Source organism: Pagrus pagrus (genome assembly GCF_965226575.1).
Source record: "Pagrus pagrus genome assembly, chromosome: 23".
In the NCBI taxonomy this organism is placed as follows: domain Eukaryota; kingdom Metazoa; phylum Chordata; class Actinopteri; order Spariformes; family Sparidae; genus Pagrus; species Pagrus pagrus.
Window position 1 is genome coordinate 10,973,434 of NC_140205.1, and position 128,871 is coordinate 11,102,304.

At 40.7% G+C, this 128,871-nt stretch overlaps 3 protein-coding genes and 1 long non-coding RNA gene across 5 annotated transcripts; 1 reads left to right on the forward strand and 3 right to left on the reverse strand.

Moving 5' to 3' along the window:
* Positions 1 to 2,042: 2,042 nt before the first annotated feature.
* LOC311252255 lies at positions 2,043 to 18,263 on the reverse strand. Its single transcript, XR_014621506.1, has 3 exons — positions 18,079 to 18,263; positions 12,478 to 12,537; positions 2,043 to 2,123 (listed from the first exon to the last, which is right to left on the reverse strand). It is a non-coding gene; the product is annotated as an uncharacterized lncRNA (long non-coding RNA).
* A 395-nt stretch (positions 18,264 to 18,658) lies between these two features.
* LOC311252254 (transmembrane protein 60-like) lies at positions 18,659 to 21,254 on the forward strand. Its single transcript, XM_084345260.1, has 3 exons — positions 18,659 to 18,824; positions 19,126 to 19,247; positions 19,582 to 21,254. Exons 2-3 carry the CDS (start codon positions 19,164 to 19,166, stop codon positions 19,897 to 19,899), a joined length of 402 nt encoding a protein of 133 aa, XP_084201386.1. The 5' UTR covers positions 18,659 to 18,824; positions 19,126 to 19,163; the 3' UTR covers positions 19,900 to 21,254.
* A 2,604-nt stretch (positions 21,255 to 23,858) lies between these two features.
* Positions 23,859 to 63,107, reverse strand: LOC311252315 (uncharacterized protein). Its single transcript, XM_084345377.1, has 9 exons — positions 62,393 to 63,107; positions 53,258 to 53,410; positions 46,773 to 47,314; positions 46,447 to 46,605; positions 37,323 to 37,460; positions 35,757 to 35,899; positions 30,368 to 30,538; positions 30,159 to 30,267; positions 23,859 to 28,767 (listed from the first exon to the last, which is right to left on the reverse strand). The coding sequence occupies exons 1-9, from the start codon at positions 63,051 to 63,053 to the stop codon at positions 27,046 to 27,048; spliced, it is 3,798 nt and encodes a 1,265-aa protein (XP_084201503.1). The 5' UTR covers positions 63,054 to 63,107; the 3' UTR covers positions 23,859 to 27,045.
* Positions 63,108 to 65,290: 2,183 nt separating this feature from the next.
* ptpn12 (protein tyrosine phosphatase non-receptor type 12) lies at positions 65,291 to 115,643 on the reverse strand. Of its 2 annotated transcripts, none has more exons than XM_084345619.1 (17): positions 115,065 to 115,643; positions 96,925 to 97,033; positions 96,133 to 96,209; positions 95,793 to 95,888; positions 95,176 to 95,214; positions 94,590 to 94,661; positions 94,377 to 94,436; positions 94,110 to 94,252; positions 92,185 to 92,251; positions 91,979 to 92,056; positions 90,759 to 90,857; positions 87,113 to 87,198; positions 81,103 to 81,283; positions 79,926 to 80,889; positions 72,872 to 72,925; positions 71,267 to 71,350; positions 65,291 to 70,893 (listed from the first exon to the last, which is right to left on the reverse strand). In XM_084345619.1, the coding sequence occupies exons 1-17, from the start codon at positions 115,164 to 115,166 to the stop codon at positions 70,832 to 70,834; spliced, it is 2,373 nt and encodes a 790-aa protein (XP_084201745.1). In that variant the 5' UTR covers positions 115,167 to 115,643; the 3' UTR covers positions 65,291 to 70,831. The 2 variants fall into 2 exon arrangements, with proteins under 2 accessions (XP_084201745.1, XP_084201746.1); XM_084345620.1 differs by having other exon boundaries at positions 65,292 to 70,893; positions 71,263 to 71,350.
* Positions 115,644 to 128,871: the final 13,228 nt, after the last annotated feature.

Here is a 128,871-nt window from a genome sequence, read left to right on the forward strand (position 1 = left end):
AAAGTTTGAAACGTCTCAAATGAGTCATCTTCAGTGAAAGCTCATGTTGACGTCTTCATCTGCCAGGTGCAAGCAGAAGATCAGAGAGAGGCAGACAGACAGACGATAGAGAGATGAAAGACAAAGAGAAAAAAGACAAATGAAAGCAGGCAGACAGATGTGGAGACAGGGAGGCTGTGCAGAAATAACAACAGATGAGCAGAAGTGGTCTGAGAAGAGACAGACGAGGTCATAATGACAGACAGACAGGTTTGGAAGGACAGACAGCCCCGAGAGGCAGACGGGTGTGTAAGCTGAGAGCTGCAGGGGGAGCAGCGTGGAGTCCAGCAGAGGATCTGATATCTGAGACCATGGAACAAGAAGACACACAACACCGGGCTGGTTTCACACTGTGCCGATCGGCCCGAACTCTGCTGCTGCTGCTGACAGCACCGAGGAGGTCGCTGCCAAAATACTGCGCATCAAAAAGAGGCTGCACACTCAAATATCTCAACTATTTAACTCATTTTTTGGTTTTTAAAGGAGGAAAATGAACAAATATTTCAGAGAAAGACCGATAAATCATGTCAATTTACCTCATGTGGATCATTATCTGTATTTATTATATATATCTTTGAGGCCATTTAGAAACAGCATTTTGATAACATACGTTTGTTTACAACAGAGTCCTGACAACTGTGTTGTTTATCAGTAAAATGTCCTGCTTAGTGCAAATTGTAGAAAGCTGGGTTTGAAAGAGTAAAATTCAAGTATTTTAAAAAGGTACCTAAACCAAAAATCTCCAGGCTCTTGGAGCCTTTATCACCACATCTAAATTAGGAATAATGAATGCAACTACAAAAATTAAGTTTACAGAATCCTTCATACCCACAGCAATCAATGTATATTGTTGCTCTGTTTATTTCATTTTAACATTAATTTGATGTTTTGATTATGATTATTTAACACAAACAATTGGGAAGACGAGATCATTTCATTTCAAATATATAACGTTTTTTTTTGAGTGTTTGTGTATATTGAAAACATATCAGTTGAATTTTAACTTTGAATGCATTTTCAAAACTTTCAAGACTCTGAACCAAGAAAAAAAACAAGCTTTGTTTTTGTTGTGTTTATGTAAAGGTACTGGTGTACACTAACAGGAACTGGTGAAATTGAAAGAAAACAGATTAAGCAAGCTCTTTTCAAATTTGTTGCATTTTTCAATCACATATGCAGCTTTCTTTCTAGCACAAGGTACAAGGCTTTTGTCTTCTATTCTCTTTAAATATTACCTTAATTTAATCATTCAGTGGCTCCAAAATGGATGAACACTGTAAGCGCGATATCTTTGCCAGTTCATGGTTTGAATACTTAACAAGGAAGAGAATTGAAAGCATGTATGACCATTCACATCCCAATATTACATGAGCAAGTTGTATATTTAGTAATGACAGCTGAGCAAAATATCAGCTGTGGAAAACTGTGAAATGCTGCAGAAAACTCACAAAGAAAAATCTAGTGAGTAGACTTTTGTTTGTATTTTCTTTGTCTGACTTTTACATTTTTTTGACTTCAGATCTTTCATGTTTTGTTTACATCATTCTTCTCTTTGTGGCCCTCAAGACATTTTGTTTTATCTGAGGAGTCCTTTGTCTTGAAGTATTTGTATATGGATACACATCCATATATGTGTTAACACATGTAGACTCAGTTAGGCTGAGCAGAGGCCTTAATGAGTTTTCAGCAGGAACAAACTTGCTTATTAAATTCTGAAACAGCAGACTGCACCCTCCAATGTGAAGCAATGCTGTCGAGAGCTGGTCTTTATTCCCAAAGCCTAGAGTGGTTGCAAAGCCGAGTTAAAATATTTAAGAATAAATGTAGCAGTATAATCCAACTTCCTGTTATCCTCTTAAATTTCTCATGAAGTCTGAATTTTTTAGCAGCAAATACGCAACAAAAAACCCACAAGCACAGACATTTTCATATCGCTTTTTCTTATTATGTGACATACAGAAACCAATCCAGTGTGAAAATGCAAGAAATGTACAGCGTCTTACCTTTTTCTGGTACCACACCACAGCATCTTTTACTTTGGAAGCCATTTACATTTCCCTTCTCCCGGCCTAGGGCATCTTAGACTGAAAACACAGCAAGAGACAGAGAGAGAGAGACCAGCGTGAGTGACTGAGTACTGAAGAGAGAGGGAGGAGGACTGAAGTCTATATACCTGAGAGGAAGGTGTGTCCTGATCACTGACGAAGGCGAGAGGGAGGGGAATACTAAGAAAAACCCACACATTTGCGCGATCATGCAGATTTTCGCATAGGCGTTCACTTTGCCTTCTCCTACATAAATCACATAATTTAAGTCTCTTCTTCTGATCCGTTTGCCACTGAATCACACACACACACACACACACACACACAAACACATTAGTAATAAGATCAGTCACTTCGTCTCCCTTGACGCCCATCTTACAACAAAAGCAAACACAACTCTTCTATAAGCCAAATGGAGACAGTTATTACTCCAATACTGCTGGTTAGAGCTGGTTTTACCCACTGAATCACATTTTGAGACACATAAACCAACACGCACACACAAGCATCATCCAGGAATACATTTGGGAACGGCTGCTGGATGCCTTGCAGTGGTTTGGGCGTCAGTGACTGGCAGTGAAAGACAGGCTCATAAACACGCACACACACACACACACACACACACACACACACACACACACACAGTTCAAATTGACAAATGCTAATGACACACACAAACAAGTGAATGAGTGCATTCATTACCTTGCCTGCCTGCAGCAGGTTAGCTTAGCTTAGCATAAAGACTGGAAACAGGGGGAAACAGCTAGGCTATTCACCTTCCAACACCTCTAAAACTCATTATCTTAAAATAAATCTTGTTTGATTAATCTGAACTAAAACCAAAGTGTACACAAAAAAGGTTATGGTTCTACAAAGATTAAGCAAATAAGTATATTTTCCAAAATGTCAAACTTTATTAAGACAAACAGGCTTTGTAAACTGGATATTTGTGGGCATCAAACAAAAATGGACCAATCTTTCATACAACACAACTTTAATTTCTATATTAAAGTTACGCTAAAATAAAGACAGCGGAAGAAAATGATAACTACAATCTTCTACACTCAGAAACAAACAAATCTTTTGGCAAAAAATCTCAACTCAAGCTCTACTTACTAGCTTTTTCTTCATCAACTGATGTGAGATGCGGTTGAAAGACACAAAAAAGCACGCAGGTCGACCTCATGTTAGGAGATTTTTGTCAACTTCTGTTAACGTCAATAATTAACCAAACTTTCTTTATATCTAAAAAAGTTTCTGAATATACAAAAGAATATGATGCTGTTATTCTGTCAATTAGATAAATGCATGAAATCATAATATGATTGTTAATTATATCTACAACCAAAATGAGCCACATGTTGTATCGATGGTAAGCCTGAGGGTCAAAGCACAACTTAAATGTTGTGTTTTCTGAGCTGTTGTTGCGTTTTGACCCTCAGGGCCACCAAATCTATTATTATCATCCGATTAAAAATCTGAGGCACTGATGGGAAGTACACATCACAGAACACAGCATACATCTGTGACCGTGTTCAGAGTGTATATCAGGTCCTGCAGTGTGTAAGTGTTACAGTCAGTGTGTTATTACAGTGAAGTTGTCTTTGAAACAGGATCTCCTGCTGATGGAGGTGACGCGAGCGTGTTTGTTGTGGTTAAAAACAGACCAGAGCAGACTCCACTTCAACGAAGTGTTTCAAAGTTTACACTGAGAACAACAATAAGGAGTTATTATTTCCTCATTTACGTCAGCTTAACATGCATGTCTGAATAGAACCGTCAGCATTAATATGAGGGCTGGAACTGCTGTGATTGCCGTTGTAGGTTAAACATTAACAGGAGAAACCTCTTTTGGTCGGGGTTGGAAGAGGAAGAGGAGGGCAAGAAGATGTGGTTAATAAGACGCTGTTAAGTGGAAAACACGGAGGCTTCGCGGTTAGCCGCTCTCCTTCTCTCTTCTCTCCATCTGTCTCTGCCTCTCTTCCTTCGCCCTCTGTCTTTCTGTCTCTTTTCTATTTCTCTGTTACGCAAGTGCAGCGTTGTCCTGCTGTGTGAGGAGTGTGAGTGGGAGGGCTGGAGGAGCAGAGAGATGGAGAGTGATGGAGGGCAGCGGCTGCAGGCCAGGCTGACTCAGGGGGCAGGGAAAGCTTTCTGTTTTCACTTTGGCATCATCAGAAAATATTACTCAATATGATGAAATATCGCAAAAATCTATGACTAATGAAGTGTGCAATTTCCCCTTAGCCCTTCAAATATTTTTTCCCTCTTTTTTATGCTTTTTCTTCCAGGTTTCAACCTTTAATTTGACATGGCAGAGATGAGACATCCTGCTCTGCATGTGAAGGCTTGTCTGTGCAGCCGGTCTGCAGGGTAATCCCTGACGATCGCATTTACAGCAAATTCTGCGTCATCCTTCCAACGAAGTTTTGCTTAACGATTGGGAGATTTTTTTTTTCTTTTCAAAAAGCCATCTGATGAGTCAATTTTAGTACCTGAGATCATACTGCAACACTGTGACAACTCAAACCTGCCAACAACCAAACCACGTTATACGTGTGATAAAGTCATCACCTCAAACAAATACAGGAGTATAAGTGCAGGTGTGTGTGTGTGTGCGCGCGCTGTGTGTGTGTGTTTCAAAGCACTCATGTTCAAAGCCGTGTTGGAGCGAGTCCAAGCTCAGCGTGTCAAGAATGTGAGAAGTTCAAAAGCAGGAAGGAGAGAAAATTTTCTCGTCCGAGCCAAGTGTGAAAGGTTTCTACGTCGAGCTCAGATGTCTGCTAGTAGTATCAACTGCGCACACACATACACACACGCACAGAGCAAACCAGCTGCTGACTGATGTACAAAACTGTTAAGAACCCAGTGACCATAACCACAAATGCTGCATGCACGCTGATCGTAAAGTTGCAGAGGAGTGGTTGTATATGCATTTCTGCATGATTGTGTTTTGTGTGTGTGTGTGTGTGTGTGTGTGTGTGTGTGTGTGTGTGTGTGTGTGTGTGTGTGTGTGTGTGTGAGAGAGAGAGAGAGAGAGAGAGAGAGAGACTGTGTTTGTGTGAGTGTGAGTGTGTGAGCGCATGCACGCATTTTTGCCCCAGAAGGCAAGAGACATTTTTAGCAACAGGAAGAAAGTCTCTTGCTCGCTACTGTCTAAGATTACGATCATCACTCCTCCCTATATCGTTCACTGCAGAGCCACACTATTCCTGACACATAGTGGCCTTTTTCACACACTTTGTCACAAACCGGCTCAAAGAATGTGACAAAGAGGGAGTCCACGCAAAAGATTTACTTAAAACAAGAGTTATTTATTAAAGCTGAAGTTAATATACAAACCATAAGATGATGATGTAGAGCGGATGCCAGCTAGGAGGGAGAGACAGAATGAACACGCACGTAGGTGTCACAACTTGCTTAAATTAAACATAACAGCATGGACAAAGCTGGTTTGTCCTTTCTAAGGTGCAGCGGTTACACAAGTTAATGGGTTTACAGTGTAAACCAAGGCCTTCGTATTAAAACTTAAGTGGAGAGAAGCTGTGACAGACAGGAATAATGGACTGGGTGTGTATATAAAGAGCAAACATAAACACAGATACAGAGGAAGAGTTTATATCTTGTTCATTCATGATGAGAGTAACACACCCGTCCTACACTTGCATTCACATATTTTGCTGTTCTAACAATTCAAACTATTCACTTCTGCAATGAGAAAAACAAGGATACGAGGATAAATACCAGAGAAGGAAAGCAGCTCATACTCACACACAAAAGGGCCTTAAAGGTGTCATTTGTAGAATATGGCCAGAATTCAAAGGCAACATCTGAGGCGGCATATCATCATCACTGAGTAACCGACAGCTGCTGCTAGCTATCCTTGGCTGTAGCTATCTACTGTTTGCTAATTAGCTCCAGACTCTGGTTGGACAATGAACTGGGACTGAACAACAGCCTCCAAAACCAACTGACAGTACGCAGGTGATACAGGCAGCTCTGACCAAGACTAGGACTTCGGCAATGACAAGATACAGCAGGCAGAGACACGAAAGGCGTGCAGCAGAAGATACGCGACAGAGAGTCCGATCAGCAGCGGGTTTTAAGTTGATATATGTATGATAAGTTGATAACGTAGATATTAAAAAATGAACAGCGCAGTATACATTTCCACAAAAATACTAAAGCTAGCAGTCCAGTGGTTGGTAGAAGTGAAAGAACCGCCTCATGTCTTGATCATTTTGGTGAATATTAGCATGGACTGATGCCTTTTACAGAGCATCATGTGTTGCTCGTTTAATCCAATTAATATTTGTATTAACATTAAAAACACAAAAAGGCTGCAAGTCCTCACATTTAGTAAGCTTGAACCAGAGAAAGTCTGCACACAAACTGTAGTTATACATTTTTATTGTGGGGTTTCTGTAGTTTGATGTTACACAACATGCTATTTTAAGATCAGACAACATCACTGTAAAGTCTACAATAAAAATGTCTTGGTGGTGTCCAATTACTGCAGAACAACAACCGCTAATAACTCCTGCTGTGAACAAACCGTCAGACTGCGCGACCGCAAAACAACAATGTTAATCATGACGAGGAGAGAATGAAAACAGACAGACAAACCTATGGGAACGACACCCAATCATTAGTGGGGATGGACCATAAACACCAACATTCTGTTTTTAACTCTGACTCTCGACAGCGTCAAAGTTTCAAATCCTCCCATTTCCAGAGATACGAAGCACAGGCAGATCCTCCCTCTTCAAAGCCTCAAAATCCCTGTATCATAGCCCAGTGTGATGCCAGCAGTGATTCACAGACATCATTAGACAAAAACACACATACAGACACGTACTATTGCCCAACAAGGCTTCACAGACAGGATTAGCTGTTAAATGCTGGGTTATTATTTATGCTGGAAAACATAACAAATAGGCTGAGACTTCTTTCCTAACATACTTTTTCCAAAACCACACACTCGCAGTGTTCTCAAAATACGCTGTGGTTACTAAAGGGTATTTAGGGAACAGAGCCTAGACAACAGACACACACACAGACGGTATGTATATTCTGGTCACAGGATTCAAAGACCCTGAAGAGAAAACAGCCGAGGCAGAGTGTTTTCTGTGAACCTCCGAGAGTTGAGCCTACATTTATAACCCGATATCATTTTATTTTAAAGGCTGCAATGCGTTTGTCCCCAGTTGTTATTATTCATCTTTCCACAGGTCATTTTCATACCAGCAACTCTGGCTACAACAAACTCTTGTCAACAAGAAGCTTCGTTCACAAACGCACCCCATTACAAAGCTCTCAAAGAATTCAGCAACTTTTACAACCACACACAAACACACACACACACACTCACTCACAGACCCTTGCCAAGTCTGTCTGACCAGTAGTCTGTCTGAACTGACCCATTTACAGACAGAAAGAGAGAGAGAGTGGTCAAGTAAGACAGTGTGTATTATGTAGGCCACAGTTTATAAGAGAGCTCTTTTTGTGCCAGTGAGTCTGTGTGTGTGTGCGTTTGTGAGAGCAGGAAATGGTTCAGTAATTAGCCATATGTCTTCTGCAGTTACTGTACGAATGTCCTTGTGAATGAACATCAGTGGCAGAAGAAAGTAGTGGCAGTCTTTGGGTGTGTGTGTGTGTCCTTTGCTTAAGGAAAGGTATGATGTGAAAATACGCCCCTACAAGTAAAAGTCATGCACTCGAAACCCAGCTACTCATTGTATTGTAAAATGGACACACTGAGATTATAAGGAAAAGAAGAAGGGGAGGTACCAGTAATTGACCCAGTAATTTTTAGTGTATGGACAGATTTGGGACTGTTTCATCCTAGACAACAGCAGCACATCAAACAGTCTAGTAAAGAAATCGTTCAAAATCAAGACAGCTAAATGGAGTGTTGAGAGTGCCGGTGTGTGTCGGATGGAAACTGTGTGGTATGTGGAAGCCGTGTGTGTTATGAGGATTATTTTATTGATGGTTTTCCATAACATTTAATTGAATTGGTTATGCAACCTGCCAGCACTCTGACTTTTTAATCTGACACTTTATAGCTACAGTCTGTGCTCTCTGAAATTAACTAACACACACACACACACACACACACACTTTCTCTTTCCATTCTTAATGTCTCACATTATTGCAAATGACTAGCGTTGGTTTCCAATAACTGGCTACATTTTGCACTCAGTTCCAAGTCGTTAAAGTACCTCATATGTGAAGCTCTGACTAATGAATCTCTTGCTGAATGTTTCATTTCCTCTCTTCTTTATTAGGAAAGCACAATTTACTAAATATTCAGACGGTCACTGAGCTAATCTAACTAATAATCTCACTGACAAAGCCTACATTGATAAAGCTGCAGATTTGACCCAAATCCCACACAAGGGGAGGGCAAATTAAGAAGGATTTAGATAAGATTAGATAGATTCTGATTTGATTTCTGAAATGCTATCAAACCAGAACCCTTCAGATTTCAAGCGACTTTCACAACCTCTTGAGGCTTAATGGCATTTCAATCAATGTATTTTGAAAACACAGGGGCGTGCTTTCCCCAATTCGATCTTAAAAGTGTGACACTGTTTCTGTAGAAGTATTTTAAGTTAAGTGGAGCGCAGGAGACACACATTAAGGTCGGTCAGTGCAGTGTATGTTTCCTAAACCTTGTGATGTGTAACTGTATACACCGTAGCAGCATCAGAGGTTTAACAAGCTGGATAAACTTTGAAATGAGTCACGTTAGGTTTTAAATTTAGGGCGACGGGACGGTTCATGTGACAGGCTTCATTTGCTTCCTATATAGAAGCTACGATCGGCTTAAAGCTTCCACTCACAGCTCACAGGTGGGTGACTTTTAAGGCCGCTGGAAAAGCCACCTCAGGGAAAACAAACTAACAGTTGATGAATAATTTGACATATTTTTTGGAAACATTTTTTCATTGATGAAAACGAAACAATAACTACTTTGTCAACTGTGATTAATTCTATTTACAGTTCATCAACGATTAAAAACCAGACATAAATATTAGGGTGGGACGAGTTGGGAAGAGATCCAACCACAATAATCTCTTTGTGTGGTGGTAGGAAGGGAGGAGTGCTAAAGTCAGACCTTTGGTTTGACATTAACAATGTTTGTTTATTATAATTGGATAAACAGACTAAACTGTCAAAATAGGAAACGCTGATCGAATATGACTCGGTCTGGCCCATTCATTCTGGGTGTTGTAGACAGCCCAGTTTTATGAGGAGACCATCACTCCAGGGGTGAAATATTTCTGTATATACTGAGTTTGGAAATTTAAAGGGAAAACTAAACCCATTTCTACTGTAGATGTAGTCGACTAAAGTCTCACAGTTACAGGTGAGAAGGCTGCTGAGCCAGTGACCGCAGTTTAAAAATCCTGTCAGGATCCAGGAGACCACTGGATAGTAATTTTGACAGGAGGTTGGGACATCTCCAGCCGTGGTTTAAGCAAAGAAAACATGATCGCTTCCTTTCCCAAACCGAGTGGCTTTGGTGCCTAAACCTGACCAGATCCTAAGCACAGCATATCACAAGACAAAATTGTTTAATAAAAAAAAAGATTACATTTATTCCGTGAATTAGGTTGCTAAAACTAAATGGCAGTTAGTCAGAAGAATACAACTAAATCTAAATTTGCATTCAAAATCAACACTGACCGACAAAGTATGGCATGCATAGAAGGCTTTATAAACAAATTCACTTCATCCATTGTATATGAAAACCAAGCTGCTAATTATGGCCTGAGGAAGCAGAAAAGAGGCGGTCAGATAAGTCAAGAAGGAAACCGAGCATGAAGCAACACTGCTGTAAACTCCTCCTGCACTGATCTGTATCTGAGTTGACCACAAAGCTGGTTTTTAGATGGTTAATTACAGAGAAGTACAGGAACTGAAGAGAATAGACGAGATGTCAGAGTAGAGAAGATTACAGTGAAAAAAAGCTGTTTTAGGACTGCTGGTTTTCTATCAGTGTAATGTTTCTCTGGGCACAAGAGGAGACCTCCTTCATGAGTCCATTAACTCGTGATGTGAAACACTAGCTGCTCCCCCTCTCTCTGGGTGCTCTATATTTCATGATGGGTGCAGGTTACATCTCTGAGCTGGGCCGAGGGGGCACGTGTGTGTGTGTGTTTGCATGCCCACAGGAAATACGACGCTGCTCAATCGACGATGAAGGGTCGAAGGTGTCGGGGGGATTCTCAGAGTGAGTGTGTGACACGGAGGGGTGGTGAGGAGACGGGGATCATGTGTACCGTCATGTAGGGTGAATCCCTGACATTCTCAAGTAACAACAAACGACACTACGCTTGACCTATACAGGGCTCGATCATATAGCAACACACACACTACAGGTAGTTGGCTCATTAGTTATTTACTGTGTCATGCACATACCCATACACTAGTGCCCAGCCCCTATGAACTTGTAAGACACCAACAATACAGTTGGCAGTGGCAAAACATTTGTTGGACAAGAGCAGACTTGCTGACAACGGGCTTATTGATTCATCTGCTGATTGTTTATACTATTAATTACTTAGTCTATAAAATGTCAAAAAAATTATGTAAAATGCTGATCAAAATTTCCTGGAGCCCAAAGTGGCATCCTGTAATTGCTTCTTTTGTCCAACCAACAGTCCCAGCCTTTTCATTTATCATCAAAAATGACAGAAAAGAAAGGAAGAAGCAAATCTTCACATTTAACAAGCTGGAACAAGCAAATGTCTGATGTTTTTGCTTGAAAAATGACAGAATCTATTTAAAAAGGTTATCAAAACAGCTGCCAAAAAATGTGTAATTTAATTTAATCCATCAATGGACGAATTGTTACAGCTCTACTTACCACACTGTGAGGATCAAATGACCAGCCATGAACAGAAACATTGAACCCCAATTGAGTTTATCTATTGGCAATTCCAATAAAGTTCATCCAAACAAGATTATAGCATCCTTTACAAGGGTAAGAAGAAAGAAAAGAAAGGCAGCAATATTTTGAACAATTTGTCAGTGAAGGACAGAAAATGAAAAATCTGGAGCTGCAGATGGCAGGAAGATTCTGACAATATGGTGTCTGATCCGCAGAGAAGTTTAGTTTTTTTTTTAAGTTCAGACTACAACCACTACAAAAATAATACTAGGGATCACGTTGTGATTTTCCAACCCTTAAGACTCACAAGGTGAAAATATTACCACTGTCACAGCTTGTAATTTAAACCAACTCAGTTCAGTTTCTAACAAATCTTTTCACAGCAGTTATGAGGGAAATCAGACCGTGGAACTCCTCAAACTGCAACACAGCCGACCAACATTTCTGAGACGCCAGAAAAACCAGCCAGATCGTTGATGGTTCAGGCAATTAATCGGCCGTTGCGACTCCCCGAGAACTGAACATCAAACAACAACAAAGCCTTGTGACTCCCCGATTCTAAAATTAGTCTGGCAAGACTAATTCAGCGTTAAAGATCCGGCTGAATGTGTCTTAAGAGAGAAGCTCATGAGATAAAACCTGAAATGAGCTTTGTCTGTAATGTCACCTACATCACAGAACAAACACTGCCTTTTCTCTTCGGGGAGACCATTAAAAATACCTTCTTCTAAAGTTAGGCATTTAACACAATGGTGCACAGCAGAGCTCTTTGACTCTTAAAGGAACAATTTCCGCTGAGCATCGTAAATATTTCTGTCACACAATCATACTCCAGGAATGTTCATGCAAAACATCTCAGCTACCAATCTTTCTTGTAAGACGCTGCGCAGGCTTAGTCGCAACTCTCTTCCGAAGTTGAATCATCTTATATTTGTGTGTCTAACATTAAGCGGTTTTGTCGAATGTGTGAAAATACAATACAACACATTTCTGGACAAACTGGTGGTAACATGTAGTAGGAAGACGGAGAACCTCTGCGTCAGTGTGGGCATTTGTTGGATAGGAAACCAGTAACCACAGACGAACTGAAAGAACTGAGTCGTACAAACACACACACGCTTTTGCTGATTGAACATACACACTAAAAAAAGCCCTGCATGCTCTCCTCAGAGAGGAAGTACGTCCTTTTTTTGCACATTCTCCTATTTTTCCATCTGTCTTTCTCTTTCAGACATAATGAACAGTACTCACGAGCTACTGGTTCTGTCTGAGAAGGCTCACTGGTGTGTGTGTGTGTGTGTGTGTGTGTGTGTGTGTGTGTGTGTGTGTGTGGACAGCTGACACCCTCACAGCAACAGAACAGGGGTTGTTGGAGCATGCAGCGCTCAAACAAAAACAGACTATGTGAAGTTGGAGGCGGGGGGGGGGAGCTGCAAACTAGTAAAAACACAATGAGCGCACAAACATGCACAGACACACACAGACTGGACTCACCTCTAGTCAGGCCGTGTAGCTGACTGGTGTTTCGTCCTCACAGCCAAATTAGGACAGGAGCTGGACATTTGGAAAACAAAGAGAGAGCGAGAGGTCAAGACCGAGTGTCCTGTGATGATCGCATTTGAGATTCAAAGCAACGACAGCAGTGTGTGTGTGTGTGTGTGTGTGTGTGTGTGTGTGTGTGTGTGTGTGTGTGTGTGTGTGTTAGTGTGTGTGTGTGTCTCAGTCTCTCGAAGCCAGTCCGTCAACTCTAATAACTATATCTAATTTCATGTGTGAAATGGGGTTTCCAGTGTGTGCGTGCATTCTGAGCAGTGTGTGATTTGTGCTCTGGCTCGTGTCCACATGATGAGGCTGCACAAAGACACTAAAAGCAGCTCTCTTGCCGAGATTCAAACACACATACACACTCACTCAGGTCCCCTCGAGACACAGTAGGATTTCTCAGAAACAATAATGAATAACATCAGCCAGAAAAGGAACCCAACAGGCAACTTGCCTCCAACAATATAGCTCTTGTGCAAAGTCAGGAGTCTGGCCACGATCACCACCACCACTATCGTCATCTGCCTCTTTCATCATCATAATCATCCCCAACATGTCTTCTTTGTCACCATAAACTATCTTAGAGAATGACGTTTCTGAGAATGACGGGTCAACAAATGCACGTAACCTGAAACTCGAAGTCACACTGCTGCAGGATGGCCCTCAGTCACATCAACGTGATACACTTGGAGGAATTAACAAAAGAAAGCAGTTCCATGTAAGTGCACCTTCACTCAGGCGTTAAAAACAGGCTTGAGAGGGAGACGCAGGAGTAAGTTAAGCTTCTGTAGCTCAGTGATTATATTTGGAAACCAACAGCTGTAAGCCAGGTTAAAGGGACAGTTCACCCCAAAATCAGAAATACACATTTTTCCTCTTACCTGTAGTGCCGTTTATCCATCAAGATTGTTTTGTGGTGCTCAAAGTACCAAGAAAACATTTGAATACCTCAACAAGGATGTCTCTTTCCAGAAATAATGACTCAAGATCATACTTTGCTGCGAGCAGTTTCATGCATTTCATTTCCGTATCATTGACTGAAAGACGAGTGCATCTACACTTGGACAAGCGGCTTGCTAACTAAACGAAGTAAGCTAATGTTACAGCTCAGCTGGGAATGGCGGTATTAATGTTTACATCCTGCAGTGCCACAAGCCTCTCTTCCATGAGTCGTCCTTCCGTGAGGGGATACAGTTGGCAGGTGTAGTTTTATAGAAAGAAAATAGTTACGACATAAAACTGATTACAGCAAGGTCTGTGGAATAGCTCGAGTAACCAGCAACCCTATCTGAATCATCTTGGATCTGAGCATTCTGCCATTATTTTAGTTTCCTGAAACCGAACTGTAACCTATGATTTATCTCAAATGTAGATCATTTCCTGTAACCCTTTCATATAACTTTGTGAATCTGAGCTTGAGTAACCGGGAAACATAGCTGTCTAGTTTTTCAAATATTTTTTTTGGCACTTTGAGCACCACAAGCATAGCATCATCTGGTTCAAATATATTAAGGGGAAGGCAGAAATCTCTAAGGTCCATATCTCTGAAACGTGTCAACTAACACCAAACAATCTAGATAGATTAATGGCACTAAAGCCAGGAGGAAAATCATGTTTTTTTGATTTGGGGGTGAACTATCCCTAGGATGACTAGTATAACAAGGATTCGTGCCAAGACATCCTTAAGTTAAAGGAAGACAAAACCACAAAAGTAAATCGGGCCCAGATGCAAGTTTGTGGAAGATTTTGACAAAAACTACAGCAACAGAGATGGATTTTGTGATTCAAAGAAACTCAAAGGGGTCAAGACTAGATGTCTAGTTGGAGAAGGCACCATGGAGAGAAATGAAAAGTTTACAAGTGCAGCAGATTAGTATATGCTTTGATAATATGGAGCCATTCTTTTATTAATACATAGACATGATGCAGTCTTGTCCCATTCAAAAACAAATCTCAATGTATTTCGAAAAATAGACATTGAAACTAAATTTAAGGGGGGGGGAAATGCTAATAATTAGAGTAAAAATTCCCTAGACCAGCCTTAGATCAAAGACCTCCTCTCAGGGCTGTGTGGGCTTTTGCAGAGTGTTTCACTGACTTCTTCGTCACGCAAAAAATAATCAAAAACACTTGTATTGGGGAAAAAGGCATATGGAAAAGCTTGACTTGTGTTAGCTTCTGTACCTGCAGCAAGTCTCCAAACATGTAACGATACGTCTTTTGACACAGCAGGTCACAGCAGAAAAGTGCAGGCGTTGCTCATAACACTGACGATGACTCTGTTCTGTTTGCGTGAGCCAGCATGCACAGTACAAGGACCATGAAACTGACGCAGCCAAATGTAATTCAGTCCGTTTTTTTTTTGTTTTGTTTACGCCTGTTTTTTTCCCCCTACGGTGACATGTCCAAATGTTTAACTATCGCTACTGCATTTTTTCATTTAACAAAAAGTCTGAGCAGCTCCAGAGTCAAGTGCACCTGTTATAAACTCTCCCTCCTGCCTTTAACACTCGTTTTACAGACTCAGAACTTGAGCAGCAATGGCTCATCCTAACAAAACACCCTCCACATTATCATTAACACAAACTGCAGTGCAGCCGAGCTTGTAACATCAGCAACTTCGCTCGAAGCCACTTGACCTTTCTCTGTGACCTTTCTTCTCGCGCTCAATACTGCAAAAGTTATAATGCTATGAATTATGTCACAGCTCCGCAGGCCATTCTGCAGCTCGAACATAAGATGATATGGCAGTCTAGTGTGTGTGATGTAACTACATTGCAGCTGATGATGTAACCAGCTCTGCAGGCAGGATCGAGCTGCACAATGCACACAGCATCGTCTGAGAGCTCCTCAAAGAGACGGAGACAGAGAGAAAGAGAGAGGGAGAACAAATAAGAGAAAGAAATAGAAAACAGCACGCTGGTCAGACAATAGACAGCGGTCCGAGTGTGTGGATGCTACAATTACACACAATGACACACTCAATCAGGCAGTCACTCAACCATTACAATTCACTTTGTGCAAAATGTATATGCAAATAAAAACAGGTTCACAAACACTGCAGGACTGCTGCACAGCCGCCTTGACCGACAAGTACTACTGGCCTAACTGACGATCAATCAATCAATGTCTGGAATGCCGCGCACACAAACACACACTGTGTTGTCCCGTCCATAATGTGTGTGTATGTGCAGGTGTTTGCTCGGAGCGTCCCGGGGTGTAACATAATGCCAGTCTTGTCGACACAAAAGACGCAGGAACAGTGATTTCATCATCTCATTCTCATCTCCCGTCTGTCAACAAATAACAAGACTTGTTTGCAAACGCTTGCTGGGTGCTCTTGCAACCACCGCTTCCTGCCGTTTGCTGCTGCACTGCATTAAAGTGCCTTGCTCAAGGGCACCCCGAGGCTTCTTCTACCTGACGATGCATTTTCAAAAGATGGGTTTTAGTGAACTGTCAGTGTGATCTGAATGGATTCACAGAGCAAACAGCCTAAATCAAACAAGAGGTTTGCTTCGTCGTTATGCAGCAGTAATATATAAGTAGAGTTGCAAAGATTAACCCATTACTTTTCAACTATTCAATTAATCACAACCTATTTTTTATTTCTTTTGCTTCTTTACTCCTCTATGACAGAAAACTGAATAGCTTTCAGTTGTGGACAAATCAAAACATTTGAGGACGTCATCGTTGGCTTTGGGAAACACTGTTTGACCATTTTCTGACATTTTATCGAGAAAATAATCAACAGATTAAGTCCTAAATCTAAGTATTCGATTTTTAGAAAAAGTTAAATACAGAACCCCACATTACATAATGCTGCTATACATGTCTGACAGCCTAGCTTACTGCTCGCAGGTGAAACAAAGATGGTAAATTATTGGCTACAGTCCAAACAGAGCCATGTCTAACAGCTGCAGCAGTACACGATACTGCAGTGGGCCGTTTCTGCTGGTGTCACTGTTTTATAACATGACCCATTACTCAAACACAGTCTGATCTGTTCTGTGTCTTCAGCCTGTGCGGACATGATTTACAATGAATCTATATTTCATGTACAAACTTCATGTTGACATAAAAAAACGTATGAGGATGTGAAGCTTTAAAAGGTTTATTTGACTCTCCTCGCTGTGTGTTATAGATTTGTGGTGGACTCCGCCACAGTTGGGAGGGAGGTTAATGTAGGGGTCATGCATTATGATTGCAGTGGAAAATCTGGGTGAGCAACGACAGCGTTAGTCAGACACTGGAACAGACAAGGCTGGCTGAACGGCGAACCATGTTGGATAATCAGACGGCCTTGCCAAGCTTTCTATGCCGAGGTCACAAGATCGGTAGAGAGAAACAACGCCGGTTATAGAATAGAATACAACAGAATGAGAGATTAATGTCGTGAAGAGCAGAGTTCAGAAGAAGTGAGGAAAATGAAATTGAAATAGAGGCAAGTTTAGCTCCCATCCTCCAATTTGATTGTTTTTCTTGGTCTTTTTTTGATTCTAACTCTGGATTTTGGAGAAAGGTTGCACAAAATAAGCAATTTAAAAGCCGTCACCTTCAGAATTTTACACTAGTTTCTCACATTTTACAGATCAAACGAACACTTGAGTAAACAATCGGCCGGCAGGTTAATCAGTGATGCAGGCTCTCGCCCAGGAAACTGTTTAAGGTAGTAAGCCAACTGGATCCAGATGTTGGTCTGAGGGAAGGGAATCGATAAACCATTGTCGATTAATCTGCTGATTGTGTTCTCGATTAGTCAACTAGCTGTTCAGTCTGTGTTGTGATGATTTCCTCTTTATTTGCGCACAACCCAAAGATATACAGCTCACTGTCATAGAGGAGTAAAGAAGACAGCAAATATTCACATTTAAAGCTGGTATCAGAAGATTTTGAGTTTTTACCTTAAAAAAATGACTCAAACAGATTAATTGAGCATCGAAACTGCTGATAATAGTTGGTAACTAATGGATTAATCTATTAATTGTTGCAGCTCTATTAAATAGACTACATTTGCTGTCTGAAATATCTTCTCTGCACCTTTTATTTGAGGTTTTAAGTTGTAATAGTTGCATTATTCTAATGATTGCAGACTATAAACACTGTAGTGGAAATTATGTTCAGTAGCAGCAGTTTCAGTGGAGGCATTCAAATGTTTTGAAGAGACTGACAAAAGGACAGTGTGGGGACAAGGTAACACACGGTGGTTTGAAGTAACGTAGTAACGTTACACACGTTAAGTACATTACAGTCCGACACGTTACTGTGTTTTCACTCCATAAAAGGACACGACCTGTTCAGCGCCATAAATCAGTCAAAAACGAGCAGCTAATCTTGTAGCTAGCCTCCATGCAGATGCAGCCGCGGTGTTTTCAGACAGTCTTCACGGTTCACTCCACACATTCTGCCCTCCTCCACCTCCTTCTCCCTGCTAGCTCCTATCATGCTACACGGTTAGCTAAGCTACCACCGGCAGCAGGCACAAAGAAGAGCCCGCACAGCTGACCCTGATTACTGGTGGCCAAACATGCCATGCAAGCCGCTCCGTCTTACCTCCCTGACAGCGGCGGCTGCTCCGAGTCCCCACGCAGACCCGAGCAATGCTTTCCAAACGTGATTTTTTTTTTTTTTTTACGCTGCCCAGAGCTAGTCGAGCTCGTCGGCTGTCTGGAGGAGATGCTGAGTGTCTGCTCGGCGCCGTTTGAAGCAGCAGCTCGCTCCTTTCTGTCTCCCACTGTAAAAATACAACTTCAGCCCTCTACCGTAAAGCACCGCATGAAAGCGCCGTGGCTTTTTAAGCCAATAAACGTCGCTGACGGCCAGTAAAGAGGAAAGGAGATCAGACTGTACTCGCTAATCACTAAAACGAACGAATTAACCGAAAAGCGACAAACAAGATAGAAAAATGTTGCTGTTTTATGTAGTGGCACGTTAAATTGCATATAAACACGAGCACAGATGAAAATAGAAAGGGCTTTACTCACCTCTAGTGGACGTTCAAACTCGCTACAGGAAACGTTTACAACGAATTTGCGCTTTTTTAGCTAGCTTTACGGTTGGACCAGAATGATAGACGTTAAACAAACGTGACGTAGCACGACCAGGACCAATCAGCTTCCAGGACGGGCGGGCCGGGATATACAGAGATAACGGGACCAAAAAACCCTCCGTCTGTTATCATTAACGGGCACGTCTGTGGATAATAATGTGACATTTTATAAGATATATTATAGGTTTTGGTGTATGCCATAAGGGGAGAAGAACATGCTGCTGGCAGCCGGTCTAGAAATACAGTGAGAGTAAGTAATTCGGACTTTGCCTTCAATTAAACCTGTTAGCGTTAGCTAGCTTAAATGCTATTGGTCTATAAAAGCTAGCTAGCTGTCATTGTAACATGAGCTATTGATTTCAGCTAGTGAAAGTGACATGTTGTTCGATGTGGTTAATAATAACACATGTTTAATAGTCATTAGCTGCTGTTTTAACGTTGCTGTCTAGTCGTACATGTCGGTTTTCTCGCCAAATGAACGTTACTCTATGGCTAACTGCACGAAAACGAGAGTCTGATTGTTTCTGACCTCTCTTCTCTCCTCTGTCCAGCCTCTGTTTCCTCCTCTGATCTGTCTCCAGTCAGTGAGATGTCTCTGGCTCAGAGGGTGTTGTTGACCTGGGTCTTCACCCTGGTCTTCCTCATCATGCTAGTACTCAAACTGGATGGGAAGGTAGAGGTTTTTTCCTCTTAATACTTGTCAATCTTATCTTTTGAGTCACCCCTTTCTCTCAGCTCCTGGTTACTGAAAATTTCATCAGCTACACTGTCAGTCAAATGCATTGTTCACCCTTAACTTTAGATAATCCAGCTCAATCAAGACAGCCTAGTAGTCAATTTACTGCAAAGCGTATGCATGTGATTAATTCAATCTTACTCTCAGGATTCATAAAGTTCATCATCTTCTCGACGGAGCTAGAAAGTGACCCATCACCCTGAAAGAAGACAGAAACCATGGATAAAGTCTTGATTATGTAACTATAATCTTCTTCCTGTCTACCCTCCAGGTGCAGTGGAACTGGTTCCTCATCTTCCTCCCAGTCTGGGTCTTTGACGGCATCCTCATCCTCATGCTTGCCATCAAGATGGCAGGCCGTTGCAAGCCTGGTTACGACCCACGCAACGGCTCCCCGGACCTGCGTCTGCGTGCCTGGTACCTGACGGCCATGCTGCTCAAGCTGGGCTTCTGCCTGACGCTGTGCGCCAAGCTGGAGAAGCTGGCGGACGTAAAGCTGACATTTGTGTGCATACCGCTGTGGACGATGTTACTGGGGGCGCTGGTGGAGCTGGGGCTGAATATCTTCCCTGAGAGGAGAGAGGCATGAATGTCTGGTGTCTGACCTCAACATGAATCATCACAATTTAACAGTTGAGGAAAGATTTGTGCTTTTATGACCGTGACTTTGTGAAATTGGAGCTGACGGAGGCTCCAGATTGAATCAAATCCCAGACATAAGATTAAGAGACTTAAAAAAAATGTAATCATTGTGTGGTCAGACCTCAGTGGAGTCTGCTGTAAGGGCTTCAACAGGGCAGCTGCTATTAAATCTGTCACAATCCATTCATTTAAATTATCAATTTATCTTGGAAGCGGCTCTGTTTTCTTTATAAAGACAGAAAATGCCATATGGGGAACAACTATACATGTATAAGACTACTGTGAAGCCGACACTGGAAACATTAACGTCCTTTAATGTTTGCTTTTGTTTTGAACTCAAGATGTTACGGATTGTTTTCTAGTGTATATAAAGCTAGCAAAGCTGCTTTTCTAAAAAAAAAAAAAAAAACCTGGATGATCCGAATGATATTTGGTGAATTTTTACTTTTGTATGGAAGCCAATGTTTTGCCAGTTTAAGTTAAGAAAAAAAATGATGAAAACTTAGCCTTGATTAGAAAATATATGTGTTCCCATGTTAGGTCAAAATTATGATCTAGACTTTTTATCTGATAATTATGATTTACAATGGGAATATATTTTCATTAATTTAAGTTTACTTTTTTTTTTTTTTGTATGTAACTGGCAGAAGTGGGCTTCCATACTCCTGGTACCAGAGTAATGAGTGTAAGTGTACATTTTCTTACATGTACTTTAGATATTGTGTGGCACTTTTTTCTTCTCATTCCTGAGCTGTGGAGAGGAGGCGGCCAAGTATTATTTCCCAAGTTATAGATTAACTTCAGAGGTGTTCACGACAACAGCTTAGTTTTGGCTGCAAGCACGTACGGAGCCAATAATTACAGAAATGTTCGGGACATAAAAGCATCTTTGGAGAACTTGTGATGTTCCTTTTTTCCCCCCCAGGCTACCTCCTCTGCTGTGTACAAGGTCTCTTCTGTCATCATGTGGCCCATGAAATCAGTGCACTGTTAATAGGTACAAAATTATATGGTCAGTAAGAGAAAGAAGTGGGCATGACCAAAGTGATTAACAGTCATATGAATATGGGAAATCTAAATTAATGCCTCACAGCTCATCAGCTTACTTCATATTCCAACTTCACGGTACGGCTGACACTGTGCATGTTTTGTGCCATGTGATTGTTTATAAGTATTATAAAATACATTCTTTGCGTTATTTTGCACCATGTAGAAATGAGAAGGTATGAGTGTTTTGAGATGGAAAGTATTTGATAATTGATGCATGTCTTGTTAAAAAATAAATGTCCTCTGTACATTGAACGTTGAGTCTTTGTATCTAATAGTCATAATGACACAAAATCAAGCTTGAGTGCTTTAGTTATAGACTCTGCAAAACAAAATACTTCGGTCAGGGGGGAAAATCCTGCGGGGACGTGACCTGGAATGAACTGTGAAGCAACCACAGAGCCAGTAGCAGTGTGTGTCTGTGCCCTTTCACACACTGAAGGCTTTGTCTTTCTCCATTTGTCTTAAAATATTGTGGTATTTTTATGACTTTATATAATTCTAATATTCAGATATATAACCGTGTGGGTTCAACGTTTCCAGTTTGCAATCTTCGTATCAACAGAGCTCCAGTTGTCCTGACAGTGTCCTCACCAAGAGGAACTGAAAGTATGGATAGAAATGATTTACAAAAGTGCAGCAGTGGACAATCTTCCAGAAGGCTTCGTGTAGCCTGAAGCCAGTTTCCACAGTGGAAACACTTGCGTCAGACACCACACCTTTAACACTGGCCATCATCAGAGATGGAGGTGAGTAAGCTTACATGTATGTCCAGGAAGGGGAGAGACTGAAAGAGGATGGGTGGAACAGGAGAGCTGGAGAAGAGTTGTGCTGAGGAAAGAGGAAAGTCTTAATGTGCAATGGCTGGTTGGGCTTTTCATCATTACTTAGTACGTGTTATTCCTTAACATGCCAGCATGCCGACTGCTTTTGTAAATTAGCTCAGGCAGCACTCATTGCAAAGGAGACGTTCACCCAGAAATGAAAATTCAGTCATACTCAGCTTCACAGTGATGGAAAGTCTGCTGAAGCTGAAGCTGAAGCCCTGAAATCCCAAATTGATTTGAAAAGGTGTTATTTACACCCTTGATGCGCAGTTAACCTCGTGCACCCACTTCAGACGGGGTGCGTGCGAACGCTTTTAATTTAGCAGCTACAGTGACGAATTAAACGAACTAAATAAATGAACTGAATAAACAAACTGACCTTAAAGGACAACACAACTTTATACTGTTTAACGTTGTTTATATTTGGCGGACCCCGCCACCTTTCTAGCTTCAAACAGTGTTCTGGGGACCTTATTTTCCTCTGAGAACAGCTTGTTTATTCAGTTATGGAAAAATAAACATTTCTGAGTTTGCATTAATATTGTAAATATTGAGATTTTGAGTTTGAATTTCTTCAAAGTGGGCCCAACACTGCATTTCGTGAACCATTTAACTGTACAAGTAGTAAAACTAGTAAATTGCTACTTAAAATGCACAGGGACACATCTATATTAACAGTCTAATATATACAGGCTTTTTAATGCAGGACTTTTGCCTTTATTGAGGTGTTTTGACATTATTGTAGGCTATAGGTATTTTTTACTACAGTGAGAGATCTTAATACTTCTTCCACCTCTGCTAATATGACATAAAGTAAAACATCTGTTTATGAATCTGAAAAAGTAGAAAGAGCTCACATCAATTTAACAACCTACCAAATCACGAGTGCTGTTTCCACATAATTAGCACCGTGGCTCTTCGACCTTTGACTGAAAGACTGTGCACTCTGTGTGAACGCACTCACGCGCTCTCAATGAGGTTTTTTCCGAGTATTCCCTCCAAAAACCCTTTCTCTGTCTCGGCTCCAACTTCCTGCCTCACACCCACTCACTGTAAAGGTCAGCTGAGCTCCTCTGGCATTCCCGCTGTGTGTGTGAGTGTGTGTGTGTGTGTGTGTGTGTGAGTGCACAAACGGATGAAAACAGAGTATTTGACCTGACAAACACCAGGCCTGAATTATGGGGCTACTGCACTGTGGTGTGTATGAGCTGTCCGCTCCAATCTGGCCTGGTAACTGTGCTGCGCTCATTGCTGCAGACTGCAGTGAGTGGGTGGCTTGCATAAGGGCAATACACAGAGAGAAAGCAAAGGCATACATTAGATAAAGGTGGAGGTATAGTTTCCAAACACAGAGGGACATTTTCTAAATTAAGTAAGGTTGCTAGGAAGTTGGTGAATGCTGGGTAGTTTTACCCAGGCTGCTGTTTTCAGTCCACAATCTCTATGCATGTATAAATATGTCACTGTTGTGTTCACAGTTTGTTTCAGCTGCCCACAAGTGGCGCAAATCTGCTATGTTTAAAGCTGCCCTGTGGAGTTTTCCTGTAACAAACAAAGCGTATGTTTACATCACGTGTAAACCCACCCTGAAGTCACCCATTGATTTGTGGGCTACTGCTCTGAGGCCTCGAGCTGGCACCATCATTTACAGAAAGAACATCATACTGTGTTGAACAAGGCTTGAAACTACAGTTTGATACCATGAACTCAACACAGGAGCACAGGAGTAACCGCTAGCTGTAGCTACTGTAGCTAGTAAGCTCAGTTAGCTGTGGAGCTAGTGGTTTGGACTGGGAGCCAGGGGACAAGGGGATTGCGAGTATTTTCATTGCTGGTGGGATTTTTGGACCAGAATGGACCGGAGCCTACTGGCTAGCATACCAACTTCAGTAGATATCTCTGCAACACCATACATAGATGTCATAGCATTTATGATTTTCCCAGTTCTTGAGAGTACACTCTTTTGGATATATGTATATATTTATGTTTTTCCCACCCGACCAGGAAAAAAACAACAACTTTTGATGCAATATTTTTCATACATTGAACCTTTTATTAGCTAGGCTCATATTTAAAGTAGAAACCACACTACAAGTTTTTTCCTCTTTACAAAACTTCTTATGTACACTACAGTGCTGACAGTTAAAAATCACAGAAACAAAATAGAAAAAAAAACAAACAAAAACAAACCAAAAACCTTGAGATAAATAAACTCTGTGAAAACAACACCAGCCCCTGAAGACTCGTTTTGTTTTCGACCATAATTCTGTCACATTTGTACAAAAAATATATAAGTTCCTGTCAGTTTTCTTTTTGTAACATCTGAAACCCTAAAGCATAAAAAGAGCTGCAGAGCGCCTTGCAACCGGCATCAAGTGCTTCATTATCACATCGCTCTCCCCAAAGCCATGAAGTGAAGAGTTCTGTCTCTGAAATGAAGTCCTGAAGAGAGCTGAAGGCTTCTTATGTTCGTTTTCGAAGATCTTCCAGGCTGGACTGGAATCCTAAATCTCACCACAGATATTTGCTCTCATTTTCCAGTAAAAATTTAAAAATGGGACTCCTAAAAAGCGCCCATAAAAAGGACAGAACTCTTTATCTACATGGCTCGGGACCATTTAGTAGTTCACAGTTAAAGACAGGCACTGGGGAAACGTTGTGGGCTACATTAGCAAGTGGGCTTGTACTCCAATATTGATATTAAAACCAAAGACATCAATTTTTCTCAACATCAAAGCCCCACAACTGTGGGATGACTCTAAAATCAGATATTCACCATTTTAGAGAAACATATACTCTTCATAGTTAATAATTTATTGTACTTTTAAAACACAAGAGCTCACTCCAGTCCCTGGTCGATAAATAAAACATTTAATAAAACACGATGCTCCACACTGTAGAGAAACTGGACTTCAGGTAAATAGATAAATAGTGCTTTGGGAATGAACTCTCGACAGTGTACCTTCTGTTTGTCTCAAAGCACAAAGAATAAAAAAGACTTGTATCACTGAAGTGCTGAGGCCTGAATGATAAACGGAATAGAGTTGGAAGAACCTGAAATTGTTAATAATCGAACATAATCTGGGATTCATTAAGTATCTTCAACAGTATCGACTGTATCCACGTCACAAAGTGCTGTAATGAGTCACATTTGGGAAGTCTGTGCACCTGCATCTGTCTGATATGATAGACGTGACAAGTGTCATTCTTATCAAGATGCTGTGAGATCTAACTCATGGCAAGCTCTTAATGTAGCTGCAAAGCTACTAGATGAAGAATATTTCAGTGACCCTGAACCATTACCTAAAAGTTGATAAGGTAACTAAGATTTAGGATTTTCTTTCTTTTAGTGAGACCAATATTTTTGTGGATGTGTCCTGAATGTGTTTTTTCCTGAGACTCTACAGGCCTGCATGTGTAGCAGCCTTGGCTGGGTCAAGTTCTTCCCTGGCTGACCAGCAAGTGCTCGGTTTCCAACATTAGGAGACCCCGGTACACATCCACCAGACACTGAAAAATCACAGCTGAATTACAGTAATAGCTCTGCCACAGGTGTTGAGGGCTACGGGTACAAGACATTCGCAAAGCTTTAAAGGAGTAGTTCGACATTTGGGGAACATAAACATATTGATACCTTTCAGGTTAGCCTAGCTTAGCAAAAGCTGGAATTACCGCTCACGTTTGTATACCTCCGCACACAAGTAAGTTGCAGTTTACATCCATGTCTGTCCAGAGTCATGTTATATATGTCAGTGAAACCAATGAACTTGTGTTGGCCTACTGCTGTATATCTTTTAATGTCAAATTCGTTGTATGTGTTCACATTCTTGGCCAATAAAGCTGCCAATTGTGAATAGTAGATGCTTTACAAACATCTTCAAGAAGGGAGCACAGAAAATCTATACAATCTCCACAGTTTCTAGGCGAGATTAGAGTCAATAATTCAGTATCTGACCAAAAGTGAAATATGGTCACAATCTGGTGTTAAATAATGGCCAGAAAAGTGTTTTTATGATGTCACAGTTAAGTTGAGCTTTGCTCTTTTTGATATAAAATGTCATCACTTCATAGGTTTATCCTATCCTATGTGAGATGTCACCACACTGTAATTAGAGAATGAATTATTAACATTTGTTTTGTGAGATCACAGTGACATCAGTGTTTCCAGTCTTTATGCTAAGCTAAGCTAAGCTAAGCAGCTGCTACCTAGAGCTTTATATTTACTGTACAGACATGAGAGTGACATCAATCTTCTTGTCTACCTCGAGGGCAGACTGCAAATAAACCGCATTTCCCAAAATGTCAAACTATTCCTTTAAATTGTGACTCTCTTTAACTTTACATTATAGTGTAGCTTATTATACTGATTTATAATTGACATGGGGGTTTCCTTTTGTTTAGTGGCACTAATATTCTTCTTGGATGACAGAACACTGGAACTCGTTAGAAAAGTCACTTGTTAATTACATTTAAGCACTCCTCAGTGAATTAATCGGACATTAGCGGCTTTTTAAGAGTTTTGAAATCAGAGTAAAAGTACTGATACTTCTTGTCACCATATCAATAATAGGGAAAAACAATAATATTTAAACTCAGCAGATTATTGCAGAGCATTATTGCTCAAAATACAATATTAGGGAAAGGTACTGCGATATACTGTATTGATAAAGATGTATCGATACAATATAGTAGAGGAAATGTAGCGATATTACGTCAATACATCAGTGTACTGCGTAAAATCTGAATTTGACTCATCATTATTTCAGAAACAGTCTTGGGCACAAAGAATACGCTAGAAAAAAGCCACAAAAATGGAAGCATTAGCTGCAAGTTTCACAAAAAGGTCGTCATCAAGACCTTTTTTATATAAATATGTGACACAAAGTCTGAAGAAACCGTTTTTTTCCTTCCTAACTGTGACGGCTTCACAGATTTTCTGATATTTGAGGGTTATGCTCACTTCAAACAACAGAACCAGACAGCAGTTTTCCTCAAACTACCAATAAATGCAATTAGTTCTCAATATTTTTGAACCCAAGCACAACCAGTACAATCTAAACCAGTCCGGTCAAGAGGTCTGGGGTAAATAAACTCTGCTTTATAAACTACTGTCTTCAAACACTCCACCGCCGTCCTCCTTATTTCACAACAACACAACCAAAATAAAACCTTGTACATGTACAGTCGTTTAAAAACAGCATCCTTATGTACAAAAACTACTATAAAATCTGCTCCTCTTCATGCTTCGGGGGAGGCGAGAGGACAGAAGGGGAAGGCTGAGGGGGAAGAGGCGGTGGTAGAGAAGGAGGAGGGGGAGGCGGCGAGGAGGAAGGGGGAGGCGGTGGGTGAGGGAAAGGCGGCGCTGATGTTTGGTATGGCATCGGGTACGAGCTGGGCGGCGGCTGGGAGAGGTAAGACTGAGGAGGGAGGAAGGGGTGGTGAGAGGGGAAGTGGGGGTGCTGAGGGGGGAAGATGTAGGGGTGATGGTGAGACAGGTGAGGAGGGAGAGACTGGGAGGTGCTGTGGGGAGGCTGGTAGTACGGCTGAGACTGCGTGGTGATGTTCGGTTGGTGCAGGTGAAGTGAATGGGGCGGCGGTTTTTGACTGAGGAAAGAGTTCAGAGTTTGTGAAGGGAGAGAGGTAGTCGGGGGGAGAAGCGGAGGCCGGTGAGGGAGATGAGAGTGTGGCAGGAGAGGGGGGAACGAGGGGGGAAGCATGTGAGGGAGGTGAGGAGGGGGGAGATGCTGGGGTGTGTATTGCTGCATGTAAATTCCTTGTCTCCCGGCGTCAGGTGGCGGATGTATCTGATTCGCAGACGTTCTGCAGTCTGCGCCGCGAGTCCATTTCTCTTGGAGCGTCCACGAGTCTGGCGGCGTCCGAGCTACCGTGTGTGTCCGCGTGCCGGCTTGTACGTCAACAGAAGATGTCCCGTGTGGCGCCCGAACCTCCGTCTGCGCTGAAGGGACGCGAATAAAGTCTTTGTCCTTCTGTTTGTCTGACTTAGAGGAGGAAGGCAGCTGAGACGTCGAAGACACGGCTGGAGGAGGGATTGTGGAGGAAGACTCCACCACTGCAGGCTTGGGACTCGTCAGGGAAGATGTAGCGGCGGTTGGGGTAGAGGTAGAGGATGGAGTGGGAGCAGCTAGAGAGGAGCGTCGAGAAGGCGATAAAGAAGAGGAAGACTTAGGAGCTGAAGAAGAGGAGGAGGAGGAGGAGGAGGAGGAGGAGGAGGAGGAGGAGGAGGAAGTTGTACTGGAAGACGTCGTCCTGCTGTCTGAGTGACGGTGATGGTGGTGGTGATGATGGTGCTTTGATGATTTGGGTTTTGTGTCCTGATGAAGAGGGTGAGGTGAAGAGGATTTGTTCTTAAAGAGAGGAGGGGCAGGAAGTTCTGCTTTCACCTTTGCAGGAGGTGAAACCTGCTGTTTGGGTTTCTCTCCTATAACCCTCTCCACCTCTTCCTCTTTGTCTCCAGCGCTGCTCACGTTCAAGTCCGCTGAGTACGCAGGCTGAGAGGAGAGAGGTGGATGCTGCTCCTCCTTTTTAACAACCGGCAACGTCCTGTTTCCTGCCTCTTCCTCGTCCTCATCCTCCTCCTTCATCCTCTCCTTCACTTCTTTCCCACTCTTCTTTTCTCTCCTCTGCTCCTCTTCTTCCTCCACTTCTTCCCTCTCTTTCTCCTTCAACTCAACTTCCTCCTCTTCTTCCTTCACCTCCTCCATCTCCTCCTCCACCTCCTCTTCCTCTTCTCCCTGTCCTTGGTGGTACTGTTTTAAGCGGACGTGCCAGGCCAGGCTGCAGACGGACGACACGGTCTTGAACTGGTGGACCACGTTGCGGGGGATGAAGTAGATGTCGTCGTGGCAGAGGCGGATGCGAGCGTAGCGGATGCCCTCCCGACGCAGCTGGTTTAGTTTGGCATCATCCACCCACTGCACGCACTGTGAAGACAGAGGAGGGGTGGAAATGAGGAGGTGCACTGGAAAATAAAACCTCCATCTTTTGAAATATATTTTGAAAACTAGAAGAAAAATGTATTGTAACATGCAATTAATCTTTTGGCTTAATGTAAAGTGACACAATATGCAAAAATCATAATTTTGCCACACAAACACTTTCTAGTATCACTTACTTTGCATTTATCTATTTATTGCTGACAACAATTTTGTGAAAGATAATGTTTGGAATATGAAGGAAATATTTTTATCATCTTGATGTGATTTGTTTAAGCTGTGAAGCTCTTCTCTGTTCAGTTAAGAAAGGGAACTGTCTGGATTTGTGCGCCTTCGTTTCTACATTTGTCTTTATTACCAGTGATCACCTGGGGTGAATGCCTTAAGTATTAATTTAGAGGAGAGTGCATACTAAATAATTGACAACATTTGGATCCATGTGGTACTTTACCTTGAAGAGGTTGAACCCACATCCACTGGACATCCTGCTGTGTTCAAATACAGTATGCAGCATTATAACGACTGCAGGAATCAGCAGTGCACTTGATCAACCGAGTTAATCGAGTGTTTCTAGTTGAACTGATCTGTTTGTTGTAAGGAAGCCGTTTTCCCTGGTCGCTATCCCCAGGTAACAATGGAAGAACTGTGGAAACCCCGCTGATGAAGGAGGTAAAGAAGGCAAAGAGGGAGAGTGATAGAAACCGAGGTAAAACAAAAGTAAACGGACGGGTATTCACTCGATGGAGAGCGCCGATGTTGTGTCAAAACCTGTTCCCCCATTGATTTGTGCTTCCCCTTACCAGCATGACTTGAGGCGGTTAAAAACTGGCATTCTTTCTACAAGATCAGTAAGTAACAAAACCTGCCTGCTTATCAATACAACTGGGTGTTTTACTCTGGCTTTTCATAGCACTGAGATCGGGGTTTCTAGGTCAAAATGGTATTCTTACGGATGTAGTTTAATCTAAAAGTATGCAGTGTTTGTGTTGTAACACGCGCTGCACCATTCAGTTGATTTGTGCTTGATAGAAGTCTCAGCATACAAATATCATTTTGCCTAGGCAGGCCTGTTTTTCTGAGCGAATGCGCTGGGATTTTGATGGAAAGTCAGGAATGGCAATTCTGAACTATCGACTTCCGAACTGCAGTGGGTTTCAGCGTGAGTCCTTGCTCCAGACAATTTCTGCAACTTGCTGCAATTCTCCACCAGGTGGCAGCATCCAACACCAGGTCGCATTAACTCTACACAAGTGTTAAATTAGGAATAACTCTAATTTTGGATATAATAAAGATGACTTTACTGAGGTGAGTCTGATGTTTAACCTTAATGTCATTCCTTCTATGTGTGTGTGTGTGTGTGTGTGTGCATAATATAAAACCTGAGACAGAGGAGGTTCGTGAAGGTCCAACTGCAGCCTCTGAACTACATGAGGGAAATCACCAGCGTGGAAACACACGACATCTTTGGTTACACGAGGAGGCTCCGAGCTGAAAGTGAGGGAGGATGGACAGTAAGAAGGATTACATGTTATCTGATGGTGTGTGTTGCTTCTAAACACTGAATATCATATGTTGCTGCACTGCCCACCTTTCTCCGGCCCGTACAGCTTTCAGCACCCCCACTGCCGCTGTGGTCTGACGTTCAAAGCCCTGACCGATGTGATCGGCGTGGGCCCGTGTCCGATCCTCAAACAGCATCTCTCTGGGCTCGCTGGTCCTGGGCAGTGACTGCAGTAGGTTCTTAACCTCGTTGGTGGAGCTACGACAGGACAGACATGAAGATGAGACTTTAGAAAAACAGTACAGTGAAAGGGGAGACACACAAAATGTGTCCACTAAAAGACTTCTCCTCCGTCTCTGCTTGCCTGCTGTCTAAATAAAGAAGAAATAACAAAAGGTGAGTGGGCAGCTCACTTCTCGGCTTTGTTTGTTGCTTTGTTTCCTGTCTGCTGTGACAAAATAAAAGCACCACACAGGCTTTATCTGTTGGTATTGTTGTCATCTTGGCTGACATTGATGTGATCCAGACACCACAGTGCGACATGAGGAGCAGAGGATGTTAGAGAGGATGAAACCCTGCATTACAGCGGAGATAATAACACATTCTTCTTGTGTATTCAGGTAGTGGTTTCAGTAGGGCTGCAACTAAGGAGCAAAATTGACTTTTTTGTCTGCCGGACAAATGGAAAGTGAATGTTCAAATTTTACCAGCCAATCAACAGACTGCTATTGTTTTTGTTTTGTGGCAGGTGAGTGAAGAAAATCTACCTGCCACATGCATATTTTACAAACATTTAGCGAGTGGCTGGGGCTAATTTTGAGCCCTGGCTGCCACTACTGACTAGAATTATCAATCTACTGATTGATACAGATTTTTTTCTGAAAGCGTTCAGCCCTACTTTAGACCTTTTTCTTCCAATCCGCTGCAAATTATTTTCGGTTTCCATGTTTGCTAGTGGCAAAAATGCTTTCCTCACATGATCAATACGGCCTCTGTTTAAATTCAAAACACAAAATACTGGCAGCAGGAAAATAAGAATGAGAAATTGCATTTTGAATAATGCAATTTAAAAATGGAGTAAACAGATATGCACAAGTACACACTTGGCTTATTTTTATGTTTTTACTCGTCAGCTTCTCAGTCTGTGTGCATGAAGCCGTGTTGCCAAACAATAGAAGCACTGCAGTCAGCTCACTACTGGATCAGTGACTCACACTGGAGCTGCAGTCAGATTCAAAAAAAGAGTATAAACACACAGATACAGAGTCTGCGAGAGATTCCTTTGAGAGCGTAACACACACACACACACACACACACACACACACACACAGACAGACACACACACAGACACACACACAGACACACACACACACACCGGCAGCTCAACAGTGAGACTACCCGTGCTCAACACTTAATTGTGCATTCATTCATTCGGAGATAAGAGGAGAGAGGCAGGAGCTGGTGGAAGAGGAAGAAAGAAGCAGAGGAAAATAGTACAGGGGGAAATGAAAACACACACACACACACACACACACACACACACACACACACACACACACACAGAGACACACACACAGAGACACACACACACAGCTCAGCGTGTCTGAGCTGACTGCAGGCTGACAGTAATGAATGTAAAACCAGGAAAGCTGGTAAGTGAAACACTGAAAAGAAGAGAGTGTAGAGGGAGGAGTGCTGAACGTGCACATCTGTGATGTTTGAAGTCGACCATCTTCAACTACCCTCCATATGTGACGTCCTCCCATGTATGCCAGTATGCAGTGGGTGAGTGTGTGTGTGCTGCACCAAGTCGACAGGACAGATTCCTGTGCATTTATGGGCAAATAAAGAGGGAGGGAGGAGAAGAGAGGAGATAAAGGAGGGACACAGGAGGAGAGGGGTGAGGTGGTAACATAAAGGAGAGTAAAGAGGAGAGAGGGAGAGAGAGGGAACCACGGTCTCTGACGACAAACACTGATAATGTTAAAGCTGCAGGTGGTTCATCATATTTACGTTTCACACGTTGAGCTGATGCATTTGTGACAAGAGCTGCAGCTAATTATTATTGATTAATCAGTTAATCGTTTATTTGTTTAGTCTACAAGATGTCACTGTTTCCCACAGCTCAAGACAGCTTTAAAGACATAATATAAAACATAAGCCTGTCCATGGACGTTTCTGCCCGAGTCATGTCATATAGATTTTCAGCAGCAATAGCGGTTGTTTTACATGAAGACAACAACTCCCATGCTCCCACGCAACTTATGTCTTTTGTTTTGTTTTGATTGCAAGACCCCTAATGCCAGAAATTACATTCTCTGCATTTAAACATCCCCCTCTGGACATATAACATACTCTGCTTTGAATAATAATTTGCATCTGATATAGATTTTTCACAATGAAGTTGAACTATCTAATTTAAAACTCGCTGTAGTACGTTCAAGTTCACACATCAGATGCATACTGGAACATGATCGGCATTAGTGTGATAACAAAGTCACGCCTGTAATGTTGCTTTCATCTTAAACTCAGTGAGCACAGGTAAACGTTCCCTCATCAGTGGATGAATGTTAAGCAAAACCCATTTTAGACTGAAGCTGGGATTCAAATGTTTTATTTTGTCCGACCGACAATCCAAAACCCCAAATATTTAATTTGCAATTATTTAAAATATAGAATAGTTGAAGATCCTCCCATTGGAGAAGCTGCAGCCAGAGCTGCGACAATTAGTCATTTAATCAATTTTTATAATCAATTAGCTGTTCAAGTCTTTTTTTGATTCATAAATGGCAGAATATGCCTCGTAAATATGGAGAATTTCTGCTTTCTCTATTTTTTTAATATCATATCAAACTGAATATCAAGTTCAAGTTCTTTATTTGTCACTCTTATATGACACACTTGGCCGACATGTGAGTGAGATATTGTTCTCCACAGCAACAACATTCATCAGGTAAAACCCACAGAAAGAAAGTCAAAGAAGAACAAAACAAGAGTCTTTACACATGAAACTGTCGGGTGTACATACGTCTAACTTAACAGACACAGACAAACACTTGCACACACAAACAAACCAGAGAAACCGCTGTGATTGTGGCCATCGTCATCTTTCCAATCTTTTGGACTGACCAAACAAGACATTCAAAGACATCACGTGAGACTTTGAGCAGTTGGGATGGACATTTTTCACTATTTACTGACATTCTATAGACCAAATAATTAATCAATCAATCTAGAATATATCTGGCAGGTTAATCGATTAAAATAAATAAATAAATAATCCTTAGTTGCAGCCCTTGCTGGAACCAAAAAATGTCCGTGGAGTTTTTGTTCAAAAAGCAACACAAATGATTAAAGCTGCTTATCAATTTCTGTTGGCTAATTCTTTCCACTCTACTTGAGACTGAGCAGACACACTCAGCTGTCATCCGTCACGCAATTTGTATCTAAACAGGAACAGCATGTTCTGCATCGGGCCGCTGTCCTGTTGGCGACTGCTGCGGGCTGATGTTGCTGCTGTTACTATGCAATTATTGTAAATCTCTGCAAGCGTGGTGCTCTTTGACTAAAAGCTGAAATATTTTGGTTTATTTTCACCACTATAATCAGGCTGAATTCTCAGACAGACAGTCTCAGTGCTGTCAGAAATGTGTTACAGCTTGACCTTTTCACTGAAACCACCAAGAAAGAGAAGCTGGACTCAGCAAAGAGATGTTCCCTGTACACGAGCAGACTTCCTTCCCTTAACGTACGGTCAAACTGCAGACAAGGTCTCGCTGCAAATACGATCACGTCCTTCTCTCTTCTCTCTCACTGTTTTTATGTCTATTTCTTTATACACACACACACACACACAGACAGACATAAACAAAAACACTTGCACTGCTGTGGCATATTTAATATATGTGCTTTCTTACAGTTCCTGAAACAACAGCACAGAAACTCCACAATAAATCAATTTAAAGCAGGAAAGAGAGGTCAAGAGGAGGAAACAGAAGAAGAGAAATATAGGAGGAAAGACAGGGCGGATATTACGAGGTGGCAGGAGAACAAGGGCAGAGAAGTGAGGCAGACGTGGGGAGAGTGGAGGGAAGAAAAGGGAAGAAGAGTTTGGGGGAGGAGAGGAATGAGAGATTGAGGAGAGATGTGTGAACCAAAAGGGGGGAAAGTATGAGAAAAGTAGATGTCACTCTTCATTTGTTAGGATCAAGTGATGGGATGAGACAGGACACGAATGAAAGAGGAGAAGGGAACAGTTTAACCACCCTCTATCCTCCATCTATCCATCCATCTGTGTCTCCATAAAACAGATTCTCTCAGCCCCAGCTGTTACACGAGTGTTTCTGACAGCACACACACACACACAGACGTTCACAGTTTCATGAGAGCCATCGCCTTCAAAGACCACCTGCACCAGCTGATGCGTAACATGTATATACAACAAAACATACGTATTTACAGACTGAAGTCAGGCGTAGACACTAGTGATAAAGCGACAGTTACTTTCTTTATTACTTACACTTTTATTCACAGAGGAACGTCTGGCTTAATCCAAATGTCCCCACTTTGGACTTGCGGACTGAGCCCTCGCGAGCTTCTGTCATGCACACTGTTACGTGTTTGCTGTCATCATGTTATCACAAACCAAATCTAGCCATGGGTACAAATAAAGTAACCTGAGCTTGTAATCTCAAAACAACTCTTTTCCCCAATTATTGTCCAACCCCCCAAAGATATTCAGGTAATACTGATATAAAACAGAGAAAAGCAGCAAAACTGAGGACAATTCTTCAGTATTCTTGCTTGAAAAATGACTCAATTTGATTAATTTGAGGATATTTGTCCGTCGATCTAATAATAGTTTCAGCTCCAAAATCAGACGTTGGATTCGAAAAATAAAAATTAACAAGAGGAGAGAACGAACTGCTGCAAGGGCGGAATGTGTGCGGTGTGTGTGTGCTTGGCCGGCTGCCATGTGAAGTAGCGTCTGATGTCGACTCCATTAACATAACGATGATCTCATCTGAGTGGTGAGCCACATACCACACACAAACACAGTTCTCACTCATAGTCTCCCTCACTGATATCATGTGTGTGAGTGTGAGACAGAGCTTATGTGTAAGCAGCAATGACACTGTGACAGAGACAAACAGAGAGGGTGTAATTGCCTCATCCGGCACTGCTCGGCTACAACAAAGCGTCCTGCTGCTACCGCGGCTGCTGCTTCAAATGGGAGTGTGTTTTGGTGCTGCTTTTCCCCCATAATCGGCCCTCGTGGGCTGTACAGCTGGCTCGATGTGGTTCACACACAAATAGACACACAGTACTGAGACATGTAGTCCGTGCAAACAACATTCATGAGACAAAAATCCCTGCTAATTCTGTCTCTGTCTCATCGCAGTGCTCAAAGAAGATCCAAAATATTGGCTGACGTCATTCCTGTGTGTATTTATGTACCGTGCTGTGTTTGACTCACCGTTTCCTTTTGAAAGGGGACTTTGGTATATCAGCTACAGGTATCATCTGTTCTCCTGGTCTGACCCACATTATAGGACCGTCGTCGCTCTCCGTGGGATTCATCAGCCTCAGACTGGAGAACGTTCCCCATGGAAGAGTCCGCTGCAGCCAGACAGACAAAAGAGAGAGCATGAGGGAAAATAAGGAAAAAATTCATCAAGTAGTTTATTTCTTCCAGAGATTCCCAAAACAAAATCTCATGCGTGAGAAATTGCCGCCCCGTGGCATAACTTGTCACTGACTGCTTCAGAGGGTGCAGAATCAGAGCCCTCAACAGATAGGAAGCGCCAGAGGACGTGCGTCTTTTCATATTCAGAGTACGACAGCACTCCTCCACGCTGGCATGCAGGAGATTTGATGTGTCGACACAGAATGGCAAACACAAGAAAAGCTTGTCACTTGTGCATTTCAGGGGCAGCAGTAAACACAGCATTTGGTGGTCTGTTCCCGTGCAGACAATTTAAAAAGAAAGCCTGTATGAACTGAAGCTGGAAGCTGCAACTAATCACTTTGACACACCTCTTAACAGCTTTTCTTCGCCAGCCACCACTGAGAATATTAGGTATGTTGTTTGGGTCTCGCAGTGTCTTTCCCATCCGCTCATTTTGTGGCATTACCAATATAATCAGTGCATCAGAATATTCGGGCACACCTACTTTATAGATGCATTAGCGGACATTTAGAATAAATAAGACATTTTATGAGGTACAACCAAGTAAATTGTGACCAAAGTAACCAACGCCTTCTTTCTATTTCAGTGAGAAGGTGTTGTGTGACAGTGTCTAAACGCTTTCTATTCTAGACTGATCCTCCAACAGAGCGTGATGTTACTTTAACAATCAGAGAGGAAGCCCAGCTGAGTTATTTAAAGTCCTTGAGTCGAATATGAGAACACGATGAAGCTGAATGTTTTGAAGTAAGAGGAACCGTGTGTTGAACTTTGTTGAAAGAACAAACAGAGAAGCAGGAGGTGGTCAGTACATCTTCCTCACGGCACTGAGGAGATGTAAAAACATTAATTTGCCACGCACATGAGGGACAATGACATAATAAATACGGGGTAGAACAGCTTTTAGATGGCAAAATTCAAGCACTTTCAACCTAAACCACCAATTTTAAGACTCTCAAAGCCTATCATCACACCTAAATTGTTATAATAAATGCAATTCCAAAAACTATAACGTATAAAGAAATGATTAATACCGACAGCAACCAATGCATATTGTCACTTTGTTTATTCTAACCAGCTGTTCATATCTGATCTGATTGTATGTTTTGGTCATGATTATGTAATTCTTGCTCATTTCAGGAGACAACAAACAAACAGCTCTGCTGTTGCAGAAAGTACGTAAAGGGGCATAAATGAGCCTTATTACCATTGTAGATGATCTTGTTCTTCCATACAATGCAAAATCTGGTCTGAGCCTGTCTGAATACCGCTGTCACTTTCCCATTCACTATCCTATCCTATACACCCATTCTGTTGCTGATTAGCATTACTGCCATTCATCCCGTCCACACTCACCTTCAGGAAGGGCGACTCCTCCAGCATGCCGAGGAATTCTGGGAAATAATCGCCGACCTCCTCGTCCACGGCACCCACCAGGCTGATCTGTCTCATGGCCCCGGCTCTGTATGTACCGTTACTGTACGTCTTCTTCACCTGCAGCAAAAACAGGTGGAACACAACGTTAGATAATCACATTCAAACAAATGTTAACGCTACAGCAGCTGGGTGGGATCAGTTACTGTGCCCAGTTCTGAGCAAAAATACATCTTTATTCACTTGAAAAGGGTGCAGGTGAATAAAACACAGAAGTAAAACATTCATTAGAGAACATTTTGTACTTAAACCTTTAATAAACATCTGTTTACATTACACATTCAACCTTTACAGACTCGACTAACAGGTTGAAATGTAGATGTTTTCACAATATGTCAGCGTTTAATATTGTTTGACTACAATACAAGAGGAGAACACTAAACTAGACACTGACATGGAAGCAGTTAATCACTACCGGGTGTCAAAACAGACGCTGAACTGTGTGTGTGTGTGTGTGTGTGTGTGTGTGTGTGTTGGCGGTTTCACTTGATGTTTCTGCTCCACCGGTGTGACTCAACAGACTGTTTGCTGCTCTTCACTTGGCTGACAGAGCATAGTGTGTGTGTATGTGTGTTTCTAACCCATCTCCCATACCCTTGGCCCTCAACAGTGTCTTTGGATGTGTGTGTGTGTGCAGTACGTGCAGCATGTGGCCTGCATGCTGTACTCTTGGCTGATCAGGATGTGTGTGTGTGTGTGTGTGTGTGTGTGGACCAGATCCTTGGCTGCTCGCCTCTAGTGAGTCACCACTTGACAACAAGGCAGAGATAAAGAGAGAGAGGCGAAGAGAGAAGGACCAGAGGGAGGGGTGAGCGAGGATTCACTGGAGAGAAAGAATGAAGGGAAGAGAGACAGATGGAGAGAAGTGGTGAGAGGAAGGCGAGGGAGAGAAAGTTTAGGAAGACAAGCTGTCAAAGAGACAAAACAAATGTGGTGGAGACAAAGAATAGAGAAAAGAATGGAGGGGAGGATGGAAGTAACTTCGAGGGGAGTGATGAAGGAGGAGGGTAAGTAGGTGAAAATGAAGATAAGATGATGGTAAAAGACAGAAAGGACAGAAAAGGGTGAAGGAGAAGGGGGACAATGGAGTAGGAAACAGCAGATAAGATTAAGTAAAAGATGATAAAGAGATAAAAAAAAAGGGAGGGAGGTGAAGAGACGGAGGAGGTGATTGCAGGTTAGAGAGGACAGGCAGAGGGGGGTGAAGTAATGAAGATGGAAACAATGAATTGGAAAAAGACTGAGGAGGATGGTGTTCGGCAGCTCCCAGTTGCGTCCTTGAGCAAGGCACTAAATCCCCAAAACAGCTGCTCAGAGGCCAATCGAGCAAGATCTGTAGAGCAGGACAGCTCTCAGGTGTTTGTGTGTGTGTTAGTTTCATGCAGGGTGTTGCTTTGAATAAGGAAATGTTGTTGATCCAGGTTATTTGTGCAGGCTGGATAATTAGTGAGATTTAGATCGGCAATAAAACCTGCAGCTTGTTACCGGTCTTCATAATCAGCTTTATTCTTTTTAATATTTAGCAAACATTTAAATATTTAAAGATTTGTTGAGACAGTAACTCGACCAATACTGGATATTTACATTTTTTGAAAATTCTCTTATTCCAGCTTCTTCAATGTGAATATTTTCTGTTTTTTTTTTTTTTTTACTCCTCTATGACAGTAAACCGAACATCTTTGGGTTGTGGATGAAACAAGACATTTGAGGATGTTATCTTGGGCTTTGGGAAACAATGATTGACATTTTTCTCCATTTTCTGACATTTTATAGACCAAACAACTAAAATAAAATCAACAGATTTATTGACAATGAAAATAAACGTAAGTGACATAAAACAGAGAAAATAAGCACATTTCAGAAGCTAAAACAAGCAAATATCAGGCATTTTTGTTTGATAAAAGACTTTAAAGATTGATAGAAATTGTTATTGATTAGTTTCCCATCATTCGGTGTGCTGCTGTTCCTATCAGTAATATGTTTTGTTTAGAAACATAATCCCCCTTTCTCGAAGCTCCACCGCACGTTCACTTGCAAATTGGTCTAATTACATGCTTCAAATAACTGCCTATTGGAGTTCACTTAATCTATAATGAATTAGCAAAATAAATCAGATAATCATGCGTGGATGGGCCGAGCCACGTGTTGGTGTTTGTTCACTTCATTTCACTGCATCTGTGGCCCGACACTGTGTGATATCCTCATAAGATGATGATGACTACAAGCTTGAAATACTCGCGCGCACACACACACGTAAACACATCGCAACTTTAAATAGTCTCACTGATTCAATGACCTAGATACTGAGAGGGACTGAAGTGTGTTTGTGGAGGCACACAAACGCTTGTAAGCATGAAGGCATTTGAATCTCTCGGCCAGTGTGTGTGTGCATGCATTTATCCCCCTGCATTCTTATAATTGTGTGAGCTTATGAGTGTCTACTTCTGTGTGTGCGTGTGTTTACACAATGCATAATTTAACAGTAGAATAACCCCCACGTTGTCAACAAAGAGAACAGCCTCTCACTATCACAGGAGGAGTATTAGGAAACACTTCCTCTGCCTCGAATAAATTTAACAGCCAGTGATTCACTCAAACACAAACAACTTGTCTATAATAAGTCAAGGCAAACAGAAGGAAACAGGAAATGTGACAGACTTCCTCCAAGTGGTTCAAGTCTACGTGCACAGTGACACACTCAATGGCTAAAAATTACCAACATTATATTTGTTTCTTTTACTGCTGAATAATAAGCTTAATTCAAAAAGGGAGATACAACTGCACTAAAACACAGGACGATAATAAATACCAGCAGATAGGCCTGTCCCAATAATTATATGATCGACTTATGGATGTATATACGTGACCTCGATGTTGCCCGTTGTGTTTACATGCGTGTTTGTTCAGTGATCAATGATCCTCTGTGATCGATGTAAAATGAAAACATCGATTCATATCATTATTTTGATGATGTGCTTTTATTTTGAAATTCTCCTGGCACATCCGTATCAGCAGAAATAAATCAGCAGTGTGGATTCATTTTGAATTTTGTAGAAAAGACGGTCCAACAGACAAAAATCTGATTCAGCAGTCCGCCATCTTATTGTTATTGCTGTTGCTTCGGCAATATTAGCCTCTCCATTTCAGCAATGTGAGGCCGAAAACTGTGCATGCAGGTTGAAATTCAACTTAATTTAGTTATTCAAAGTAATTTTTTTTACATTTTAAACTAAAATTATTATATATAACTCCTTTAGAATGTTAATATCGTTTAGCTCAGTTTCTGTGACAATACGTCTTCCAGCAAAAAAATAAATAAATCAAAAATTCTGGGCACAAAAGAATAAAACAGACAAATCATTTTTCTCTCCCCCCAGTACATTATCTAAATTTACTGCATCTCATTTGGTATTCCAGGTCTACAAATTCACAAGATTAAAAAGTGTTATTATATATAATTATCATCACTGCCATCCCCCCGCTGCCGTCACTTTCTTTGGCTTAAAGCAGAACGTCTTTAAGTCTAATAGATCACTCCCTCTCTACTTTCCTCTTCAAGCTGTTTTACTCAAATGATCTATTTTTCTCTCGTCTCTGTCAGCGTCTCCATCTCCTCCTCTATCTCATCCTCTCATAATACCCACGTCCCCGGTGGGAAGTCTATTAAATCAAGCCTCTCTCTTCTTCCTCTTCTTTGGTTCAGCCGCTGTAACCACTTGTTAATTCTGTAACAACTTTCCTTCCTCTCCTCGACACATCCTTTCATTCTGGCTGAGTTCATGTCATGGCACGACTCTATCGGACCTCTTCCTGACCTCTGTAAGCCTGTCTTCCTCTCTCTCACCAGCTATCCGTGTCACTCTTTTGAAAGCATTATGTCCAGTCAGTCTGTAGTGTACTAAGTCTATTAGTCCATTACTGTGCCTGCGTCACAACAGAGCTTCTGGCTGCTGACCGGTGCCTCATACACAATCGCTCTTCAAAACTTTTCTTACATAATCTCTCCCTCGGCTAACCCACACAAGGCTTTGAATTAATAAAACGGTTGCTGTCCACCTTCATTTAAGTCCAAGTTGAGACCAGGACTTTTTCAAAGCTTACGGTTTTAAACGCTGCGGTGCGAGACGCCATGATGTAGCACCAAAGTCTTTACCTGTTGTGTTAACAGTGTGTTGGAGACAGTTTGGAGAGCTACAGTGTTGCCTCAAGGTCAGAGTATATGAGAAGTGTAGGAGCAGGATGCCTGCGGTGGTGGAGTCAGATAAGCTGAAGGTAGCTCTGATGATGTTTAACCCTGAAACTGTGAACCGTCAGCCAATGTACGAACGAAACTTGTGTGTTGTCAAACGGCGAGTACTGGAAATTCAAAAGGGACTTCCCCACAGATAAAGAGCCAGTAATGGTGCTAGCTTTAGTCGTGCTTCATTCTTTGTACAGCCTGACATGGCCAAGCTTGATGAAATCAGCTAGTAGATTTAGTTTATTCTTCTTATTCTTATTTGTTCATTTTGGGCATAGCTGTTACATCTATGAATAAGATGTTTACTCAACAAAGTCCACAGTTTCCTTCTTCACAAATACTCCCACTGTATCAGGCGCTTATTTACACTGAAAGAAAATATGTGTGTACAGTCTCCTTATCTTGACTCCATAGGTGTTATTATGCAGGAATTCATTGGATGGATAAATGTTTTTCAAGATTTTAAAGCTAACATCTTTGGCTGTAGGTGGAATTGGATAAGACAAATATTGTTTTCTTATTTCACTATTCTCGTAGAGCATATTTGCATCTCAGCTGATAAGGATAATATTCTGTGAAGATAATTAAACATTTCAAATGAATTTATGGTTTGTACAGCTTTTAAACAGCAACAATTCAGGCACTTTTAGGGCAGCTTAACCCATTGCCAAAACATTAATCATCACATTTAAATGAAATTTATCAGTGAACCACTTGCTGCCTTCGTTAACATCTCCACCACTGACTGGTCTTAGATCTGATACAATATTAGAATATGTCCAATCAGTGTTGTAAGTGCAATAGGGATGACTTTTATAACTTTACTGACACGTTGAACAGAACAATTAATATTAAATATACCACCACATTTTCTGCATTGTAACAGATTTTTAAAAATGTATCCATAAAATGAGTTATGCCTTTGTCCAGTCATGCTCTTCAACGTGCTAGCTGTTAGCTGGTTTTACATGTGGGGCTTTGTTGTGAATGCTCTTACACAGCTATGAGCACATGAGCACAACGTGATCCCAGACTAATATATCATTAAAAAGCAGCTTTGCTTTGTATTAATTTTCTGATATCATTACACTCTTTGACTCAACAGGAAAGTCCAAATTACCTCACTGTCGAAGCACCTCGTGTATTGACTGTCAGGCTGTACTTGCCCTGAGAAAATGGAGTGCTGTAATCTTCTATAATCCTCAGCACCGCTGAAAATGCCTTCAGTCAGGTACTGAATACCAAACACTCGCAGGCAGCAGCCTGTGCAGCAGCAAAGCAACTTTGATACCGGCAGCCTGAACATCACACACAGAGCTCTTTATCAATTATAATATATCTAAGTTAGACATGGAGAAGTGCATGGGTGATTGTGTCTCAAACTCCAGTAGCCCACATTAGAAATGTAGTGCTGAGAATCAAATTTACATGCAGGTCGAACAAACACCAAAAACATTGCAAGCTGTTGCAAATTCTCGGCTTCTCTTCCCTTCGCACACACACACACACACTCTAACTAGAAAAAGCAGCCATCCAGTCATTTGTAACTGGAACCAAACAACAGAGCAGAAACATAAAGAGTGGAGGGATGAAAGAGGGAGAATGACAGACTAACACAGAGGGAGGGGACATGAAAAAGGGAGAGAGAGGGAGAGCTGAAGAGAGAGAAAATGTGTAAAGAGAAATCATTAATCTGTGTGTGTGTGTGTGTGTGTGTGTGTGTGTGTGTGTGTGTGTACACTGTGCTGTGTATATATCAGTGTGCATGCTCACATCTGTGTGTGTGGACTGTATGTCTACTTCCCAAGGTCACTGCTGAGAGCTAGGAGAGAGAAAAAAATTAACAAGACCAGTGGACAATGACGTTAGCTCTGCAAGGAACACTACTCTTAAAGGGACAGCTCGGGACACGGGTTATTGCAGGGGAAACTCAATTTAGACAATGGACAATTTAGACGTTTAATTAATTCATAATCTGGATTGAATTTATTCAGAGACGTGCTGAGATCAAGGATGTGTTTGTCGAAGCAGAACTGGCCGAAACTGAAACAAACACACGGAATAACATAATGAATATTTCATAAGAGGAAGAAATAGCCAGAAGGAGAGCGATAGAGAGCATAAACTGCTCTACCCCCTGTAGTACCACACACAGACACACAGACACACAGACACACACACACACACACACACACACACACACACACACACACACACACACACACACAGTGTGGTAGCTGGTCCTGCATGCACTCACATTGAAAAAGAGCAGGCAGTATCTCTATACAAAGCCACTCAGGAGGTTTGAGGCAACAAAAGGCTTTTCATTAGTGAACTATAGACATGGGACAACTGGAAATGAAGAGGTCTAGCTGTGGCGCTGAGCTCACAGGAGACAATCCAGACAGACACTATCAGCACCACGCACATACACACACACACAGATGCGCGCACACACACTTCTTGTTTTTCCACTTGTCCTCAAAAGGTTGTGTTCAACTATACTTGTGCTTTTTGCAAAAGAAAACGAAGATAAAAACCCTTTTTGAGTCTTTTTGACAGCAGTCATCTCTTACAGTCTATAATTTCACTTCCTGCTTCCTTTTCTGTCACTTTTCTATTCTTATATCCTCTTTGCATCTTTTTCCATTTTATTCTTTCTCACCACCTTTCACCTTTTGCCATCACCCCTTGTAACTCTGCCTCTTTTCACTCTCTAAATATGACATCCTCTTGTTTTCCATTCCCATTCAAGACAGCTGCCCCCAACTTGTTAATGTTGCCATCTAGTCTGAGAAATCAGACATCATTATAAATGCCAAAAGCTGTTTTACACTGCAGCCAGATGCTTCAACCAGATGGTTAAAGCCTGAACAATACAACTTCTTCATCCACACACAGCAGTCGTCTGCTCTTTTTCCTTCAATCGATGCATCTCTATTACTGTATCTAAATGTTCCCTGCCCTCCATCTCTACCCTTTCATCTCCTGTGTTTTTTATCCCCTCTTTTCCCCTTATTATAGCCTTTCCACCAGCCTTCCTTCCCCATGAATCTTAGCTTGTAAAGTGCTGGTCACTAGGGAAGAAGATGTAAGGATATTATGTACTGATGGCCACTGGCGAGCTTTTTTACTTACGCATTCTCACTCTCTGCTATACGTGTATGCAGACATACACAAAATATTTCACATAAATGCTTCACAAAGATATAAAATGTAACATTTCTACATTAAAATGTACAAAAATGACAAGGTGTTTGTTGAGTTTTGTATTTGCATTATCCCAAATGTTTCTAACAGCGTTGAAACCCTGAGAAATCTGTAATTTTATTCAAGGTAATGGGGTGTTTAATTTGGTCTCCTGTCACTATAACTTCCAGGAGGGAATCAGAGAGTGTGAAAGGAAGTTAATGAACGAGACTAAACATAATGTAGGGTTAGGCCAATGAAGGCTTAATACCAGACTGGACCAGTAATACCAAATTTACCATTAGCTGTCACATGTGGCTGGTCCCAAGAGGAACATAATGAGAGCCCATGAATGACAGCAGCATTACCGATCATGTCATTGTGACATGCTGTATTTTTATTTCAAGTTTAACATCAAAATGATAAATAAAATAAGACTTCAGCTGAGTGAAACTGGAGAACAGATTTCAGAGGCAACAGTTTAAGTAGTCAAGTGCATGAATCTTGCAAGTCAATAAGTTTTCAACAAAACGTTCCTGCAGATGTTTCACAAAAAAAGCCTCATTAAGAAATGAAATGAGTCATGTAGATTCCAATTAGATTAGATTAGTTTAAGATTTTCATTGATAATGGTGGTTGTTCAACAATGAAGACAAAAACAAAAACAATTCCATGCTGGTTACATGTTTAGTTTGTTTTGATTGAGAGACCGTAGCGGCAGAAATTACAAACTGTGTCATACAAAGATTCATCTAGGTGACATACACTTACTGTACTCATCTAATGTTTTCGAACGTTGCTCACATTAAGCCACTCATTAACTAAACAATCTTTCTTTTCACACGATGAACAATGGAGAAATCACAAAGCATCTTGTTATAAATCTTTGTGAACACACAGTATTTGCACAAAAGTCACCCACCCACCAAAGCACACAACAGATGCAGAGTTACAGAGCTTCCAGCCAAATATTTTTTCCTTGCACCACACCGGAGCCAAGAGCATGACACATTTTGAAACAGAAACTGTGTGTGTGTGTGTGTACCTGTCTGTTCAACCGAAGATGACTTAAGACTTAATGGTTTTTGGTCAGTCATCACTTCCTATGTGCGTGTGTGCTCACGTGTGTGAGAAAGTTTGAAAACTGTTGTGTTGACACTTATAAAACGCATTGTGCTGTCATCTTTTCCTGCTACACTCCACATACAGTATCAGAACCAGACGCACCTTTGTCATATTCTCATCAGACGAACTCTATCACATGAATCCCTACTAGTCACAACAGGTCGACAGGTATTTCACAGACAGCTGTGATACTCAGCCTGATAATCAGCCAACTAGATTATACACAGAGGACCTAAAATAAGAGGCTTGGAAGCAGTTGGCCCTCGCTATTTTGGACTTCAGACCACTTTTTTTACTTTTAATGTCTGAGAGCTCACCATCTGCTCTGCGCTCTCTGCATCCACAGCTCCAGAACTGAATAGACAAAAACTGTGTAAATCCATTTTCTTAGATGTTTGACTTTAGTTGCAGCATAACACTTATTCTCCTTCAAATTGATGTTTCCAGGTGTGTGTGTGTGTGTGTGTGTGTGTGTGATTGTGTCTGACTGACCTGAGAGTAGAAATTAGTCATAGTGGTTGTTTCAATGTCTTTCTTTCCCAGTATTTCCATTTTGACTGGAGCTGAGGGGAACTTGGTTGAGAAGTAGTCCAAGAAGTCAGGCAGGTAGCCAGCTTCTCCATGGATAATTCCCATGACGTAGTGAGCTGCCTAGAAGACATTGAAATAAAAATGAAATATTGGAATTAAAAAGGGATAGTTCACCTCAAAATCCAAAGTACATATTTTTCTGCATACCTGTTGTGCCATTTTTAAGTCTAGATTGTTTAGGTATTGAAAAAAGCTATTACAGAATCCTATCAATATCGATGTGGTACCTGGGATGAGTCCTCACTGAAAGCCAAGGTGACAAACTCCTGGGCGAATTTCTGCCTCTGGACCGTGGAGAGAGACGAGAGCTGGGATGTGTAGGCGTGGGCCACCAGGGCCCCTCCGTTCGGCTGGTTCTCTATGTGGATGTACTGGGCAAACTCTAGGCCCGCCATGCCAGGGAAGCTGCACTGCTGGTGTTTGATCGAAGGGGGTTGTGGTGTCTTGATGGAGTTGTGAATGGAGGGGTTAAAGAGAGATTTGGAGGCAAGGGGAAGGGAGGAAGGCAGGAGGTGTGCAGTTTTGTTGTTAGGCGGTGGGTAAACTGGTAGAGGTGACTTAAATGGAGACAGGGAGGAGTTGTGAGGGGGATTGGGGGGTGGAGAGGATGGAGGGAGGAGAAGGAGGCCAGCGCATATAGTTTGGCAGGAGCGGTGGTACATCTTCACACGTTTGTGCTTCTCGCCCTCTTTGTGTTTCTTCTTCTTTTTCTTCTTCACTTTTTTGATTTGCAGCTCTTCCAAGCTGATCTTGGCTTTCTCTTTTTCATCTGGACGGAGTGACAGAAAGAGAGAGAGAGAGAAAGAGAGTGAGCAAGAGGGGGAAGCGTCTTATTACTTAGAAGGAAGAGATGTTTCATGGGACAAGATGTGCATAAAAGAGCCACACTAAAGTATGAGAAAAAATCTCATTTTGATGCTTGAAGCTAGCAGGGAGACACATCATTCATGTGAGCTTTGGAAGAAAAAAAATCTATTCAAGTCTGCTGTCTGATGTGTGATGGATCAACAAACCAATCCTCAGCCCTTTTTCATCCCCCTGCTGTAAGAAGACACTTTTCACTTTACAGTGAATCAGCTCCTCTCGCAATAATGAAAGCTCAGAAAAACCCCCTAGTGATGTATGGTGACGAGAAAAAACGGAGAAAAACACTCGATAGTCTGTCAAATAGGTAAAAAAATAGAAACATACATCCAATACATTTTTCACCCAGACTGTTTATTTTAATCATCAAAACAATCTGATTCCTGATTAATTCCCTATTTAAAAAACAATAAAACTGAAAATTAATCAGTGCTAACTATTTTAAGCAAGTGTAGACAGATGACTCATAGCGTTTCCCAGATGGTGTACATCTCCCGGGGTGCAAACATAAAATAAATTGAAGGGGCCTGAATTGGAATCCCTTGAGAGAAGCAGATATGACTAAGCCAGGAAACAAGCTCTCGAGTAGCATATCTGAACAGAGATAATACTGTACATGGTAGACTTTCTCTTGAATGCCTGAGGCACGACAAAGTGGAACATGCAAATTTATGCACAGCGTTACTGTATGTATTTGTGTCTGAGTGCGGGCCTGTGTGTTTGTGTGTGTGTGTGTGTGTGTGTGTGTGTGTGTGTGTGTGTGTCTGAGCTGTTCACATCTATCTGCAAATGTGTCGCTGGCTGCTTCAATACTGCCCAGCGGATGTGCATGAAACAGGAATGTATACGTTCTCTGTGCATGTGTGAGTTACTCTGATAGAGGCGCTGCTGGCTCAGCATAATTCAAATATCAGCTGTCATCACATTCACACACACATAAACAAACACACTCTAAGTCCAGTTTGTACCCCACGCGTTCAACACGAGATAAGGCGGCAATGAGACAGAATGAAAAACAGCGGAGTGAGAGAGCGTAACATAATGTGTGTGAGAGAGCAACAGCAAGAAGGTATTTGCAGTACAATACCCAAGCTACTAATCCAAAAGCTCTTTAACCCACAAGCCACCCCTCCCCTAATTCTCTCAGCACACAGATACACATGTTTACTCACAACCCCTAACCTTCATCAATCCATAGAAGAGCAGCGATGTGGGGAAAATATGTCAAGTGTGACATATTTCTGTGTCAGATATTGTAAGGGTGATATGAAATTCAATAAACAGACCGAAGGAGATAATTTCAGTGTCATGCTTGTGCAAACTGCAAATAGAAATACTCAAAATTAATGGGTTTTTTTTTTAATAATAAAAGATCATTTCAAACTTCAAATATTTTTTTCTTGATTAAAAAGCACCACTAATGTGCAAATACAGATTCAGACAAAATACAAATAATCACTTAGTGTGTATTACAAATATTTGTGAGTGTTTTGGTGTGCCTGCAGCTTCATAATCATTTCCAGCAATGGCTCCTTCCTCCATGGTTTATTGTGGGCAGACTCAAGTTCGCTGTCAAAACCACACATTTTATTATGTGTTCATGCGCTCCATTTGACTACAAGACTAAATTCACCCAAGGACAAAAAACTTCAGATGCACTCTGCTTAGTCCTTATAAGGCTCATTGCATGGGTGGAATATAGTGGAATGAAAAATATAAATAAATAAATGCAAGCGTCTTTCAAAAAAACATCCAAACTACTGCTGACAATGACCCTGATTAAGGCCTATGCTGGTTGCAATTTTGCACAAATCCTACCATGTGCCTTGGATTGTATTGAAGAAGTTTTATCAAGACTATATTTCACCCGTACAATGGGCCCGTCACAAGATGGAATAAGTTTAAGCTGCAAACACTTGCAAGTGCGTGATTGCAAAGACAGAGACTTTATTGCAGCTCTCACAAATTAGAGTTAGTTTATAACTCTAATACCATGTGTTTATTGCAGACATACAAATACAATAACAATCTTCATAGGAACACAACTGTTTTCCTATCTACAACAATCATTCATATTTGACTCAACTCAGTGAATACAATTAGTGAGTCCATGTCCAAGTGATGTGGAATCTAATTTATCAAAACATGTTTTGGAAAAACAGTGGCTTCATGTTTTTTTTTTTGCCGTCTATTTTCTTTAATAATCTTTTGGTCAATAAAATGTCAGAAAGCAGAGTAGTTATATTTACATTGAGGCAAAGCGAAAAATCCTGACGGTTGAAAACCTGGAACCAGCTTTTTTTTTTTTGGCATTCTTACTTTAAAATTGATTTAAGTCACTAATAGATTATCAAAGTGTTTAATTGATTGATTAGAGCATTTAACTTTAAATTTAGCATGTTATTCATCTTGCTTGGGGAAATAAATTAGGTTGTCAAGAAGAAGATACCAGAACTTTTAACTTAACAAGTTAAAAAAAAAACTATACTTGATACTTCATGAATATTAACAGCAAAATGATGCTCCTTCTGGTGCTCCTTACTGAAAATTTTAGAAGCACCAGCACAAAATTTAGGAGTACTACTTAAATTACCATGCAACGCAACACATACATTTTCTTCCAAATGAACTCTACCCTTTTGTTTCCTAGCCAAGTTCCTTCAGACAGAGCTACTGCTGCCCCCAACTGACTAATTGACTCATTATTTCTGCTCTGATCAGGAGCCATGTGACCTGTTGTAGCACCCCTGGCAGTAAATCCGTACCAGATCAGTCACTGTCAGCCTCTCTAAAAAAAAAAGGACAAATTTTAGTTTACGACCTAACACTTAACACAAAGATTTCCTCCATTAGGGTTCTACTTATTGGAAAAACTGTCCACAAATATGGATGTTATTCCTATGACATTTCAAAACATCAACCTCTTTTCTTTACGCACAAACACACACATTCATAAAGGAGGAGCCAGGTTAGACGGTCACGATCAGTTTAAGGTCAGATAAGTTCCCAGTCAAATAAACACACACACACACACACACACACACACACACACACACACACACACACACACACACACACACACACACACACACACACACAGCAGGACACACAAACAAATAGCCTCAGTGGTAGTAAAGCAGCCTTACTGTCAGACTAGCTGTTTGCTGCTTATTGATTTCCTATAAATGCTTCCTCTGGCTGCCCCTCTCTCTCTCTGTCGCCCTTTTCAATTGTAAACTTATCACTCTCTCATTGATTAGATTTCTAACTTCCCCCTCTGTCACTCCCAACATTTGCAAACTTAACACTCGCTGATTAAATACTATTACTGACAACCTACTCTCTGGTGGGGCGAGCCTCCTCCTCATTTCTCTCTCCGCTCAGATTCAGTATTGCACCCTGTATCCCGGCGTGTCTCTATTATCGTAAACACACATGAGTAAATACCAGGCTCTCCTAGCACTGCAGGCTGGAGACTCTTTATCAGCCTGTCCCTCGCTCCCTCTCTGTCTCTGTATTCACCTTTACAACTCTTGCGAACGCTACACTCATACTAAAAAGATGAACCAACATTACAAAGGCGTCTGTCCATTCCACACACAGCAAAAAGATTAAAAGGTTGAGCTAAATTATCCATCTGTGATTTTCAGCTGCAGCCGCTGGCTATGGTATGTGGCCAAAGCCTCACTAAGACCTTCAAATGTCACAGTGTGGTCGTGGCATACCAGCACGGAGACACTGTGAGTCTGACCACAGCTTTAGGGCAAATCAATCAGAATAAAAGTCTGTCTAAAAAAGGTCGAGTCAAGAGCACAGAAAAAGACGGACATTACATCACTGCACTCTGCAAATAATTCAGTCAAAAGGTTAACAATGAAACTCGCCCTCGCATTCATGAAGTGAACACAGACTGACACACCTTTGGGCTGACAGCAGCTTTTTACATATTTATTTGTGTTGGCAGTTCTGGAAGGTAAAGTTGAATGTTTTATTGTCTTTTTTGTATGTTTTTGACCCAAGTCAAGGTTTAAAAATCTTGTTATCATCTAAGATTTGACTTACAATGGAGTTTACTATTCTAAATCTACCATTATGTTACACAATACTGTTTAGTTAAATCGTAAATATCCTGCCTCAGTACATCCTGCATGTTTGTCACAATCCTTTAATACAGTTGAAGAGGTTCATTGCCAAAAATATCCATGTTAAGCCTCATATCGACTATTTTTTTAAGCTGATATTGATCTCAACAATCACATGTTAGTCATACAGCAGGAGACAGAAATATAAAAGACTGCCATTCTTAAGGTTGCAAGTCACAGTTGTTTTCACAACGTGATGTTTATTTTCTTGATGACTATAAATATTTATCTATTTAGTAGATTTAATGCCAGAAAAATTTGAGAAAAAGCCTGTTGCAATTTCTCAGACCTAAAGGTGATGAGATAGATAGATAGATAGATAGATAGATAGATAGATAGAGAGAGAGAGAGAGAGAGAGAGAGACACTAGATACATGGGAAAGCTACTTTGCCCTGGCTCGTCTCTCAGCTTCTCCTGTTACGATCCAAGCTACCTCAGGTCAGACTAAATAAACCCTAAGAACAAAATGTCCATGTGAGGAGCAGCACAGTGCAAAGGTCAACCTAATGCCAGGGAGCACTTACAACCACTGTGGCACGGTGCTATATAGAGCCTTTTGTGATGACCCCACAGTATTAGCATTTACTCACCACCTACTGGGAGTGTGTCTCCTGCTTATATGTTACAGACATAATGATGATAAACTGTACAGCACCCGGTGAAAGTGGTGCCAAATGCTCGGGTACTTCCAGTGTTGGGTGTGGACTAATATCTGGTGTTTGAGAGATCTGACTCAGTTTCATTCTCTAAACTCAAAAAAACACATTGGCCTGTCATGAGTCGAGTTTCCTAGTTTCCAACCCACTGTCACAATCCCACTTTTAGTTTTTAGATGTGAGACAACTGATATTGGTTCTCATGGCAGAAAAGGGAAAATACTCTGTGAATGAAACTTAAGACTTTTTAATACCTTCCTGTCAGGAATTTATTTGCTTCATTGCTTTTCATGACTCTTCCTGACCTGCAAATACACTTATATACCTCTATAGCTGTGATTACATTTTTGTCAATCCAAAATCATTCTGACTTGAAATTTAAACTTAAATGTTTAGATGGACGCTAAATACATTTTTGTTTACATGCTCGAAAGCATTTTTTTTTTTACATTCTTCAAACTTTTCTAGCGTGTTTTCATTTGGTCAACGTCTCTGTCCCTCCCCTGGAAGCAATGTCACCTCATGCTACTCTCATGTGAGGCAAACATGCGCAGAAAGAATATTTGTATTCCAACCAGAGAGAAATTAGTGACTTAAGCGTTACATGGTTATTAGGCCCTCATATTTTGCTTAGGCTGTAATAAAAGTTTACACCACCCCTCCTGATCGAACCGAAATTTCATTCAGATTGGACCATATCAAATCTGTCTAATATCAGATGCAACAAATGAGCGATTCTATCCATTGAGGAAGACTATGAAATGTAATCAAGAGCTTTGGAAACAACAAGTCTGTGGACTTTTGTTTCTACGATCAAGGCTGAACAATCACACTCCATTTTCATGTCTGTTTTGTAGCAAAAAGCCAAATATTCACTGGTTCTAGCTTTTCACATGTATGAATGAGCATTTTATAATGCTAAATTTCATCATAAATTGGACACCTTTTGGTTTAGGCTGTTTGTTAGACAAAAAAAAGTGACTCAATGAGTAAATTCACACCTTCATGAATCACTTAGTCTGCATGTATGCGCGTATGTTTCCACTAACCTTTAATCGGCTGCTTGACGTCTCCGTTCTCTCTCTTGATCTCATTCACCACTTTGTGCTTCTTCTTCTCCTTTTCTCTCTCTCTGTCTTTGACCTTCTTCTTCTCCCGCTCCTCTCTGTCTCTCTCTTTTGCCTTGTCCTTGTTGGAGTGCTCTGTGGAAGCAGAGAGGAAGGTTTTAAGTCTTGACGGTGGAGAACACATTAGCATGAGCGCTCGGATTTACTCACACACACACACACACACACACACACACACACACACACACACACACACACACACACACACACACACACACACTACATTCACTTCGATTTCTTCTCCAACGCCTTAACTGAACTCTTGCCAAGTGCTTCACCCTAACAGTCACCCTTAACTTTTTCTTTATCTTTTTCTTCTTCCTCCCACAAAATGTAGGGTTTCTCCTTCCCTGCTGCAATAGTTTCATCTCTCCACCAAACCTCTATCCTTATCTCTCATGTTTCCTCAGCAAGTAATTACCTTCCTATTCCTTAGGCTGCACCAGCCGCTCTGCAACTTCGATCATAACCCTAAAGCTACATCTCATCAGGATATAACTCACATTTCTTCCCCCAAACCCAGCATCGACTAGCTTCAATATGATCTCAAAACTGCTAGAATCCTCCACTGCGTTAGGAATCATTTTATTTCATCTTTCAGTGCCTCTTCTTCTGACAGAACCTTGCAAGTTCTCAGGTAATATTATATTACAGAACGAGGAATTGGAGTACACTCATTGAAACTGCTCTGGATGAGAGGATCAGTTTAAAATGTAAATATTACAACCATTACACACACCTCTTCAGTTGTGAGGAGTGTTTTCAGAGAGGCAAAGCATGTCTAAGTGCAGATGGGTGTAAATTAGCATCCCTTAGCTTCAGACAAGCTTATGGAAGACTGAAACTGCCAAAATTAAAAAATAAAAGAACAAATAAATGGCACTGAAAATGATACAAAAAAAAAAAGTGGGCATTAATCAATTTATCAAATGTGACATAAATCCCAAATTTATTTACTTTCCCAGTTTAATTTTCCATTTAATTTATTCATTTTCTAATTCTTTTTGCTTAAAATTTTGTGAAATAATACAGAATTAAATACATAAAATGATCAGAAAATAAATACATTCAGGAATTACTACAAAAGGTACATAAAAAAAAGAAGCAAATTAAAACAGAAATGTCACTTTTTATAAATTAATTAATGCCCACATGTCTTGCATGTAAAGATATATTTACATATATATTGAGTTTCTTTATTTATTTTTGACTTTGGTAGTTTCCGTCCTCCGTAGGAGCCAAGAAACCCTCACCTTTCTTAAAATAACTTTCGTTTTATCAAATCTTTTATACCACTCCTCCTTTGATTCTTTATTTCCTTTCATAAAGAAATAAGAAAAAAAAAAACACAAGCCCTCCTTTATTTTTTTCACATTTCGTTTGCAGATTCTTTCTTTTCCTTCGCAAGGAACTTTTTTTCTTTGAACTCAGTCAGATCCGTCTTTAAAAGGAAGCGGTGTTTTCAAACTGTTCACTCTCCTGTGGACGTGGGGAGTGGGAAAGTGAACACAGTGGGGTTTGACTCACTGTTTGTGGGATCAAAGGAGAAAAATGCTTTGAAAGTAAAAAAGGCTTAAAGGAGCAGGAGGAGAATTAGAGGTACATCGATACACTCCTTTTTAATGATTGTTTTAAATAAATACCATGGCATCTTTCAAGTTCAGTGGGTCGTTTTTCTTTGTTACTCAACATGCAGGTAGTCGTACCCCTTATACCCTGTGGTTAATAGGAGGAATGCCAAGAATGTTAACAAACCATTTTAAGAAAATAAATGCTGTAAAATTACCTGACACTGTAAGAAAGCCCCAGCACGTTTCAAAACATCAATTTAGCTCCACAGGAAGCTGCCTACGAAGGAAGGGTTCACTCAGATCTACTGCCAGATGTATAAAAACAAGTCAGACCATGCCGGAGCAGTAACATTTACAAACTTTAAGTTTACAGGCAACGGGAGATAAATTAGCTCGGGTGGCTGACGGAGTCTTTAACACACTGGAAAGTTTGAGAGAAGGGGCTTCCTCTTAAAACAAAGAGAGGATCGTCAAGTTCAAACTGGCTCATAACTTAAATGTTGAACAGTGTTTATCAGGAAAACAGCACAAAACTAGAGGTGTAAATGGATAAGAAATGAATTAGAGCCGTCAAACTGAAACTTCTTATCTGCTTTTTTTTTCTCCTCATTTTGTTTTCTGACTGTCTTGCAGCAGACAGTTTTGAAGGCGAACACAGCAGGTGGTTTTCACTGTTTGGATGATCACAGGAGAGACAGCGCTTTGAAAGAAAGAAGGCCACAAGCAGCTGTTTGTAACTATTGCTACACCAACACCCACTATCTAACGGTATGGATCTGGAGAGCAGAATCATGAATTCAGATAGTGGGGTATCCACATTTTGATGTTTTTTTGTTAAATGTAAAGTCTATGGTTCTTCAATCACCTGTCCTTAAAATGTACTTTAATGTCCAACTTCTAACTTGTATTAACCTGCAGCACAGTGTTTAACATTGTAGCTCAGCCAGGTATGAATGTGTGTTAGCATTGCTTTTAGATTTGCAGCTGGACCAGGATCGGGCTCCAACAACTGATCAGCTTCATAATCAGTTCATTTTCTAGATTAGTCGATTAAATGTTTGGTCTATAAATTGCCATAAAACAGTGGAAAATATCTGTCCTAGTTTCTCAAAGTCCAAGGTCATGTCTTTAAATGTCTTGTTAACTTCTATTTAACATTCATTTTTGCATCCCGAGAATCTGATATTTTATCGCTGACATTTTTTTTCTTCCTGTATTTCTTTGAAATCTCATTAACAATCACAATCATGCAAATTCTGTTTCATTGCGCTTTGTGGAGTAATCTGATCTTTATCGCAGCCTGACTTGACTAGACTGAAACAGCTTAAACTTCTTGGGTCGTGAAATGACCTAAAGAAACTGAAACAAGTCAAGTTGCCTACGATATAGCACTTAGAATAACCATGACCTGGATGACTGAGAACCTTCATCAACATTAAACTGAAGCTGATAAGAGAGAAAAATGGAGCTGGCCACACGTAAGCACATGATATTTTCTGGATCAGCGTTGTTGGACCGTAAAAGTACAGGTAAACCTGCCCTCCAGGAAAATTCTGCTCCTCCAGATGGTCAGTCCACCCCTGCCGCTGTTGCAAATCCATGCTTCACCATTCAAGCACATCTCAAAATAATTTAGCAATAATCTTCAGACAGTCTTTCATTCTATCTAATTGCTATTGAACATTCAGAGTTAAGTGTCTTGTAATTTTTGGGACTGAACAAATGACCCAGCCGACAGTAACTTAATTGGGTGCTGATTGCAGCTAAGCTTCATTTTGTCTCCCCCTCGCTGTACGTGGCCACACACGAGTCGTCCCAGACATAGTTAGAGATTCAGTCAGCGCAGTGCATTTACACACACAAAAAACCTAATTACTGCAAAATCAGACATTTACATGATTCACAACAAGCAGACTTCCCCAATAACACAGGTTTACATGACTGAATAATCAGGAAAAGATGGATTTCATTGGTGCTCGCTGGTTTGCCTTCAAGAAAGATCCAATAACTTGTCATGTGAGTTATAAACACAGACGGTTTGAAAGCCGAAATCAAAAACCACACCACTAGCCATATTACTCCTTTTAAAACAAGCTGTTTTGCCGCAGCATTAATCTGTGACTGTATTTCATGGTTTTTACCCAGTTGTGATTTGTCTGATTTAACCTAAATGTGAGAATAATCTTCAGGCAAACTGCATTTGGTTAGAATTATCATATCAGACTGTGTGTAAATGCACTGGGTGTCAACAAGGGGTCACACAGCTGAATACTACAGCTGGTCTCCGCGAGGATTAACTGACCTTTGAGTTAAACAACGATTTCTTTTGCACTAGATCAGCCTGCCCGATGCGGCACTGTTTCCTCCCGTTTGCTGCTCTTAGTCAGACTCATGTCTCTTATTTAAATACCAAATGTAACCAGGAGTCACTGCTCCCTGGCACTTGTCTTCAGTTCTCGCTCCAACAGCAAACCCACCACTAATAATATTACTGTGATGATGTGATACTTTTTTGATCCCTGTAAGAAGATTCTTCCCTTCCAGGAAGGTCAGGGCGCAGCCGGCCTCAGAGTGGTGCTCCTGAAGCTGGCAAGACTCGCTCTATGGCTCGAGGACTCAGGCCCTGTCCACACGCACACACAAATTTCTTAAAACAAAGCTTTCTCCTTGTGTTTTTGCCTTTCATACCCACATGAACAGCATTGTAGGAAAACGCTTTCCAGGGTGAATATATTAAGATACTCTGTTTTCATTGTTTATGTCTTGCCAGGCAGAAGATTTTTGGAAATGATGACACAAATACTCAGTATCACCCAGGTCTTATCAGTGATTGTAGCATCATTGGAAAATGTGAACTCAGTGTATGAGATATGATGCTGTGGAGTATTGAGTTTGTACATTGCCTGAATAGATGTAATACAGTCTATATTTAGAAAGATGATTTTTAAAAATAAAAAATAGTGTTATCCGGGAGGATTCTGTGAAGAGCAGATACATTTTTCTGGTCTTATCACGTTCGTCCTGTTTTCAATAAAAAATTACCTGTTGGCTAGGTAGCAGCTATGCTTGGGCCGATATAATATTGTGCGATTATTTTCACAATATCGCATATTAACATAATATATAACAGCTGTAATTGCATCTTAGGGCTTATATTTTGAAAAGAAAATGCATGTGGTGCTGTTACTACAGTTTAATGGCCCGATGTGGCGGCATGCACACTGCACGTCAACATACAGACGAGGAGGACGAAGAAAAACACTAGCTCACCAATTTGGCAATATTTTGGGTTTAAAGCGGGAGAACGTGGTGAGCCTAGGGATTTGAATGAGGCTATATTTCATCTCTGCTGCAAGCAGGTGTTAACTAAACGGGGCAACACCACAAATTTGCTGTCTCACATCAGGGTCCATCACACAGCGCAGTTCTCTTGGCTGGACTAGCCAAGCAAACACGCAATAATAATATCATCTATCATGATATTTGGATATCACTGAAGCCCATAACCAGCCCTGGTATCTGTAACAGATATAACAGAAACTACTTAGTAAAATTACGAAAGTAAGTAGACAATCTGCCTCCTGTTCACACATGTTCAGTGTACGTCAATGGTCATGTGATATGCAATTTCAGGTGTGAGATGAAACTGCTCATCTGAACAGGGATCGTTTTAAGAAAAACCAATGTACAAGAGAACTATGCCTCAATCTCCCATCCTCACTTGGGACTGGCCCTACACTCAGCACATATTCGAAAAACCTGGTTCAAAATGTGTTATTTCAGTGATATCTTAAGACTGTGCCGACTGCGGCTGTGTCACTGAGTAGAGGGAGAAGGCTGACACACTATTACTGGTTTTTACAGGAAGGTGCAGCTCAGAACGGAGCATTTTAATCCCTGAAACGTTTTGCTCAGGATTAATGTTTTCCAGCAACACTCTGCTCCGATTTCATACCCTTCCTCGTCTTCAAGTTTGAAGCTACTCAAAATAATTACAGTCCCTTACAGCTGGCCACTGACCAGCTCACTACAGCAAGAAGAAGTAAAATGCTTTGCTCATGAGCACCTCAGTGAGATTGTTGAAGGAGCATTATTTTTTATGGCTGCATTTAAATGTTCCCTCTCAGGTCCAGAGATGAAAATGTTGTAGACAGAATAAGAAGCACTGCAGTGTTTGCACGGCTGCATACAGCATTAAGATTAACATATCAAATTGTACCTCTTACACTACTAATAAAACTACACTAATTGACTTAATGATTGCTCAATGTTCATTATGCAGTTAAAAAGGGACTTATTTTTTAATCCCACTTGTGTTCTGATCCATGTAATCACTTACACCAGCCTCTATCTGTTCTGAAATAAAGCATGCAAAAACATTCACCACAGCTTGTTTACAAGACTGTGTTTCTGTGAGGGCTACAGGCCAACACCACGTCTCGTCCTGGTGTTCACTGACTGCAGTGGCTGTTCAGAGCATGTCATGACCTCTTAAACTACCCAACTGGAAAGGGGTGACATCATGCACTGACACGCACACTTGCATGTGTCCACTCAGTACTCGCACTGGTGTCTAAACACTCGCACTCAAATAACATTTACACGCATTGGCACACACAAATGCAGGCATGAGGGGATTTTGAGATGCTTTGAAGCGACAATGACAGAACACCAAGAAAAACAAAAGACATGGAATAAAAAAAGTCGAAAACAAAGTCCACTAATGAGACGATGACAAAAAGAAATCTGTGGATTCTGCACTGTTACCCCATCTGTCCCTTCCAAGATACAAATAAATATTTTTTTTTAATAATGTGACATCCTAGAACATATTTGTAATTTTATTAATTAATTAGCTAATATCAATTTTGTGTACGAGGAAAAATTGCAATAATACTGAGCAACATATATGTTGATCATAAACAGCATTCCTTTATTTATGTAAAAAAAAATGTTTAGGCTTTTATGTTATACATAAAATGTAGCGTTTGGTTTATATCTATATATGACATTAAGTATCTATATATAATTTGTAGTAACTTGAAGTCATTAGACCAGGTAATATATTGTGTGCAGGGCGCCAGACTCATTTTTCACTCATGATTTAGGTGCACCCAATAATACATTTTAATTGAATTTCATAACACATTATGTGAATGATTGTAAACAAGAATAAAGGTGCTAAAAAAACATTTTCTTCACTTAAATCACACGTAACAAGAAATTGTGTTAATAGCAATTGTTTAAAAAGTAAGCCTCTAAATTTTAGGCGGACTGGTGCGATCAATGATGATGATCAAATTTTGGGTGCATGTGTGACCATAATAGTCGCACCCATTAGCCCTAGTACGGTCATTTGAGTTGCAGCAGTACGCCATTTTCAAGGTATGCCTTGGTATGAAAATTGACAGTTACCATACTGTCGACATATACTTATCTACGGTATTAAATTTGACCGCATAAGTGTAATTGAAAAAAACTAATATTTCAAGTTTATATCAAGTTTCATACCTATCAAAACAAATATTTTGTGAAATTAGATTATAGCGTTTCTTCAACCTAAATATCAATTTCTGTCATTCAGTTAAGAGTCTTTATAACTGATAATAACAATTATATTAATTATATAATACCATCTACCAACTGTGAAAATCTTAACCCATCTGTTGATGGTGTTATTGTTATACTGTCAAGTGATTTTTAATCAAACCACTGATAAATGTTATTGTCTAATGTTATTTATTCTGGCCTTAAAAGGGTGCATTACAGCAGCTGCTCACAATTTATTTTACTTCTTCTCCAGTAAAATTACTCTGGATTTTCCCCTCCGACATGCAACACCAGCTGCCATACTCAAAACAAATAAATAAATATATTAACTAAATATGAACTCTGACCATGATTTTTTTAAACTGGGAAAACATGATCAAAATTGCAGGTATTTTACATATTGTAAAATACCATGTAGAAAAAGTATTACATCTCTAAACTCTTTCTCCAAATCTATAAAACAGTGGTTATTAGAAAATCAAATATGCTGTCATAATCTGGGATAATGTGGTCATGCCTTTGTCTTTACTAATGTCCTGTATCCTGTCTGCACTTATGCCTTTCTGTCTGTGCTCATGTGCTTGGTGCTTTTGTCTGTGTTCAAATGCGTATGTGTTTTAACCTGCTCAAGTGCTGATGTGCTTTGTTTGCGCTTCTATGCTATGTGATAAATTGTCCTCATATGTGTGTTATGTTTTCAAATGCCATCGACCTGCCAGGGACAGCTGTCATGGTCTGGAGTAGTGGTTGTCTTATTTTACTTCTTTGTGCTTATGTGTTGTGTTTTATGTCTGATGATTTTCTTAATGCCATCAACCTGCCATGGACTGCAGTTGAAAATTATCCTGTATGGCTAAATCTGGTACATTTGCATGATAGACTTGGGTGCTCCTGTTAATTAATGTGCATTGTCCTTTCTTTAAATAAAATAAAATAAATATATATATATATATGGAGGTATTGCGTCATTAATGTATAGCTACTTGTCACTAGGGTGCAACTATTTATATTATGTCAGTGTAATAATAAAGGTTTCTGTCGTAAAACAGGTGAATGGAGTGGTGGAATGAATGCATCGTGCTCTGCTTATACAACTGTAGAATATGGAGTAACAACAAGCTGTGGAGCTGCGAGTCTGTTTCCCATACAGCCTGAGGTTACAGAGGGGGGCGTGGTGCTCTACCAAAACAACACTTACCCTATAATGGCGGGCGGCTGTCATATTGTTATGACAGCAGCGTGTAGTTTTAATACACGAATCCCTCCAAACAAATAAATAATATTTAACGCGAGTTGGCGTTACAGAATATCTAACACTTCATATTAATCCTTTACGCTGACGAGGAAGAGATTGCAGCATGTTTATAACATCTTAAACCGACTCCAATATACGACTGCTTAACGTAACTAAAACGCGTTAATTTCTGTAAATACGACGTAAGTACGTAACAATTCCGCAGCAGCACGAGAGCAGCTGGTTACGGTGTAACAACCAGGTCGCGCGACTGCTGCCCCGGAACGCCGCTGTGGAGCTCGAGGGTTCACGAGCGGGTGAACACGCCAAGCGACGAAAGCTGGCAGCCATAGCCCGCAGAAACATCGACCGACGTCGGCTCTGCGGCCACTAAACTCGATGTAAACACATTTCCACAACGATCAGTTATTAATATGTGTAACGCTCGAGCGGTCTGCGGGCTCCCGTGCGACGTTCAGCGGCGCCTGTTCGGTCCGAAAACGGGACCGTCCAGACAAATTAGGAGGCGGACAACTGCACACTCCGGGCCACATGTAACGTTACACGTCCCGAGTGGCTGAGCCAAGTCACTATAAAAAGGACACAACTCCAGCCTACTTTTAATAAACACAACTCAAACTTCATTAAATCGCTCCATGTAGAATTTAACGACATAAAATAATATACATTTTGATGGCCTACCTTTGGGCAGCAACATGACCTCCCCGTTCTCTCTCTTCGCCGCAGAAGAGTTATTAAACCTGCTGATATCGTTGTTGTTGTTGTTGCCAACAGTACTCCCGGGTCCGGAGGAGGTCACCGACAGTTTATGTTTCTTTTTCTCCTCTCCGCCTCCTTTGCCCTTCTCCTTCTCCCGCTGTTTATCTTTATTCGGTTTCTTGGGTCTGGAGCAGGAAGGCGCTTTGTGGAGGAAGAAGTCGCTCTGTTTGAAGACTTTGTGTGTGTTTGTCGGTGGTTGGGCTCCACCGGTAGCAGGCACCGGAGGGTTGCTGCCACTCGTCTTGACCGGGCTGAGGCTCCACAGAGCCGCGCTGCTGCCATAACTCTGCTGCTTCGTCGGCGGCTGGAGTTTCTCTTTGCCGCTAACGGTGCCTCCCACTCCCCCTTCCCTGCTGAGTTTCTTGGGTTTAACGCTCCTCTCCTCGACTCGGACCTTCTTGGGCGGCGGCGGCGGCGGCGGGTTGAAATCCCGGGAAGACTGAGAGCGGTTGTCGGGAGCTCCCTTCGCCTCGCTCGGCTTGACGAGCGGGCTTTTGACGGAGGCGACCACCGGGGCTACCGCAGTAGCAGCAGCAGCGGCGGCAGCTCCGGTGAGGTGAGCGGAGCCCAGCGAGTCAGCCATCTTGAGGCTTCTCCCTCTATTTACTCTCTTTCCCCAACGGCCGCCGCTGCTGTTTTTTTGCGCGACGTGCAGGCAGGCAGTGAAGGGGCGGGGCAGATATGTAATTGACAGGCAGGCCGGAGGGGGCGGGATCAAGGCTTGATTGACAGGCAGAGAGGGAAAAGCTAGAGGCGGGGCTTAGCTGCTGTGTATGTACTGTTCATGTATCGTTATGTAAAAATTATAATAAAGCGCAAAGTCACTGAAAAACCATTCACTAGTCACTTATTAATACAATCTAGTACAGATGCTGCCCTGAAGATCTAGTGTGCAGGATTTAGGGCAGAAAATGAACATAATATTCATAAACATGTTTTCTTTAGTGTGCAGCCATCTAAAACTAAGTGTGTTCAGTTGGTTAGAATCTGCATCCTCACTGGTAGATGCCACTAAATCCTACACGCTGGTCCTTTAAAAAGTAATGCAACTAAATCTTTTTTTAATATTAATGAATGTGTAATTATTATTTTAATTAATTTATAGTTTTTGTCTACAGCATGTCAGAAACGTTTTTTAAAATGCCTGCCAGACTGTCTCAGATCCCACAGTAATTCCTTCGCATTGCTTGTTTAAGCTGAGTAACCCCCGAAATGTCATCTTTTCACAATTTAAAACAGGTAAAATTCATAACCCTTACATTTGAGAGGCTAAAACCAGTGTTTGGTTGACAATTGACTATTTAAAAAGCCATGCTGTTACAAGTGTCAGCAGCACTATCCCCACATACATTAAATATTGTGGATGATGTGCATTCAAATGTGTAAAAAGTGAAATAGGGAAAACTCAACACACCAAAAAGTTTCAATGACTTTATGACTTTGTGTCTATTAAGTATTTACCTAGGCATGTCAATCAATCGTAGCCATCTATATACACGTGTAGACACTCACACCACATGTCTACTCTAGGGCTGAAATAAAAACATAAAACTTAAGATAAAACCTGTAATAAACACATAATTGATTTTTGTTTACTTATATATAACAAATCTCTGTGATTCACCACCTATAATTAATCAAAATTTGAGCTGATGACACCCACACTAAAAGTGGTTTCTATCCTGTTACAAAATACTGAAAGAAATATGCAGTTTTACTTCAGTTTTACATCTGAGACTACACACCCGTGCTGTGCTGTCCAAAGAGTGCCTGCAGGGCTTCAGTTGAGGCTGCAAATGGTCTTGAAGTGCATTAACCTCACATGGTGAGAGGTGGTGTACGGGGGTGGACATCACACATTAGTTCTTGTCCTCCCCACTGCTGTTTTCCTCCAGGGTGTCCAGTCTAAAGGGACATCTACTTTCAGCTGTTTCTTTAATCTGCTCTGGCATTTCTCTCTCTAGAACACGACACCTAAAAGACAGCACGCTGCCCTCAACTGATTGATAGAACGTGTAGAGAAAGGAGGTGATGTGTGTTTGTTCAAATGTAAATGTTCTCATCAAGGGAATAAACTTGCCCTCTCTCGTCTAATCTCCACAACTGGCTGAGTTTATCACACACAGAACACATCATTATAGAGTGCCGTGAATCCTCCGGCGCTGTTTACACTTTGATTTATTGAGATGAAAACAGTTTCTTCACTCAGGCTGATTGGCGGGGCTCTCAGTGCGAGACCTGTCAGCCTGTGACAGCCAAGCGTGAATACTAAACATGATTAGCGGCTGCACTAGGCGGGTTGTAAAGTTACGACCAGCCATAAACATTGCGACAAGATTATCGTATGATGCAAGGCGAAGCGCAAATCTGATGTATGTGTGTGGCCTTACTGTGGAGGATCGAAACTGCCAAAACAAAAAATACATAAATAAATGTATTTATTTATTTATATATGTATTATTTTCCCTTTGCATCTTCCTCAAACTTATTTATTTCCTCTTTTTTTCCATTTTCATTCTTGTTTCTTGTCTATTTCTGCTTCATCATGCAAATGAAGAGGCTGTAATTAATAGCATGTTATGGAGTCAACTTTTCTCTTGTTGGTTGACTGACATCAAAATGCGTAGATCAACTACTGCTCCCAAACCGGTGGCATCGAAGACAGCCTCAGGTTTACAAGAAAAAAATACATAAATACTTTTAAAATTTAATAAATAAAATGGAAAATTAAATATGACAGTAAAATAAAGGAACTGATACAAATGTAAATAAATACAGAAGAAAATAAAACATGTATTAATTTATATCACATTTAAGAAAATAATCAATGCCCACATGTATTTATTTTTTTAGATTATTTCTGGTGCATTTAATGACAGTACTTTTTTTTTAATGACTCATTAATGTATTTATTTTTGATTTTGGCACTTTCGATGCTCCATACAAACAGTCCACCATGAAGTGAGTGCAAGTGTGAGCGAGTCAAGTTCTCCCAGCTGCTACTGTATGTGACTAATATGCCTAAAAATAATCAGGTCGAATACATTATACTGTACATATTCCAGGCTTTAAAACAGTGCCGACACAGTTTTCACTTTCTTCAGATGGCAGCGCTGCCTGCTGCTACTGCTCACATACACTGAACACTGATTGGCTATATTTATAAGCCATTACATAACATGTTAAACTGCTCCATGGGAAAACTGAGGTGACCCAGTTAAGATAGCAACCTGGCTTAATTTATACAACACAGAGAGAGAGTGTATGAAATTATCAGGTGGGAAAGTCAGAAAAAGCAAGGAGTAACATAAAGACGAGGAAGTGCTGAAGGCCTGTGTAATGAATGTACTGGAACCTGCCTTATGATGCAATGTATGTATTTTTAGTGACAGTTATTTATATTCATTGATTTATTTATATGAGTATTATAAAGCAGTCTTACAGAGTATTTTGGTTCTTCTCTTTTTCACCCTCGCTGCAGCGGCCCAGGGCCTGGTTTAGAGGATGAAACCTCTTCCATTTTTTGACAGATATAAAAAATAGACTGACCCTCTTACCTCCTTCACCACGTCTTGTACCAATGTTTAGTCCTGTAACCCTGAAATTATTTAAAAAGATCTACTTGCTGACAACATTTTCCTAAAAGAAATCCATGGAAACTTAAATGTACTATAAATTCCATCAAGTGACCTTTCCCACTCTTAGAATAATCTTATAATCCAGGTAAAACAGGTCAGAAGATGCGATTTCTGCAACAGGTGCTTATATCGGTTACTTTTACAGATATATCATACTGTGATGAGCTGTATAATTAATCTGAAATGAGCATTGGCTACATGTGAGCAGGAGCAAATAATCACAGTATGTCTTCCCACCTGCTGCGCCTGTGTGTGTGTAAGGTGAATACAAATGTGAAACCCTCAAGGTCTCTGTGTAAGGCAGCGAGCGCCTGTGTTTATACCACCTGCCGCGATTAATTAATCGCCATATTAGTGCGTGTGTGTGCGTACATTCGTCTCAGGCAGATCTTCCAGGTGTGAGGGGGGATCTCCTGCTGTGACACACACACACAGGATGACTGACATGATTGGATTATATGTGCAGAGCTGGTAGAAGACCCAATTAAATTATTTTATTTTTTGAGACAAGTCAAAGTGATTTATTAACCACTTAGCTGCTCTATAGTGCAAGTTAAAGCGTTAAACACAACCTGCACACACACTTTTTCATGACATCATCTTAAAGGAATAAACACAACGAGTCGCGTCTTTACTTAATGTTCATTTTTACTGATTGATTTCTGCAACATACAAACATTTTGGGGTGTGTGTGTGTGCGTGTGTTTACGGTGGTAGACGAGGGGGAGGCGCTGAACGAGAGGCCCACAGGAGGCAATGAGCAAGCAGCAGCGAATCACATCGCTTACGCTCACGCCGCTAATGATGATCGGAGGAGAAAGGGGGGGAGGGAGGGGGAGGGCGGGCTCTCACTTAAAGGCACAGGTGGGCTCTTTTTCTGAGATCGAGGCTTGTGTGCACGTGAAGGGGGATAGGCAAGTAGATGTGCTGGAGAAACAGAAAGAAAACGAGAAGAAAAGTTCTGAACTGCTTCTGAACACGTCCAAGAGTCCGACTTTTGTTGCTCTGAACCATCGACAAGTTTGAGATGCTTTGCTGAAGTGATCCGATCTGCTGTCAGACGGACGTGTTGAGAACGACAGGCTTTTAAAAAAAGGCAGAGGCGAGGGAGGGAGGGGGATAAAAGAGAGAAAAACAGCAGGGGAAGTACAGAGGAAGCGAGAAGAGAAAAATAATGAGATGCTCCTTGTCCAGAGCAGGAGATCCATCTCTGCTGCATGTTTTACATTAAAAGAGCAAGCTGAGAGACGGGAAGAAATCAAAAAGTGTGAAGACAAATGGATGAAAAGAGGAGAGAGAAGTGGGGGAGCAGTGGACTTGTGACGCAACAAACAACCGCGTATACAAAAATAACTTTTAAAATACCATTTACAAAAAAACGACCATTATTATTATTATCATCATTAATATTATTATTACAATCTTATTCGAAGCCCGTTGTAGCTATCTGAAAAGAGAAGGGGGGGCGGGGGGCTTGGTTCGCTCGATCCGTTTCCTCTGCCGATCAATTAAAACAAAACAAAAAGAGAAAATCTTTTTAAGCATATAATTCCAACATAAAAATAAAAACCCTGAAATATTTGCCCGAAGCAAAAACAAAAAGGGCAGCAGAATAATTTACAGTTTGTAGGGAAACATGGTGGAGGGGAGGAATCATCATCATCATCATCATCATCATCATCATGCACTGACTTTCTTACATCTTCTGTTAATAAGAATATTTAAGAGATAACAAAAAGAAAAATCTGAAATATTATATACCTAAACTGCCCTGTACAGTTCTTTATCTTTATAAAACAATGCATATACTGTATAGTTATGGTAGCTAATGGAGGAGGAGTTAGCAGAGAACAATACAAATCAGGAGAAAACAGTAGTCCTGGGTCCCTAGCTGCTGTGGTCTTATTGGATCTTTGTCTCACACAAACAGAAGCAGGTGATTGTAAAACACGGCCGTCAGATGAGAAACCATACAAGTCTGATTTGTAGAGAGAAGTTGTAATCTGTAAAATCCTGTAAGAGTTTCAGGTGATGTGTAACACTGAGGTTCATTGTGAGTAAATTGACTTGCATGGTCGTTCATCTCAGGGCCTCAGAGGGAGGAGAATGAGAACAGAAAGCAACAACAACAACAGAAAAAATACAAAAGAAATAAACAGCGAATTTGAGTCCCAAGTAAAGATCACGAGAAGCCAAATACACGCAGAGAGAAAGAGAGAGAGAAATGAACTGAAGACAGGAGCCAGATTATGGAGGACTGTCATTGGCTGTCTTCTCTGAGAGGCAGACTAAGGCAGACTCATGGTCCCAGCAGTGAGAGCCACCAGAGTCACAGAGATGATCAGTTTGGTCATTACTGACAGACTGATGTGTTTTCAGGTCATTTAACCCACGAAACAGCACAACTCTTGGGCACACAGTTGAGGATCTGGCTTTTAACATTGTATGACACAAGTCTCTGACAAAATTTCTGCTTTTTTTCTTTGCTTCTTCTTTCTTTGCTTTTATTGTGAAACACTTGAGAAGGGAACATCGCTCTTTGGGCAAATCACAGACGTATGCAAACTGTGCAAAATCACAATAGCTTATCTTTTAGGACTGCGATTCAAGTGGTTTTGTGTATACACACATCCGAACCAAAAGTGATTTTTATTATCTTTGCATTCAGCTTTACTTTCAATCGCCAAACTAAGATGTCAAGATGATTATTTAATGTCCACTGCAACAGAATGACCAGATTTTACAGGAATACTTAGACATTTTGGGAGATAGGCTTGTTTGTTTTCTTGCTGAGAGTTTTGTCAGAAAACTGATACCCACTCAAGTCTGTACAGTAAATGTGATGGTACTGCAAGGAGCGCATTAGGCTTAGCTTAGCATAAAGACTGGAAATGGAGGGAAACAGCTTGCCCAGCTGTGTTATAAGCTAATAAAGTCCACCTTCCCACATCTCTACAACTGGCTAACTAGCAGTTTACATCTCATTTGTTTGATCAATCCATAAACAGAAGTGTACAAAAAAAGAGGAAGAGGAGTTATGTGCCGATCCATTTCTGGAGGTAGTCACTGCACCCCCTCAAGAAATAGTCCAGCAGTCCACTGTCAAACCAAAACTAGCCGTAGTAACTCTTTCAGTAGTTGTGCAGTTTAAACAAATAAGATGAAACTAGCATTAGATGTGCTCGGGAGCAATTATGTTACATTTCCAGTCCTTAAGCTAAGCTAAGCTAAAGACTTGGTCACACTGAATTACTTTCAAAGTTGTCAGATCGCTTACGAATAACTCACGAGTCTGTCTGGTCTCAAAACTACATTTTGCCTTCAAAACACGCCCGAGAGGTGACATGGAAATGATGCGATATGATGTGCGGGACAGGATTGCTTTCTTCCATAATGGATGTCAAACAGAAATGTGTTTGAGGATGATTTGCTGGGAAAAAACAAGGAGGAAAAGAAAAGAATATGGACTCCTCCATCTCTCCTTCTTAACTCCAGCTTATGTGTGCTCTCACTGGTCCCGACACAACAAGATATTTAGCCCGACTGATATCTTAGGACGTGTGCGAGGCATCGACAAGCTCTCGAATCGCATCTTTGAACAGTTAAAACATAGCAATAGAGTGTCAATTTGCCGCGGCGCTACAATCTTATAGATATGAAACTTCTCAGCTAACTCCCAGGAGGATAAGTGGATAAGCTTATCTCCCAAAATGTCGAACAATATGCTCTCTATCATCCACAGAGCAGGACTCTCACTGACCACTGCAATGACCAAACTATACAAACCTATGACTCTGGTAAACAGGGAGGTCAGCGTAGAAACATGAAGCACTAGAGCTGACATTACAGCAGCTACCAGTCAGCTCGAGTCCTTCTGTTTCTCCATCGATCCTTTGTAATGTAGCACCAGCACACAGAAAGAAGAAAAGAGAGAGAGAGACACGGAGAAACAGAGAGAGAGAGCACCCTGGCAACCTGTACATACCCAACAGAAAAGGTTGCATCATGGGTAACAGATTATCTAGCTTTGAAGATTGTTGTTCATTCAGTAGGAGGAAGCAGACACCTTCTGGGAGTTGAGTTAAACCTCAGGAAGCAGCTTCCCACAGTAGCTTTTTTTGATTAAAGATAATTCCTGATTTATGACAAAAAACTTTCTCATTTGGTTTGAAAGAAACTTCCTGTTAATTTAACACTTTTTAATTAACATGTACACCTACATCCCTCTTTGTTTAGTCTTAGAATGGACAAATATCCATGATGTGTCTACAGCTCAGAGAGAAAAACTCTCAAGTCACTAACAAGAGGAGAAAAACAGGAATTATCCTTTAACCGTTAACAGGAAAACAACCAGACTGATCCCAGGTCAGCGTCTAGAGAAGTCAAAACCTCTAACATCAGCAAGCTGAGCAGGAAAAAAACGTGGGCTTTGTTCTAAAATGGACAAGCCACTTGACGGGCGAGTGTTCGTCTGCTTTTGCACAGTGGCACTTTGAGGGAAGGACTGAGGAGCAGGAGGAGGATGAGGAGGAGGAGGAGGGGCTCAGTCTGGAGAAGGTGTTGGCACAGAATTACACAGAAGGTGTTTCTATGTAAAATTGTGCTGTTGTCGGTCTGTGTAGCATCTATCAACTTGTTTTTTTTTTTTGGGACCAGTCAGGTGAGATCGGTAGAGTCCATCTCCTGGCGTCACTGTTGGTGGACGGGCAGACGGACCGTTCCATCATGTCCACTCCAGGGGGGGTTCCCGAGGGCCTTTGGGCTGAATGCAGCGGTTACCGAACCCTGGCAGAAAAGGAGGGAAAGAAGTTCTTAGCTGCTTTGCTTTAAAACACATCGAGAAATGTCTTCCACCTGGAGGAAAGCATGCTTTCAATTCTTGCCTGGTTTCAAAAACCATCAAACATTTTCTGCTCGTGTAGCCCAAAGCTAGGTTTCCAATCAGCAAAAGCAATGCCACACACTTCAAAAATGATGACATTAATAGAAACCGTGTTTGTCAGCAAAGTTTTTTTGCACAAACACTCAAAAAAAAGAAAAGAAAGAAAGAAAAATCATTACTTGTGCGAATAGTATTTGTTGTCTGGTTGAAACCGGACAGACAGCCTCCGGCCACAGAAACATGCTTGAGAGTGAGGACGGCAGCAGACTTACCCACCAAGGTCTGCCTTGCTGTCTGTTGCCTTGGTGCCAGCAGATGCAGGGTCAGCTGGAGATGTCTTCTTAACGCACTCTGACACATCTACACACAGGCAAACACACACAAAGATTAATGGGGTGGGAGCGTTGTGTGGATATCAGTGGTGTTGTATAACAGTTGCAGTGATGTAAGACCTATTTAAACTGCAGTAGTTTTACTGAAGGTCATATATATTATCATTATTACCAACAGATGTATTATTGGTATTTGACTTCAATCTAGACAGTAGACAGTATCATCTTAGATTCTGGATATTGTTATGTCACAATATGGCATAAGTGTTTTCTTTTCCTGGTTTGAAAGGCTGCATTGTAGTAAAGTGATGTCATTTTCTAAACTAACCAGACTGTTACACTTGTTCTTATACTTGTTTTTACCCACTTAGTCATTATATCTACATTTGTGATGACTATTTATAAAAAATCTTCACTGTGTTGTGCCAATGTATAAAAATTATACATAAATCTTTTACTTTTTCTCCTTTTTTTGGTAACATTTAGTTTAGTATACATACAGTATAGAGACTGTTGCCATATTGTACAGTACAGTACTGTAATACAATACTGTGGGTATACGATATAAATATTGCATTGACACAATAATTGCATTAGAACAGATTGTCTATCCAATGAGCTGAAATTGGGCTCACAACTGAGCTTCCACGAGTCAGACTGTAAACTTCTACACCTGAAGGCCTCTTTTACACTCTGACCGTTTGTGTCTTTGTGTTGAAAGTTTGGCTCACTGGAGTTTTGTTTATGATGTGTGAGCTCCTAGTTTTCAGACTTGTGTGCATAGTTTCAGGTTTTGCGTGTAGGCAACTGAGAAAAACTGTAACGCACGTAGACCTCAGGCTACACCAGCCTCATGACACCCACATGTAAGAGTAATATACACATTAATATGCGTGAACTCCTTCCAAGAAACTTCCACTTGCATGTTCATCATTCACGACATTTAAAGGCTGTCTATCAGCAGGAACTTTAATAAAACCACAGCCGTTTCACTCCTTATAAAGCTCCTCTTGAGTTATATTCATAGCAAGCAAAAAAATCATTACAGAATTCAGGCTAAACAGCTATTCCCCTTCGACTCTGTCACACACACACACACACACACACACACACACACACACACACACACACACACACACACACACACACACACACACACACACACACACACACACACACACACACACACACACAGAAACTGCTGAAGCATTAAATTGGCAGTAACCATCATCACTCAGCACGGATCAGTACACGCTCACATTTTTCATTTCACCTCTCTACAGACACGTTTTTATCTATTTTTTCCCCCCTTTTCTCTCTCTTTCTGTATCTCTTTCTTTCCCGTTATTACTCGCTCTCCCAGCTGCCCTTTTGACAAATGCTGTCAGTCTTATCGTGCGCGGGCTAATTTGTAAAACACTGAAGGTCTGTTTCCTGCTCTGCTCTGCTGACTAACGACTGTGAAGAGCCATAAACACAGACACACGGACAGAGACTCCTCTGCAGGCTGATAAACAGAAACAGGCGGTCAGGATGTGAGTGTTCATACCTTTATGTGAGCCGCTCCATTCAGCTGAGGCTGGCGATTTCACGTCCAGAGGGTCTGACGGAGAGAGAGAGCAAGAGTGAGTTGACGAAAGAAGTGACAACTGATTGCAAATCAAGAAAATCCTTCAGACATTCAGCACAAATCCACTCACATTCACACACTTACAAACTCATTATCCTTCACAATATCTCGCCATTTTTCTTCCTCAGGCACTCGCCTTCATTAAACCACCCTTTCCCTCCGTACTTCAGCCTCACAGTGGAGACACTCGGGGCAAAAGGCGCACCAAGGCCGTCTGCTCACCTCACAAGTGAGAGCTAGATCCTTCTTTGATCGTAAGCAGCAGATGATGACAATGAAAAACCTCAAGACGCCACTCTCACTCCCTACTGTGTCGCAGCGCCCTTATTACATTTCCCGATCTGTGTGCATCAGTTTCTAAATCACTACAAGAGCAAAAACTAATGCTGTGTCCCATTTCCACACTACACACCAACTGTGAAACTATGAAATGATGCAATCCATGCAACGCTGGATGTCAAACGGCGACCTTAGAATCTCACTTTCACTGACAAGATAGGAAAAACGCAAGAGCTGCAACTAACGGTTGTTTTCATTGTCGAGTAATCTGTAGAAGAGTTTCACAATGAACCAATAATCGCTTAATCTACTGTACAAGATGTCACAAAATTTTTTAAAAACACCTGAAGAGCCTGAGGTGCAAAGACTCTTCATGTATCATCATTAATGTCAAAGAAAAGCCCCAAATCATCATATCAAAGAAACTGAAAACAGCAAATGTTTCACATTGCTGTTGAGAAATGACTAATGAAATGATTCCTTTTCTTTTGATTGACTTAAGGGCTGCAGACAAGTATTTTCATTATGGATTAATCTGCCCATTATTTTCACGATTAATCGATTTAAAATGTGAAAAATCATAACTTCCAGAGCCCAAAGTGACGTCTTCAAATTGCTTCTTTTGTACAACCAGCTTTATTCGTTTACTATCACAAATAACAAAGAAAAGCAGCAAATTCTTTCATTTACAAAGTTGAAACCAGCAAAAGTTCGACATTGTTGCAGCTCTAAAAATTAGTTTCTGAGTATAGATCGTAAAGCCTGCTGTGGCAATGCGATTTGTGCTTTTGTGCTGTATAAATAAAGCTGATTTGACTTGTTACTTCTGTGCATTGTGGGAGAATAGTGTCCATCAATAACACTCTAAAATGAAGCTTTTGCGTTGGGCATGAATACTGGCTGTTTTTACTTTATTTTGTTGATTCTATGTATGTAGTCTGGTCTGGGACGCAGCTTGTGACTGACCACCCTCTCCTTCAAAGAGCACTGCAGGCCTGATATACTATCAACGGTGCCCCCTAGTGTTGTAGCACTGATAAAGCCTCTCGCAGAACAAATGCGCTCCTTTCTGACAGAACGCCAAATGTGTTTTTCCTCTTCATCTCGTGTGCTCTAATTTAGTCTATTTTAAAGCTCTCCTCTTCTAATATCAGAGCACTGCACAGGAAGAAAGGGAAGCGGCAGAAGGCAGCAGGGTGGCCGAGTTGTTTCAGAGACCATCTTGTGAAAAGAGGCCTGATGCCTGCAATATGTGTGTCCATCTGTCCGTTTTGAAGTGAGGATGAGAGACTGAGGCCCTACCTGTTCATACAATGTAAGGTACCAGATAAAATGGGAACAGAAAATCATATTCCTTCCATATCAGAGACTGTGAGTGTAGCAAACAGCTGCTGCTGTTGGTCTCAATCACACAACTACCCATTACCCTTTGCTCATATTCACCGATTCCATCCACCTTCTCGACCAGCCATAAAAACACACCAGAGGATGTATCCCGGAGGTGATCCAGCAACTGGAAACACACCTGTGAATCTTGACCAATGCAAACGCACCTGTGGCCAGTATGAAGGACTCGGGGGTTCTCGCAGGGAGGGGGGGAGGGGAGTCATCGCTGTCCCAGCAGTCTGGGTTAAAAAGGTCAGAGGTCAAATGAGAAGCAACGTTAATAACTGGAGAGATACCTGACTGTATTCTGTCGTCTACGATGACTTTATATGAGGATGCATCCAGGTACAGAGCACCTCATTAATTGGATCAGCCAATGCATGGTGGTACTAATTAGAGTACTTACTCGGTGTCTTTTATAAATCTGTCAGTAGTAAATAATCAAAGAGTATGTTGTATTCTTATGTCTTCTTGCTAAAAACATTTATTTACTGATTTCTTTGTTGCATTCCTCTTATTACTACTATTGTTATTTTTGTTCTTTGGTGAGTCACACACACAAAACTAAATGATGTTATGTTGATTTTTTTCTTTTTATATCAAATTCATGCCGTTTTCAACAAGTTAAAATTGGTGATGCAGTCAAGTCTTTAACAATTTTAGGACTTGTTAAATATGACATACATAAACTGTGATATTTACCCTCTTTTTATCCATTAACAATGTTCTGAATATATCCTAAGCTAAGGTCAGGTCAGTATTCATTGCTTTGGCAGCCCTTTGAGTTTGAATTTTACAAGCACTCATCTATAAGGCACCCTATTAATTGATTGTGCGAGGAGCCGCAGATACAGTACGTGTTCTCACAGTGGAAGAAGTTCATTACACCTCGTTACCACATGTACTTAAAATATCAGTCATGGCGTCCGTAACAGACGCTGATGCTGATGCCACAAATGGCAGTGGTTTACATCGGTTAGTTTCAGGACTATATCTGACATGCTACCGCTGTGAAAGGAAATCACCATAAATAGTCACTCACATTGGGCAGCCTTGCCCCACACACTCCCCAAGCAGTGCTAATACAAATTTGGCATCGTTTTCTGGAATTTGTAGATAAATGTGCAGCCTGTCGGTCCAGTTGAGTTGCAGCTAAAATCAGTGACATGCTCTAGAGTTGTCGTGATTATATTTCCTTGCATTCTCTTGATCTTATGCTCTTCAAATTGAGCATTATTTAACAATATCCATCTCAGACTATAATTATGCAACGGGAATATGAAGGAATTGACTAATTCACCTGAAGAAATTAAATGACTGCTTTCATTTATCTCTGCCCAACACAGCACTGAAACCAGAATCTTTATGGTGCCTGATCTCCTTGATGAAAAGCTACTTTTCGTCCACTGTCCAGCTAAAATAAACATGGCTCTTTTTGATTCAAGGAAAATATCCAAGAGCTACACCTCGCTACAACTAAGGCAGCCTAATAAAAGTCCTGCAAAAATCCCACCATCAAGGTTATTATGGTCATTTTTTGCTGCTTTACACAGAGAAGTGTTTGTGTTATGTAACCTACATTCAACGATATAAATGAGGTTACACAGCACCACAAACAGCAGCCTTAAATGATAATTAATGTTGAATGAATACCTCTTAAAAGGTTTCAATAAAAACTGAACATTATAGTCTTCATGAATATACAATTTATTGCAGGACTGTTGTATTAAACTGCATTAGCTTTGGTAAAGTGTACCTAATAAACTGGCAGCAGACTGTTTATCACCAGTGTTTGACTTGGCTTCATCTAACCATCACTGTGTCTAGTTTATTACCATTTATCATTTTTTATTACTCATAATTGTTTACATGTCAGTTTTTTATATATGTCTAGGGACTTTTGACCTTTTCTTTTAGTGACTTTCATTTATGGTGTCTTGTTAGCTGTGTATAACAATATTTTGATGTATGTCATTTGTGTCTAATAAGAGTGAAAATAAAAAAACTTGAACTTGTTTTATTGTTTTAACTGAACTACCAACTCGTATTTCTAAAGATTCAGACGTTTTCTTCCGCAATGGCTGCCCCCCTTTAAATAAAACCATTTTTAACTCCATGACTAAAGAAGACTGCTGGGAATTAATCATTTGAAGCTGAGAGTACTTCCTGCTGCATTTAAGACTGCCCAAGGAAGGCCCATAAATCAGCCCAGATTAGTGTAAAATTAGTCCTAATGAAGGCTGGAGTTAGACCATGGCTCATCTAGCTTCGCACCACTTTCAGGAGAACATTAGGTGATTGTAAAGCAGGTTAATGTCACCATAAGTGATGAGAGCAAGAGCCAATGAGGACGACATGGCTGCTTTTCCTCATTTAACTTAAGTGCTGTTAACAGTGCAATTACAAACTCTAGCTTCAAAGGCAAAGATAAAAGAATAAGAAAGCTAATCATCACTTAGTGCCGCTGCTACCAACAGAAGGGAGTCAGTAACTGTTCAAACAGAGTTCACCTGCTTTTGTTGTAATTTTATTGAATACTGAATATTAAAAATGAATTACGCTGACTGCTAACTCTATCCTTTGATTGAAATTTTCATTGCCTATTTCATTGTTGTGTTTATTTTGTATTCTTACCTTCTCTTTATTCAATTTCCAGATTTCATTTCACATTTTCACTTGCAATCTTTGTATATTTAGAGTTTACATATTTAATTAAACCTTTCCATGCATTGGTTACCCATTTTTTAACTGTTTCTATTTCTTGGACCTATATGAAATGTACAATAAAATTAAGTTTGACTGATTCAATGGAGAGAAAAAAAAGCAGCCACCAGCTTCCTCGTAACCAACCAAAAAAGCAGCAATTTGCTCAGTGAAAGTCATCAACAAGCAGTCGTTAGATTCTTGCAACCAATCAAACAGCAGCCATCAGCGTTTCATATCTGATCACAAAGCGCCACCGCAGCCCAAATTAATAATAATGAGCCAGAAAGCCAAGCAGACCATAAACAGTCCACTTCAGGACTGTGAGGCAAATATCTCTGCATTTAGTTTTAAATATTGGAAATACCTGAGGAGTGCATGATGTATGATACCTGACATTTAAATGGTACCATAACATTTGAATTTATTTGGGTTATTTAGCAGAAGCATATTTTGTTAATGTTAAAAACTGTTTTTCAGGTTCATAATTTTATTTTGGGTTACTACTAGAACAGGTTTACATGTTTTAATGCTACAACAACACATCAGTTATCTTTACTGTCCAGTGCCTGCAGCACTGTGTTCCCCCTCTGTCTGAAACGCTCTGTTTAAGCTCCTGTCTCTTTTGATTGACATCATGCACCCTCACAGGTTATTCCAAATATTTAATAAAAATGCAGTTAAGTCTTATTTTAATCAAGCTTTGAACCCATTCAAGATCAAACCATTCCAGACCAAAGTCCACTTCAAACCATTCCACATTCCAAGTCAGCGCCAATCACAGCAAGGATCAGATTTCAGAATCTCATGATTTTGAAATCAACACAGAAAAAGGAGCGATCTCGGTCCCCAGAAGAATCAAACCACATCTAATCGCTGCAGTCATGACAGTGAGGCCATACCGATGCACAGACAGTGTGACACTGCTCTCTTCAACCCGACGTGCACACAGAGTTGGCGAATGTGTATTTATCAGCAACATGCAGTGTTGATCCTTCACCATCCATCATGCACACACAGTTCTCTGCACACACACACATAAAAACACACAAAAACTTATTTTGCTTTCCCTCCCGTTCGTGAATGCACTCACTTATACAAACACACACAAGCTGTAAGAAAAAGAGTGGAGTTGTTTTGACAGATGTTTGCCTGTTAACATTTGCAGCATTCCTCGCAAACCAACCAATTAGTCATACAGCCATGCTTCATATGAGACTGGAGCTGTCTCACTGTGTCTGTTTGCTTCTTGTTCTTCCTTTCTTTCTTCCATGGCTCCTGTTTTTCTCTCTCTGCTTCTGTCTTTACAGCAGTGAGAACAGTACAGCACAGTGTGTGTGTGTGGTGACAGATACAACGTGTCATTAGCATGTGGTCTGACTGTCCTCGACCTGTCTCCTTACTGACCCTCGACTGACTCTACCCTGAGCAGATGTGTGAGTGGATCATAAAGACAGGTTGTCAGAGTTAAGCTCTGTGTTTACAGGCTTTTCAGTGAGAAGAAATTAAATTTCCCATGAAAACTGCTGGCAGCGTGCCGTTTGATTCTGTATATTTGTGTTTTTCCTATAAAAACTGGAAGCTAGGAAGGGAATGTTGCGAATATTGACTGGCATTTGACCAGTTTAATGACGGGGAATACAGTAACGTGACTTTCTTGCCAGGTTTGGCTCCTGGCAACATGGGGCAGAATAAGCTAATAGGACAGTTAGCTGCCTGGCTAACCAAGCTAACTAGCTAATGGCAACTACAATTAGCAGCTGTGAGCGGTTACTTTAGCAACAAGTAAAGCAATCTATCAAGAGTTGAGGCAGAGGACATTTAAAAGGAAAAGCCAGATAATGAAAGTTTAGGGCAACAACTATTGATTATTTTTCGATTAGTTGATTAGTTGTTTGCATTATAAAATGTCAGAAAATGGTGAAAAATGTCAATCAGTGTTTCCAAAGCTCAAAAGAACATCCTCAAATGTCTTGTTTTGCCCACAACTAAAACATATTAATTTTACAGTCATAAAGGAGTAAAGAAACCAAAATATATTAAAAACATTTTTAAAAAAAGCTGGCTTTAGAGAATTTTTATTTTTTTATCTTAAAAAAAAACACCTCCAACTGCTTGATTGATAGTTGGCAATTATTTAAATTGATTACTCAATTTATCGATTAATCCTCGTAGCTTTAATCCAGTTTCAACCAAATCAGTGAATAAAGTTACAGTTTCTTTTGTACAAGAAAAGATTCCACTCCAGTGTTTCACTGGATGCAAAAGCATTTCGTCCAAGTGTACAATTAATCATCAACATTGTTTTTAAAGATTGTCATTGGTAGGCCAGATACTGGCATATAGTCAACGATCATGTGTGATAAAAAAAGCTTAAAAATCTGTTTTGATTTCATGGGAACTTTAACTCCTCGGAAATGAACTAAATGGACCCTCGGTGTTTAATTGAGTTATTTAAGTAACGTCTGACCTGACTCATTATCTAATCCGGATGTCTATTTATCTGACTTCCTTAATCGTTGTTAATTGCTTGTGTCAGGAAAGCAGCCAGTTAGTTAAAAGGAATTAGATTCACTCATTAAATAAAAGCAGCTGATTGACATACTTGTTGTGTTTGCAGAGGGTGACGGAGAGCTCCGCCCTGCGATCGACATGGGCAACACCTTCCGGACCGGCTGCTGGTCTCCATGCTGAGGGGATGCAGTTACCATGGCCGTCGCCGTGGACACATTAGTACGACAACCCTCCTTTCCTCCGGACATCTCTCCGTCCCCCTCCTCGTCCGAGTTGTCGGAGTGCAGGGGGTTGGTGAAACTCAGGGCAGTCCTAACAGGAGTGGATGATGAGGAGGAAGAGGAGGAGGAGAGATGGGAGGAGGAGGAGGAGGATGGTGCGACACGCTCTGAGGAGGAAGAGGAGGAGGAGGTTTTGGGGAACTGTTTATCTGGGCTGTTGCAGGCCTGAGCCCACGCTGCATGACCAGCCTTCATCTCCGCTTTCTCCCCTCCCGGCGTCTCCCCCTTCTCGCTCTTCACAGGGAGGTGGTTCGGTCTGGTGAGAACTCCGCCTCCGTCTGCTGGACTCTCCCCACATCCGCCTGCTCCTCCTCCTTCAGTGCCCGAGTCCTCCGACAGCGAGGAGCTAGATGTCAGCAGGGATTGGCCAGCTCTGGCTTTGAAGGCGTGGCTTCTTTGCAGCACTCCCGCGCTATTAGCCGAACTGCTGCTGACTCCGCTGGTTACTCCCATGGAGGAGGAAGTGTCAAAACTACGAGGTCCTTCCTGTAACGGCACCTTTTTAATCTCAATGCTCAGTTTCCTCTCAATCCGAGGAACACCAGAACATTCAACAGAAGGGGAGAGGGGCGACGACGGCGTCTGGCTTTGGCCTGATTCTGACTTTGTCGACGTTGAAGACAATTTGTTGTTGTAGTTCTCGTTGAGATCCAGATTTGACACCTGAGTCTGCTGTTTTTGACTTTGTAGATCTTGGTCTTTCTGCTCTGAGGGACTCGTCTGCTTGTTTTGACTGGGTTCTGACTTGTTCTGCTGCTTGTCTGCGTCTTTATTCTGACAGGAAAAGGGAAAGAAAAGATGAAAATTCATCCTAAAAAACGGAAGAAATCTTCCATGTGTTTCCTCAAAACCTATAAATCTCTAGAATTCCTAGAATTCAGCCTCATACAAAACATTTTCACAAAATATTTTAAGTCATTGTTCACAATTAAAGAGAGAAAAAAAACTTTTAATGTTGTCCCTAACAGAAGATTTCTGTTCGCTCACCTGTGCCTGTGTAGTCGCCATGACATGTATGACAGGTCTGGGGTGGTAGCGGTCGTTGTCCTGCCGTACGTTGGTGACGGTGGGGAAGGCTGAAGGGGGAGACGGGGTCAGAATGGGAGGTACAGGGTGAGGCTCCGGGGGCTGAAGTATCTCCTCCTTTACATCACCTTCTGCCTGGGAACTAAACACAGACAGAGAAAGAGAGAGAAAGTGAGGTCAGCGAACAGCAAGAAAGAGCCATCTTGATATTACACATTGAGAGACGGAATTCTAATGTACTTTAATAAGACATCTCCGTCCCAGAGAGATCAAAACGTTACAGAGACGCTATAATTAAAACACCAAACTCAAAGCCAGATTTGTACATTCACGGAGAAACAGACTGTGAGGGAAACTTCTTCTTCACACGCCAACATATCTGGCGTCTACGCTATAATACGAGTTGCTTGAAGTACAAAACTATTCGCTTTGGATAAAAAGACGGGCCTTTAAAGTTTGGTTGAAATGATGAAAAGGCGAGAATTTCATCATATCGGGCAGACAACTTCCAGACATTTGGACATCCATGTTTAAATTATTCTCTGTCTTAGAAAAACTGATGAAAGTGGGATGATGAAACTGACTTGTACTAAATTTATTTCGTACTTGATCAAAACTAAAAGGGAGTCTCTGTTCATGTTGTAAAGCTCAGAATTACACCACTAGGTGGCAGAATTTTAAAGAGAACTAATGACATGCTGATAGTATGTGTGAGACAAATTACATGTCCTCTGTCAGACAGCTGCGGCCCATATTTTGCGGATTTAAGGTGTTGATGTTAAACTAAAAACAGACTGAATCACCACTGAATGCATTACAAATTTCCCAAGGTGATATTTAAGTATTATACTCTCGTATCTATTCTTTCCTGTGCAGCAGCTCACATACATGATCCAAAGCAAAAAGGAAGCGTAAAAAGACATCCAATTCTCCTTTTAGCTCTAAAAGCGTACAAGACGTCATCTAACTGCACTGACTTCTATAAAACTGTTACTATTGCGCCCCAATGTACAGAAATATGTGCTCCAGTAATGTGCGTCTTGTCATGACACCTATAGATAAACACAGCGTGGGTGTGTGAATAATATACAGGATGCTGAGGTTGTGGCAAAGTGAGCCACGCAGCAACGGAAAGTTATTGTGATATTGTTCCACTCTACAGAATATACATTTACATATGCATACAAATGTATACAGGGCGAGAAGGAAAACGCTGAAAGGATGTGGCGACATGCTAAATGAAGAGCACATGACCGAAGCAAGCGCTGACATAGGACTGCACATGATGCTGTAAGGACACAAAGAGAAGCTGCGGGCTAGAGGAACGGGGGATTTCCTTTTCTTCATCAACTTCTGAGCTGCAGTCAAACAGTAAAAGGCTTCCTCATAAAGCCTCAACATTGCGATCATTGGCTGACGATGTAAAATTGTCTCTTCTGGGTCAGTTATTGGTTATATTTCCCCCCCTGAACACTATTATTCCTTTGGCGCTTTCTTTAATGAAAACATGAATTATCTTTGAGATTTTTCTCCTTCTATATAATCTTCATTGCCTGAGCGAGCATAAAAAAATACTGTTTTTAATAATTACACAGATGATGATTCCCACTGGTGGCGACTGTCTCCCTCTAAGATGAGATAAATGATCCCTGAGGGGGAGCAGAGCTATTACAGGAAAACAAATAAGCAGAAGCAACGGGATGAATGAAATCGAGGACATCCGTGAAAAATGCGAGTATGTATCAAAATATTATGTGGGTTTACATCAAACGGATAAAAGAAGCAGTGGAGCTTTCAGTAACATCAAAACAAATCGGTTTATCTGTAGCAAATTATGAAACTACAGTGAATGTTATGTTGAATGTGCGGATAATCTGTAAAATTAGTGTTTCTACATATGTGCATCAGCGGCCAAACAACACTTACGTTCACCTTTCTTTCAATTTCACCAGAAACGTCAGCGACCCTGCAAAACAACCACTGTACCAAGACCTGGATGTTCATAGTCGACCTTGTTTTATAGCTACCTTTTCCTTATTTTCATTGATTTAGTTGAATGGTGCTAGTGTGGCTTTCACCAAAACACCATTAACCTCTTCAACAAGCTTACCCGCCTCGTTAGAGTCATGTTAACGTTTTGGAGCGGATTCCCTCGATTAGTGATGCATGAACAGATGTTCTAAAAATTAAATAAATGTTTTAGTCACATCTATCTTAGAGCTGTAAAATGTTTGTTTTTGCTTCGCCGGAGGTAAAAAATTCTTTCTGCACTTCTGCTGTAGTTGTAAGCAGATGTTTGTGTTTATTAATGTGTTTGTAAACAACTTTAACAAGTCCTGTGGGCACCCATAGTGGAGGCTGCTGTATAAACAGTAAAGGAATAGCAATATAACGAATAACAGTTGAAATAATATCAAATATGTCATTTTAGTAGAAATTTTACATCTTGAAAAATACTGTACATTGACGAACACTACCTGTCGATGGATATATTATAGAGCTGCAACTAACAATCATTTACATTATTGATTAAACTGCAGATTATTTTCACAATAATTATTTTTCAATTTGTTTCTTTTGTCCAACCAACAGTCCAAAAACCAAACACCTTTCCTAAATGACACAAAAAGCAACAAATTCTTAACATTTAAGAAGCTGGAAGCAGCGAAAGAAAAAACACAATGGTTGTAACTAATTTTCTTTCAATCATGAACAGATTAATCAGCTAATCATTGCAGCTCTACTGTAGATAAAGATAGATGGATGTATAAACAAGATGACCCAACATTTTGAGTCAGATTTATTCTGAAATTTGTGAAAAGCTTCTGCAGAATCTCTGCAACTACTCTGAAACTCTTAAACTCACTTCAAACGGCATCATACACAACTAACCATGCACTTCGAATCTCTCCACGTTTGCCCTGAAGCATAAAAACACTATAATCATCCATACTGCTTTGGCATGCCGGGGACAGCGTAAAGAGCTAACCTTGGCCACTCAAACATCATGTACATACACACACGAATGCACACAGATGCACGCCCTCACAAGAACTTGAGATTTATGCACCAACACCACCCACACTCACATGCACGCACAAACACAGACACACAGCGAGAGCACTGTGCCCTCCACACGTCTGTACTCCAGAGGGAAGATGCTGCATTTTTAATCAGAGTGTTGGTTCACAGCGGCGGGATGTGACAGAAAGTGATAAAGCTTAAAGAGACACTTCCTGTTTCAGGTTGTTCAGAGGAGCGATGCATACAGACGATTAGGAAAAGTCTCTAACCACACACACACTGACACACACATACAGTCAGACCACACAGATTTAGATCACTGATTAAACAAATGCGCGTGTCAGCATCCCGGATTAGATGATCATCAATTTGACTGTTTGCAAGTGATAAGAACTAGCGACCTGAAATGCTAACAAGGAAAGGAGACATGTACCAGTTCCAACAATGAGGCCTGAGGTGGCTGTTTTGGAGAGTTTAATCTCCTCAGCACAGAATCCCTCAAAAGATACTGTGAAATAGGAATTTATGAATAAGAAGAATAATCTTACATCAATTAAAGTATTTCTGATCACGTTCCATGATACATGTTGGTTGATTAAGATGGGAGCGCTGTAACTCCCACGATTTTTCTTAGATGAATAAAATCAACCTTGGACCTTGTTTTTTCTACATCAGGATGGATTTGCCTGAATTGGTGCCGCAGATGAAGACAGACCTTGATATTCTTGATTAGCATATGTTGGAGGGTAGAGATAGGTGAGTCTGAACCAAAATTCACCATATTTGTGGCAACATGACCCCGAATCTGTTCATATTACGGAGCAATATTGTTTAAAACTTAGTACGAGAAATAAAAACATATCAACAGTTAGAGATTACCCAGGTGATTTGCTGCCTCCTATTTGTTTGAGGTATTAATTCTTACATACTGCACCTTTAACCTTTAACATTTTATAGGTTATAGATCTTTCTGTAGACATCACAAAGGGCCTGAATATCAACATCAACGACTACAAAGTGTTTAATTCAAGGCAAAAAATCAAGTAAAGATGAAAAACCTGATTTTAAAGCAGTTGCAGCTCTGCAAAATCATTAATGTCATTATTTAAAAGGGAAAATGTGATCAACAAATTACTGCACAAGACTAAAAATCTAACAATTTAAATGCCACTTTTTAGTGCTACTGATTGATACGAGTCTTTCAGGGCGTGGCTGTAAATACGGATGTATGCACGGCATGTAAAATCCATGACTCAGTATGTGGGACCTTGATGCCAGCCTCAGAGTTCCTGCAGTATTTTTCTCTAACACACACTTAAAAAAAACTCCCATACGCACACTGACACTCCTGAAGTGACCCAGGGGGAGTGTGGCCGGCAGAATGTGGACTATGTTGGTAAAAATAGCTCCAACCATCGCCAGAATACTCTCAAGCTTAAACTAGACCTCGACATTTTTTTCATTGGGAAACTGAGGGATGACACAAAGAGAGAAAGACACATACTGAGTGCAAGATTTAGGAGTCAAGCAGAGAGAGGAGCACACATATTCCTGACAGCCGCGCTCTGTCCCACTTCCAGGAAAGCTTCCTATTTTGGCATCTGATCAAATTTGGATGTTTTACTTAGAGGAGGAAAGAAACTTTTCAGTAAACAAATCATTTGGAGCTACATCCCAAAATTAGGCGCTCTGAAAAATGTTTGCTTTCCCTTCAAACCGCCTGGTGCAGTCGACAATTCAAGCACAGCAAGAAGAGCAGGGTAATTTTAGCAGGAGGAGAACAAAACAAAGGTCATGTTGGATTATTTTTCTAGCGATAAGAATATGAAGATGGGTTCAGAGTGAAGAATTAATTTTAAATTAAATCAAACGGATTAGCACAGAGCGAATGATTCACACAGACGCACAGAATGCTGTTAAACTGGATGTTATTAGACAATGCTTCTAGCAACAGGTAATTAAGTGAAACAGTCTCCTGGCAACAGAACGTCCTCTGTGACATTAAAGCAACAGCACCGAGGCAACTCTCTGAGCCTCTATCTTGTTGGCTTGTTTAAAAAGTTGTATGTATCGCCGCACTAACAGCCTTCTATGGATAAATCAGAAGACGGGGGACAGAAGATAAACTGGCTGAGAGAAAGTGGAACACAACCCCTGCTGGGCAGCAAACTCAAAAATAAGAGGAGAGGGAGCAGAGGGAAGAAGATGAGGGCTGAGAACGAAATGAAAAATCACCCAATACAAGGAAAAGATAGGGTGTACTTACAGTTTGCATATGACAAATACAATGTCGTGTGTGTGTTTGAAACCAAATGCCTGCAAGTGTGAAAAAAGCCTGTATTTGTTCTCAAAGAAGGGGGAGATGAAAGATATAGCTGTTCTACTTAAACTCACCCTAGGGTTGTGGTGCATGCAACACGGCGTACTGTTGCAGAGTATTGGTAAGTGTTGCAAAATGATCTATAAATACAGCTCCTCCTCAGGCCACGACAGTTGTTAACAGCCAAACAGAAGTTAACTTCAGTAAAGTGGAGGCCGGGTGCATCTGTGGGCCGACGGGGAGCTAATGTGTCAGAACGCTGCAGTTCGTTCGAGGTGAAAACGACGCCTGCTGCTCCTGTTTGGTCAGTTTAATATGTTTTCATTGTGCGCTTCATATAAACTGTTGTGCTGGGATTTTTTTTTCTGGCGTCCCTCCTCCAAAACACAACACCCACTGTGTTCAGTGATGGGCCACTTCACACCTACTGCTCACTTCTGCGTGAGCTTGTTCATTCATCCGTGTGGAGGATGAGTTTTTTGTTTTTTTTCCTTCAGCCACATCCACATTGCGAGCATTTGGCGAACCTTAATTAAAGCGGGCGAGAACAGATGACCGTATGCGCCGATGAGCTAAAAAAAAAATCTGAAAAAGGTCAAAGCATCCAAACATAAAACAACGTCTTACCTGCGTATGCGGGGAGGTTTTGGAGGTGGTGTGTCCCATCTCTCATCATCTGACTGTTGGCCTGCTTTATCTGGACTTCTTTCATCCTGCACAGTTAACACACAAGACACATTTAGTGAGAAATTTTCATTTTAAAACTTGATTTTACATATTCCAGACAGTTTTTCATCATAAAAGCTACGAAAATCCGACCCGAGACCTTCACAAAGACATCCACAGTCCAGCAGCATTAAATAACTTAAACAAATCATCCACAGGCTTGTAACCGAGAGAGACGGGGAAGGTCTCATTTCTGACGTCGCATTACAATTTGCTCACATACGGGCAATAAAAAAGTGGTTAATATGTGTAAATTGCAACAAATTTTTACATACAGCCCCTTTCAAAAATGAGTAATATATACATTTTTGATGGTAGGATACCTTTTTCAAAATATTTTAAAGGGTTCATCTGTAAATAAAACCACAGATCATAAAAATATGCACACACTTCAATGTCTAACTGCTGCACTGCTTTAATAAACAAATGTTAGGGATTCAAAAGGGAAATAATGTGTCTACTATCATTATTATTATAAAATAATGCAAATATGGTTCAGAGCTAAATCAAAGTCACTCCCAGACTGTGTACAGCAGTCAACACAGGAGAGCAAATATGATCATGGAGGTATTTGTTTCTCTTTTTCGGGAAAATTAGATGTATTTCTAATAATTATAATAATAATAATAATAATAATAATAATAATAATAGCCAATAAGAAATATCTTGTGTCATTCACTTTTGGTTTTCATATTAAGACTTCACAAAGCTGTTTCTGAGGCTTAGAAGTGTGAATGATTTTTTTTTTTTTTTTCGTATTTCTGGAGGGCAGCTTAAATTGACAAGAATGTAGCACAGGCATATGTAAGCCTGTTAAATCACTACTTAAATACATGGAATGTTGACTTTGTTTATACTGTTTATATTTATTATATTATGTGTGAAGACTGAATACAAATACTACTACTTCTTGATGTAAAGACCATGCATTTTCTCTCATCGGATTTGGTCTAATTGAACTCTTGAGCACTCTGAAGTAATTAAAATGTACAAAATCATCTGGAAACACCAAATGAAACCGAGTTTGGCATGTTTTCATGTTTAAAATGGCTTTTTTATTACCTAAAAGCAGCCTCACATCTTGCTGCTCTGAAGCAAACAATACTTCTTTAATTCTGTGTTTACTTGCTGTTGTTTTAAGGATCTGCTCCCAGTCAGCCTCAGAACCACGTCCATTAAGCACAGATATCTTAAACGCAGAAACCTCTGCTTCAGTGAGTTTACTGCTACTTTCAGTCAGACAGCTTTTCAAATGTCATTCTGTTTTTCATATACTGCCTGCACAGACATTTTACTGTATGCGTCTCTATTTATATCGCTTCACTGTACATATTTAGTTCAGCTAGACTGTTTCATGAGACTCTATTACCCTCAAGCCAATTTCAGCACTCATCCTAACAGCAGCTTTTATAATTACCGCAGAAATGTAAAGCACCTCGCTCTCTCTAACTCCCCTCCACTAACTCTCTTCTCTCCTACGTGTTTCTGTAACAGAGGTAGAAAGTTGCTACAAAATTGCCTCACTGAAGGATCAAACCCGTTTCTGAAAGGAGCTCTCCTCCTCCCGACTACCGTCTCTGTCTTCCTCTCAGCTCTCGTCTTCCTGCTCCTCTCCTCTCTTCCCCCGTGACTCATTAATTTGACTCCCTCTCAACTCTGATAATGAGAAGATGACGGGACGAATTCAGCCGTCATCGACGGGGGGGGGGGGGCAAATCAAGTCACTTCAGCTCTGAACTTGAGTGCATTGGACGTACATATAGTGAAGCCAAAGGGTTTCCGATTACATCTCGTTTGGGCTTTATACGTGTGCTCATGTGTGTTGCGAGAATCAGCTGAGTAGAAATACTTCCTGCTAACAATGGCGCCTGCGTGCGAGCTGAAAAACGTGTGTGGGATGTGTGCATGTGTAGGCTTATTGTTCGTACTGCCATTGAGAGCACCTATGTGGGTGTTTTAGTCACTAACAATGGCTGACTGGACATGAGTCAATGTGTGTATGGACTGAGTCAGTACAGCACACTGATAATGTTTCGCTGACAAGTGTGTGTGTGTGTGAGCGCCGTGCACTCTTGGACTTGTAACTTTAGCAGATAATCAGTAGCAACAAACTTGGAGTTGTTGTCTTCCTCCGTAAACGCCACGCCTACGCTTAACAAATGATTAATAGTTTCTAAAAGTGTAGTAAAGTACAGTACAGTACAGTTGACTAGAGTGTTCCCACTCAGATACTGAATATTAGGATTTGAGTTAACAGTTTAGAAAGTGTGTCAGTCTTTTCTAATGTAAACACGGTTGCGTGTGTTCGAGTGGCCGTCTCTTGCAAGGGTCTCCCTTTCCCAACGGATGTCTATTCTGAGCCTCAAAGTACATTATGGGAGAGGGGGTGATGTCACCGGAGCTTCCTACGCAGGAAGTCGACTCCTGGATCGCTGCCAAAGCACTCTCTCATCGTCTCTCTGTGTCCTCTGTGTCTTTAGGTCTTGTCAGTGTTGCACACTGTCTCATTGATCCCTGTTTCTTCTGACATCATTTATTTTTGTCTTCACAGATCTACACAACAGCTATGGGGAGCAAATTCTAGGTTGTTTCTGGCTAGGGCTGCATGATATGGTAAAAAAAACAAATCATACTGCGGTTATTTTGACAGATATTGTGATTTCGATATGATTCATGATTAGTGTGAAAAATCATTTTCACATCATGATTTTCATTTCCCACTGAAACCATAACGATTTGCCATTTGCAGTCAACAGCCAGGTATTGGAACCGAATGCTTCACCGTGCTATTTTATTTTTTCTTTAGGATTAAAAAGCGAAGATATCACTGACATTTTGCTCAGAGTAGCTTCTCTAAGACTGCTACATAATTGATTGATTCAAATATTTAATTTCTAAAAAATGTAAAACAAAAGGAAACATTCAAATAAAGGCTACAGGAAGTACACACGTATTTAATCCTTCACCTTCTCCACTATCTCATTAATTATGTCTTAATCCTGACACAAAAATAACTGCAATGTTCCAACACCAGATTGGAAAAAAATAACATAAATCTTTACATTTATTCGCCCAGGGAAGCGCTGCACTCACTTTTTTCTTTGAATTTCTTAAAATGTGATTTGGTTGAACTTGTAGTTCAATGGAAGGAGGGACAGGGACAATTAAGGACACTTCATGGTGTGTTTGTTGGTGTGTGAGTGTTTGGGGGTAATGGAGGACAGTGTGGCGTAAATAAGAATGAGGACAGTGGTGACTGACAGAGCAAAGCTTTTTTTCTAGCCCTCTTAAATAGGTCTAACTGTGTGCAGTCCTCTGAGACGACCCGGTAGACGAGAGATCTCTCTCTCTTTTTGGCTCAAACTCTGTAACTGTCGGTGTAAAGAGCAGGGTTTTCTGAAGGCCCCTCTTCCCCTCTCCTCTACTCCTACCAACTCCCTCCCCTGTGACTAATTATTTGTGTTTTTTTTCCCACTGTGTTACTCAGCGACATCCTGTCTTTCTTTAACACCAGACTGCATGCACAATGTGTGTGTGAGCAACATACCATGCCATCGTGTATCTGCGTGTTGGTGGGGCTCTCCAGTAGCTGTAGTTGTTTCTCAAAGAGCTGAGCGATTGCTTTATGAACCAACTCATACTGCTCCTATAGAGAGGGACACAAAGACAGAGAGGTGAGAAAAGCAGAGTACTCTCATTTTTTTACTCAAAAACATCCATTTACAACCTGTTGGAAAAAAAATAAAAGGACCTTGACAAATGCACGCTAATTTAATCTCATTACCTTCCCAGTAAGGCAGCAAATGTGTTGCACCACATTTTCAGAAATGACATTACTGTTACTCGCTTCCAGCAGAAATCTGATGTGAGACGTTAAATTCAAGCCTTTGTCCGTTTGGATCAAGGCTCTGTGTCACGGGGAAGAACACCATGAATAAGGTGCAAAATGACACAGCAAACCGGGTGCTTTGTTATGCTGAGAATGCTTTCACTATATTGAATCTATGCCACTTAAAATAACTAATTTTGCTGTCATACTCAGCTGTGAATCTTCTGATTCAACTCCACAAGAAACATGCAAAAACACACCCATGTCAAAACTGTGGCAAAACAACCTCAACCGCTTACGAATAACAGCGGGAATGTGTCAACCTCTGCTAAACAGGCTGCGGTCCATTTTCAAACCAGGTGTGTGGAAAGAAACAAGTGCTTTCACACCTGACCTGATTGGTTTTGTTACACTGCACATTTTTTTCTCCGTCTGGACCAAATCAACCTGAACTACAGGTGTCACAATGGTACACAGCATAGTCCAAAGCATTCTGAATGTTTTTAAAAGCTGTGAGTGACATATACTGTATATATATTAGATGACTTGTTCTGCACGAGGCAGCGACTTGCAAAAATGCCTTTCAAGTGTTTGCATGAAATGTCCCTACAGCTATGGCATTGCTTAAACCTACTTACTTCATTTCCAAAAAACAGATCTGCAACCTCTGGGGGAGGAACGTATTGCTCTTTTTTTTTTTGTTTGTTTAACAATTTGAAGAACAACCAGTTGAGACACTTCAAACTGGTGGGAGTCTTTTCATCCGACAACCAGACAAATATATGTTGACCTCAGCTCCCAGGTTCCTCAAGATGATTGATCTGTATATTAGTCCAGCTTTGCATTAAATGTTATATTTCAGTTAGCTTAAATAGACATAAGAGCAGTGGGAAGTATATATGTGCCCAAGAAAAGACAAATTAAAAGTGAAAACAAACCTTGGTCTGAACGGCAGAGTGTCGTTGCGTCCTCATCTCTTGGATCAACCGAAAAACATTAAAATCTTCTGGTATTTTCTTTAAAAGCAACAAAACAGAACAAAGGTGTTAACTCTCACTTGGATCTTGACGTTCAGTGTATAAAACGTGTGTGTATTAGTCCAGGTACGTTTTAGGCATGTGTGGGAGTGTGCGTGTTCACATACCCCAGCTTTGAGGAGGTTCCATGTGTAGTCGATAGCACAGATAGCACCCGTCCTCCCACAGCCTGCACTGTACAGTCACAGTCATACAGATTAGATTCAACAGGAGCGCGCACGTTTAAAAAGCACACACCTCACAAGTAACAATTCTTGAGGGGACAAACATTCGTTCACCTCGCTCCAGACAGGATGGAGACAGTAGCTGCACATACGCTGAGATTATGTGGCATCACGTCTGACACATCAAATCATAAAACTTTATCTCATGCTGTCTCGGGGCTCTCTGCTGCTCTAACAAGCACAGTTCCTCCACACACATACAGCACAGTGCACATCGACCCACACAAGGCATCTTTACAGATGCAGAGACGCAGCTTTAAGTCCTGCTGTGTAACAGAGGAACCAGGAAATGTCCTCCGGCTGCTCATTATACTTGATCACACACACATGGAGACAGTGTGTGTGTGTGTGTGTGTGTGTGTGTGTGTTGTTTGTGTACCCACACGTGTACAGCAGAGGAACTGAATCCAGAGCTTCATGAATCAGTGCGTTGTTTGTTTTTTGGTTAAATACTTCTGCATTTTAAGTCTTATTTCTTGGAGGAAATGGTGCAGTCATCTCTGAGACAAATAAGTTTTAGATTGTCAGCCCAAGGCAATCTTATCTAATCACTACAGCTGTAATAAGATGTGTTATGTATACAGAGTGCTGCACGAATCCTAAAACTTAGAATTGAGTAGAATTTTTGCACTTCTGGTTCAGTGTTTTGATGTCAGTTGGTTTTTGAAATGGTTTTAATTAGAAGTCTGAAATAAGGTCTGTGGTTAACACAGAATACAGAGGTTGTAAGGGACATCAAACTACATCATTACAACGAACGCGGAGACTCATCTACTCACTTTTCTTGCAACTACTGTAACTCAACCCCTTTAAATTGCAGATCAATTTAGAGTTAAGTGTGTTTAGTAGGCATGGGACAATATGAAGATTTCATGTCACAATTATCTCAATATACATCAAATTATTCTTAAAACTTAAACTGCAAGTGCACTAAAACGTACTAGAATTAATGTAACCTGACATTTTGTAAGGAAACAAATATTTGTATTGCATCACACAGAGGACACATGTTTTAAATGAAAAACAATCAATCAAGAAATCTTAAATAAGCAATCACCATTAAGCTTTTTCTTCTGGTGATCGCAGTTACACTGCAAAAATCATGACATTGGTGTTCATTTGCCAATATTGTCATAAACTTTTGTTCGTTGCAGAGCTTCGTTTCAGCAAGAATCCAAATTCAATAGAAAAATCCCATTGACTTTTTGTGGTGATGCGAACTTGTGGTTTGACCTACAAAAAAGTGTCACTTCTGCAGTACTCTGGTACTCAGGTCCTGTCTTAGTCTGATTGGTGGCGGTGTTTAAAGGAGAAACAGGCATGCCGGGCTCACATGGCCATGTCTTAGGTGGTTTATTATCCTGTTTTATCAATTTTCTAGTCAAGTGAAACAATGAAATAAAACAAAATAATAATAAAACAAATAAAACACATCTGCAGTTTATAAAAGCTGGATTAAAAACAGAAATCTAGCTTTGCCAAGAATAGTTATGTGTTTGTATGTGTATGTTTAGCCACTGCTGCAACATTTTCTGCGGTGTTGAAACTTGATTTCAAAACACACAAACCCATGCTGGCCACCTGTTGCACATTCTTACTGCCTCCACACAGAAAACCACTCGCACTCACATGTCTCGTTGGAGAGCTAACTAAAAAAGATCTGATTCGTACGCATGAACTCTCTGTACCATTTCATGACTTTATCTTCTCGTCCTCAACCTTTTTTTAAATGTTGCCTTGGTTACTGTATGTGCATACACAGGCGGTTTTGTGTTGGCGTCTCTGCAAAGCCTCTATACTGTACCTACCTGCAGTGCACACATATGGGGACGTCGTCATGCTCTTGGTACTCTCTCATTAGTCCGATCATATCCAGTATGGAGTCAAACGATGAGGGCACGTCGTGATCCGGCCAGTTCATATAATGGAACTGTGTTATCCTCCGAGTTTCCTGCAGGGAGACATTGCGTGAGATATATCAATATCAGAAAAATACCAATATTGATTTTTGATTCGCAGATAATCAAAAACACATGGCCACTGCTTTTCTCGATAAAAGAAATCAGAGAACTCACATTCTCATGCTCCACCGTCAAAGCCCTGATAAAGTAGTCTGTTCTGGCCTGCTCGGATTCCTAGAAAACAAGACACAGGGAGAACATTTACACTATCCTTGACTAAAACGGTCATTAGAACAGAATGTGAGAAACGCAGGAGTCCGAAAAACAAGACCCCCCCCGCTCTCCTTACACACACACAGCTGTGATATTAGAGATTTGTCTACTTACACAGGAGATTCTGAACGGGCCAAAACTCATGGGATCCTCCCCAAGCAGCGGGAAATACCGCTCACACTTTTTCTACACAGAGAAGAAGAGGAGTTAGCTTTGGCTGAGAACAAAATACCAGACAAATACCACAGCTTCCTGCACACACACACACACACTTTCTGGCTTGAAATAAGCAGTAAATGTGACATGGAGGACACTGACAGTGATATTTACAGAAAAAGAAAGATACTACTCAATAAAAACACACATACAGAAGCATGTGCAAGTTACAGCCTCTCAGTCTTCTCATAAACACTAATAGGCAAGCACACAAAATACATAAAAATGCTTTAAATGCCACCAGCAAGCCTATACAATCCTCTAAATGTGTTACTTTCAGGGTTCGTACAGGTTTTTAAGGGCAAAATTCAAAACACTTTTCAAGAATTTTGAAGATAAAAAAATAAAAGATGGGCCTGAGAACATGCTGTAACCTTGGTGGGGATAATACAACACAGATGTGTGAACATACACTTATGTACACTGGCACGCACTGACACGGACACACAAACACACACAAGGGGATTAAATATCACAGCCTTACCCTTCCCATCTCAAACTCTCGACAAGCCATTACAATAACCTGCAGAGACACAAACAGGAAGGATTACAATCAATATTTACACTCACAGCTAAATCTGAAATTGCAAATAGATTCATTCCTATATGCTCTATTTATGTAACACTTCAGTTACCAGAGTGAGGCCTGGAGACTCAGCAGACTAGCAAAAACTTGAGCCGAGAATGGCTCAGATCATTTTTGATAACACATTTCAGTCTCCCATCGATACCTCACATCATTCTCTGAGATCCTACAGGAGTAATAATCAAATCTGCAACCTCCAGCTTTTCAGAGCGCTAGTTAAACCTAATCTCAGCTCCGTCTCTCCCTCCCCTTCATATCTGTCCATCTGGTTCAAGCATAAGCACTCCCCATCTGCCTCGTAATTCCTCACAACCCTATCAAATATTTATTACAATTACGTTAATTATTGCATCCGCTTTCGTACAAAAAACGCAGTAAGTAACAGCTTTCTGTTCATTTTCAGTAAACATCCAAGTTGACACAAAGGGAAGCTGCAGTCTATCTCTTTTACTCCCCTCCCTCTATCAATCCATCTCTCCTTATTTTACAACATCCAATGAGCTGCAGGTACTCACAGCTACGTTGTACTCCCAGTTCATCCTCCAGAAGTCGATGACAGTGTTCTGCAATGGGCCCTGAGTTGCAATATAGGCCTCTGGGCCATCCATACCCTGAAAGAAGAGATTGGTAGAAAGAGAGATAAAGCAAGATTTCAAATCCACCGTTTTTAACAATATATGTTCTGTAAAGGCACTTCAAAGGTCTCCACAATGGATGTTACTGTGATTCATATAGCACTTTTTTACCATGTTAAGTTTCCTAACAGGTTATCTGGAGGTTTCATAGATCATAGTAAATATAATCAAACCACATAATGTCAGACAACAAAGCAAGGGAATTTCAGCGCCTTTTTACCTTAATGAAGTTAGCGTTGACATAATCTGTGTCCTGATTGGTCGTTTTTAACGCCAGCTTCACCCTGGTGTGATCAACTGGGGAGAGAAAAAGAGAGTTAACAATATACTTTGATACATTTGAAATATTTTCAGAAATATGAATAAATAGACGACGAAAGACAAAAAGAAAAAAGTGGATGGAAAGACAATAAGAGGGCAAGCGAGGACAAACTACAGGAAAATGGTATGTAAAGAGGTTAATGGACACACAGCTGTATCCTCCTCCTGTAGTATATGTGTGTGAGTGCACATCTGTTACGGATGAACCGGTTCCTCCTTTGTCTTATCAGCAGCTCATTCACTAAAAGCCTTAATGAATGAATGAATGCATGGGTGGACAGAAGAGAAAAAGAGGATAAAGGTATAAAAAAAAAAAAAAGTAGGACAGATGTTGGGTCATGGAAGCTCCCCTGGAGGTCATTAAGTGCAGCGAGAGTGTTTGTGTATGTGAGACAGAAACCATTACGTCCTCTTACAGCGTACTGGATATCTGTTTTTGTTCTAATTGTGGGTGTGTGCATACTTTATGTCTGTCTCTACCCAACATCCTCCTCTTTAAGCTATTCTCTTTGCATTTTCCTTTATTTAACCATGTAGTCTAAAGAAAAAACAATGTGTGATGATGACGGTGCAGCCCTCAGTTATGTCACTGGATACACCTGTGTTTGGCAGATCAAAATGTCTGTTATGAGGAAACCATTCATGTGTGAAATGTGAACGTGCGTGTTGTTTGTGTGCCAGCAGGACTTACATGGTAGTATATCTTTATATCTGTTCTTCTTGACATTCTCCTCCCTCTCTCCTACGTTGGTGGGGTAGATCTTCTCCGTCCGGTATTTCGTCGATAACCGCCGTAACCTCTGGAATAAACAAGACAGGAGAAGGCTTTGTAAATATCAATGGAACTACTATCAGAGGAAAAGCAACACAGTAATTTTTCAAAATGGACTTGCATACACACAGATAACAGTTAGCTAAACTCTTCTGTCAGGACACACATTACCCATCCTTAGAAATTCACACCACTACGCCCTACCCGCTGACTGTTCCTCTGTGCATGACACTGCAAGAAGTTAAGTGTGGCCAAATCTAATAGCTGCTGACACTGATGAACACACATTCAGTTAATGGGAAGGAAACCATTACAGTTTCTCTTATTTGATAGCAGGCTAACGCTAACTCAGTTAGCAGTCCTCAGACACTTTGGGTCAGAAAAGAAGCACTTCACAGGCCGTACAGGTGAGGTTTTAGTTTAGTTACAATGAGAACCATCAGGGATCGATAAGCTGATTCACAAAGAGACATAAGAGATTTGTTAATCAGTATAGATTTCAGTATACTGTTTTTAAACCAGTAGATATCTATTTAATACCTCTGGTTGTCTTGGATCATGAGGTTTAAAGGAGCAATTTGTAAGATAGATGATTGTTGATTATCATAGGTTGTTAAAAACTGACACTATGCTGTTCACCAAGCCAAAAGTTTCGGTATATGACGACCCAGGAATGAGACTCAGAAAGTCATTTATCCTACAAATTGTTCTTTTAAGTTACACTTTTATTTATATAGCACCATCTTAATACAAAACAGGCAAAAAGTGCTCAAAGATTAAGGCAAAAAAGGAATATCCTGCAGGATTTTTGCATCCATGTGATGAAGTGTGTGGTGTGCAATTAAGAACTTATTCAAGACCAGAAAAAGGTAATATTCTGTCTGATAGTTTCTTTGTTTCGTCTCAACTGAATTTCCAGAAAATTTCCAAAGATTTGCAACTATGATATACAATTACAAATACCAGGAAACAAAAACATTCCCACCAAATGTTACACTGACCTCTGTTTGACATCAGTTACAGAACTCAATGACTGTTATTTCAAATGTGAGAGTTTAAGGAGTGATTTCTAGAGATCAGCAACTCTAGAGAAACAGCAGACTTCTATTGTATTTGCTTTCAGTTGGGTTCATACCATTCAATGGTTTTATTTCAACTTCACAAGCCTGAAGCTCACTTGTAGCCAAGTCAGCTACAGCCACTGATCACAGCTTTGTTGTCAAATACCATTTACAGTATACACAACTAAATGTTGCCGTTACAATTTAAAAAAAGTTGTGCAGCAGGATACCCCCTTCTTCTAAATCATAAGACTGGTCAAGACATTTTTTGTAATGGAAAAACTAACTTTTGCTTTGAGACTAGCGGCAGACATATTTGATAAATGTTGGAAAGTATGACTGAGTTTATCCACTCATATAAACCAGGTTTCAAGTAAAAGAGCATCAGTTATAATGTAACACCCCTGGTTCTCTGCTACACACACTCCTATAGGCTTTTTGTGTGTTTGGTTTTAAAAACAAAAATGTGCGATGTAAAATGCTTTATATCTATTGACTTTCTACTAAAATAAAAGGTAAGTATCAAAAAAGACACTGACTGGTGTGAGCGTAGGAAGACAACTACAAAAAACTCAGGGGCTTTCTGAAACTTCCTGTGAATTTCATCCTTTTCATTCGCAACTTCACTGTGGCCTTGAGTGTCACAGTGAAACTTTTGAGGAAACTTCAAAAGCACAGCCAGACTTTGGTACCATAAAAAACTCCTGCTGCTCGACTCTGATAGCACTCACATGATATCGCTCTCGAGGGCCTCTTTTTTTTTTTATTCTCTCAGTTGGTTCAATCACTTTCCTCTCTTTTTCCGAGACTGTGAGGAAATTAGGCATCACTCCACTTTTTCTGCTTCTCCTCACTCACTCCCCCCTTTCTCTCTCTCTCTCTGACTCTGAGAAAGTCAGCGTGGGCGTTCGGGCTGCCGGAGCCTCGTGTGAAAAATGGTCCCACCTCTTCTCTCTGGCACTGACTGCAGGCTTTCCTCGTGCTGCTGTGACAAGGACACATACTGTACATCCTGATTTCCTGAGACGCTCAAACCTCCAGACTTTTCTTCCTGTACCTGTTTCTCTTTTCACTCTTGTCATAACATCACTTCTGTGCTACTGTGGCGACATTTACAACGACTGAAAGGTGTCTATTTGACGCAGGCCTCCAGTAGTTTCACAAACCGATGAGCTGCCCGCTGTACTCACTGAATACACAACGGACACGCACGCATAAACAGTTTAGACTAGCTCACAGATGCACCCTAAAAGACATAATGAGTTTTTCACCTTTCATTTTGCATCACTGATCTTTGTAAACCACAACGAGACAGAAACCGAGGGAGAGGAAACAAGGGAGAGAAAGGGAGGTACATGCAGAGACTGTGGGCGGCAACACAGCTGTGCTTGTGTGTGTTCATTTGTGTCTGTCTGTGTGTGCGTGTGGTAATAGCATTAGAGCTCCTCTGGCCTCATGTGAATTACATTTCCAACAGAGGTCTGCTTCTGTGCTGGGCCCGAGCCCAGGAAGAAACACGCACACAAACACAAACACAAACACACATACACACACGTAGACACACAATGAGCAGAGAAGGCAGGGAGTAGTGATTTGTGATGGTTTTTGATTCCCCCAACCCACAAAACACATTATGTGGAGACAAACATGCACACAACTGTGCCCTCTAACACTGTAATGAGGATACGTTTTGTCTATTCGTATCCCATTTCACCTCATTTACAGCAAACTGGGGAAGTAAGGACTTTCAGATTCTTCCAATAAAGCCTATGCATGTTGTAGCACCTAATCAATATTTGTTTTGTCCCTCTATCGCCGGTTTGAGTCTATACAAGATAGACTATGTCAGCTGCTGGTTAGGGAGAGATTTTACGTTTTTACAACAGCACAGCTTGTTTAATTATTAGGTCAAATTGCAAGAGATTAGCTTCAGAAAAAAACATATAAAAATAAGAACTTCAGTGTCTTGTTCAAAGACATTTAAGCACTTTTAATTCCAAGTTTATTCCTCTCTGTCTCGAGTCAAACACGTGCACAGGTAAAGGTGTAATTTGTATATAAAAAAATACATTCTGGCCATATTTTACACGTTGACTCTTTAAACAAATGTATTTTCCTTATATAAGAAGCATAACTGTCCAAATTAACAACAGATATGGAGTACGATGAATGCTTAAAAACTAAAATTGTGAAAATCTATGTGTGTTTTATACTTACATTTGTACAGCATAAAAATGCATATTAAATCAGCCGACAAAAGATTAGTGCAGCAGTACGACCTTGTGGTTAGAGTAAATTTTAAAGGCTACGCTGTCGTGCTATTTTCGAACTATCAATTTCCATCCAAGCGAGCTGTGTGCAAACATTTCAAGCATTCCATTTAAAGCACTGAATAATTAAATGTGGATTGGGTGTATGTTTCCCTCACTGAGGCTGAATTAGGTCAAGTGGTCGGTCATACACTGTAATAGTAGAAATGTGGACGCAACACTTCTGAGAGGCTGTAGTGAACAGATGTTTTACAGACAGCAGTTAAAAATGTCCATAAACACTCCACATAGTCAAATTCAATCACTCAACAGGCTGATAAAAATACAATACAAGCTGTCATCGTATTCAAAATTTCAGTTTTTATAGTTTGATACCTCGTTTAAAATAAGAAAAATCTTGGATGGAGACCGAGCTACTGTCTGTGTCGCCCCTTTTTCTCTTTACTTTCCATTGTTCCAGAGACAGACCCTGTTTCTAATTACTCTTACTTCCCCTGTTACGTAAAACACACAAAGACACACACACACACAGACACACACAAAGACACATGCAGGCGTGTGTGTGCACTCTCACAAATGCTGGGTTGAGCCTGGAGGATGCAAAAGCAAGAAAGCAGAGGGAGAGAGTCCTCGCCTGCTCTACTAAACAAACCAACGGGAGAGGTGCAGTGTAAAGAGAAAACAAGAAAAAGAGGAGGAAGAGAGGAGATGTGGGTGTTTGGAGAAAGAGGGGAAAAAAGCAAAAGGGGAGGTGAACAGGGGGAGAGGGAGAGAGAAAGGGAGAGTTCAGGAAAGAGGGAGAGCCAAGGCTTTTAAGAGGCTCTTGGTAACTAAGCTAATGGGTTCTTTTATTCCTTGTTTCTGTCGTTCATTCACACGCTCCTTTTACACACTCTGTCGCTTCGCACTAGCTTCTGTCCTTAATGGAGGAGGAAAAGAGGGCAAAGAAAAGTAAACATGCTTGTTTCTATCACTGCTCGAGTGTATACTCCTCTATTCAATTCTTATTTGGTACACAACAGTCAGTGGTGTATCAATATCTCAAAAAGAAAGACAAGTGGATAAATCATTTTCATTTTTACAAGCAAAACTACCAAATATTTGTTTGTTGTAGCTTTACAGATACGTAGTTTTGATATTTTTCTTCATCGTAAACTGAATATTTTTGACTTTGAGATAGTTTTAAATACATAACCTTAAGCACCGGAAAATTTTGACAGGGATTTTTAAAAATATTTTCAACCAATGAAACTGCATTACAATGAAAAAAGTTACTTTTAGTCCTTGAAAAAAGTTTTGCATCTTTGCTTAAAATTAGGAATTTACAGTTTAACCGCTAAACAAATTGTTTTGAAAAGGTCTTCAATAAACTATTTTTTAATGTCCTTCACTTTTCCTTCATATGTATTAGTTATCAAAACTGCTTCTTGCTGGCTAACTGCTGGCTTTAAAGAAAAGGTGGAGCAAATTTGTACTTTTTAAACAACTAATTATAAAAATACAAGCCCAGGTCATTTGTTTTTTGAATCCCCTTCATTTTTACCTTTCGAAGTATGTTATACGCAGATGTTCAGGTACAGAACATCACAGGAAACACTCCTCTTCACAGGAAAGGGAAGTGACTACAACACTAGAAAACTCTCAGAAGGTTTTCTTTGGTTTTCACACATTTGAAGACAAGAACTCACTGAAACCACCTACGCAGCACTGTTGTGGTCACGTCTGCAGAATGTGTGAAGCAAAGGATTGGAATCGAGAAGAGAACCGGTTCCAAATGGTCCGATCCTTCAGAATCGTGTGCCTCTAAACTTATCAATACATTTTATCAATGCCAACATATTTGTCTGTCAGTAGTGCGATTGCAAAACAATGACATTCAACTGGAAACGGACAATAAGAAAGAGTCATGGCAGAGAGGAAGAAACAGTCAAAAGTTTAATTTCATGAAGAAAGATGGCAACAGTGGCAGTTGTAATGGCTGTAAAATGATCATTTTAAGTACGGGTGCAAACACCAGCAGTATGCTAAAACATCTGTCTACAAAACATGGGCTAACATTTCAGAAATGCCATGTTTATGATACTCAACATGAACAACTGTTAGTAGATGATGCTCACTTGAACTTCTGTCAAAGGGTCAACTAGTTTCAACTTTCCGGACAGATTTAGTTGTAGTGTTTTCATGCACCAAGCTCGGTCATCTACCCACACTAGTTTTATTGATTACACTGGGGTACACAATCTATTGTTGATGTATTACAAATGCCACTTTACAGTACCACACTCCAGCGCTTTTAACTGTCTTTTGGCCTCAGAATTGCATGCACAAATAATTATTGCTCCCACTCCTTCCACACACTTTCAACCTCTCTATTCCCTTTGGTTTCTTACTTCCTATCAGTCAGGAGAGCAAAGCACCATGACTGAGCTGGCCAGTTTCCTGTGAACGCTCGACTTCCACTGCCACACAAACACACACACACACAGGGCGTTGCCCCCGAAAAGCCCAGTGCCGACTTCACAGACCCCCTTCAGGGTGCGACCGAGTCATGTGCGCTCCCAGACACATTTCTTCACAATGACTTAACTTGGCCTAAAATGACTCGAGGATGCCAGGGCAGTTACTGGGCAGAGGGAGAGAGAGACAGATGGAGAGACAATGAAAAAGATTAGAAAGGCAGAAGACAAGAGATTAAAAATGCCAGCAGAGGTAGAAAAAGCACCGGAGAGGTAGATGTGGGTAGAGAAAGATGTACTTGTTAGTGGGTCTAACCTACTTTCTGTCTCCTGGCTGAATAAGTCAGCATCGCTGTACTTCCCTGGCACGCTAAATAATTCACACACACAAACACACACACAGAGAAACACATTCTCTTTCTTGAACTCAGCAGCGAGAAGTGATTGGCAGAAAATATGCTCTTCCTGCAGAAGTGGTGGGGGAAAAGAGGTTTATGTGTGTGTGGCCAGGAAGTGTGATGGGTGTCGAGAGCTAGTGGCGGAGAGGCTGTACTGACGGTCACCTTCCATGCAGACACACACAAGCTAAAATAGGTCACCTCGTACAATGCTCTCAGAGAAATCCATGTCCCGCGCTGCGAGCATGCGGGGAGAAAAGATGCGCCGCTACCGCACAGCGACTAAAAGGGTCTGTGGGAGTGTGTCGCTTTGCTTCTGATTCTCGATTCAATAAGCCTGATTGATGTTCTCGCCTCCTTCATTTCTCTCTGTGTGGCATTAGAGTCCCAAATCAGCAAAAAAAAAAAAAAAAAGGTGCAAAGTCATATTTTGTTCCAAAGAAAATTGTGACTGCACCAAACATTTTGAATGCATTATTGATTAACTGAATGAAGAACTGTGAAGTTGTGAATTGAAGGGGTTATGATATAAACGGCACATTAACAGGAATCATTTAAAAATGTTGTTTACAGTACTTATTCGCCTTCTTCCCAATAGTTGAATGAGAAGATTGATACCACTTTCACGTATATGCCCTTAATATTTTGGGGAAGGCAACTTGCCAATCGGCTTAGTTTAGCATAAAGACTAAACCAACAGAGACTCCAGGAAGTTGGCAGGAAACAGTCTGGCAGTTGACCACCCGTGCAACTAGGATTGACGTTTTTGTACTTCTTTTTGTGAAAATCAAACAAGCGAGATGTGCTAAGCAGCTACTGGCATTAGCTTCATATTTACTGTACAGACATGTAGGGCTGAGTGTCCAACTGTGATATATTTATGGCACCGATCGAATTGCCTCAATACCATCAAGTATCTAAAAATGTCTCAGTAGTACCAAATTTCAATACCTAAGGAGTAAATCTAACCAGCGTCAGCGAGCCAATAAGCATGCAGCATGTTTGTTGTGCCAAGGCCTAACAGTGCTGGTGATTGGCTGTCTCGAGGCATCCAGGAAAAACACTAGATTACACCCAGAGAGGGGGGGTTAGTGTTAAAACAGATTGCATAATATTGGTACAGAAATAAGTATCGTTCAAGAACCATTATCAAAGTCAACGCATCAATATTGGTAACAATTTTTTTCAGCGATGCCCAACCCGCCCAATGATCTTTTCATCTCACCCTCTGCAAGAAATAAAAATAAGAATAATTCTCAAAATGCCGTACTTCCTCATTGATTGTTTAATTGAGAAAAAATATCAGCGTTTTTCAGGGAACACATCAGCATGTCAGGTGTATCCTGTTAGTTCATAAGAGCTAGCTAATGAAGCCTGATCACTAAGGAAATGGTATGAAACCCCACCCTGACCACTAGCATGAGTCAGGGGGCCGGACTGGCGTGTGTGCCTGTGTGTGTGTGTGTGTGTGTCACACCTCCTCATTAGCTCAAGATCCTGACAAAGATAATGTCCGACGATTAGCATCAGTCGCCAGCTGTATACGCTCATGCAAACATGTACACACTCATGCATTGTGCAGTCATTTCCACTTTATGGCTACTGGCTAATATAGGTCAGTGGAGCACTGATAGCATGAGTGGCATGAACACTCGCTCACTACACACATGTAGGGGTGTAACAGCGCATCATTCACTGGCACAAAGCAGAACGTGCTTTCCCGTCATTAGCTATCAGGCTTCTCTTTGTCTGTCTGTCACTCTTTCATGGTCTATCCTTAAACCACCTGACACAATTATTCTGTTATGCAAGTAGTTCAACATATTATGACTGAAAAGCAGAATGTGATGTTAAAAATAGGAATCCCCGAAAGAAACTAAAACGACCTCATAATCAACAATGACGCGCTGGAATCCTAGAAAGTTATTTTTTAATTCAACTACAACTTAACATAAACAGAAAAATGATGTATAAAGTCTGCGTCTATGCGTTTGTGGCTGCACGTGCATCTTTTTGTGTATGTGGTGGCTGATGCGGTCCCACTGACCCCAGGAAACACCTGGCCTGGGCTGAGAGCGCCCGCTTCAACCAGCCGTTTTAAACCACCATCACTTCTGGGTTCCCACTTCCTTTGTCACCAAAAAAATCTCAGCCTCGCATGTATAGTGAATAGAAACATACAGTATGCTGACACGCACAGAAGAAGCTGCTCGTACAGCTTCCTTTAACAGTGAGTCAGTGTTTGCCCTTTTACAGCAGACAAAACAAAGCGGACAGAGAAAAATAAAAGCAGGAGAAAGGATGTAGTGCGGAAAGAGATTGGGGGATAGTAAGAAGAAACAGATGAGAGTTGAGTCGAACTCTGAGATGTGGACAAAAATAGACCATAACCAGACGACCGTCTTCAGTCTTATATCTGCTGAGGTTTGCTCATTTATCTGTGACAATAGAGTCGAAACTTCCACCCCGCACGCCACATTTTTAGATGACAAACTGACCATTGATTAGTTGATGAAATTTGACTTTTTTCAGATGGCATTATCTTATAAAGTAAGAAAACAAAACAGTATATTACATTGCATGATATTTAAACTAGCAAAACACAATTATATTAATAGACCCTAAAAACGATTACAGTGAAAGAAAAGAAAAAATCTGCGAGAACGGAAGAAGATACAGCGACACAATTACTGTATACTGAGCTATTAGTTTCACTCAGGGTTTGAGAGGTGTCCTTGAGGCCCTCAACCTCGGTAGTGCTATTCTGCGGCTGACCACAATGTGACTCTCCCTGTGAAGACCCAAATGACATCATTTTCACAGCATGACTTCCCCTCTTTCCTCTCTATCATTTGCATCATTGAAATAAGCTTCAAATAATAAACACCTTCTTGAATTTACTGTTATAAGTTCCAAAATCTATGGGCATCATCAATAGGGAAATTGTTACCAAAAGCACTGCGAGTCGGGCTCATTTCTGCAGCCCAGACACACGGCTGAAGAACTCTGACATGTTTGAATTTCAGTTAAAATTGTTGACTTCGCTGCCGTTCTAAGCAAACATAGTTAACATTTACCGGCATTTGCCTGGTGGTAATTTCCCGCTCTGGATGGAGGCCTGCTGCAGGAAGCAGATGTGGACAAAAACTGCATATAATCCCAATCGCCCGGGACAGGAGCTCATTGTGTGTTTAGTGTGTGTGTCTGAAAACTAATAACTTCCCTGCTCAGATATTCACAGCTCGTATGTAGGGTCAAACTGGTGACCTATGTGGTGTTTTACACTCTTACTCGACCCCTAATGTGACATTTTTGTGTTTGTTTACCGATATAATAATTTAATACACTACAGGTGTCCTGTCCACCTCAAGGACACTTCAGCCAGGTGGATGCTGCTAACAGGTTTGTGTGTGTGTGTTTATGCTTGTGTGAGCCGCCAAGGCTAAGATGATTCCTCCATGTAGCCATTTCCTTTCACCCAAGTCACGCATTACACACACAGGGGCATTACTGCATAATTTCCTGAGTGTTTGAGTGTGTGGTCTCCTTATCTTGATCAATAAAGTTATTCAGCCTTGTTGGTATGTCAACTAGCTTTCATCATTTGAAGTCTACACACACACACACACACACACACACACACACACACACACACACACACACACACACACACACACACACACACACACACACACACACACACACACACACACACACACACACACACACACACACCGTAACTTCAGAGCGGAAATATTATGTTGCGTCTCTTCTGAGAAATACCCGGCTTAGGGGCAGGAGGCTGGTTTCTGGGTTAAGCCGTGGGAGGGGGTGGGTGAGAAAGAAGGAGGCCTGTGACACTAAAAGAAATTGGGAAGTCTTGTTACAGTAACATGAGACGGGTGCACAGTGGTTGCCACACACACTTGCAAAAACAGCAGCCGACCCCTGCCATGTACCCCCCTGCACCCACGAACACAAACAGGCTAATAAAAGCACACAGCCGCACAAACACACATCAGGCTTCTCATTTTTTGGCCAGCGATGGAAGATGGCGGAGAAGGAAACCATCAAGGCAGACTTTACCAGCTATCAGCTTCTGTTTATCACTTATTTTTAGTGGTTGTTGACATATTAGTTCAATACCAAAGTCAACTTGGAATATGTGCATCTTAGATTGAAAACAGGACAACAAGATCACCATAAAAAACGACACATGATCCCTGCATTTCATTGAGAAAATGGTTAGTAAGATCGCCACAGTGAGATCATTTCCCCACCAGTTAATAAACATCTAACAACACCGGTGTTGCCCTTTACAATGGACATTTTACCAGAAAGGACACAATATCTGTAGAGCGCTATATTATAATACTCCCAATGCAACGTTCCTACATCTGTAAGTTAAAAGTAAAAGCATTCAGCCTCTGAAACATATGTTGGTGGTTATCATGAGATAGTCATCGGAAGTACAATGTGTTTGTGAGTGAGTAAAGCACTTGCCAAAATTCTTGGCGCCCACTAGCTCAGCTGGTAGAGCAGGCTTCCCTTGTACAGAGGCCTTGTCCTCGCTACTTCAAGGACTTCGCTAATTTTATTTAAACATTTTTTTACAGTTTGAGATATTTCAGAGAGTAATGGGGCCAGTAGGAGCAACCTCTGTTAAGCTGTTAGATGAACAGATCCTTTTTGCTTTGACCACAAATCCATTGTCTTGTCGGTCAGCTCTTCTTTATAGGAATATAAAGCGTCTTTTATATCGTCCGCCGTCCAACAAGGTTGATTTTTGAAAGAGAAAGGAAAACAAAATGGCAGTTGGGGCAGGTAATGTAATTGTGTTTGCCCAACACTGTGTAACATCAGTAATACCAACTACCGCAGCAAGCCCAACAGCCAGTATGTGTCAGTAGTTTAGTCCAATGACAACACAAAAAAGGACAAACTGTACGAATCACTCCCCTCTGTTGATGCTCAAATGATTAGGTGCATCATTTTCTTAGATACATTTCCTGAAACCTAAAGCCCTAGACTTCAGAGCCTGCCAAATAAATGGTCTGGGCTGAGCTTCTCCGAGCCCCTCAGGCTATTCTTCAACACACTGACTGACTGATTGATGGTGAGTTGTATAAAAGAGAAAAGGTGGTGCATTATTTTATGTAATGAGAGATAACATAAAGTGCTCACTTCCACACTGATCTCCAGAGAGGGAAGCTTTAATCTTTTTTAAAAACACATTTTAACAATGTGGCATCACTGGTTGTTTAGAAAATACACCTCACTCTGTGCACATCAATATACTCTGTCTTAAAACCTGGACTGTCACTTTCATCATTTTTACAATTATGCACATAATTTATCTGGTCACAATTTCCCTGCCCTTCAGTCAGTGTGACTGTCTTAGCCGAGTTAATCTGAGACAGCTCAGAACAATTTCTGACAAGTCCAACCTCCTCTTGAAAACACACTATGTGCTGGCACCAGCCTGTCATGCTGTTAGGCACAAATGGGGTCCTTGCATCCGTGACCAGTGAGGTGTTAGTGTGTGTGTGTGTGTGTGTGTGTGTGTGTGTGTGTGGGCTTGTAATACATGGGGCATAAAGGCTTCCAGATCATGTGCTGCAGGCTCGGATGTGTGTGTGCAGGCACTAAACATGCACACATAGACACACACGAAACTCAGAAAGGAGAAGGGGAAGCCCCCTGGTGTCAGTGGAAATTGTTACTGCAAACAAACACAACCTCACAAGAACACAAATACACACACACACACTAGCATGTTAGGCATTGTCGCATCTCATTTGCTTGCCTCCCCTGTGAGTGTTTTATGTCTGCCCGACAGGACACATGTTTAGAGAAGCGTGTGTGTTTGCACTTTTTCGCTTTCTTTGATGTGCAGCTTGGGAGTTATCTGCTTGCAAAGGTGGGGCAGGAGCACACTCGCACAGACACACACATCACACACACAGAGGCTGATCTCCCATGTCTAAACCCTGTCTAGACTACAATGCTGAGTCCGGTGTTCCCAAAAGCAGGTACGGAAACGGTATGAAAGTTGGTGTGATGACACAGGTGATGTAACTGATCACACAGATCTTTCTTCTCGTTTCCAGCCGTGTGGTTTATTTCCTGTCTTCACACCGTGCTCCTTTTACACCTCCCCTAATTTACAGCTCAAAATACTTCGAAGCAAAATTTGCTGAACCTGTGAAATGCTTTTTACACCTCTATAAAACACACCTTGAGTGTCTCGTCCTATCTCATACATGGTCCGAAATATATCCAGGCATCTGTTCGTATACAGACGTCTGTTCATTTGCCATATTGGGGCACCTGGCATGTGAACAGACGCCAAAATTGCAATGTGTCTGAAGAAATTTGTTCCCAGTTCCAACAAGTTAGATTGTGCATAAGTTAAATTCACATGTGTACAACACTATGAGGCATTTTGGGTTTAGGTCTTCTGTAATGTTTCCACCAAGCTGTGTGGTGAACCTAGCACAGTAGTTACAGAAGGTTTCTCATTACACAGAGGTCAGAAGATCAATCTCTGAAGCTTGTATGTCCATCAACAGCTGTGTGCTCAATCAACCTGACCTTGAGCTAAACGCAACACCTTGCTCAATTTACTACGTGTGCAACTGTCACCCCAATACTATCAAAGTATAAGCTTTAAATGTAAAAATCAGAAGTCTTAATCAGATCGAGAAGGTGAGTCTGCATAAAAGCAGAGCGTCTCTCTACAAACTCTGTGCTCTTCTCTCTCTTTGCCCAAATGAAAGTCTTTGTGAACACAGACACTGTTCTCTGCCCACAGGAAGTGACACATCAGAACTGAAGTGCCAAATACTGTCTCGGTCCAAGACAGCAGACAGTCAGTGCTCCGCCCATAAAATGCAATGCCAGATTTGTGAGTCAGCAGTTTAACTTTAGAAAAGTCTGGTCAAAACCAAAAAATGATGACAGCAAATATTTGCACCTCGTCCAGTTAATTTGAACATAACTGTCAAGATCAGACAATTCGCTAATGGCAGGAAATAACGCCCACGCTGAGCTTCTAACTCTAGCTCGACTTGACGAACTTCACGCAAGCAAATTCACACTGTCGCACTGTAGGAGCGAATATGAAAGAAGCTATCCCTTCAGCTGATTTCTTTTATAACAGTTGCCAGTGCCTTACTGGGTAGTTTGTAGTCAGTCATGATGCAGGACTCGCTGTGTGCTCTTAAATGTGCTTTTTTTTTGGAAAGGATTCTAGTTTCTAGCCAGGTCTTGAAACGTTAATCATCAAATCTATATTGTAACTTTCAATTGCGAGAAATAAAGTTACAACAACAATCAGAGTAAACTGCCACTTTATTTTACACGCTGTTCTTATCTAACACTATTGTATGTTTTGATTTTGATTATTGAATTCTTGCTTATTTTGAGAAAACAAACCAACATTGCGACAGGATTGTTTTATTTCATATATTTAAATGTTTGTGGTTAACGTGAGTGACTGTGTAGATCAAACACCAGATTATGATGAGAATCGAGCATTTTTCAAGTCTTAGGTTCAAATTTGATCATATTCCTTATTCGGTTGTGAACCATGGGTTCTTTTATATTGATAAACAATAAATTTAGGTAAATGCAACCCTTTTGTTCTTCCTTTTACTGATATAATTGACTTATTTTTCTGGTCTTCATATTCTAGTTTTGTGTTTATACTGTTTCTTTCTAGCTAATCAATCATATAACATCTGACACTAAGATAATCACATTTTACCCAAATGTTTTGTCTTCTTTGAAATCTTCTCTGGATGTGTCCTTAATGTTGCCTCTGTAACTGGCTATTTGTTAAAAAACCCTGGCTGTCTTACATAAGCGCTCTAATAGCTGGTTTGGAAAGTCGTGGGTTGACAGAGCCAGTTGATAACCACCCTTGTGAAACAAGTAAGATTGCCATTGTTTGGTTTTTATGGAACCAGCGACTGCACAGATGCCCCAAATTTGCAGATCCTGCATCATATGACAGACCCAAGGACCCCACAGTACATGTTACCTTTCATCCCATTTGTATCCCTCTGAATTAAGACATCAACAGACCAGATTGGTTAAAATGATCATACTGTGTGCATTTTTACTGAGTTCTCACTGCTGCTTTGATCCACCAACATGCAAAGCTGTTAAGTTCAACTTTTAAACATACTCTTTCATATATGAAGGCGGAGATAAATTACATGCATATACTGGCTATAACTCTGTGTGTTTGTAGGAGTATATAGCAGCATGCAATCTAGCTCTCAGATTACTATAGCACTGGGATTATGATAAAAAATGCTCCCAATTTACACCTTTAACTCCAGACTGGGGGCTGTTTGGTCTGTCTCCTCGCAGTTCATGGAAGGCCTTGATGTGCTCGCACCATATGCACCAGCTTATGCCATGTAATTAGATCAGTTGCTGTTGTGTTTCCATACGAATGGCACTAAATGAAATTCCTCAAATCATCAATGGCTTTTACGTATTCTGACAGCTAAAAGGGGCCCCTGATTTTTTTCTGATGAGTTCAGACCTGACAAGATCGAGACATTTCTCACATGTGGTAAAAATGTTTTAATTCTCCCGTTCCATCAAAAAGCTGAAAAGGAGAACTAAACAAAGCATATAATCGCTGACTCGTTGCCCTGCCAGAGCACTGTAATTATGCCTATGAAACACATTCTATATATAAACAACAATAGGCAGTTAAAGTGGGGGTTATGTCAGGGTGTCCTGGTGACTCAGAGCGCAAAGGAGCACACCCCATGCGTGTGTGGTTTGTCTCCTGCAACTGAAAGCTTCACGAGAGGCTCGGAACCGGTGTGACTGAAGACCAGCAGCAACCAGCTGAAGCATTTACTTACGTTAGCTGTGGCTGATGAGTCTTAATTGTGCTCGGTTGGTACACTGGCACGCAGCCCACCTGTGCTCAATCTGAACAAGTTTTCTGGCCTGCAAGCTGGTGTGTCTGCTGAATAATTTAGATGAAACTCTTAATTCACTGTCTGGATGTTGCCAGTAAATTTAGCTCGAAGCCCCATTTACATGAATGCCACAAAGCAGATATTCAGCAAGTTTGCATGATTATTGTGAGTAACTGGGTTTAAGACATCAAATGCAAGAACTCTGACGTTTATGCGGGCCGGTTAATAGTCAAGTTACTGTCTAGAGAGAAGCATGATAGCCAAAAGGGTAACAGGAAATTTATTCCGCAGTAGAGACAAGTAATTGTCTTTCATGCCAATTAGGTTGATTTGAAAGGAAAGTGAACACTTAAAGAATCAAGAATTGGTGCACAACGAGCAAGAAGTAGTGTCCTGAAAGTTTGAAAAGGGGATTTCTGCATTTCTGAAGGGATGGTTCATCAGGAAAATTGAAAAAAGGAACACTCTTTTACCTCAACAACAAGCTTTGAGACCACCTCGCCTACAGATCCTACCAATATGAATCAGCAGTGGACAGTGGTTGTAGTAGGCAGTTTAACAAGGCGTGGACGTGTGTAAAGTTATGAATGAGAAGTGTGGTGGTGCTAAAAGAAGAACCTATATTTAGTCTACTCTACATAGAGAATCTAAGGTTAAGAGGAACAGAAGCTCATAAAAATCTTTTTTAAAAACGTAGAAATTATACTTGACAATAAGTCTGACATTTTATTTCTGATCAGGTGCATTATGAAATGAATGGCCTGTTATTAAGCCCAAAAAAGACTAGTCCCAGCTCCTTTGGCTCTCTCACCCATAAAGCACTTCCTAAATGCCTCTAACGCGGCCCAACGCCCCTTCTAGTCTGGATTTTGCGCAATATCCGCTGCCTCCTTGTTTTCTGAAACACACACTCGAAGGACAGGACAGGCCAAGTCGTCAACACACAGGTGGACACATACACCGAGTTGTCCTTAATTCAGGATTTGTTATTTCAGTGAGGGAGGCCTTTCAAATTGTGTAGCTTTTATCCAAAGTGTGCCCAGGAGTTGATAAAGCTGCAGCTTTAAAGCCAGGACAAAATGTTATGAAATGGGCCAGAAAGAATGTTGCAAGCTCCAGCAAGCAGCTTGCATGAAGTAGGGAAGTAAGGAGACAGAAGTGTGTGTGTGTTTGTAACTGTGGGCAAAAGGAGAAAAAGTTAACCGCTCTGATGCTGATTAGCCTCTGTACAATTAAACAAAACACTTAACTTCCCTGAAACATAATGTGAATCATAAAGGAAACCCAAACCAAGCTTCTGCTGCTACAACAAGTCAAACTGTAACAGACGCCCATTTCTTCTGGATCATTTAAGTGGCTTTGCTCATACATTACATTAAATTAAACTTACAAATGAAATGTGAATGTATCCTCTAGTTAGCGCTGCATTTCTCAATGCATCTTGATCACAGCTATTAAACTAAAATGACCACATAATGACACAAGTGTTATTAAAGAAGTGCCATTCCTGTTGTGGCTATTTCAGCTATTTCACAAGCCTGGGCCATGTCCTATTTTGAGTCCAGCGTTGCAACACAATAACATCCAGTGATGCAGTGAGGGCAAACTTAAGACTACAGGGCGGCGGTTATCATATGGCAAACAAAATATGTTATTAAAATATGTTACTTTGACAATAAATGTCTTTTTACAGCTCAGAAGACCCTTTCCACATGGAAGAATCAAAATCCTGTAAAACCGGTCAAGATCTACACTCAGTTGTCCATTTATTAGGTACACATAATATAGTTTAATCTAAAAATAATTATGAATGCTGTAGTTTGTGGTTTTGTTGAATGTCACTGCATTATACGGTGTCTCTAATTTGAGACAAACCACTATATAACTTGGCCGGTCCCAGATATATTGCTATCAATCTATGTATTCTCCCATATGCGTTGTTATGGCAGCTTTATCTAAAGAGATTATGATGCAGAAAAAAGGTGCTCAAGGCGTTGTTACCTGGTGTCATTTTGGACAGTTAAGTTTATTGTCAAATCGTTGAATATCCTGCCTCCGTAACATATCTTTGCCACAACTGATCACCGCAAAAACTGTGTGCATATCGGTCGAGATACTGATCAGAATTTCTTACTCCCTAATATCGATCAGTATGGGTTGGGCTTTATCTCTATTATTTTGTCCACCCTATGTACATCAATAAGGGAGTGAAAACCCTGAGTTTTGTTAGAAAACCGTAATTTGCAAATAAAGGTATTGGTTTTACTGTCTTCCGGTGGATTTATCATCCACTACAATACATATCCTCCCCTAGACTCTCAGTAAATAAGTAACTACAGTCATCCTATAAATATTTCATAGAGATTTTTAGCAAGAGACTATAACAACACTATGTAAATCACATGAGATAATACACACAATTAAGCTCATTTCCACTGGTGGGTATTCACTGCTTACTGAGGATCAGAGAGGACAATGAATCATAGCACTGTATCCTCACAATCAGGCATGGTTAACAGACAGTGAGCCACCATAACACTGCACTTTAGCCCAGCCTTTACCTACAAGCTAAGCTATCCCAGCAACGCCATGTAAGACAAAACAGCCGAAGGCTGGAAAAGTGACGTGAATGTGTCTTGTTTTGTTGTTGTCTCTCTTAATTTTGAAGAAGCAGGAGGCACGGTGGTGTTTCTGCTGGTTTGGGAGACAATGCTAGGCCGCCATGTAAAGCCTGGAAATGGGAGGAAAAGGAAGAGGGCAGTGTGGCCGCCCCTGCCTCACCTCCTGGGGGATACAGGGAAGCAGGAGACGGGGAGGGAGGGAGGGGGTGGGAATATGGAGGGTCAGTACGGAGGGAAAGGTGGAAATTATGAAGGGGAAGAGACAGATGTGAGGGCAAAGGAGGCTAGGTAAATGTCTGACCCACCATAAAGTCGCTGCCGAAGTTGTCCTCTCCCCTCTCCTCGTCCCCCTCGCTCATGGCCTTCACCCCCTGGATAAACTTTCTCAGGATGCCGGCTTGGTCCATCTTCGTAACGTATCCCCGTTGCCTTTTCCTTTTTGTTTTAAAAAAAAAAAAAAAACAACCTCCCAAAGTAGCAAGGAGGGTAGAAAATGTAGAAATAAAACAACCAAAAAAAGGGACACAAGGGATAGGGAAGAGGGGGGAATAAATAAAAATAAATAAGCTTCACGGATCCTCCCAGAGAGTCATCGTCGGTTCACAACACCTTCTTTTTTTTTTTTTTATTATCGCCCCATGTTGTTTCTCCCTTTCCTTCTTTCTTCTGGGCTGTTTTCACAACGATAACGGTTAGTCCCAAAGAAAAGCAGCGGCGGCCGGGTTTTCTGCGCTACAAACAACTTCACCACCGGGGCGAAACATAGACTGTAAACACTTGGTTCTGTAAGAAAATAAAAATAAAGACAAAAGACAAAAAAAAGCCTAGTCTGGTCAGTCTATCTACCCCTCCCTGTCTACCTCGGTTGCCACATTCACACACTGCTGCTCGTTATTCGCTACTGGGGAACATCCGGACTGGGCTAAGCCAAGGGACAGAACGGCCCTCCCCTTCCACGACATAGCTGCCTGTGATTGGATAGCTGAAAGAAGATACTGGAATCTTATTGGCTAACGTGTACGTCGCTCTACCAAAGAGCCAGCTCTGATTGGATTGAATGTGTGTCCGTCGTTTTGACGCGGTCAGTCATCATCACTGGTATCATCATGAATGACCACCTTGCTGTAAAAGAAATACAACAATGTAGTTTATGATCCAGTCACATTTAAGGCTGTGATTTAAGTGTAACTTGTTTATCACACCATATTATTTAAAAAAATGTATATTATCATTTAATTAGATATTGCTGTACATAAATATTAACAGTAATCTCTTTCTACAGGTGTGTTTCTTACATTTTGTGAATTTAACTGTATAATTTGAGCATTTATACCTTCAGTCTTGTTGTTATGTGTTGTGTTTATATGTATATGTTTTTACATAATCAACTGCACATGGATAAAAACAATATTCCATCTTTACTAATCCAATACATTAATTTAGATTTAAAAATAAAATGTGCATGTACCCTCCAGTTAGCACTACATTGTGTCAATGTATCAAGCATTAAATTAAAATGACTACATAATGACACAAGTGGTAGGCCTAACAAAAAAGTGCCATTTCTGTTGTCTTTTGTGAATGTTCATTGATTCTTTATTTACATGAATATTTCCATTTGATTAGGCTACATGTTTCTACATGAATATGAACAGTAATCTCTATTCTACAGGTATTCTAGATTAATTTGTCTATATAATAATTGCTTAAATAAGACATAAGATATTAGATAAGATATAAGATTTTCATGAAACAAGACCTTCTTTTGGAAATTATTTATGGTTTCATAATAGGGGGGTCTGCCATCCTCTCACTGGACTGGACTGTATCTTGCTGCATGTTTTGTCAGCAAATGAGTTGACACATCCCGCTATATTTCCTCAAATATTTAAGTGAAATATCTTATATGTTTATGGCTAAGATTCTAGATGTTTCTGCATCATTTATACAAATGTACCTATCATTTAGCATAGTATATGGACAATATTTAAAAATAAATGTCTGTGAGTTTGAGATATGCTTGGGCTGAGCAGGCTTAATAATGGTGGTCCCTTTCAGTTAAATCATTGATGCATTCATATTTCTGTTATGTAAGAGGTCCAGGTGGCGTGCTGTCTAATTCCCTCCAACTGTTTTCATGGTTGTGGCTCTCACATATATACAATCCCTTATGGAGGCCAGTGACCTTTTCTACTATCTACCAACATGCATGTCCACTGTGTGCACATATGAGGGGATACAGGAGAGAACAGGTTACAGTAATCTCCTCTATGGTTTAAAATCAGAGTGAATAGTTGTAATAATCCCGTCATGCGGTCATACCACCAGATTTTAATCTAGATAGATAGATAGATAGATAGATAGATAGATAGATAGATAGAAGAGAGGTGGATTATGTGTAACCCAGAGTGAAGAAGCAGCTAACAGCCAACAGATTAATGGGTCGGATACATAATCTGGATTAGGATGCAACCAGGAATAGAAACAAACAAATTTACCATGAAACATCTCCACTTGACACATATGTAAGGCTGCAGTCATGCTAGAAACAGCATTAGTGCTTCTAGTAGGACTGGTTAGATTAAATGAGTGTTACACACTTTTGTTAAATAATGCTCTTTTTAGCACCCAGTTCATTTAAATTTAATGTAGCAGACAATCTGGTGAGGCAGAGATAGAGGGTAAAGGAAGGGAGGGAAAGAACAAATGGTAAATTGGTATTCTGGAGAGAGTTGGCGGGGGACTCAATAGACACTTATGCATGATTAACTGTCTTCCGATAAGCACACACACGGAGAGAAGGGGAATCGAGTGACTTTGTTTTCCTTTCGTTCTACCAGAGACAACAAACAAGCCCGTCTATTCAGCATGAGGCAGAGGGAGAAGGAGAAGGGACGCTGTCAACGAGCCAACAAGCGCTCACACACAAACTGCTTTTTGTTGCTCCAGTCTTTAAACTTATTTGCTTGTTATCCTCAGTAAATATTTAATGTTATCTCTGCTTTCTTTCCCCCCTTCTTTCTCTGCTGCGGGCCTCTTCTTTATTTAGTAGACATGAGAGACACAGTTGATTGTCATGTCTGATAACGGAGTCCTGCATATGTCATTGTTTTTCTCTTTTTTGTCCCTCCTCTCCTCTCCTCTCCTCTCCTCTCTTTCAAAATAAAATGCATCATGCAGTCTGTCAACAAGCCCTTAACTATGTCCTGAATGGGATGTAGGCTTGTTTGTGTGCAGTACATTAGGGCTGCAACTAACTTTAACCATCATTTTCATATCATCCATTCATCTGTTTATTTTCTCAACTAACAGATAAATTATTTGGACTATTAAGTGTCGTAAAAATGTCCATCACAATTTCCCGAAGTCCAAGGTGACATACATCTTTTCACAAAAGCCTTTTATTAAATCTAGCACATCGTCTTATTGCCAACATGTCGTATCTCCTTTATCATTTATCATTCATAAGAGTGTTTATGCCACTTATTTTTTTCATTGCTTGTTTTATTGCCTCTATCCATGTTTGAATCCTGTTTCAAAGCAATGTATAAATTAAGTTTATATATATTCAAATGTCTGTTTTTACAGTCCAAACCTCAAAGATATTCAGTCGACTCTCACATTAACAGACATAAAAGAACACAAATTTGCCTGAAAATATTGTTTAATATTGTTATTTATGCAGAATAATTATACCTAAAACATTGACTTTACATGTATATTATATAAATTGCCCATCCAATTATATTACATAAATTATAAGTTGTTTTTTTTATATTGACTTCTGGGTAACACATCATTTTACATGTCTGCATATTTCATGGTAAGTGGCTGCTAACTACCAAGTATTATATTATTTCCTTAAAATTACCCCCCAGAATATAACAATAATTACCTAAAACTTTATTGAAAATTACCCCAACACTATTTAATAATAATATTCTGCCTTTTTTTTTAAAGCAGTTAAGCTTGAATACATTTCCACAAAACTAGTAAGTGAGTTGTTGCAGCACATTGAGGGAATAATCTTGGTAATTAAGGGATGATTTCAAAGAAATGTCAAATATTTGCTTGGTTATTACCACCAACTTCTCAAGACATTTACAGACCTGTAAAATGAAGCGTTATGAACTTACACATGAAGATCATGTGAGGTTTAAGTGTTTATTATTCCAGTTTGATACACAAAAGTTATGCATTTTAAGTTGCTTTTTCTGTCTCCTATAATAAAACACACATCTAGTTATATTTTTTAGTTGATATTTTCCGCTTTCATTAACCGATTACCTCAAATGAGCTCCGTCTTCATTTCATGTTCGCTGTGTATCGGCTGTGCCTGTACAGAGGGGTGTAATCATGTGGCAGAATCATTATGCGTGTCTGTGTTTGTGGTGGAGGTTTGTTTCTTTTCTTCCACAGTTCAGTGGAAACAGGTCAAGCAGACTGAAGAGATGAACACACACCAAAGAGATGTCCACTTTAGTCTGTGTGTGTGTGTGTGTGTGTGTGTGTGTGTGTGTGTGTGTGTGTGTGTTATGGCTGTATGGGGAATAATATTTTGAGAGCGGCCTTCCACCCCCATCTTTCCATCACTTCCTTTTCTCAGCGCTGGTTCTGGTTTCTCTGTACTGTATCTGACCCTGACCTTTGACCCCTCTGTGGAGAAGACAGGGAGGTCCACTGAACACCACAGGGATCAATTACACGTCTTATTAATATTCCCCTTTTCACCATAACACACCGCCCCGTCCATCCTCTACTGTCCCTCCTATTGTCCCCTTTGCCTCCTCTCCTCCCTTCCCTGCTCTCTGTCTCCCTCCCTTACTCCCTCGCTTTTCTTTCTCCCCCTTTTATCTCCCACTCTTCTTCTCTCCCACCTTTAACTCACTCTCTTTTCTCTTTCTATCCCTCTCTTTCTGGAATGTGCTGCTCAGAAGCAGCTGAGTGGAGGAATGTTGCTGTAACAAGCCCATACACAACCCCAAGGGAGGGAGGCTCCCTACACACACACACACACACACACACACACACACACACACACACACACACACACTCGATGCATACACACTATCATTCTCCTCATGACGTTGTTCGCTGACTTTCCTCCTCACTGCCCTTCCTCTCCTTCCTTTCCGTCATGTTCTGACTGAAGAGCATGAAGCTGCATGTTTGAGAACATAGCAGGATGAGTCCACACACACACACACACACACACACACACACACACACACACACACACACACACACACACACACAGATAGAACGTGAGCCTGCCTGTTGCAGTAATGAAGCAGGGTGAAAATGTCTGCCCTCAGGCTAGAGGAATGACTCAGTGGTATGTTGCACAACCCCGCCATGCCTCCCTCTGTTACAAGCTTCAGAATTCAGTCATTAACTCAGAGAAAGAGGAGAATAAAGGTGTCAGGAAGTATAACCCATACATGTGACATTAACATCCCACCATGCTCTGTGACATGTGATAACCCCCATCCACAGGCCATTAGAGGGTCATTGATCAGATATCAACCTAATTTAACTCCTATGGGAGATTTGCGAGACCTAATGGGAGAGATGAGTCTTCCATCTCCAACACCTAATGAGGGAATATCTCAAGAAAGAGTGGTGTTCCTCCCTCCAGAAAGCTTGGTGAACTAATGTTCTGTCTTCTTACAACAATTTGTTCTGTTAATTTGTATGTATCTAAAACTAGATGAAAAAATCACTGGGAAATGTTTCGGTCTGGAGCTCAGAAAGTGTCGACGTCGTCTCAGGTGGTGGAAAGCAACTGAGCGAAATGACCTAAGCCCTGTACTTAAAGGGTAACTTAAAGTAAAAAGTGGTACAAAGCCTTTTGTGGCTCCAGAGTAGGCTGCAGGCCTGATAAATTCCCTCCAGCGATGTCCCTCAGTGGCTAAGTTGCATTGTCAGTAATGTAGGTGCCAGGTTTTGAAAAGCGGTCCACTGGTCTGTGTTGCACTCCTGTAACACTGTTGGACCAGAGATATAACCTTTTTTATTCCATACATCCTATCCCTAACCCTTCTTTTTCAAAACCTGGCAACTGCAGTACATTACCCACAATGCAATCCAGCCACTGAGTGACATCCTTGGCGGCAATTTATCAGATACCTGTAAACACACTTTAATGTGTAAAATTGGTGGAGTTACCCTTTGAGTGCAGTTTTGAGGTGTATTTCCATTTTCTGCAACTATAAACTACTAACCCCTAACCCAATTTAGAGGCAAATATTGTATTTTTTACTCCACTACATTTATTTAAGTGACTTTGAAGATTCATTTTAGTAATACAAAATGTAATCAACAAATAATTAAGATGTAATAATTCAGATTAAGACAAAACATTATTGATCCCAGGGGGAAAATTCAAAAGCTAACCCAGCATATAAACTATAAAGCAGTCAAACCATCAGCTTCAACCTGAAAGTGACAAACACATCAATGCATTGATAACTACAGTCAAATAATTGAATCTACATTATTCTGAAATGTGCTGATTTGCATAATAACTACGTTCACTTTTGTACACGCGTAAAAATATAAATGCACCACAGTATATTATAATATATATATATATATAAAACCACAGAGTATTTCTACCTTATGGTTTGTTACTTTTACTTAAAGCCGCTACAAGGAACTTTCAATTGTGTTGATTCTGGCGCCCCCTGTGGTCAAAAGTTGAACAAAGAAAACTATGTTTGAGCCCCGAAGCGTAGCACCAGACTACAGAGCAGCTTATTTCCTCAGGCCGCGAGACTCCTCAATTCAGCCTCACACAACTTTATGACTTTGTCAAACCGGATAAGCTGGAATCCGATCCAGTGACAGGCCTTAATAACGACTATAATGACTGTATAGACACAGCCAGTCTTCTCGCTGATGGTCTTGTTTGCTTATGTAGGTCATAGAGATACATCAGTGTTAAACCGAGACCCTTTCATAACCAGTTGAAAGTTACTTGTAGTTAGTTTATGTACAGGATCTGGGTACGTCTTCCACCTCCAATCACGTCTTACATCCAGTTAAGCAAGACTGCAACCTACAACGGAAAGTAAAAAGTACAGTTTTTCGTGAAAAATGTAGTGAAGTAGAACTATACACAATCATATACAAATATCTTAAGATTGCTCTTGTGTAAATTGCAACACAAAAACATCATCAACCTAACCTTAGTCAATATTAGCTGGCAGTATTATTTGCTAAATCATATATTTTCTTTCTTGTTATTTGTAATTTCTTCATTTTACAGCCCTTCATTTAATAATTTTAGCAAAACATAGAAGCAAAAGAGTCGACATAACCGGAGTTACATTAACTGTATAAGAGAATCTCGACCTTATCATCGCGTGATATGATATACAGTATTTGCGTGTCTAAAGTGGACTGAGTGGTGAGGTGGGTGATGTGGCACTGCTCGGCCTTCCTGTGTGTGAGTTCTTGAGTGCAGCAACACCCTTGCTAACCCTTCCCTCAACAGATTCCAGCCAGCCTGTCTCTGTCTTCACCAATGTCACACACACACACACACACACACACACACACACACACACACACACTGGCAGGCAGCCAGACATTGGCGGTTGGACGCTCTGTCAGATTTAGACACATAATTACTGTCCTAGCTTTTGAGAGCTGTGTATGTGTGTGACTCTGTGTCCGTCTATTTAAGTGCTCTATATGTGTGTGTTTTACATGGAGTGTGTTTATGTCAGTGACACTGCTGCAGTTTCCCTGTTTGCATATTGACGCATTATAGCAAATGGACAACACGATTTGATGTACAGCCTAAGGAGACAGTTCACAACCCCCAGAGAGAACAGCTTTTTTTGAAAGTATTCAATCATTTTGGTGTGAGTGTCTCTTTCTAAAATTAGGACTTAAAGCACGACCATCATAGTCACTGTGGAGTAACTGATTATTCACTGGCGCCACCAAGTGGGCAAACGTGACTAATGTTGATGTTTGGATGAAGAAACGTGAGGGTGGTGAGTTATTGTGAACGAACATTGTGATTTAGTGAGTAAATTGTTGTACTTGATCCCATTGTCATTTACCCTGGGGACGCTATATTGGGACATGTCCCCACCACTTTTTAAAAGTATAATTTGTTTGAATGTCCTAAAATATAGCTTGCAGCAAGAAATGTTAACATTAAAATTAACATTCTTTGCTGCTGATTCTACAAATTACATTTTTTTTTTAGCACAAGACCTTGCAGGAAAAGTGTGATTGTTCCTTGGATAACATCAGCATATAATAAAAATGTAATACATTAGATGAGCTGAGTTTAACTTAACTTATTATCTATGGCCATCGTGTTGACATTATTCCTTGAGTTGTTCCTCTTCTTTTGGGTTCCCACTTGATCAGCAAGAGAAAAGACCATGGGTAGGGAAGATCTGGAGGGACATTGCACTGCATTTTAAGGTAAAACAACGTATTTTAAAACCCACTAGCTAGTTAGCATTCAACCTCCACATGTATTAAAAGGAAGTAAGTACGGCTCAATGTCCCCCCCAGATTTTCACTATCCATCATCTTTTCAGTTGCTGATCAATCAGGAAGTAGGGAAATTATAAAAAAAAATCGTATTTCCTGCATTCATAGAAATTGCAACCTGAAACACAGCAGTTTAACATTTGAGCATGAGTGATGTCAGAGGAAAATGGCCACCATGTGACTATGGTCTATGACATTAATCTATCTAATTTAATTTAATTTAATTTAATTACTGTATTCAACTTGACTGTGACATTTTCAATTAAAAACTTTATAAAAGTATTTTAATGTTGACTTGTTTGTTGTTTTTTTGAACCATTATCACCATCGATTTCTCACATGGGTATTTTTTAAAATGAAACTACCACTTAACATATTGTACATCTTTTAGCACTTAAGCTGAACTGAGTATAGGAAGTGTCTCGATGACCTTTTTTAGGACGAGAGCTGTTCTTCGGCATCATTTTTCCTCCATACATACAGAGGTGGAGTCTTGACAGTGAAGAGAGCCTGCTTCCTCCTCTTCTCTGTTTTCACGACAAAACATCTGTCCAGGGCCAATCTGGTCATTTTCCCCCTGAAGCAGATGGAGAACCAGAATTGTGAAGAAGTGCTGGTGCCACATGCTTTTAAGTCTGTGGATGAGAATGGTGACAACTAAAAGGCATTTTTCAGGAAGCCCAAATACTGCCCGTGGACTGGAACATTAACAGTGATAATATATGCGGTAGGTATTTTTATTTGTTTTGCATTTTCCTATCTTTGTCAGTCTAGTAAATATTAATTCAATGTGCCTACATTCTAATAACTCTGCTGCTTCTATGTAGTTAAAAGTAATAAACAATGTCCATCTCAGAGAAATAAATGTAACCAGCTAGAATTAAACTTAATGTATAGCACAAATTTGAGTACAAACACCCCAATATAGTCCTGCACTTGTAATTAATTAGTTACTTTGCACCACCTCTGATCTTAATAAAGAGCTACGTTTCCATACTCTCTGTTGCCTTTTCAGGTCTGGTGTTAGCTGTTGCTCATCTTAACAGCACTTTCCGAACAGCCAGAACTTTGGATGCATGAACAGCAAGGAGGTAAAACTTCACAAGCTTTCACTTATTACTATTGCAGACAGACAGAATGTCACTTCAGGTGCCAGATTTTTTGTATGCATATTTAACGATCATGACATTATGTATTCTCTACTTTACAGTATAAAACAATGACAACAGTTTCCTTTTGTCTTGGTAGTGACATCCTAGAGAGCCATATTTGACCATATAAGGACGCACATAAAGAGTTACACGTCTGTGTCATGTGTGCTCGAAAGAAATCTTCAAATCAATCAAAAAAAAAGAGTAACCAGTGAAATAATGCCTCTTACTGACTCCAAATTGGATGAGATCAGCTCTCATAATGACTGACAACTAATCACCAGGAAAATTACAACCATGTGACTGTGACGGTAACAGTGCAAATTAAAAATGTGTCACCTGGATTATGAATCTGGAAAGCAAATCTGGTAGAAATGAAGCAGTAGTAGAATAATAATAATGTTTATTTATGTATAAAAACATGGGTTATTGATTGTGTCTTGGTGCTGCTGGAGTTTTGGAGAAAGCAGGGCTTCTGTATTACAGCGGTATGTGGATGTCCTTGTGTGAGATGTGATGTAAATACTGTAAGTTCACCTCGTAACATAAAAGTTTCACTGGCTCTCTCCTCTTTTTGTCTCTCCATAGTTACTGGGTTCCACCTTTGTCCTGGTTTTGACTATGTGTCAAACTTTTCCCTCTTTCGTGCAACAAGAGGCTCAGGTGGGCAAATACTACCTCTCATGTATAGCTGAGTGTTCATTCTTGGCAATGGAAACAGTTGATATACAAAAAAAATAAATAATCTTGACTCAAGTTTATGGTGCTTTCAACCACATGTCAGTTAATGGAGTTTGTGCAGATAGCTCAAATATTCCTTTGTCCTTTTGCCCCTAGGAGATAAAAGAGTTTGAGAAGCACGACAACAGACTGCAGATTCTCTACAATACACTAGGAGACATACAAAACCAGCTGATTGAACCAACGTGTGATATACTCAGCAATGTGTATCACTGGCAGGCTGAGGTAAGACAGGAAATTTGCCCTTCAGCATAAAAAAAGACACAGAGGAAAACTAGCTTTGGCCTGACAGGACTGAAAATTATTTGTATGGTCATGGTATTGTGCTGGATTTTAAAGCAGCTGTAATTGATTGTTTACATTAAAGGTTTAATAGGTAAAAGCAAGCTGAAATTTTCTTTTAATGGGTAAAATAGGTCTCCAGCCAAATGTTAGTGAAAGTGTTGTTATTAATATATTTCATATGAAAGCATCAATTTTACTGTAGATTAATTTGATGTACACATTTTGAAATAACACAATGAAAAAAGACACTTTAGTTGTATGTAAGCTAACACTTCATGCAGGGGGTTTCCACCCCAGAGTTATTGTAAACAAATATTGTGATTCGGTCTGTTGTGTTTCAGCGACATCTATTGAAGTTAGCATGCTAACCAGCTAGCCCCTCACTACTTTGTATAGTGATAGTCTGATTGTAAGCGACACCAACACTCAACCCGGTGCTCCGAGCTCCCAGAGTGGGCTAATATGAATGCTAGTTGAATGGCTAGCTGAGCTTACAAGCTATCGGCGGCTACAGCTAGCAGCAGTTAGCGGCCATGTTTAGAGTATGAATTCGACATGTGACCAATTCTTACATGCTGCATTGTTAAAAAATGATCAAATGACACTGTCAAACCCGCTGTGCCCTACCAGCTCAGCACCAAACAGCAGACAGACAGCAGCAGTTAGCAACTAGCAGCAAAAGGAGCACATGTTTGTCTCAGGAGTTGGTAGAGACCAAAACCGGAGCACATAGGACAGTGAATATTGGACTTGTGTTCATCAGGTGCTTAAAACATGACTTCAAATACATGCTAATATGTTGCAACATAACTACTGGATGTACAAATTAGCAGATTTTAGCAAAAACATTCTCCATGTCTACCTAAATGGCGAGCCAATGTCAAAGTTGAAAAGAAAGTCATTTACTACTGATGTTTCGTACTGTGTTGTTGCAGTTTAGAGATGTAAGCACAAGTTAAATCACGTGTCTAAGTAGCTCTAAGTCACCTCTTGTTGTGCATGTGCTCGCTCCAGTTCAAGTGTTGTGGAGTCCAAGGCTACCAAGATTGGGGCTCCTCCATCCCAGGCTCCTGCCTCTGTGACGGACAGGACACCAGCTCTGGACGTGTGAGTCATTAACCCATCAAACAGACACATAACTGCAAGGCAACCGTTTGTTTTGCTAAAACAATTTAAGGTGATGGAGGTATAAGCGAAATATATTGTTCATTTGATGGTTTTTGGAATAATCACAGAGAGTTGGCCTCACTGTTTTAGGCTGGCGTTGGAAACAGCTCAGTCTATGAAAAGGTAAAATACAACTGAGACCAAATAATTGTATTTTTTCCCCTCAGTGGTGCTTTACTAATGTAAGGGTGTGGATATAAGGGCTAAGTGGGTAAAAACAAGTATAAGAACAACTACAACAGTCTGGTAAGTTTAAAAGATTACATCACTTTACTGAAATACAACATTTAAAGGTGTAATTTTTTAAGAAAAGTTGATTTTTTTGTCTCAGTCCAAACAAGCTTTGGGATGGCGGCCCACCCGTCCTTTAATTCATTCCACTTCATTTGTTGACGAGTTAAAAATAAACTTTTCTTACAAATAGCACCTTTAAAATCAGGAAAAGACAACACTTAATATCACGATATAACAAAATCCATGATCTAAGAAGACATACAGTATAGTCTCATATCACGATAATATAATCAGTATATTCCCCAGCCTTATAAACCAGCAGTGAGTGAGACAGCCAATATTCTTTTTTATTAATGTTAAACTCTCAGATAACTAAAGTGTCAATGATTGACAAAAACCCACACAAAGATTAAAACCATGTATTATTAACACATCCTGTTTGTGTGTGTGTGTGCAGCCTTGTAGAAAAACGCAGCTCCACCGGGCCGTCATGATAGCTTGGGTAAGAAGTGTGACATTATAATTCGGCAGATCATTTCGCTCGTTGGATCTTTCATTAAAGACGTGGGGAAGGAGAACGTCCTTTCTTTCTCGAGCCTTATTATCTGACAGTACTAGTGAAAGTGTGTTTTTTCTTTAAATGGTGCTTGAAAATTGGTATTTTCTAAAATAACAATGCTCTTTCTCTAATGATGTTGCATTTTCTTTTTTGTTAGTGTGTTCTATCATCCATTGTTTTCTAATTTATTCAGATGGTCATTGTTGATGCTCCCGTTGTCATCTGTTTGCTGTATGCATTGGTCGGTGTATCCATATGTTGTTATTTCGTAAGTACAATGACATGTTGGTAGAATTAGACAGAAATTACATTCACTGTCAAATATGAACTTAATGCATTTAAGAAACCATCCAACAGCAATGTTTTCCTCGTGTTTTCAGACCTGTGGAGAGCTATTTTATGGCCTGCGCGGTTGCTTATACAAAGCGTGTGGAGGAGAGGAAACGGTTCCAGTGGTGTTCTTCAGAAAGAACAACAATAACCAAACAGAGGAAGAAAACGGGAACGGCGATGAAGAAAAAGAGATTTTTTCAGTTGCAGATTTAATGTTTTCAGATTCAGATCTTCTTTTTGTCCTTTGGCTGTGATTCGGCTCCAGAAGTTAGTCCACCGCTTTGGTTCAGACTGAAATATCTTAACTACTGTTAACTACCTCTGGGAAACTCACGGTTCCCAGTGGATGAACCCTCATGACTTTGGTGACCCCCTGGCCTTTTCTCTCGTGCCACGATAAAGTTGGCTATCGGACGGTATAGACATCAGAGGACGGTTTCGGTATCAAGTGAAGTGTTTGAATACATGCAAAACTAATGACTGTCCCATCAGCCGTACTAATGAGCAAATGTGAGCATGCTAACACAGCAAACTTAAATGGTGATCACGCTAAACATTACCTTCCAAACACCGGCATGGTAGGATTGTCATTGTGAGCATGTAAAGGCCCCGACACACCGGGCCGACTTCAGCCCGTCGGATATTATCAGGGCCGTCAGTGAGTGTCGGTGGCTCTAGTCGGTGTGTGTTCCCAACCGTTTCCACTGGACTAGACGGTTCTTGTCGGTGTATTTTTGGCCGATTGAGCACGTAGAATCGGCTTGTCGGTGAGAGAAATCACTCTGATTTGCTGTGCAGGTAGGCGGATCAGTGCACGACCATAAGTCTTCATCCTCTGTCTGTACTATCAAATTTCAAAGTGGTGGGAAGACAAAGAGACACTACCATTCCCATCGAGACTCGCTGCACAGACAGGACGTTCCTCTTGTTTTTCCAGCTCAGCTCCGCCTCTCTGCGCTGAGACCATGAAGCCATAAATGTGATGAAAAGCTTGTACCTCGCCCCTTCAATGCCTGGTACAGTATCAGAATGATTATGGGGACTTCAACAAAATGAATAACACTGTCAAACAAAAATGGCCTTGTGACTGGAAACCCTGGTGTGTTTAGGGGCCGTTTCCGA

Coding starts and splice junctions, on each gene's coding strand:
- LOC311252254 (XM_084345260.1), top strand. CDS start 19,164: ATGTCTCTGGCTCAGAGGGTGTTGTTGACCTGGGTCTTCACCCTGGTC. Junction 19,248..19,581: donor TACTCAAACTGGATGGGAAG/GTAGAGGTTTTT, acceptor TCTACCCTCCAG/GTGCAGTGGAACTGGTTCCT.
- LOC311252315 (XM_084345377.1), bottom strand. CDS start 63,053: ATGGCTGACTCGCTGGGCTCCGCTCACCTCACCGGAGCTGCCGCCGCT. Junction 47,315..53,257: donor CGTCAAGCAGCCGATTAAAG/GTTAGTGGAAAC, acceptor CACTCCGTCCAG/ATGAAAAAGAGAAAGCCAAG. Junction 35,900..37,322: donor AGGAGTCGCCCTTCCTGAAG/GTGAGTGTGGAC, acceptor GTCTGGCTGCAG/CGGACTCTTCCATGGGGAAC.
- ptpn12 (XM_084345619.1), bottom strand. CDS start 115,166: ATGGACCAAGCCGGCATCCTGAGAAAGTTTATCCAGGGGGTGAAGGCC. Junction 94,662..95,175: donor GAGAGTTTGAGATGGGAAGG/GTAAGGCTGTGA, acceptor TTCTCTGTGTAG/AAAAAGTGTGAGCGGTATTT. Junction 94,437..94,589: donor GCCCGTTCAGAATCTCCTGT/GTAAGTAGACAA, acceptor CTTGTTTTCTAG/GAATCCGAGCAGGCCAGAAC.